The sequence below is a fragment of the Balaenoptera musculus genome, chromosome 16 (genome assembly GCF_009873245.2).
Source record: "Balaenoptera musculus isolate JJ_BM4_2016_0621 chromosome 16, mBalMus1.pri.v3, whole genome shotgun sequence".
In the NCBI taxonomy this organism is placed as follows: domain Eukaryota; kingdom Metazoa; phylum Chordata; class Mammalia; order Artiodactyla; family Balaenopteridae; genus Balaenoptera; species Balaenoptera musculus.
This window is the reverse complement of record NC_045800.1, coordinates 16,556,417-16,700,595: the sequence shown is the minus strand read 5'-3', so window position 1 is coordinate 16,700,595 and position 144,179 is coordinate 16,556,417. Positions and strand designations below refer to the sequence as shown.

At 37.3% G+C, this 144,179-nt stretch overlaps 2 protein-coding genes across 3 annotated transcripts; one reads left to right on the top strand and one right to left on the bottom strand.

Moving 5' to 3' along the window:
- Positions 1 to 30,650: 30,650 nt before the first annotated feature.
- DCLRE1A (DNA cross-link repair 1A) lies at positions 30,651 to 51,478 on the bottom strand. 2 transcript variants are annotated; one of them, XM_036828311.1, is made up of 10 exons: positions 51,252 to 51,478; positions 49,615 to 50,730; positions 45,978 to 47,675; positions 44,385 to 44,518; positions 43,178 to 43,296; positions 39,740 to 39,880; positions 37,769 to 37,914; positions 36,831 to 36,985; positions 32,253 to 32,394; positions 30,651 to 31,241 (listed from the first exon to the last, which is right to left on the bottom strand). In XM_036828311.1, the coding sequence occupies exons 2-10, from the start codon at positions 50,078 to 50,080 to the stop codon at positions 31,081 to 31,083; spliced, it is 3,162 nt and encodes a 1,053-aa protein (XP_036684206.1). In that variant the 5' UTR covers positions 50,081 to 50,730; positions 51,252 to 51,478; the 3' UTR covers positions 30,651 to 31,080. The 2 variants fall into 2 exon arrangements, with proteins under 2 accessions (XP_036684206.1, XP_036684207.1); XM_036828312.1 differs by lacking the exon at positions 51,252 to 51,478 and adding an exon at positions 51,153 to 51,240 and having other exon boundaries at positions 30,696 to 31,241.
- An 82-nt stretch (positions 51,479 to 51,560) lies between these two features.
- NHLRC2 (NHL repeat containing 2) lies at positions 51,561 to 113,658 on the top strand. Its single transcript, XM_036828314.1, is given in 13 exon segments — positions 51,561 to 51,925; positions 54,848 to 55,000; positions 56,814 to 56,815; positions 72,385 to 72,772; positions 72,775 to 72,834; positions 75,298 to 75,419; positions 81,465 to 81,594; positions 94,854 to 94,953; positions 98,115 to 98,346; positions 98,917 to 99,039; positions 99,958 to 100,167; positions 101,379 to 101,598; positions 105,986 to 113,658. Coding segments are annotated over 13 exon segments (2,175 nt in total). The 5' UTR covers positions 51,561 to 51,747; the 3' UTR covers positions 106,243 to 113,658.
- Positions 113,659 to 144,179: the final 30,521 nt, after the last annotated feature.

Below are 144,179 nucleotides of genomic sequence, written 5' to 3'. Positions count from 1 at the left end.
CCCCTCCCCCTTGCACTCCTTCCCTCCTAATTTTTTGAATCTGAGAGTATAGATGGCAGTCCAGATCATTTAAAGCATATAAGAATTGCCTGGTTAACTCTCTACGATGCAGGAATTAAATGAAAAATAAGAGTAAAGCTAATCAGAGCGCTGTGAGTATTTTTAATATAGTATTTGCTTACTTGGCAAACACTTGATCCCCAAGGTCCAGCTCAAATGTCATCCTTCTCTATCTCTTCGCCTCCCTTTCTCAAGTAGAATTGATTGCCCCATCCATGTTTCCACATCAGTTTGTATCCATTTCCTCTGTAGCATGTAAATCTATTACTTCTTTTGTCAATATATCTGTTATTCCATACAAGTCTGTGGATTCTTTGCAAGCTAAGCCATATCTTGGTCACCTTTATATTGTTAGGATCTGTAAGAGTGCTCAGAATAATAAGTGCACGTCGAATTAAAGAGAAATATGAGGTTACAGTCTCACAGTATGGGGCCTTCCCCAAAGTGCAGCTACACATGCCCACAGCACACCAAGTCTCCACTTGGTTTTGGTTATGAGAATGAGTTCTTAGGGCTGGATACTTCAGAGATGCTGGGGTGATAGAGTTCTAACATTTGTCATCAGCAAAAACCCTCCACGTTTCTCTTGAGTCAATAAAAGAGTATTTACTCAGTGCTGCTTAATAAGGCTTGGTGCTTAGAAGTTGTAGAAGATACCTACTTTATTCTTTAAGATGTAGAAAGGAATGGAAAGGGGTCTGGTTTTTTGAGCCTCTCTTCAATAACACTAGGCACTGCTTTCTGAACATTATTCCATTTAACCTTCTCAACAACTCTTCAAGGTAAGTACTACCAACCTCATTTTAAAGATGAGGAAAATAAAGCTCAGTGAAGTTAAGTAATTGTCCCAAGGTCACAGATTCAAATCCAGGTGACCTGGCTCCAAAACCCATGCACTTACCTTATGAGGCACAGTCTTCAGGGTCCCACTGATCTGTCATCTAGCTTCTGTTTGACCTTGGGCCTGGAACATTCACTTCACCTCCTGGGCCTCAATTACTACATCTGTAAAATGGGAATGATACTACCTCTTTTGGACAAGTGATAGCCTAAGTTTTTAAGGAATCCTTGTAACCCTATCAAGCCTGTCATTCTAAATCTACTCGGGGAGATGTGACTATCATGAAACTAGTATCGTGTAACATAAGAAAGAATGAATCTAAGTGTTAAAATCTACCATATAAACAAAAAGTAATGCAGGAATTCAGAGGAAGATAACATGAATGTAAGCTAATGTTCTCAGAGAAGCCCCCCTTGGAACAGAAGAGGGATAAATTGGGACTAAAAGAATGAATGAGATTTGGCAAGATAAAGGAAGAGCAGATTGAACAAAAGAAGAAAAATGTTTGAAATGAGCATGATAGTGAAAAGAACACTGCACATTATGATGAAGAAAACTACCGTTTATTGTGTGTTTATTATATAGCAGGAAGAGTGCCAAGCACTTTGTAAGCATTACTTCATTTAATCCTCGCTCTAATCTTATGAGGTTAGCTATTTGAGTATCCCCATTCTACTGATGGGAAAACTAAGGATCAGAGAGGTGAAGTGATTTGCCCAGGGTCACACAGTTATTCAATGGTAGAACTAGGAATCTGACTCCATGCTCTTGACTAACCAGGAAAGATGGCACATGTCAAAGAAGTTATTCAGAGGACTATGGAAAACAAGATGGCTTCTGTAGTCACTGAGATTATCAGTCTATGTGAATTAATTTTCCCACAAAGTGTTAAGAAATGCAACACCTTAAAGATAAATTCCCCTAAATTCCTATAATTTGTCCTACCCTTTGAGGGAACAAAGGGTAGGACAAACCCAACTTATTTGATTTGACCTTTTCTGGGTATTCACTGCATCATTGTATTTTTGCCAATGTCAATAGATTTCATTTTTGTTTGTTATATATCCTGATGTCATCATAAAGTCAAGGTGGTTTCCTGTATCTACTTTTCTTCCCTTATGAAACTTATCCTTTCTTCCTCTTTTCAAAGTTAATAACTAATAACTTTTTTACTTAATAACTCATCTATTATTCCATGTTGAAAAAACAACAGTGAGGAGGTTGGCAGTGAATAAACAGATTTATTTCTTTAATTCCATCTGATAGATGGCAGCCAGATGAAGTACTTTACAGAGACACATTTCCCAAGGATTCTTTAGAGGAAATAGTTCTTTGAGATCTTTGTAGTCTAAATTTCTTTTAATTTCATTTAACAAAGAGTGCCAAGTTTTACTATTATTGTTATAATTTCTAAATTAATTCCTCATGTGCCTATTGATATTTTTTTCTTTTTGTCTCTTTCTCCCAGGCTTTTAACTCTCAGCGCTTCTCTATGAGCTCTTTAACTAATACAACTCTTTCTATATGTTAGTGTATCAGAGAATCTGGTTCTCTAGAGGCTTTGGTTCTATCATATATTTAGTCCTTGTGTTCTAAGCAATTCAAGAATTTAAAGCTAGACCTCTAACATAGAAATGACATGATATAAGAAGTCCCTTTTCACTGCACTGCACAAAATGGAAAAATCAAATGCTATGACTATGGGGACCAGGGGTCAAGAAGTGATCTGGCTTCAAATTAAGCCACCTTTGACCACTGGCCCCTTTGGGTTCAGAGAGAACTACTCTTTAGAAGATCACCACACTTTGAAGCGTCCACATCTGCTTTCTTTCATCTGCAATGACAAAAACTCAGTCAACCTATCACCCAACTTCAGGGCATAAATGTTGTGCCTTCAAGGTTGGGTCCCCCTCCCCTCAGTGGGAGTTTGTGCCCAGAGTGTGTGGCAGTCACTTGAAGATTCAGTGACCATCAGGTGAAGCTGCTTTTACACATTGCATTGACTTTCTCAGGATGTCAATTATTAAAGACCAAAATGAACACCCAGCAAAGGGTAAGTCTTTCCAGACAGGAAAATTCTGGATCCCATGGTTCTAGATGTGAAGATTACCATTTGGAAAGGAAGTAAAGTGTGTTGAAAGTCAGCATTTGATAACAGTTACTGTTCTAGCTCTGAGGAATATAAATGGACAGAGGAAGGTATGGTGGGGTGGTGGGGAGTCCACTCCCCATCCTAACTCTCCCTGGTGCCCTCATGCGAAAATTCTGCCATGCAACCCCCCAACTGTGAGTCCTGATTAGGTGGGGGCACCACAGTGCATAGCCATTTCCTGTCAACCTACCTGGCCCTGGAGGGGGCCTCGTACTGAAATACATAACCAAAGTATCTTAAGACGACATAAATCCATTGGAAAATGACATGGAGAATTATGCAGATAGCACTTTCTTGAAAAATGACTGGCAGGTGGAGAGGAATTGGGCAGCAGTTTCCCATATGTGAACTGCTTTTCATTTCAGGTCGGAAATAAAACCAAACTTAATCATCGCGGCAGGACTGAATAACAGTATGCCTATGTGTTCAGTCCTTACGTCGATTCTTTCCCAGATTAACATTTGCCAAGAAAAATAGAAAGCTACACTTAAAACTGAAGTTGCATAGTTCAATGCAAATCTGTAGATGTGTATTGAAAACCTACTATGTGCAAGACATCCTGAAGATATAAAAGTGGATGAAATATAACCCTTCTTTCTATTGCCACCTCAGGCATTGCAAATTGTCAAGGTGAACACCTGGCTGCAAACACATGCGCTGAAGATTTGAAAAATAAAAATCAATGTCAAAGCCAAAATCCTGTCCTTATTCTCAAATCGATGACCAACCTCAACCTGAAAGTGGGAATAAGATCTAAGTATTAAATGCTTTGGCCTTGGTAAATCCTCCAAATTTCCAGTCCTGGCTACTTGCTGACCAATTTGTATTTGTTTAAGAAAAACGATTGGTTCAACAAATATTTCCAGCACCTATTACGTTCCAGGGACTATTCAAGGCACCAGAGCTGTAGCAATAAACAAAAAAAAGCAAAAATATTTGCTTTCATAGAGCTTACATTTTGGTAAAATCATCACCTCCAGCACAGAAATTATACTAGTAGATGTGTTTTCCATACAAAGTTAACAGAGAGTACGTATTTTCTGCCAATACTTTCTAGGAAGAATTTTTATTGACTGACTTCTGAACTGAAAATAAACTCTTCTGATTTTCCCTCGGTGTGTCCCATGGATACCTGAAGCATACAAGTTAATATACCTCTGTTTGTTTTTCTCTTGTTAAAAACAATAAAACAAACTCTTCTAAATAATACTGTTGATGAAAAATTAATCAGACTATCTAAGAAAGAAATGGAAAATTTTATTCGAGCCAAATTTGAGGATTTTAACCCGAGAAAAGCATCTCAGGAAGCTTTGAGAATTGTTCCACCTGTTAGAAGTCAAGGCATAGTTATATAAAGTTTTGAGACAGAGGGCTATACATTAAATGACGTACTATTGACAGTTTACACAATCCAGATCTAAGCACCATCATGGCCCCTTACAAGATTAAGAAGGAATGTTATCTTTAAGGAGTTGTCTTATTGATGCTAGGAGAATGTTGTTTCTTATGGTTGAGCAGGTATTTCTGCCAATGGGGAAGTTTGGTCGATGTATAATGCAGATACACAATGCACAGTAGTGGGGAGAAAGGAGGCCAAAGGGCAGAGAAAATTTTTTATGTCTGAATTATTCTTGTCTTGCCATAAAATATGAATTTTATTTCATAATATGCATACTGGTTACTATTTAATTAAACCCTTATTTAAAAAAATTATGTACTTAGCCTAAAATTAAGTATAACTATGCTATTGATTAAATACATCTATTTTAATTAATCATTTAAAAATTTAAATACACTTAACATGCTGACAATTTCAAAACACTTTCATGAATTTGCTGTGATCTTAGGTCTTGTTGGATTGCGGTTTCTTGGCTTTCGCCTCCCAGCAAACGTAATCTCTTGAATAACTTGGTTTTGTCCTGAGAAGTAACAATCCCACTTGTGTACCCTTGTAAAGGCCTCAAATATTTTTCACTTCATAATTTTGCTGCATTTGCAAAGTAGTTGGAATGGATCAGACATTTCCTAGCAACAACTTTTGGATATAAAAAGTCTGGAATTTAACATACCAATGATAAAGTGCACCATTTGGACAAAGGAAGAAATTAAGAACTTGCAGAGGTTTGCATTTATCAAAAGAACTAAAAAGAGAGTAATGTTGCCAATGCATTTAACAGTGGGGTGCTGGTGGACAGCAAAACATCTGGATGTAGTCTGATGTTCGCCATGACTTGCTGTGCAACCTTAGATGAATGACAAGTTCTCTGGGTCCCCATCCCTCTCCACTTTAAATCCACATCTGGCCTCCAAATAAAGAGTCTTCCCTCCCAAACAATTTGATGAAGCAGATTGGATCTCTGTGAGTAATCCCGTTTAGTTTTAAATAGAACCAGGTGGAACAATCCATCTTAGTGATAACATTTTGATTGATGTTGACACTAATCTCAGGAATTTAAAATGGCTCATGTCCTTTTCAGTACCAAAGGTCACTGAAATGATTTCCTTCCATGTACAAAATGATTTTAATAGAAATTTAAAAATCACATTACCTCCCCTAGGTCTATTCTGGGAATCAGAATGATCAGAATTGGAATCTTGGCTAAATCCAAATTGATAATGCTGGGAAATTCACAGGACTATAATCCTGTAGATAAAACAAGGGTGAGAGACTGGGCTGGTGGGTTGTTTTCAAATGGTTTCAAGATCACATCTCCCTAGTTTTGTAACTCATTTCTTCAACCATGAAAGTAAATAATTGCACAATATTTTCAGAACTTAAATCAGGCTGAAATCAGGCAATAAGACTAAAAACAAATGAATTTATTCTGCTTCTCTTTCATGTGCCCTTATTTTTTTAAGACCATATTTATTGGAAATCTTTTAAGTTCAGTGAAATTTTCAGAATCATCTTGTTAAGTAATGGTTTGTATTCCATTACATAATTTTTTTTCCATAAAAATTGCCCTTGAGGCTAACACTGGCAATTCTCCCCCATCAGACTGAGAAAACGCTCCTTAACAAGACTGTGAATTTTTTGTGTGTTTAAAAAATTTTTTAAGCTAAGGGAAGGCCTAAAGGCCGAAAGATACCAGGTGAGTTTTTTTTGGTTGGTTTGGTTTTGGGTTTTGTTCTTTTTCCAGAAAGCTCACGCAATTAAAGAAAAAATGCCACAGCTGTAGTTTCCCAAATGCTAGGAAGTCCAGCGGGTCAAAGTGTCAAGGCCTCACAGGTATAGATGATGGCAGATTCTGACATTCTGTCCTGACAAGATATAAAGCCTCCCAGAAATAATGAGGACCTAAAGGATAAATATGCCATGTTTTCCTTTGGGCTATTTGAGACTGGGATCGACTAGGGTGTGGAAATTCTTCCCGACCTGCAGGCCTATGGAACACCTCCTGGGAATACAGGATAAACATTTATTTATTCTAATAGATGTTCTTTGGATCATCTGTTAAATTCACTTCCAAGAAAATCAAATCCCTTTTCCCATTCATTTGTAATTTGTGAAAATATATAAGATCTGTACATGATGTGGTGTGTGTGTGTGTGTGTGTGTGTGTGTGTAAAGCTTATATTAATTTCTCCTTCTGAAATTTTCAGTTTTCCTCATGACTGGACAGAAATTCAATCTCAAATAAATCGTGTTTTCAATCTGCCTGCTTATAATAGTAAGAAAGCCTCTGACTTAGTCTAACATGGACTCACGTGATAAAGGAATGCTAAGCTTACAGGAACATTAATATGAAATGCAAGCCACCTCTTTCTGAATTATACATTTTTCATAACTCATTTTATTTTTAGTATTCATTTATATCATAGCTTATAATATGAAATGCGGTAAAATAATAAAGCTAACTTATTTTAGGCTGGATTCCCGTTTAGTCATGAGGAAAATCCTGAAAGTCTGCAGAGAAAATAATTGATTTCAATTTTTTTTAATCCATAAAAATTACCTAGAGCTGAAATGAGTTGTACCAGCGCTAAGAAATAAACTGGGGTACTGGTCTACATATGACAAAATCGAATGCATATTTTTCACAGTTATATTAACCTTCTTATTATCTGTACTAGGGAGATTTAATTGATTTAGCTCAGTGTTTCTCAATCTTGGCTACAATTTAGAATTCTCTGGTGAGCTTTTCAAAATATACCAATGCATGAGCCCTTCCCCAGACCAAACTGAATCAGAATTTCTAGGGGTGAGGCTTGGGCATCAGTACTCTTGAAAACATCCCATGTTGTTCTAATAAGCAGCTGAAGCTGAGGATCACTGATTTACAGAGAATCCGACCCTAGAAACATGAATGATCACATGGTCTCTGGTCTAGAAGATGCCATTGCACATCCACTACCAGCAGGTAGCAGTAGAGGGAAATAAAGAACCAGGCCAGGTGCCAGCCCTGGTTAAGAAGCCTGGCCAACGTGTTACCAAACCCAGGTCTGGTTACTCGCCGCTCGAAAGCCAGTTCTCGAGAGACAAGTGTTGGTAGGAAAGGAAAGTTGCTTTATTCCGGAGGCTGGCAACTGAGGGGGTGGGGAGAGGGCAGACGCCTCTCCAAAGGCCGACTCCCCCCTCCCCCGACAATCAGGGGGCAAGAGCTTTTATAGACGGAGGGAGCTACATGCAGAAACAACACAGCTCTGACAGTCGTCTTGAAACTGGTCATCGGTGGTCTGACCAGTGTCATCTCGATTGTTTTGGGCATAGTTAATCTTCAGTTCCAGGGTCAGTTTGTTTCCATTTCTTTGAGGCCAATTCTCAGAATTGTGGCAGCTTATGTCGTGGCTACAGCCTGGTAATTCACTTCTTCCACCTGGTGGGGTTTCAGTATCTATAAGACAGCTCACAGGATATGGCTCAGAATATTATCTATAGCCCTTAAGGAGGACCTAAAGGTCCTTGACTATGCTTAATGACTAAACTATTATTATTTGGTGTCCTTTGACTGTTTTCCTCTGTTTCTGCATTTCTCACTTGTCTGATTAAACTTATTCTTTGGCTAAAGTTTTTCCACGGACAAAAGGCAGGCTGAGGACATGGCGGGGCAAGGACCATAGGGTCCTGCTCCACTTCAAATGTACATTGGGCACCAAAAGGAATCTTTAAAGACTGGAGGACTTCTTAAAAATTATTCTCAAGGTTGTGTTTTTTGACTTTTTCTGAAACTTATCTTTGGGTCTGATATTTGGGAAGTTCAACACATTAAACCAAGGCAAGATATATGAAAGCCTGGAAAACGGAATGGGAAGGAAAAGAAATCACAGATTAAAAGATGTTTCTTTCTCAAGGACTTCTTTGCTTCCAAAAAATGCAAAGTTATTGAGAGAAATATCTGTATCTATCTATGTCTGTATTTATGTTCTAAATGTTCAAGACTTTGGAAAGAACCATGGAATTTAAAATTAAAGGTGAAGGAATCTTGATGCCATGGCAGCGTAATCTTGAGCAAGTTAATCTCTATGACCCCCAGTTTCCTCATTTGAAAAATATGGCTTAGATGAAAAAACAATCGAAATGCAAACCACATACAAAATTTTCAAATGTGCAACTGTTAATTATTTTCTTTAAAGTTGGCTTTTGGGTATATTGGAATTTCAAGGTCCATCCCTCAGCTACCATTTTTTGAGTGTCTCCCATGTACAGAGCCCTATACTAGGGGCTTTGATCTAATGAAGACCCTGACTTGTTACCGAGAATGGTTAAGAATACTCATCACAAAAGTAGCCATTGTTCTAAATACTTGTACATGCCTTGACTTTTTCTTAGTCTCAAACTAGCTAATAAGGAGTTAATAGTTCAATTAAAATTACTTAAATGTGACTAAAATAGGACATTCTCTTCTCAGCAACTGGAAAGAGTGCTGGCTTCTGGAGAACAGCCGAGTTTTAAAATGTTTATATACCCATGTCCTCCTGCCCCAAAAGGCTTAATAAAGATTCTGGTTGGAATTAAATTTACAATATGGTGACTAGACATTTCATTTTTACTGAGATGCAGTCTAATCCCCTTAGAGTATTGCATTTCATCTATGTAAATATCTACAATTCGCAGATGCCTGTCCCTACTCCAATAAATTGCAAAAGACTGTTGATGATATTTGGCCTCCCAAGAGCTCACAGATCTGTTTACAAACTGTATCCAGTATTATTTTCAAGCTCTGCAATCAGAACTGTGAGTCTCGGCAGTCAGCTGCTTGGGCATTTCATAACACGTAGCCTTGGACTGATAACTTAACTCTTGTTTGAAAGCCTTAACCCCTCAACTGAACTGTAGTTACTGAAGGGCAGGTACCAGGACTTCTGTTTCCTGTCTGTCCTTACAGTCTCCTATATGTCTCATTCATAGCAGAGAGTCAAAGATTCTCCCTAATACAGAAAGTACTGGAATTGGATGGAGTATGGGAGGCCATTTGATCTAACAGTCTCATCTTCAGAGTAAGGTTGAAAGACTCCAGAAAGTCAAAAGACATGCCCATGGTAACTCAGTAGCAAAATGAGAACTTGAACCTAGCACTCCTAACCCCCAGATTCATTGGATGAATTGGTAAGAAGCATTAAACATCTCATAGAAGATCTGATGGTTTGAAAGTCTGCCAGGAGCAAAAAAGGAATAAAAAGTGTGGTGTCATTCTATTCCCCCAGTTCCCTACAGGTTCCCTAAGATGGAATGACACTAGGTTACCAGTCTGAGTAGAACACATGAAAGCAGAAGTAGTGGCATTTGGAGGGATATAAGGATGTGGAACAAAAGTGGGAGGGGTCTTCTATTCCAACCTACCTCCAGGAACTTTCCCAGCTTGTGCAGACCTGGTTCTTGAAAGAGAACAAACTGATAACCAAAGTTCTAAGTAAGGACTTTTAGGACATCTTCGTATATTGGTCTGGATTTGGATAAGTGAGGTGAGTGGGACAGGGATTTGTAAATAATAAAACACTAGACAAGCAAAAAGGAGATTACTCTCTATCATTTATTTTAATCCAAAAAAGGCATGGCTTTCATTTGTACTTTCAAAATTTGGAGTCAGAAGAAAACAGTACCAAGAACAGTACAAAATTCAGTCTCATGCTCAACATCACTAATCATTAGAGAAATGCAAATCAAAACTACAATGAGGTATCACCTCACACCAGTCTGAATGGCCATCATCAAAAAATCTACAAACAGTAAATGCTGGAGAGGGTGTGGAGAAAAGGGAACACTCTTGCACTGTTGGTGGGAATGTAAATTGATGCAGCCACTATGGAGAACAGTATGGAGGTTCCTTAAAAAACTAAAAATAGAACTACCATACAACCCAGCAATCCCACTACTGGGCATATACCCTGAGAAAACCATAATTCAAAAAGAGTCACGTACCACAATATTCACTGCAGCTCTATTTACAATAGCCAGGACATGGAAGCAACCTAAGTGTCCATCAACAGATGAATGGATAAAGAAGATGTGGCACATATGTATATAATGGAATATTACTCAGCCATAAAAAGGAACAAAATCGAGTTATTTGTAGTGAGGTGGATGGAGCTAGAGTCTGTCATACAGAGTGAAGTAAGTCAGAAAGAGAAAAACAAATACCATTTGCTAACACACATATATATGGAATCTAAAACCAAAAATGGTTCTGAAGAACCTAGGGTCAGGACAGGAATAAAGACACAGACGTAGAGAATGGCCTTGAGGACATGGGGAGTGGGAAGGGTAAGCTGGGACAAAGTGAGAGAGTGGCACGGACATATATACACTACCACATGGAAAATAGATAGCTAGTGGGAAGCAGCCGCATAGCACAGGGAGATCAGCTCTGTGTTTTGTGACCACCTAGAGGGGTGGGATAGGGAGGGTGGGAGGGAGACGCAAGAGGGAGGAGATATGGGGATATATGTGTACATATAGCTGATTCACTTTGTTATAAAGCAGAAACTAACACACCATTGTAAAGTAATTATACTCCAATAAAGATGTTTAAAAAAACAAAAAACAACAAAATTCAATCTCAGCTTTTACAATGCAGAATGGCCATATTTGTTCCCTTCATCACAGGAAAGCCCCAACTTACTACAAGTGAAGTTCTATCACTATTTTCTCATTCTAAGGTACATAGAAAGTACATATCTTTTATTGGATTCAAATCCACACATGCTAAATATTTCAAAGGCTGACAAAACACGAGAACAGAAGGACAGCTTTTCGAGTAATCCTCGTGTAATGTAATGATTTCAGGCATTCCAGCACTTGAAGTTTACAAAGTTAAAAGTCAGTTTCAACTCTGTTACTTGATTGATGACAAGAAATCAATGACACACAGTTACAATTCAGCCAATGAAAAGCTACTATACTTAGAAATCCCAGTTTCTTCCAATGGACTTTTTATTTATTAACAGCCCCTCCCAACTTCCCCTTCTCCTCTATAAAAGTTTCCTCTCTTTTGTTTTACTAGACTTGCATGTGGTTCACCATAATTGCATGTCCTGAACTGCAATTCTTTGCTGCTCCTGAATAAACTTGTTTTGCTGATAAAATAACTAGCTGTTTTATTGTTTGAAGTTAATAACAGTCAGTAGGTAAGCAGTATTTGTCAAAACCTATAAGGACTGTATAAAAGTGAAAAACTCCCTAATTTAGCAACATAAACCTTTATAAATACATAAAAAACAGAACTGTTTTCTATCCAATTCATCGTTCCACAAAATGTTCATTTAATCCATTCAGTGGATTACTGACCACCAAAAAACTTTAATTATTGATTGTTTTCTTCTTGGAATGTTCCATTCTTCAATCCCATTGTTTATTTAAAATGATCCTATTTTTGATAGAGTTAATTTGGTTTAAGTTTAAGTATGTATAAGAATTTCTTTCTTCTACTCCTATCCATGAAAAAAAAAGTTTAAGAGATGGGTCATTACAGAATACAAAATGGAAAGCATAGGGGTTTTTTTGGTTGTTGTTTGTTTGCTTGTGTCTTGAGTTATTCTCAGATACCAGGTTTTCAGGTGTACCTGATGTTTTATCTAACACCATGAGGTGGGTTGTCTTCCTACCCCTCTGTGGGTCATTTCTGATTATCTTCTGGAAGCCCCTGCACATTGAGTCCCCAGGAGAGAAAACCCAGAAACATGGGCTTGCATTCTGGGGATAAGCCAGCTACCTGGCCAGGCATTAGATCTCAATGTTTTTCCACCTCAGATTTATAGTACTATTCAAAGTCAGCTGCATTTCCTGGACCCACAACATGCAAACTGTGGGTAATGAGCTGCTGTGTCCACCACGAGGCAGGGAAGAATGCCTCCATCATGGAGAGGAGGCAGCTTGTGCTAGAAATTCACTGCAGTAAAGTCTGCTGAGAGACCCCTAACAAAGCCACTTCCTCATTCAAGCTTTGCTTTCAGGTGTGTCATCTTTTTCCTTGTACATAGTACTTATATTCTTAAGCCACCAGTAGATGAGCTTCCTAATTTACTTCCTTTTTGTGACTTATGGTGATGGTATCTTTCATGATATCTGACTATGTATCATAGCAATGAAGCAACTGTTTCTTTCAATATTTGTACACACGTATTTCTTTAATGTTTCAGGATGCTTAGAACTAAGCAACACCCACATTTCTTGGCTAATGATGCAAGTGCTACAATACTGTTAAATTTTATCCTTTACAGGGAGAAAAACAGAGCTCTGAGTCCTATGGATTAAAGCAGTGATTCATTAATTTTGGGGGGCATTAAGAATAATCTGCATCCTTCCTTCTTAAATACAAAAGCAAAAAAACCCCTGCAGATTGAAAAATCCCCAGATTCCCCCTCCACCCATTGGAGATACTGATTTAGGTCCAGGAATTTGTCTTTTTTTTTTTTTTTTTTTTTTTAAACTAGGGTCCCAGGTAATTCTGAGAAATGCCCACAGATCATACTCTGAGAAACCCTGGAATGAAGGAGAGCTGTTTTAGCTATACTCACCCCTTTATTAAGCTGTCATCCGAGCAATCTCTAAGCTCAGAAAGAAACCCATGAGGAGTTAGAAAGTCCTTCTGTGAGTGAACTGAACAGTCCACAGTGGGAGGTTTCTGGATGCCTCGGAAGAGATAAAGGCAAATGCTTTGTTTCAAAAAATGGCCTCATTTCATCATCTGGTTGCCTTCTTCTCCTCCCTGTTCTCCCCCTCCCCCCTCGTCCTGCTTCTCCTCCTCCCCCTCCTGTTCTTCCTCTTCTCTCTCCTCCTCCTCCTCCTTCACCATCCTCCTCCTCTTCCCTTTCCCCTTTCCCTGTCTCTTCTCTCCCTCCTCCTCTTCTTCTTCCTTCTTTTTTGGCTCATTTAGGCACTGTATTCTTTTCTCCTTTCACTATCTAACCTCCTTTTCCACAAGCTGTGGCAAAGTCTATCAGGTGACTATTTTTACGAAGACGGAGTAGGTAGAAAGCATCATCTGCTAGCAGAACTTACAGGTGAGACTCAGAACTTCCGAAAAGCTGAGAGGCTGCTCTCTGCAGTCTTGGCATAATTACCTTTCTTATTTTTAGGAATAAAACTGGGAATAAATTACCTTTCTTATTTTTAGGACGAATCTGATAGGTGTGTATAAAGTGGCGGCGAAATTCAGTAGCACACCATTGCTCAGATCCTAGCAGGGGAGCATTCCTCCCCCATCCCACTCCACACAAACACTCCCATTACCAGGAGCAGGCAAACACAGAACACAGATTCACCATATCCCACCAGATTCAAAGCCATCACACACAGGCGCTAAGACTCTGCCACAGCGAAAACCTCCAGGAACTGATTACCAAGATGAGTCACCAGGGTGACTCACAGCCTAAGAAGCAGCAGAGCTTTTGAAGTAGCCGTTGGGGAATGCAAGGGTAGCAAGGCTAATTTAAGAGGTTGCTAACACAGACAAAGCTATTTACAAGTGAGGACTTTCATTCTTTTATCGGTGAAGCAAACCAGCTGCCCTGTTAGTCCTGACACTGTAATCTGACCAGTAAAATGGCAGTTGGTTAACAACATCCTCTCTCACCAAGCCAAGAAATGGTGAAAAAATTGTCTCCAGGGACCCCTTTAGGGATAAACAGAGGGTAATGCTTATTATCTTTTGATCCTTTAGCTGTTAGGAAGATAGGTGTTGCCAAAATGGGTGAACAATTACCAGTGGAGTTTGAATCTGGTGTGTTTGTATCCATCTTACTTGTGGTTGAAAAGCTGGCTCTGGAGACTAATTGAGAGAAAAAGAGAAGGAGAGAGAGAAAGAATGGAACTTTAAAAAGCCACTCTTTTTTCCAAAAGCAGAATAGCTCTGTCCTCTTGTGCTCCCACTAGGGGCCAGGCCTCTGTCTTGCCTTGCCTTATAGGGAATTAAGCTATTTTCCATCTGAGAATCTGGCTATCTTAAGCCTATAGAGGGAATCCTGAGTATATGGAAGGGAATGGAAGGCAAAATTCCCTCCTATGAATAGGAAATGAATGAGCAGTTCTTACTCAGGGTCACTCAACTTCTATTCTCCCCACAGCCACCCCAAACCTTCAAATATATCCTTCTTGTTGATGCCTCTTGGATCATCAATTTATTCTAAGTTCAGGGGAAGAGCAGATACTGCTGTATATTATTAACCAACAAAATCACCAAAGAGCTTCCATAGATCTGCCAGAACCTGTTAATGTACTGCATCACTAGGCTGAAACCGGACACTGCAGTTCTAAACTATGCCATTACTTGGCAATTGATGTAATATATAGGTCTTACCAATTGCTTGTATAACACCTTGTTTATCAAAATGAATAATCTGCATTTGTGGATTTGTTCTGCTCCTGTGTGCTCACTATCCCTTGAGAATGCAGAAGAATGAATGTGCTCTGCTTATCACTCTTTCATTCACTTACTGACGGGCAGGTCTATTGCTATTGGCTCCTGGTCTTATTTTAGAATTAATACAACCATTTTAGTTAATACTACTATAAGGGATCAATTCTTCCATTACTTTACCTTCAAGACCCCAAATCTAAACTGGAGGAAGTTCTGCCATTTATATATTTATATATATGTATAGATATGTATATATATATAAATATACACATACATATATATTTAAATTAAATAATAAAATAAATTGATTTAAAACATTTTCTCATCTAACGTATTTTAATATTATAGAATATATATATTGTGATAAGTAGCTTGACCAAAACCATCATGTCCAAGTCCTGGAAAAGCATGAAACACTCTGAACAAAATAGCAACTGAGGGCTTCCCTGGTGGCGCAGTGGTTGAGAATCTGCCTGCCAATGCAGGGGACACGGGTTTGAGCCCTGGTCTGGGAAGATCCCACATGCCACGGAGCAACTAGGCCCGTGAGCCACAACTACTGAGCCTGCACGTCTAGAGCTTGTGCTCCGCAACAAGAGAAGCCGCAACAGTGAGAGGCCTGCTCACCGCGATGAACAGTGGCCCCCGCTCGCCGCAACTGGAGAAAGCCCTCGCACAGAAATGAAGACCCAGCAAGCCAATAAATAAATTAATTAATTTAAAAAAAAAAAAAAAAGCAACTGAGCTAACAGACTCATAGAATTATATAGCCATGACCTAGAGATCTATCAGCTTTCTCATTCTAGTGGAGGAAACAGACCTCATTTCAGTAATTCAGGGAAGTGAATTCATCTGCCCAAGGTCACAAATTAGTGGCAGAATCAGGCCTGAATTATAATCTCTGTACACTAAGCCAAAATTTTTCATTATGACACCTCCCGTGTCAGCAATATCTCTTCTCAGAGAGTCATAAATTAATTACAAGTTGTATGATGATGATAACAATGGCCTTTTTGCAGAGCTAACACCTGACTCCTTTGAGCATCATGTAATGATGTTAGTATTCCCAGCTGATTTGGCTAATTTCACCATGTTTAATTGGAGCTAAAAAAATTTCCCTCTTCCTTTGGTTGGTGGCCATTCCAACCAAAAAGTTTTCATCATCAAATAGCCATGGGAAGTGAGGGTGCTTTACCCATTCATGTTCATCTCTAAAAGGTACTCAAGACCTGCCATCCATCACTTTATCTGCTCCTGTTTGGGCTGCTGTGGTAGGGACCACCATTGCTGTCATGGCTTTATCTACAGGTTTTTCCAAGTGTGACGTCTAATCTCATTTCATACTCTCCCCACAAACTCCTGTCTGTATCAGTGACTGCCTGAGCTTTCTCGTTCATTAACAAAATTATTGAATAGCTTCTCAGGCCTGTATTTGCTATTGAAATTTATAGCACATATGTGGTGCCTGCCACTGAGAAGGTGCTGAGTAGTATTTGAGTAAATGTTTTGATGACAAAACAGGTGGCATACAATTAGAGACATTTTGTTTGAATACAGTACAAGCTACTGCAAAATAATCATGCCTTTAATATTCCTATGTAATTTGCCAAATCACTTATTGCTTACAAGAGTTATTATAAAGAGAAAATCATGAAATACAAGACGAGAAAGAGAGATTTCGTGTTGTTTAAGTAGAAGCAAGAAGCATGGCTGGTTAATTACAAAGGAAAAGTAATAATATTATGGAGGTGTGCTAAAAGAGAAATAATGGCTTGAGGGAAAAAAGAAAAAGGTGGGGGAATGCTGTATTCAGGAAATATTCATGTGGGAATTCCCTGACGGTCCAGTGGTAAGGACTCCTCACTTTCACCGCAAGGGGCACAGGTTCGGAGAACTAAGATCCCATATGCTGCCTGGTGAGGCCAAAAAAAAGAGAAAAATATTCATGTGCTGAGAATATCCTTAGTCAAGAAAATTTGGAAAAATACACAATCCAATTGTCAATCAATAATCAAAAATATGACAGCAGCATAATTTGTACAGTTACAAAATCTATTATCTTTTTCTGGATATTGGGTGTGTGTGTGCGTGCATGTGTGTGTGTGTATCGTTATTCTAGGAAAGGTGAAAAAGACACATAGGAACTGTGGATGTAATCATAGAGCAGGAAAAGCCAAGCGTTTGGAGGACTGGTTTTGTAGGGCCACATTCTGAAACAGCACAAACAAAGTGCTGTCAGCTCACTGATAGTGCACTGATTACAAATGTGACCAAGTGGAAAAACCTTCCTGCTGCCAAATTAGTCACTGGAAACTTGATAAGAAAGCGACAATGTAGCAGTGGTTACAAGTTCAGAGAAGCATTAAAATTAAAAGGGGAAAACCCTAAAAAGGAGGAAAAGGTGGTAGCTCACTCCGTCAGTCTCCTTAATACAATAAAATGGTCCCCAGTCCCTATATCCTCATATATTCTAAGCTCCCCAAGTGATCATCACTTACGACCTCTTTGTTCTAAATACTACGGGCATTTTTCAGAACTGATCTTAATGTTCTATTGGCAGCATTCCTCATTGAATGCTGGTGACTCTCAAACCTATTTCTAGCCAAGATCTTCTAGCCCTGGAGATCCAAATGTTCCCCGACTGCCTTTGTGTCAACAGGTACCAGGAATCTGTAAGCCAACAAGTTCAAGCTACTCGCTGGTCTCCCTCTCTCCATGCTGCCCCTCATGTCACTGCTGAGCGAACAGCCCAACAGTCACCCAGGTAACCTAGTCAGACTTCTGAGCTCACCCTTGATTCTTTCCTCTTCTTTAGATCACAAATATTCACTGAGTGTCCACATGTACCAGCCACCGTTCTAGGTTGGCCCCGGGATGGAGTAGTAAAAACGGTCCTTGACCTCACGGAGCTTATAGTTGAGAACATGCCTCACTCTCACCAATCCTGCTGACACTGTCCTGTTGTTCTTTTTTTTAATTTTATTTATTTATTTATTTATTTATTTATTTATTTATGGCTGTGTTGGATCTTCGTTGCTGTGCGAGGGCTTTCTCTAGTTGCGGCAAGCGGGGGCCACTCTTCATTGCGGTGCGCGGGCCTCTTGTTATCGCGGCCTCTCTTGTTGCGGAGCACAGACTCCAGATGCGCAGGCTCAGTAATTGTGGCTCACGGGCCCAGTCGCTCCGCGGCATGTGGGATCTTCCCAGATCAGGGCTCGAGCCCGTGTCCCCTGCATTGGCAGGCAGACTCTCAACCACTGCGCCACCAGGGAAGCCCCTGTCCTGTTGTTCTTGAGGCAACCCTCCTCTCTCTAACCCAGCCGCTGTTTCCCACTTGAGGAATCCATCATTTCTGGCCTTGATTACGTCAACTGCTTCCTAAATCGTTTCTCTGATTCTAGGCTTGGCTTTCCAAACCATTGCCACAATACAGGGAGAGAAAACTGCCTGAAACCAATCTTATCACGCCATCTCTGCTTAACAAACTTCAGTGGCTCTTAGATTAGGGTAAAACTCCTCAAGAAATGGCTCATTAAGTGGCCCGTAGGACACCTAGGAAGGAAGATAACATGGTGTCTCTTCAAACCTAAAGTCTTTAAATATTCATTCAACATTGTTAATCAGGAACAAGCTGATTCTATTAATAAAACCTGAATATCCATTTATATCTAAAGTTAGGAATTTGCCATATGCATTGACTATAACATAGCATTTTTTTATGCATATACCCTTCATATATATACAAAAATGGGTCCTGCTCTACATACTGACGTGTTATGTAACCTACTCTTTTTATTTTCATATTGCCATGTCATTAAACATTTTTCTACCACTGTGATGACCGCACAGTGTTTTATTGATTTGTTTATTTTTAAATTTGATCTTTCCCAAAGTGATAAATGCACGTTAAAAAAAATCAAATAGTATTAAAGGGTTTATAATAAAAAAACAATAGCACCCTGTGCCAACGGTCTCCCCTCCAGCCCTGGTCCCCAGAAGCAGCCACTTAAGAATATTTTAGCTGTTGTTTTTACTAATTGATCTCTATATTTCCAAATAATATGGGTATGCCACTTTGTATTGATTGATCTATTTTATCTATTGACTTGCAGTGTGATGGAGTCAATAATTCAACTAATACCTTTTACTCACTACTATGTGCCAGACACCGTTCCAGGCAATGAGCAAAACAGACAAGATTATTACATTGTGAAACTTAATTCTAGGAGAAAGGCAATTAAAAAGCAAATAACTAAATACGACAATTTAATATACTATTATGTGCTATAAAGAAAGTAAAACAGAGTAAGAATGACTTCAGGTAAAGTGGTCAAGAAATGTTCCTCTGAAATGACATTTGAGTTGAGCCTGTATTGTGAAGATCTAGAACAAGAACGGTATTAATTAGGATATGGGTCGGGTGCATGTAACGGACCCTATAACAATAGCCTAAACAAGTGACTTTGTTTTCTTTTTCTTTCTTTTTTTTTTTCCTTATGTAATAGCCCGAGGGTAGGCCAGCCAGGGGTCCAGGCTCCTTCTATTTTCTTGCTCCTCATCTGTAAGGTCCTAGATATCTTCACTACGTTCATGTTTCACAGAACAAGATGGAAGAAAGAGAAGGTTACATCTCTTCTTTATAAGGGCACAACTCAGAAATGTCCCATCTCTTATGCTCACATACTTTTGGCCAGAACTTAGTCACATAGTCACAGCTAGCTGCAAGAGAAACTTGAAATGTGGTTTCTATTCTGGGCAGCCATGTGCTGAGCTAAAATTCTATTCCTGTGGGAGAAGAGAATGGGTAACAGGGACCAACTTATTCTCTGACAAAAGAACATTTTACACACAGGAAAAATCAAGGGCAAAGGCTCTGAGGAGAGCAAGATCTTGACTTGTTTAAAGAAGAGAAAGAAGGCCAGTGTCACTGAATGATGGTTCAAGAGGGGAGGGTGGGAGGCTATGGGTTCAGGGAAGCAGACAGGGACCAGACCATGTGGGAATTTTAAACCATGGTAAGGAATTTCACTTTTACTCTAATTGCATTTGGAACCCACGGGAGACTTTTCAGCAGGGAACTGATTTAACCATTCTCTCTCACATCTTCCCCTTTTCCATTCCTTATTAGCATTACATCACTGACTTTGATTAAATCATTATCACTGTTAACATCAGTGTTAATATTGCTCATTGCAGAACCGAGTAGTTTAGCTGAAGTTTATTTTCCTTTCTTGTGTAGCTTTTGGTTTGCCTCATGTTAATAGTATCATTTGTTTTTCACTTACATAATTATATACATATGCACACAAATACACAGCTTCAATTCATTCCAGAGTTTCTATCATACCATCTGTCGTCTAGTCTGCCCAGCTGACCTTTTTCTGTCTTCCAGAAATTTCTTGTTGAATCTCTCAACCACTGATGGAATTATTCTTGTGAATCTATTTCTTTTTAATACCTTTACTACCATGTTAATGAATTTCGGGAAGGAGAGGAGAAAAATAAGCATGGTCTATCCACCAATTTAATTGAAATTCCATTAATATTAATTCCATTAATATTTTAGCTTAAGAATTCTCTCCTTTTACAATAACTTTTAACAAATATACATTGAAAAGAAGACTCCCCTTTTGATACTTTTGTGAGACGTGGAAGATTCAAAAGGCTTCCCGTATGTCTCTGTCAAGTTGTTGCTTTGAATGTGTCTGAATGCCAGGAGGGGACGGTCAGGCCACACTCATCTTTCAACTCCCAACTTGGACGCTATCTCTGCCCACACCATCCTATTTCCCCGATAATGTGTTCAATATTATGACTCCTCATTTACTTTGTATATTCCACAAGCCCTGTAAACGCAGGTATCTCTGTATTTTTGCTTGTTTTAGAACTGTTCTGTTTATTGCCTGAACTCCTTTTGTGGACACTTAAATGTTTCTTGGTTGTACGGATGCTACCCACCTAGTTCTTCAGTGGAACCTTTCTCACAACCATCTTCGGTATTTTTTAGATACAATTGCCACTCTGAGCTTTTATCTTTTATGAGTATCCCAATTGTACTCATGTTTAAAATTCACTTTAAAGGCTACCTGGTCCCCCTAAGGAATCAAGCCCCTTCCTCTGCCCAGCAGAGTGTCTTACAGATAATTAGCACCCAGTAAATGTTTCCTGAATTAATAAACTAAGTCATTCAATGAGGATTTAAATGAACTTTCTCATGCTATCTATTAAAAAATTTTCAAGCTTCTACCATTAAATATTGAGCAGCTGGAAAGGCCAGCACTGTTAACGTTAAGCACAATTCCTAGCCTAGACACAGATGTGCAGCAAAAGGATATTTAACATTTTCCTTAATTGTTTATTTGGCACAGCAAGGGTAATGTAACCAAACCCATCTGTTTCCTTTTGTCCAGGGATTTCAAATGGTGACAAAAATAACTTTATGCTGACCTTCTCACGACTCCTGACTTAACTCACCTGTTTTTCGTCAGAAACTTGTTAAAAATTTTAATACATATGAATAAATTACTAGAACACAACCTGAGATAAATAAAGAGTTCTTATATAAACGTCAACAGCTTAGAAACAAAAAGATACGTTTCTTGGCTGATTATTCTCATGACGTGAATAGCTGAACTGTTTAAAACACTGTGCTTTATTATGTACTTAAAAGAACCTGGATGTTAACCAGGAATTATATAATTAGAGGATTTAAGACTAAACAGGACCCAAATAAGTTCTTTATTTCATTATCGAGCCTTCACAAAAGATCTTAAATAGCATGCTGCAATTTTATTTTATTTTATTTATTTTTTTTAACATCCTTATTGGAGTATAATTGCTTTACAATGGTGTGTTAGTTTCTGCTTTATAACAGAGTGAATCAGCTATACATATACATTTATCCCCATATCTCCTCCCTCTTGCATCTCCCTCCCACCCTCCCTGTCCCACCCCTCTAGGTGGTCACAAAGCACTGAGCTGATCTCCCTGTGCTATGCAGCCGCTTCCCACTAGCTATTTTACATTTGGTAGCGTATATATGTCCATGCCACTCTCTCACTTCGTCCCAGCTTACCTTTCCCCCTCCCCATGTCCTCAAGTTCATTCTCTACGTCTGCGTCTTTATTCCTGTCCTGCCCCTAGGTTCTTCAGAACCATTTTTGTTTTTGTTTTTGTTTGTTTAGATTCCATATATATGTGTTAGCATACGGTATTTGTTTTTCTCTTTCTGACTTACTTCACTCTGTATGACAGACTCTAGCTCCATCCACCTCACTACAAATAACTCCATTTCGTTTCTTTTTATGGCTGAGTAATATTCCATTGTACATATGTGCCGCATCTTCTTTATCCATTCATCTGTTGATGGACACTTAGGTTGCTTCCATGTCCTGGCTATTGTAAATAGAGCTGCAATGAACATTGTGGTACATGACTCTTTTTGAATTATGGTTTTCTCAGGGTATATGCCCAGTAGTGGGATTGCTGGGTCGTATGGTAGTTCTATTTTTAGCTTTTTAAGGAACCTCCACACTGTTCTCCATAGTGGCTGTATCAATTTACATTCCCACCAACAGTGCAAGAGTGTTCCCTTTTCTCCACACCCTCTCCAGCATTGTTTGTAGATTTTTTGATGATGGCCATTCTGACTGGTGTGAGGTGATACTTCATTGTAGTTTTTTTTTTTTTTTTTTTTTTTTTTTTTTTTTTTTTTTTTTTTAAATTAATTTATTTATTTATTTATTTATTTTTGGCTGTGTTGGGTCTTCGTTTCTGTGCAAGGGCTTTCTCTAGTTGCTGCAAGCAGGGGCCACTCTTCATCGCGGTGCGCCGGCCTCTCACTATCTTGGCCTCTCTTGTTGTGGAGCACAGGCTCCAGACGCGCAGGCTCAGTAATTGTGGCTCACGGGCCTAGTTGCTCTGCGGCATGTGGGATCTTCCCAGACCAGGGCTCGAACCCGTGTCTCCTGCATTGGCAGGCAGATTCTCAACCACTGCGCCACCAGGGAAACCCTTCATTGTAGTTTTGATTTGCATTTTTCTAATGATTAGTGATGTTGAGCATCCTTTCATGTGTTTGTTGGCAATCTGTATATTTTCTTTGGAGAAATGTCTATTTAGGTCTTCTGCCCATTTTTGGATTGGTTTGTTTGTTTTTTTGATATTGAGCTGCATGAGCTGCTTGTAAATTTTGCAGGTTAATCCTTTGTCAGTTGCTTCATTTGCAAATATTTTCTCCCATTCTGAGGGTTGTCTTTTCATCTTGTTTATGGTTTCCTTTGCTGTGCAAAAGCTTTGAAGTTTCATTAGGTCCCATTTGTTTATTTTTGTTTTTATTTCCATTTCTCTCGGAGGTGGATCAAAAACGATCTTGCTGTAATTTATGTCATAGAATGTTCTGCCTATGTTTTCCTCTGAGTTTTATAGTGTCTGGCCTTACATATAGGTCTTTAATCCATTTTGAGTTTATTTTTGTGTATGGTGTTAGGGAGTGTTCTAATTTCATTCTTTTACATGTAGCTGTCCAGTTTTCCCAGCACCACTTATTGAAGAGGCTGTCTTTTCTCCATTGCATACTCTTGCCTCCTTTATCAAAGGTAAGGTGACCATATATGCGTGGGTTTATCTCTGGGCTTTCTATCCTGTTCCATTGATCTATATTTCTGTTTTTATGCCAGTACCATACTGTCTTGATTACTGCAGCTTTGTAGTATAGTCTGAAGACCTGGAGCTTGATTCCGCCAGCTCCATTTTTCTTTCTCAAGATTGCTTTGGCTATTCGGGGTCTTTTGTGTTTCCATACAAATTTTGAAATTTTTTGTTCTAGTTTTGTGAAAAATGCCATTGGTAGTTTGATAGGGATTGCACTGAATCTGTAGATTGCTTCGGGTAGTATAGTCATTTTCACAATGTTGATTCTTCCAATCCAAGAACATGGTATATCTCTCCATCTGTTTGTATCATCTTTAATTTCTTTCATCAGTGTCTTACAGTTTTCTGCATAACGGTCTTTTGTCTCCTTAGGTAGGTTTATTCCTAGGTATTTTATTCTTTTTGTTGCAATGGTAAATGGGAGTGTTTCCTTAATTTCTCTTTCAGATTTTTCATCATTAGTGTATAGGAATGCAAGAGATTTCTGTGCATTAATTTTGTATCCTGCTACTTTACCAAATTCCTTGATTAACTCTACTAGTTTTCTGGTAGCATCTTTAGGATTCTCTATGTATAGTATCATGTCATCTGCAAACGGTGACAGCTTTACTTCTTTTCTGATTTGGATTCCTTTTCTTTTTATTCTCTGATTGCTGTGGCTAAAACTTCCAAAACTATGTTGAATAGTATTGGTGAGAGTGGACAACCTTGTCTTGTTCCTGATCTTAGAGGAAATGGTTTCAGTTTTTCACCATTGAGAGCAATGTTGGCTGTGGGTTTGTCATATATGGCCTTTATTATGTTGAGGTAAGTTCCCTCTATGCTTACTTTCTGTAGGGTTTTTATCATAAATGGATGTTGAATTTTGTCAAAAGCTTTTTCTGCATCTATTGAGATGATCATATGGTTTTTCTCCTTCAATTTGTTAATATGGTGTATCACACTGATTGATTTGCATATATTGAAGAATCCTTGCATTCCTGGGGTAAACCCCACTTGATCATGGTGTGTGATCCTTTTAATGTGCTGTTGGATTCTGTTTGCTAGTATTTTGTTGAGGATTTTTGCATCTATGTTCATCAGTGATATTGGCCTGTAGTTTTCTTTGTTTGTGACATCTTTGTCTGGTTTTCGTATCAGGGTGATGGTGGCCTCATAGAATGAGTTTGGGAGTGTTCCTCCCTCTGCTATATTTTGCAAGAGTTTGAGAAGGATAAGTGTTAGCTCTTCTCTAAATGTTTGACAGAATTCGCCTGTGAAGCCATCTGGTCCTGGGCTTTTGTTTGTTGGAAGATTTTTAATCACAGTCTCGGTTTCAGTGCTTGTGATTGGTCTGTTTATATTTTCTATTTCTTCCTGGTTCAGTCTCAGAAGGTTATGCTTTTCTAAGAATTTGTCCATTTCTTCCAGGTTGTCCATTTTATTGGCATATAGTTGCTTGTAGTAATCTCTCATGATCCTTTGTATTTCCGCAGTGTCAGTTGTTCATGCTGCAATTTTAAAGTTTAAAAACTCGATAAAGATTTACATTTATATATTCACATCAACATTGTTGACCATTTTTTTAAATTGCACTGCTTATTCAAGGTCAGCTGCTGTTATCAACCATAATATTTTAAAACTTCCTATCTCAAGTCTTCCTTTCCAACTTATAATTATGAAGATCATTTTGCTTCCTTTCTGCAATCTGAGGCACTAAATCTGTGTTACCTGCATTGCATATAACCACTTCATGATATCTGCAATGCTGTTATGCATTTAAATTTATCTTGTTATTATTGATAATTCAAATAATTCTCATCGGACCAAAATTATACACCTGTCATTATTAATCATCATCTTCTAGCAAATCAAGGCCACAATCTATAAAAACTGACTATTTTGCTTAGGCTTAAATAATACATTTTAGAACAATCATTTAATTGAGCTTTCTGTACAGTGCAATCTTTCAAGACAGAGTGAAAAGATGCTCGACATCATTAGTCATTAGGGAAATGCAAATAAAAACCACAACCAGATACCACTTCATATCCACCAGGATGGTTGTAATCAAAAAGGCAGATAATAACAAGTGTTGGTGAGGATGTGGATAGGTTGGAATCCTCATACATTGCTGGTGAAAATGTAAAATGGTGAAGCACTTTGGAAAACAATTTGGAGTTCCTCAAAAAGTTTAAACAGAGTTGCCATATGACCCAGCAATTCCACTTCTAGGTACATACCCAAGAGAAATGAATATATATGTTCACACAAAAATTTGTACAAAATGTTAACAGCAGTATTATTCACAAGAGCCAAAAAGTGGATAACCCACATATCCACTAGCTGATGAATGGACAAAATGTGGTATTTTCAAACACTGGAATATTATTTAGCCATAAAAAGGAATGGAATACTTACATTGATACATGCTACAGTATGGATGAACCTTGAAAACATTGTCAAAAAAGCCAATAACAAAAGACCATGTACTATATTCCATTTATATGAAATATCCAGAATAGGTAAATCTATAGAGACAGGAAGATTTGTTGTTGCCCAGGACGGGGGTGGGGGGTGGGGGGGGTGGATGGTAGTCAGTTGGGTGGTGGGGAGGAGAGGAGATGCCTGGGGAGTAACTACTAATGAGCATAGGATTTCTTTGGGGGTGATAAAAATAATCTAAAACTGATTGTGGCGATGGTTGCACAACTCTGTAAGTATACCAAAACCCACTGAATTGTACACTTTAAATGGGTAAGTGATGTGGTGGTATGTGAATTATAACTCAATAAAGCTATTTAAAAAAAAAAAAAAGGAAACCAAAACATAACAAAACAGAGTTTAGCACTCTTTCCATGGATAAAAGACACTAATTAAAAAAACTGACTGATTTAGCAAAACAAGGGTATTTGGCCTTTATTCCCCTTCCAGACACTGTTGCTTTTAGTTCATTTACAATTTTATCTGCTTATCCCACGTGATACCTAATCAGCGCTCAGAGCCTCAGCAGGAAGTCCACAACAGTTCTTTCAAACAAACTTAAAAAAAAACAGTTTAATAACATTATCTAATAGTGTATTAAAGCATTGCTTTGAGCATTGCTTTATGATCTTAAGCTCCTTGCTTTCCGTTTTGAAATAGCAGAAGGGTTTATACAGGTAATGTAATTTGACTTTACGAAATTTCCTCTTTCATTGAAAAAAAGTCTGTCATATTTAGGACAAACAAATAGTGTTCTTAGGTGTTTTAAATCCCTATGTAATCTACAATAGCTTTATAGGGATTTAAACCACAAAATGTAGTCCCAAACAGAAGAGCAGCACTTATATAAACCAAGTTTGATTTAAATTAAATGAACTTCTTAAAGACCAGTTCAATTGATCACTCATGAATTGTTTACATGCTGTTTTGTTTCTTAATTAGTTTCACGTGTATCCTATTTCATCAACTAGTTCATACAACTCCAACCTACCCCAAACTTTCCTTTCTCAAGATCTAAAACCACACTAATTTATCTCTTAACTATTTTACATATATTAGCTTTTTTTCCAGCCCGCTATGGAAATGTTAAGCTCCTCAAAGGCAAGGATTTTGTGTTAAATGTCAACACCTCAGATATTCCATAATTATCGTGTTTCTCAAGGTTCAAGGCTTAGCCCAGTTCTCCTGTCAAGCTGTGTATATTCATATATGTATAAGTGTGTGTGTATATATCAATATCTATCTCACTTTTACTTCATTTCCAACACATAGGTATATGTTGACTGCCCCCAAATCTCCAAAAACTCTCAATATTCTTCAGAATAACCTCTAAACTCCTTAGTAGGGTTATCAGAATTGTATGCCATCTTCCTCAACCTATTCTTTCTAGTCTGAGCTTCACATGCCAACACACCAATTGCTCAAAGCTCCTCTTGCACAACTTATACTGTCACACCTCCAGGACTCGGCTGTCTCTTAGATTTCTCTCCAGTCTATGAAAGGTCTGTTAATCTTTTAAGGACTGTGTAAAAAGGCATCTTCTCTATGGACTCTTCCTTATCAGAATTAATTTCTCCCTTTGAAGTGTTTGGTATTATACCACTTGTCACGGTGCCTAGGGACATGTCTTTCTCTCCTAATACTACTTTTCTGACATTTGAGACTATTTTATTTCTGTGTGAATCCCTGAACAAAGAACATGTTTGTACCCCCTTCACCTTATACAGAATAATCACTCAATAAATCCTTGTTAGACTGAATTATTCTTAATTTCCACACAACACCAAGAATAGTGTGGGGCACATAGCAGTAACTCAACAAATAGAATAAGTTCTAAGAGAGAGGATTCAAATACTCAGTGACTGATTTTAGTGACAATTAAACTAAAGTGATAGATCTTGACAAAAAAAAAAACTTTATTCTCTAAATTGTTCCTACACTGAAGTAATAGACATTTTAATATACCCAAACAATCAACTGAGTAGTTTCAATATATTTTTATTTTTAGTGGTTCTTCTGGAATCACACTATTTTCACCTGAGGAAAACATGTAAAAGAATTTTGGAAGTCAGATTCTTAGAACATAGATGGATTTTTCACTGTTTATTCAAGATTCATTCAAGCATTTACCATCTGTTAGAACTGTCTCTGAACCAGACCACATACCGAAAAAGGTACTAGATCATAAGATGAGTAAGATATGAGCCCTGCCCTGAAAGTGTTTACAATACCCCAGGGGAAGGATCTCAAAGGAATCTGGGTTTTGGTGCTGGTATAATTAGCTCTATATCGATGAATCTGGAAATTCTTGAAAATGTACTCTCCTAAATTCAGATTACAATATTTATGTTTCAATGTATATTAAAAACAAAGCTATAATGATATTCTATTTAGAAAACCACTTTGGATTTACCAAAATAGCAAAAAAACATAATTAGGTGCTACGAATCAGGACCTGGAACTAAGTTGAGGCATGAGAGATTTCCTACAGTAGCGTTTAAGGAGACACTCACTCTCAGGGTCATGCAAGTGCAGGGTCAGCCTTAAAAAGGATTTTTACCTTTTGCCTCTTTAAATTTTACATTCTAGGCATCTCTCCTGCCTCACCCTAGTTCTGGCCCAGCTATGATTGTTTAAGAAAAGAATAATTTTGTGTTATACTTGGCGTTGTATAATTGGTCCACTCCATAACAAGTGTTTTATAAATTATTTCTGGTTTACCAAAAATAGAACAGTGAAATCATGAGGGATTGAGTTCCTAAGCAAAGAGAGTATGGCTACTTTCTGGAGAAGGGGTAGATACTAAGGGAAAGATGAAATATAATTAGCATACAAAATGATTACCAAGTTAAAAGCTTCCAACTATTCAGATTAGAAGTAATTCTCATACCTAAACCATTCTATTATCTATAACCATTAGCTTATGATTTTGCTGATTTCAGATAACTTCTTATTTGGAATTTTTCTAAGATCAATACCAAATGAACTGAATGAACAGCAATAAAACAACCAGAAAAGTTACATGGCAATATCAATAGTCTTTCAAGACAGATAATTTTGGGTATTAGTACTTGGAGTTTCCTAGTGTAGTATAGATGGTTATTCAGGACCAAATAAGGAAATTCTAAATGCATTTGGTTCACAAGAATATAACTCAATAACTGAAGAAAGCAATAATTTAGTTTTTCTGAAAACCAGTTTCATATTTAGGTACATTAATAAATACAGGGTACATGATAAATAACTTAGAAATAAAAGGCATTGACATCAAGTGGAAAAGGTTTTCCTATTAAATCAAAGTCATGAGAACTTGAAAACATCCTGTCAAGTGTCGGTGCATCTGGTAATTCAATGTTTAGATAAGAGTGTAAAGGAGCTTTCTGAAAAGTTCCGAATACATGTAATGTATAGTAAAGCATCTTCCCCTTTGTTGGCTTAATTCTATTTCTTCTTCTCTACACATGGTAAGGATGTTCAAGAGCTGCCATCCATTTATTTTGGGTTGATGGTAGATTTTTTTCTTCTTTTGTTTTGCTTTAAAATTGAAAATTTTTACCTACCAAAGTGTTAGGTTATTGGAACTAAGAATTTCACATACAGTTCTCAACAGAGCCTTGAAAAGTTCGGTTTTTGTGACTTATTTGTAAAATAAATCCCATATTTGGGATGGTCCCTAAATGAGGTTTTGCATATTCTGCAATAATAACAGCAAAACAAATCATTCCAAGCTGCCATAATGGTGCTAATTGTGTAGAAAGATGTTTTTGCGTTCGAAAATAAGATGGCTGAGGCTGCTTTTAAATAACATGCCTGGATTTCCAAAGTAAAACATTCAAAATCATGAAAAATCTTTTTACCAATGAAAAATGACAATTCTAGGAAAAAACTATTACTCAAAAAAAAAGACCTTAAATGACTTGGTCATCTCCCCTATGTTAAAAATACCTATATTTGTAGATTACATGCAATTTTTCTAGTTATAACTCTTAATTAATGATTTATAAAAAGTTTAAAACACCAAGCCCAAAGAAGTCAAAATATTTTAAATATGTAATTGAAATCAACTCAGAACATAGTTACACTGGATTTATTACTACTGGGCCCCAAACGCTTTTCCTTCCCTAAACATGATTCCCTACACTAACACCGCCATAACAAAGTAAAATCCAAGTTTATGAAATTAAAGTTCATGGAGAGTACTATTCTTCTGGTGACTGAAATCATCACAGAAAATAATTTTCCATTAAAACATTAAGGAATCCCTAAATTAATTTCATTAGAGGCAATGGAAGAATACACATATATACACATGCATACTTTCATTATGCTAGCCATTTTCTTATATAAACCCCATAAAAACATTTTTAACATGTATTGCCCCAAATTTTCATTTTGGATCAGTTACTTAATCTCTGTTGGAGAGATCAAGACTCATAAATAAATTGTATAATCTCACTTTAAAAAAAAAATTGCAATCTAAACTTTTAGTTATCTGATGTCTTGAGTAAACAATTCAGATAAACATTATTCACGCAAACTTTTCTCCATCATTTACTGGGTAATTGTTTAGTCTCTTTGAGTCAGCTTTTTCAGAGTCAAATGTTGAATTACTGTCACTGAAATTTTATAAGATTGCATAAATGTCAGCTATAAATCCTAAAAACCAAACGACACGATGGCAAATTTAAGATCAATTTTTTATTTAAGTATACATATCATAGAAAAGCTTTATCTCATAAAAATATGCCCTATATTAAATAATTTTAAAGATACGTAATTACTTACATATAATGCTTTCAATCTAGTTTATTATCATGAATCCTTTGGTCCCCAAACCTGCCTATGTTTATGCTCCTACTGTTGGATGCAGAATACAACAGCCCCACAGGGAGGGGCAAGAAACAAGGGTACTAGGCAGACCAGTCTCAATTATCATTGACGATGCTGAGAGGCCCTGCATTGTGAACATGTTATTCAAACGTAAACAAGAAAATAAGCTGTATGAGTGACCTTCATGAGGTTTTTCATATAAAGTGAAATATCATATCACTGAAGATTTAATGACTAACAAGCTAGGCCTAAGTTACTTAACTACTTCTGAGTCCTTTGAGGTAACATCAATACCCAGCTTCCAACTTCCACTCTTTAAAATATTTCTCCATTGTGCGCCTGGATCTCAAGGTGCCAACATTCACGGTAGGTATGATTTTCTGCGGCTTCAGCCATTGAACAAAACGTTTCATCTCTGGGTAGCTGCTATGTTCACTATAGGGAATCCCTGCAACACAAAAGACAGTGCCTACTAAAAAATCAAACTAATAAAGAAAACTGCACAAGCCCAAAATAAAATAAAAGAGAAAAGGAAAGCAATCCAGAGTATTTTTGCCAAAAATTCCTTGGTGCTTTTTTTCTGATAACAAAATTTGCTAGTATCTTTTACAAATAATAAATATTAAAATGATACAAAAACTTTTCAACATTAAAAAATTCTATTACTTTGCTATGTAGACACTTAATAATATGCATTTCTATAGATTCTTATTTATAAGTAGGCTTTTCTTTTTAAACAATTCTTCCCTTTAAGCACTTTGCCCACCTATTGATTTCAGGAAAATTCTGGAAGAAATATGAGTAAAATTTAAAGAGTAACAAGCAGAAGACTCTTGATTTCCACGGCAAGTAAGCAGATTCCATCCCCAAGCTTTGTACACATAAAAAGGAAAAAAAAAAATTAAGTACTAAAAATCTCTTTATCTTCTTTACTGAAGATCAAATACCACAGAGAAAGAGGGAGAAAGGGTCCTGTTTTGAGTAAACTAGGATCCAAAAATGTTTCCATCAGCCATTATTGTAATAAGCCAATCTCTGAGGACAATGGTAAACGTCCTTCAAAGATGAAAAAATTAAAGTCAAGTCTGTATCTCTTGCTGTCATCACATCTAATCGACTGTCTTCCTGCTCTTGGTGTCGCAGCGTCATTTAAACTTCCAGGACAAAATGGCACTACCCACCCCTCCTTTCAAGTAGTTCTACAATCTCCCCTACATGTCACTGATCACACATATGGACTGATCTGTATTAGTCTATGTCTATTTACTGAATTAATACTCCTTTATATGCATTTACAACATACTAAAGATACAGGTGTACAGCATGAGGAATGATTTGAACCTGTTAAATTATTAAAGATTCTTTGGTGTCTCTTTTTCCTTGGATCTTAATTTTACTGCTTTTAAAAAAATATAAGGTAATTACAAACATTAAGAGTAAAAAAATTGAATAATTATACCATATATTGAAATGTTTCCTTTGGTCTGGGGAATAATATCCGCCATACTAGTTAACTTGTTAGAATGCGTCCATCCTGTAGGTCGAAAAGCCAAAATCTGATCATATTTCCCACCACACTTCTTCAAATGATTCTGTAAACCCTGTTAAATAAAAACAGGATATTTATTTAATGGTCAGAGAAGATGGGTTATATGGAATAAAACAGAATGACTAAAATGTTACATTGGCACAGTCACGGAGTTTTCACTTGGTGAACATTAACTTGGAAAACCTAGTGCTGTGCTCCCCCCAACAATAAAATCACCTAAAAAAAGATCTTTTCCCCTTTACTTATCTAAAGTTAAACAAGTTTAAGTACATTCTGAGAAAAATAAGATGAGGCAACTTTAAGGATAAGTAATCATGTGTTTTAAAATTACAATTCAGATAGCTACCAAAAACAAACAAAACAAACACCTCTCCAAATCCTACAATTATTAGGATATTAGAGATACTAGCATCTAATACTATCCTTATGAGAGATACTGATATTAACACTGGTAAACATCAATCCAAATATATCCTCATACATATACACCAGTAGAGGACTGACAGATGGATAAAAAGATGGAAATAACTTTATAATGGCATTATACTCAACTCAGACATACATTTTAAGATGCATAGTATCTAGTAGTTCCCTTTTCAAGTGTTTACTCCTTTTCACCCTTTATGCATGAACTAGAATAATTTCAAAACTTTTCACGATGCTATGATCAGAAGTAATATGCTAATAAATCTTGAGGTCGTCATTAGTGAGGTCATCATTAGTGAGGACATTAGGTAAGATTCTCAGAAAATCAATGACAAAGGTTCAACCTTTGAAAGTTAAGAGAAATCCAGATAAAGATAATAATGGCATGAGGGATACAAAAAAACTCTAATACTTTTTGGGCTAAAGATTCAACCCAGAGTGTCAAAGGCTTAGTGTAAATTTATAATAAAATTTTAATTTTATTATAAATAATAAAAAACCTAAACTGTATATAGTGTCATCTTGGATTTCCAGAAGTCTTCTTTTTCTTCTTTAACCATACATACTCCACTGAATTTTTAAAAGATGCTGGTAGGAAGTTCTGAAGAAATCATAAAGACAAATTCACTCACCCATTCATTCAATAAATATCTGTTCCAGTATTAACACCAGGTGCTGATGTCAGAGTGGTCAGTGAGACACAGCCTTCACCTTTTGGAAGCTTACAGCTTAAGGGGAAGACATCAATAAACACCACCTTCTGAGTCTTTTTTTTTTTTTTTTTAATGGAAACCATCTGCCCTTTCCTAACTTTTTAAGACTCTCATCATTCATTATACCATCAGCACCTAGGAACTTACAGATTGATCTCTTCAGAAAGGACTCATTTTTTAGTATAAATTTCTAGAAATGGAAATAGTTGAGGATTTACCCTCTTTTCCATTATTATCCAAGTGGATGAAGAGTGCCAATTTCTCTGAATCTCAGCATAGGAATATTACCTTTTTTAAAAGTACACCAATTTGGTAGAAGACAAACACATCATTTTTTTTTTAATCTTTCTTTTTGATTACTATTTAAAGGTTGAACAGTTTGAGTTCATCAGACATTAAGATTTTACTTGATGAATTAATAATAACTCTTTGATTTCTCTTTTGCATCAAATAATGATCTTTTATTAATTTGTATACCTACCATTAAACAGTCATATTTCTTACCAACTACTGCCCCCCCAAAAAAGTTTAAGTTATAGCTATATAACTAAGTTTTCATTACCATATCCCTGGCCCTGCAAATTTTCAGATTTTTGTCTTACTTAGTCTAGGATCTATTGTAATACTATTTGCTCAATTACTAATCCCTCTCTCTTCCTGTCCTCACAAAGAAAAGGAAATAATAGGAAACAGGTTTGGAGCAATTATACACGTAATATCATAAACTGAGAGTCCAGCTATCAATGCAGGTCATCAAACTTATCCATTCCTATTTGTCTCTGTAAAAACACTTGGGAGAACCCAATCAGAAGTAATTTCATGCTTTTCATGAGACAAATTAGAGTTACCATGAAAACATCATTAATCTGTGCCACAGACAAAAACAGGATATTATCATATAAGCCAAACACACAGAGAAGACTGCCGACAGCCACTAGTCTTTCATTAACCACAACTGCAGAACTACTATCATGAGGAATTTTATTATGATTTAGTCAACATAAAGTCCCTGATCTATGACTTGTCTCTCTGTTTACTGGTAACCAGTTTGTGATTAAAATGCATTCAGTAGATGTCCCTAAAGTTATTTTTTCAGTATGCAAATAATCATCTATAACATTACTGTTATAATGTTTTACCACATCCCATGAATCAGGTTTAAATCAGAGGTGATAGTAAACTACATACTTAATGTATATGAACTTGGGATGTTGAACTAGGTAGCACGAATGGTTTTATTTATAGGGTTTCTAAGTCTTTCAAGCCTGCCTTAGAAACCCTGACAATTGTATCAGGTTTACATTTTCACAAAAAAGTCATTAGCTCTGATACAATAAAACTATTTTTGGGTGGTAAAAAAAATTGGCTTTAAGTACCAACTAAAATATAGTCTTATGGTAACTGTCAGCTTCTACTCCATCTGTGTTCTGAAGATATGAAATTGTAAAAAATGTCATCAATATCTGGTCACTTTCATGGAGGAAGGCGAAGGGCTACTGAACAATACCAACAACCTATGACAAATAGTGGAAATAATACAGGCAATGATTTCAGATATCCCTTTTTTGTTTTTTGTCTTCAAAGCAGGTAACTGCCAGTTTTTTGGGGTTTTTTTTAAGCATACAGTTCAGTGGTTGTTGGTTGTATGACCATCATCACTATCTAATTCTAGAACATCTCATCAGCCCTCCATAAAACACTGTACTCATTAGCAGTCACTCCCCATTCCCTCTCCCTCAAGCCCTGGAAACCACTAATCTACTTACTTCCTCAGATTTACCTATTCTGGATATTTCATATAAATGGAATCACACAATATGCGGCCTTTTGTGTCTGGCTTCTTTCACTTGGCATGTTCTCAATGCTCATTTCATATAGTAGCATGTAGCAGTAATTCATTCCTTTTTACAGCTGAAGAATATGTCTATTTTATGTATATATCACATTTTGCTTATCCATCCATCATTTGATGGACATCTGAGTTGTTTCCAATTTTTTGCTATTATGAATAACGCTGCTGTGAACATTTGTGTAGAAGTGGACATATGTTTTCAATTCTCCTAGGCACATACCTAGGACTGGAATTGCTGGTCATATAGTCACTGCATGTTTAACTTTGAAAGAAATTAGCAAACTGCTTTCTAAAGCAGCTGCACTACTTAACAATCTCATTAGCAACGCATGAGGGTTCCAGTTTCTCCATATCCTCACCAACAATTGGCACTGTCTATCTTTCTTACTATAGCTATCCTTGTGAGTGTAAAGTGGTATCTCACTGTGGTTTTGATTTGCAGTTCCCTGATGGCTAACAGTGTTGATCCTCTTTTTATGTGCTTCTTGGCCATTTGTATACCTTCTCATTCATTCCTTAGCCCTCTGCTGTCACTGGCTTTCTCCAACATCACTTCACTGAAACAGTTCTTGTGCAGGTCATTTTTTCCTTACATGACCTCTCCACAGCATATGGCTCTTTTAAACACTATTCTTGAAAAGGTCTAGTCCCTTCATTTCCATAATATTCTGACTTCCCCACCCCTGTTGTCCCCCTAAATGGATAATTTGTCCAAATGAAACTAAGTTAGCAGGAAATAAGACTGTATTGCATGAAGTAATCTTCATAAAAATTATAAAAATATGCTATACCCTCCGCAGGATATCAGTGTTCATTTTATAATTAACCAACATCCTCATTAGCCTCCATGCAAACTGGATGCCTCTCAAATTTAATATATATATTTCATTTAATCCTCACAAGTATATTTTCAACATATATCAATGTTATAGTGGCTTAATATTATACAGAATAGACCTGAAGAAAAGTAAGAACTCCCTAGAATTCTCCACTCATTTCCCTACTCATCCAGGAAGAATGGAGAACAATCTCAAAATGTTTGAATGACCAGAGAGCTGCACACTTTTCTATTTTTGTTTCTTCCTTTATGACAGTTCTCTAGTTCCTAAACTCCTGGTGGGCATATGAATTACTCTATACAGCTGCACACACACAAAAACTTAAAACATTTAAAATTCCACTTAAAAGATTTTCTAGGGCAAAGTTTACTTTGACTCCACTGTAACTGAATTCCTCTAAGTTAAATGCAAGTAAAATGGGATTCTAGTTTACAGTCATCAGATTGCCTTTTCTAGTTCATCCTAAAAAGACATATCTCTTTTTTTTTTTTTTTTTTTTTTTTTATTCACACACACACACACTGTATTTTATTTTTACAAGACATAAATAGACTGACACCAAGCATTGTACATGGATGACCACAACAAAAGCAACAATGATTGCAATTACCAAACATGAAACACACTCATACTAAAGACATATCTCTTGAATGCTTACCTTAAAATTAATTTGCATCATTGGGAGAAGGTGAACCAGTGAATTGCACATGTCTGTAGTGATGAGGGAATTAATTTCTGGTATATTGAAGCACTGTAATGTGTTATATTTTTCTTTGGACATGCCCACTTTTGAACCTAAAACATCAGCAATGGCTACAGGCAAAGGAAAAGTTTAAAAATAGTAAAATTACAGCTTATGAAAAAAAATAAAATTACAACTTAACTTTAAAATAAGAATTTACCAAATTAAAAGAAATTCAAAACATTCACACTTTTGCCATAATATCTCAAAAAGGCTGAACAGGTTTGTCAGTTAACTATGTGGAATAAATTGTGAGAAAGCCAAGAATTTATTTTTAAAGACCTAGTATTTAAAAATTGCATAAGATGTATGGAAAGAGTTAGAGGGAGGGAAAAAACAAAATTTGGAGGAGTTAAAACCTTAGCTTTATCATTTCACATCTTAATGTTTGACATTATGGGACCACAGTTAAGAAGAAATGGAAGTACTTTGCAAAATGGTACAATACTACGTAGACAAACTGCAGTTACATATCCAAAAATCATTTAGGAACAAAAACTAAAACTGGTCTCAATAATTAATTGATGGTTATCATCAAAGAATGCAGTGAAAGAACTATGCACTAGTCATCTTTCAAAGTTTACTAAAATACTAATGTAGCATGGACTTTTGCTCTATAAACATTTTGTAGATATAAAGGCTACTGTAAACATACTTATCAAATGTTTCCATTAAGTTAAACCTTTCAAAATTTAAATGAATCAAACTCTATCAAATTTTTCTTTCAACTTCAAAGGTAATATTGAACTGTTTCAGGAAATAAATATCAAGTGAAAGAAGAGAGCCTGAACGGGCTTTATGCAAAAAGAATCTGATTTTTATAATACAGTAAATTAGCTACAGCTACCACCCACCTAGGAAGACTTTCTCTTTTCCAATAGAATAAGTGCCACAGACAACAAGAGCACGTGGGTTTAGAGTTAGAGTCTCAAAGGCAGTGTTGACGGCAAACTGGATAACCTCTTGCTGAGACGGAAAAGAGTATTCTGGGCTGCAATATCTGTGATATGGAAATATGGTACTTATTAAAAGAACAAGAAGAAAGTCATAGCATTAAGTTGGATGCTACTTTAGAAAACAAGCTTTAGCAAAATTACATACAACAGCAGTATAGTACATTAACACCACCGCAGTTATCTCACCAGTGCCTGTGGTTAAAATATTTGTTACCAGCTATTGATTATTTATGATGGAACTATACATTTCAATATACCTTTTAAATTATATTTCTTTTATAACCCTCAAATAAAGAAATTGCATTTTTTTTCCTTCAAGAATATTTCTAGGTAGCTATTTTAGCTATGAATTATAAGCCTTAATATCTTCTTTTTTTTTAACCCTAATCCCTATCAAAGGAAATACGATTTATAGGGATTATCTTTTTGGACTAAAGAATTCTGATTTAGTAAAAATATATATATTTTTAAGATAATGAAACTGAACATGAATTTAATGAAGTAGCATTAAATCAAACAGTTAATATTCATCTGGTTGTTATTTTCTTTTAGGAGATATAGAAATATATATAGTATTATGGGACTACAGCAGATCCAGTTGGGTCTACTTCAATACAATAACACCCAATGAAAAATTAACACTAAGACTACTAGTTATAGATATTTGAGATGAAAATTAAGCACTTTTTCACTAAAAATCTCATAAAGTACACACATCAAAGAAATATTTTTCCAATTTTCAAAATTGTTTTTGCTGGTCAGCCATAATTCTTATTATTAAGAAAAGACTTAGTCATATCCCCTATATTCACAAAGACATCAGAATTGTATGTAGAATAGAATAAAGTAACAAAAAAAAGTTTAAAAATAATTATTTTCTTAGTTCACCTAGTATTTAGGTGAATGGAAGAATTAACTATAGTATTAGAAAACCAGTTGTGGAAAGACCATCTCTTACTAAGATATGCCATCCAAACTCACTTCTTCTTGAAACAGGTTGAAATGGTTAACATAATTTCTGACCAACTGATGAGGTATTTTAATATATAAAAGAAGATAATAGTTTATACCATTATGTTTATAGCACTTAGGAATTCAAGGTTGCCACTTATAGATTACCTTTTGGAGAAAGGAACAAAGTAAGTTTGAATATTCAGACAGAATCTCATTCTCTGTTTTTTTCTTCACAATCATGCTTAATTGGGCTTCCCTGGTGGCGCAGTGGTTAAGAATCTGCCTGCCAATGCAGGGGACACGGGTTCGAGCCCTGGTCTGGGAAGATCCCACATGCCGCGGAGCAACTAGGCCCGTGAGCCACAACTACTGAGCCTGCGCGTCTGGAGCCTGTGCTCCGCAACGGGAGAGGCCGCGACAGTGAGAGGCCCGCGCACCGCGATGAAGAGTGGCCCCCGCTTGCCGCAACTGGAGAGAGCCCTCGCACAGAAACGAAGACCCAGCACAGCCAAAAATAAATAAATAAATTAATTAATTTAAAAAAAAAAAAAAAAAGAAAAAAAAAATCATGCTTAATAGTTACACAGACACTTTGAAAGGATAACTTTAAAAGGCGTTTTCCTAAAGTTTGCTCCCAAATTTTTCATCCTTGTTTCAGTAACAAGATTTTTACATAAACCATATTTTCAAAAGGATATTACATAAAAATTGAGCTGGAGTCAGTTGAGCCATGCAATCCAAAATTTGTTCTCAAGTATGTATTTTTTCAAAGAGCATCCACCTGATAAATACTTAAAATGATAATTGACAATAAGCCGTCATTTGACTAACTAAGCAAAAGGTCAAATTATTCGTAACATGCGGGGCAAATGCTGTTGGTGGAAAAAAGAAGGACACAAACAAAGTTTCTCTTACGTTGTATCTAAGTAAAGTGTGTGGACTTTCTGGCCTGCAAGAAGAGAACGTTCCATGGTGGGATCTGCTCTGAAGTCTCCAGTGTGTAGTATGACATAACCGTTAGGAAGATAAAAAAGGATCATGACAGCACCTGGACAGCTGAACACAAACATTTCAAAGGAATATTCTTAACACAGGCAAAGCATCTAAAGAAAGAGTGTTCATTTCAACATCAACAAGTTAATATACTTTATTAGCTGACCACAATGACATAGCATTGTACTACAAAGGTATGCAGCATTTTAACTTAAGGAAATTTATGTCACACACACACACAAAATGGTGTGCAGGAAAGGGTTAATTCAGCAGGCCAGTGTTGTGCAAACTCCACAGGTCCCCAAGAAAGGCCTGTCCTTAGGAATAGTCATTGGCTGGCCCTTGGGAGATAAGTTTTGAGTCCTTGAAATATGCTGCCTGCTAAGAGTGTTTTGTATGCCTGACACATTGGGCCATGTGTTACTAGTTTGATAAGTTAGTTTATGTTAACAGTGTGATCTATGGTGAATATCTGTCTTTGCTCTAGGGGACTGGCGTCTGAGTAGCCCAGGTCAATCAGCATGGGTGTGGCATGTGTACATGATTGACCCTCAATAAAAAACCCTGGATACCAAGGCTCAGCTGAGCTTCCCTGGTTGGCCACACCTCCTACGTGTTGTTACACACTGTTGCTGGGAGAATTAAGCACATCTGTGCCACTCCACTAGAAGAGGACACCTCGAAACTTGCACCTGGTTTCTCCTGGATTTGCCTCCATTTGCCTTTTTCCCTTTGCTGATTTTAATCTGTACCCATTCACTGTGATAAGCTGTAACCACAAATAAAACAGCTTTTCTGTGTCCTGTGAGTCCTTCTGGTGAACCATTGAGCCTCAAGGTGGTCTTGGGAACCCCTGACACAATGGGGTTTGGAAATTACTGCCGAAACACAGAGAATTTTCATTTTAAATTCTAGGAAAACACAGGTAATAATTACAATTGTAATTAAAAACTTGCCCTTATCTCCCTGACCCCAAAATTCAGGCCCCGATGACTTCACTAGAGATTTTCCACCAAACAGGGAAGAAATAAAAATAATTACTACATGACACCTTTTAGAAAATAGAGGAAGGAATATTTCATGAGACCAGTATTACTCTGATATCAAAATAAGACAAAAGTGTAGTTAAAAAAAACCCTATAGACCAATATACTTTTTAAAACAGACACAAAATTCCTTAACAAAATATTAGCATATCAAATCCAGCTATATATTTTGAAAAAGGGTAATACATGAAGACCAAGTGGGGTTTATCTCAGTAATGCAAGGCTGGTTTAAGTCCATCTTTGTCATTTACCACATTAACATTATAGAGGACAAAAGTTGTATTATCACCTCATTAGATGCCAAAGAAACATTTGACAAAATTCAACACCCATTCATGATTACAAACTCCCAGCAGAATAGGAATAGAAGGGATTTTTCTCAACCTGATAAAAGGCATCTATGAAAAACCTATTGCTAACATCATGCTTAACGGAGAAAGACTGAAAGCGTTCCCCTTAAGATCAAGAACATGGCAATATGTCTGCTCACATCACTCCTATTCAACACTGTATTGAAAGCATAATCCCGTACAATAAATAAGAGGGGGCTTCCCTGGTGGCGCAGTGGTTGAGAGTCTGCCTGCTAATGCAGGGGACACGGGTTCGAGCCCTGGTCTGGGAGGATCCCACGTGCCACGGAGCGGCTGGGCCCGTGAGCCACAACTGCTGAGCCTGCGCGTCTGGAGCCTGTGCCCCGCAACGGGAGGGGCCGCGATGGTGAAAGGCCCGCGCACCGCGATGAAGAGCGGTCCCCGCACCGCGATGAAGAGTGGCTCCCGCTTGCCTCAACTAGAGAAGGCCCTCGCATGAACCGAAGACCCAACACAGCCAAAAATAAAATAAAATAAATAAATAAAGTAGCTATAAAAAAGAAAAGTGCTTTAAAAAAAAAAAAAAAAAAAAAAAAAAAAAAACCACCTCCCCGGGTGGTTCTCACGTGAAAAAAAAAAAGAGAAAAAATATCATTCTAAATGGAAAGAAAGAAGTAAAAGGAAAGCATCTTTATTTGTGGATGACATATGTAGAAAATTTTCAAGAATCTACAAAAAACCTACAACAACTAATGAGCAAGCTTAGCAAGGTCTCAGGATACAAGATCAATAAACAAAAATTGGTTGTCCAACAAGAAGTGAATGGAAAAAATAATTGTATTGTGTCCATACAATAGATAGTACTCAGTAATTAAAAGGAACACACAACAGCATGAATGAATCTCAAAAACATGAGGAGTGACAGAAGCCAGATACAAAACAGAAGATAGTATATGATTTCATTTAGATGAATCCCTACTAAAGACAAATCTAATCCATAGTCATAGAAAACAAATCAATGGTTTCCTGGGTCAGAGTCGGGGCTGGGGATTGACTGGGAAGGAGCACAAGGAAAACTTCTGTGGTGGGGAATATTTTCCACATTTTATTGTGGTGGGAATTACATGGGTGTTTACTTTTGTCAAAATTCAGCAAAGATTTAAAGTGGGTCCATTTTATTTATGTAAATTGTACCTCAATAAAGTTGACCAAAAAAAAAAAAAATCAGAACCTGAGTTATCATAATTGGTGATTAAAAAAATAAACAGCAGCAAAGTTAGCAGACAAAAACTTATAGGCAACCTGAAAAAAATAACAGGCCTGGATTTTAGGAAACCTAGGTTTAGTCTTAAATTTAATTCTCTAGGCATCTACGATCTCTAAGGTACATAAGGCTAACATTCTATGGAAATTATAAAGATGCATAGCTGACTGACAGTTACATTTTGGCAATGTGAATCCTGGCAGTACTTTACATTTAAAAAAATGAGGGAAGAAGAAAAACAATTTCCAAGAAAAAAATCTTCCAAGACTTTAGTATCAAAAACCTAAAGGATTTCTTAAAGGAAAAAAAAAAAAAACCCTCTAGAATCTGAATGGAGTACCAGCTGTTAATTTGTACCAGCTGTTAATTTATATAAGTGATATTAAAGAAAATGGCAAAAGGTTATCTCTTAAAGCACAGCAGCAATATGTTAAAAGATTTAAAAAAAAAATAAGATGGAGTCTCATGTAAAGCATAGTAATTTAAACTGCATTAAAAAATGGGTTAGAGAACACTTAGAGAATCTCTCTACATTTAATCTTTGATCCTGTAATTGGGTATATTATTTTTCAAAAGGAGAAACACATTTTACTTAAGTGTTTCTTATCTTACTTAAATAAGACATTTATGAAATATCAAGCATAATAGTTCCAATAAAAAGTTCTTAAATAGCCATGCAATGTGTTTTCCTTTTGAATATTTAAAAATAGGGTATTACTAAGGTAACTTTAATACTTACTGATTGGCATCTAGCAGAACAACCTTGACACCATTCACTATACATTCAGTGTCTGTTGGCAATGGATGGATATACTGTTCTTGCACGTGAAGTTTGCTCTTCAACAAATTGCCAGTTATCTGCAAAAGAGGATGTGCTTATTGCTGATACATTAAAACATTAAATATGTCTTTTATTTCATATCTAGTTTAGAACCCAAACATCTTAATAATCTCCTGGTTCTCCCACTTATATTCATGTAAACCCTCCAGAATGCCCGGAAGAACTTTCTAAAATGACTGTGTCACAACTCTGCTTAAACAGTGTCACTGATTCTCCCTCACCTGTAAAAAGTCCATTATCTCCATCATGTCATACAAAACCCTTCATGATCTGCCCCCTACCCATTTCTGTGGATTTATCTCCTGTTATTTCCTATCTTGTCTTTAGTGATTGTGAATTATCTGAAGTTCCTGGAATGGGCATACTTCTTAGGTGTCTGTGCCTTTACACAAACTCTTCTCTACCCGGAAGGCTCTCTCCTCTTTCCTCTGCCTTGTTCTGAAATGAGACAGACCTGCGTTCAAATTCTGACTCTGCCATTACTAGCTCTGTGACTTGGGGCATGCCACTTAACCTCTCCAAGCCTCAGCTGCTTCATTAATAAAAAGAAGATAATTCAAGAATGCTTGAGGATAAAATCAAATTCTAGCCAAAGTCCTTAGTAGTACACATTAAAATGCTCACCTTTTAATAATTAGTTCAAGGTATCTCTTTCACCGTGAAACTTTTTCTAACCTTAGCCTAGGACACAGTAAAGCCCCGCTTCTCCCTCCTTTTAGGCATTCTGTTCACTTTTCTATTACAATACAGATCCCATTGCGGTACTATTTGTGAATGTGTAGCCTGAAAGCTCCTTGAAGTTAGGTATTTTGCCTTGAGTATCTTTTTAGGCACTCAGTAAATATTTACTGAATGAAACTTACGTGTTTCAGTACATCATGAGGTATCAATATTTATTGTTTCCACATAATAAAGCATAATTTAAAAAATCTATTGTAACTATTGACAATAACTCATTTAATTTTAGAATCTCAATGTGGAGTGTTTTTTCATATATTTTCTAGAAGAAGGATAGATCTTACAATCTTAATTACCTTTTTTTAACCAGGCTGGTTAGAAATTCACTGCATTCTACAGATTCAGGATTTAGAATACTAAAACTTACCTCACTACAATAAACAGGAAACGTGAAGTTTTTAGACAATCCAGCATAATGATCAGAATGAAAATGTGTGAGAAAATAGGCCGTGCAACCTTCAACCAATCCATACTGAAAGGCATCGACTGTAAAGCCAGTTCCTACAATGAAAACACCAACACAGCTGCTTGAGCAATAGCTAACTAAGTAAAAGCAACCTAATTTGCTTATATAGCAAACCCTCTGACACCTTTACATCTCATTTCCAACTTAACTTTACATTTTAATTTAAAAATCTACACCACATAAATTCAGCAAAAGGTGATACTAGAGACGAAAATGAGTCTTATAATAAGCTTCCATTAAATATCCCAGTATAGGCTTTTTAATGAATAACTGTACAAAAAAAATTAAAAATACTAAGCTACAAATGAGTTACTTTTTTGTTTTGCTGAATGTTTTCACAATACTTACTGGGCACCTAAAATCCTTTACTTCTGCAAAACAGCAAAAGGAGAATGCTAACTTTCTTTTAAAACATGAATTCTCAATGGGGGTGATATTGGTATGCTTCTAAGGGGCAAAAATGGTTAATGACCCAAATAATCTAATGGCCCTCCAAAGGGCCACAGTACAATAACAGATAAACAGGGTATCTGTAGTATTTGAATTTCATTGTGGGAGGTGGGGAGGAGGAAGGGAAACAAACAAACAAACAAAAAGCCTAAAAAGGCTCCTTAGAGGAGCAATAATGAAAAAAACAAAAGATTGAGCTGTTCTGAAATTTGTTCATGAGAAAAAACAAGTGCGCTGACTGTGATATGCAGGTAAATAAACATACCTCCACAGTTCTACGGAGGCCTATCCACACATGGCCCACTAATTCTGGGCTCACTTAAAATACAGAAAATTAATCAAAATAATTATTAAAAACAGAACTGGTACTATGATGTACATAAATGCTTTTCTTTACATAAATATTTTGAACAAATTATATTGAATAGATTTAGAATATCAAAAAAGCATATTAAAAAATTTTTCTGAAACCAAGTATATTTGGGTAGTTTTATATTCTTTTCAGAAGAAGGGTACCTGTTTTCTTCAATAATAAAATTCATTTTACTACACATTTTCCTACTAACTCATCTATGAAGACATGAGAAATTATAAGAACATGAAAAGACTGAGAAACTAAGTTATGATATGGTTTAAAAATGTTTAGCATTTATTATGACCTGTATAACCTGTGACATTTTCCTTCTTTGAAGCTATTTAGTACTTGCATTTTTCTTAAGTGCTTAGAGACTGTTGTTATGGTTACTTACAGAGAGCCTTTCCTCCTTCTGTATTAAGCTGATCTATATGAATCTTTGTCAGATCTGTAATATCTATCTAAATAGTATAGTACCTTATATATAGAATATGTTTAATAAAAGTTTGCTGAATTGAATGGAGTAAAAAAGATTAAATAGGAAAAAAAATCTGTTGCAGGCCGATGAGGTATAAAAAGTAAACACACACAAAAAAATTGTTTCACACACACATAACACGGGCAATGAACATGTAATTCAAAAAAGTTGCGTCTTCGTAGATATAGTAAGCCTTGATATTTCAACTTACCAGGTATTTTCTTATAGAATGGACATGTCCTTTTCCTTAATTCTCCTGCATTCGATGACTCTGGGATTTTCGTGTTCCCTCTCTGCAGCCTGCCATGAGCTGATTTTATGAAGACTCTGTCTTTCCTTAACTTGACTGTTCCAGGTTCTGTCTTGTTACGGTGACCTGAACTCTTCTGATGTACTCCTTCCTGCAGTGAATCTGACTTTTTAAGTCTCTTTCTTTGATGCTGTGACCTCTTACGAGAAAGTTCCACAGAGGGCTGACTCTCACTTAAATTATTTGCCTCTAATTCTAAATCACTTAAAGATTTTTCTCTTTTCCTCTTGCACTGCCGGGACCTCTTTTCATTAGGACTTACAACTGTATTTAAGTTCATCCCTTCTAATGCACTTTCCACCAGCAATTTCTCTTCTTTTCTTTTGGGTGGTAGTCCAAAATACACACCTATATCCATTTGCTTCATTACCTTAGTAGAAGGTTGTGATGCATTACACTTAGGGCCAGATGGCAATATTTTCAAAGACTTAGCAGCAGTAGGTGTACTAGAAAATATCGCTGTATTTAAAGCTGTAACTTTACTGTCTAGCATACCATCTAATGCCTTTCTACAGAAACATGCTGAGTTTGTATTGTGCTTAGCATTGAAATTCTTACTTGATAATTCTCTAGTTTTACTTTGGGTTGGTTGGAAAGAATGACACCCTCCTCGCTGGCTTTCAAAAGGTTTTGACATTTTACTCTTAAGTAACGGAAGAGAAAGTTGATTGTAAACAGCTGATTCTTCAATTACCTGTTTCTCTTTATTTGATTGAGATGAGTGAAATTCTGGCTCATCAGGTTTTGCTTTAGTGGCTTGGTAACTAGAAGTAAACCTCTCTGCTAATGCGGGTGGAAACAATATAAAATCATCATCAGTATATGCTGGACCATCACGTAAAATAATACTCTTACTTTGGAAAGTAAGTTGAGATGAATCATTTAGAGTGTTGCATTTATACAGTTCTTCATCGTATTTCTCCTGAGTTAAGAAGCTATCCATTTCAGGGCAGCTCTCCTCCTGGTCCTTCAGTAAAGGGTCATGGAGTTTTTTAGACAAAGTGGAGCTATTTTCATCTTCTTCTAGGCTGCCATCTTTAGAGCTTTCCGTAAAGAATAGTTCCTGTTGTGAATCATCCAGCTTTTCACCTGTATCATAAGTTTCTTCATCACTTTGAAGTGGAGAATAGGAGATTTCACAGTTGCTAAAGTCATTTTCTGGCAATGTCAAATTTATGTGTTCTGGGCTGTTTTGACTGTCTAATTCTTCAGCAAGAGGCAAACCAAATCCTACCAGTTTGTCATCATTAACAAGTCCTGTAAATTGTGGGACTTGTTGGGAAGTTTGGATATTTGTTGAAGAGGAAACCTTTTTATCAGTTTCAGTTGGAGACTGAGATTTTCTTAGACATTGTGTCACTAACAAGGGATCAGTTGAAACATTTTTTTTTAAGTTATCTGTTTGTTTCTGATATGGAGACCATCTTTCCTTAAGGCTACAAAGAAAGCCTGAATTAGTCTCACTGAAACTCCCACCTGACTCATGGGATGGATCGCTGAAAGGACAATTACTAGCCCTGCTTTGAGCTAGCAGGAGATGAGTGTATCTCTTGTAATGAGAAGGAATTGTTGAGGAACACTGAAGAGCATCAGGACACTCTGAAAATTTTAATAAAGAAAAAAGTATTACTGGATCAAAGCACAGACTAAGCTTTGACAGTATTAGCACTATAAATTAACATGTAAGTGGAAAGTCATCAGTCCAACTTTGAGGCTTTAGGACAATAGCTATCTTTATACAAACAAAAAATTAGCACACAATAACAGTAATCCAGTATGGTTTTGCAAGGTGCTAGTTATTATTTTTAAATCAATATATTCTTTTAAATTTCTTTTCAAATACTCTTTTCCCCCAAAAAAATTTAAGACTAACACCTATTTCTCCCCACTAAAAACTTTCACAAATATGAGCTCCTCCAAAATGCACGTCATGCTTGCACTAGTTATTTCTTAAACAGGTGCTACAAATTGATCCCATCAGTTTCACTACGTCACTATTGCTCAAGCAATAAAGAGTAGAGAAGGCTGGTATGTCTCTCACAGACTAAAGTTCTATCTCAATTTTTATCTTATCAGGCAACGCATACGTATGACAGTTGCAGTACCAAATTAGGTTCCATTATTTAATATTCACACTGTATATGAAACAGTAATAGCAATCTTAATTAGAGCTGTTCATACCCTAAACATTTTAGGCTCTGTTCTAAGATTTGAAATTCAATTTGATAAACTGGTTAATAATAAGGCTTTAATAATCTGGAAACTATTCCCTGTCATACCATTATGACTGAGAAACAGTCTGTAAAGAATCTTGGCATACCCCACCCCTTGTATGTTCATTTCCAGGCCTGTCAAAAAATGATCCCCCGCCCCCAAAAAAGATGTCACATTAAACTGGAGACTTCATTGCTTAAAAATTAACTTAAAACCACCTCATAAAAGTATATGTTATAGAATAAAATTCAATTCAAGAAGAATCCACCTGAGATTATCCATTCAAAGGAGTTTAATCAGTGAAAAAACCAAGAGAAAAACTCTTTGAGGTGGTTTCATCTATAAGACATTTCACCCTGAGAGCTCACCATGGGATTCCAACTGCCATTTCTGACTTTCAAGCCACTGAAAAACAAATTACTAGCATTTGAGGAGGTCTTCTCTGCTGTATAAGGCTAGTGCCAATATTTTTAAAGTTATTTTGCATCTTCATGCAGTACTTTAAAATGAGAACTAGAAGTTGATAATAAAACGTCTTCTGAATCATAGTTAACACGAAAGCCATACTGAATATTATTTTTATTTTACTGAATTTTGATTCTTTGAGATTTAAAAATTTATGTCTGGTATATATAACTTTTAAATAATCAAATCATCAATAACAACTCATTCTCCATATACTACAAGTAGGATTTTCTACATATTAAACACGATATTTATTATATAGTTTAAATGATAACAGAAACATAGTATTACTTCAGTTCTCATTTGGCACAATTTTATTTATTAGAATCTTAATAACCAAACACTCCTTCCTAGTTCTTCTTTCTGTCTATTAGCATGATGACCCCAACACAGCCGTACTTAGAAGGCTGGACTACATTCATGATTCTCTAAAAGTCTGTTTCATAAAAGATGATAAAATGGGCAAGCTGTTTAGCTTTTAAGAACCCTCATCTATCAGATATCAATACCACCTACCTTATGCAGGTGAAAATATCTAGCATAATATGTGCTCAATTAACATTTATGAAAAATCACAGATTTTTAGAGACTCTTATGAAACAGTAAAATGCATTTAAACTGTTTTCAAGTTGGCAACATTCTTTACAATTCTACTATTGACTGTTATCTTTTTACCCTTCACAAGAAGCGTAACAATGCATTACCTTGTTTCCTTCTACAGTTAAGTCATTTATACTTTGAGTATCTCATCTCACTTTTGGTTTACGGCTTACCTGGCTTGTTTCACCGGACTGATATGTCTGGCCTAATGCAGGTCTTTTTGACTATTTAGAGTCCACTATCTTTTTTGGAATCTTACCTGTTTCGGAGACTGGTATGGAATCCAAACACTCAAAAACATGCCAGCGAGGTGTTTGACCTAGCAAGGAGGAAAAAGGCATCTGGCAGTTTGGACAGTACCCATCATAAACTGGTCGTATCTTCGGAGACACGTGTTTGTTTTTGTGAGTCCTACAGTGCTTTCCTGGAGTGGCCTCCCTGTCTTGGCACTGCTGAACACCATCTCCACAACTAGAGTTCTGACTGGAAACGACAGAAGTCTGACTGTCTGTTTCTCCAAGGCACGTTTCGGGGGCCTTAACCTTCTTTTTACCTTCTACAGTTCTTTTTTTATTTCTGTTTCGTTTTGACTGGTATTGTCCATCTGTTGCTTTTTCAACAGATTTTGGAATATTCTCAGAGCAATTATTTGCATGTACTGGTTTGGGTTTTCTTTTGGATTTGTATTCCCAGATGTCTTGTTCCAGAAAAGCATCCTCTAACATGGCAAAATGATTTTGATCATTAAAGAAGCACTAATCTTAAGTAAATTGAGGGTCTATGTCTTGTTACAAAATTTTTAAATGGAATTATTTTGCTCAGGAAAAAAAAGGTAACAAAAAACCCACCAACTTGATGGGAATCTAAAGCTCTGATAATGAATATATTGGCAAACTACAAACCTTATACCTGAGAACACTTGCTGTTTCATTTACAGCACAATAAAATTAACATCTGAGTTTTAAATTGTGTGTATTTCATTCAGGTATCTTGGCTTTTTCCAGGACTTGATTCATAAAAAGTAGTATCAGTAATACTTTGAACACTAAACCCCAATGGGAAGTATAGGTTTTACAGTTTAATCTTAGAAGGAGCTTCGTAAAATTGTTCTAAAGCTCCTGTCAGTTCTCTTTCAACTGGACAATTGTCCAAATAATTCACAAATCCAACCACAGTCCCTGGGCAACTGGCTCAGCAGGTGTTCCAAACACTTAATGGCTACTAGTTTGCTAGTAACACTAGTCACACCATAATCAAATGTGTGTGATTGGTAAAAAAAAAAAAACACGCGCCCTTATCCGTGACTGGTGGATATTCGACAACTTCAGTTTCCTGGGTCAATCCAGTATCTTCCTCCAGCGGCAATGAACAAACACTGCACAATGAACAAACAAAATTCAAGTACGTGAAGTTGTGCTTGCACTGAGGCCACCCACACTCCTAACTCCAGACCGCAGAGGTGGTCTGCCTGAAGGCGATCAGCTCTCTCTCCAGCAGCCTCAAAACCAAGCTTCATCTGCCTGATGCCTCCCACCGGCTCGACCCCCTCTTTGGGCATTAGAGGCTGCAAGGCCAGCGGAGTGGGCCCTCACCCCCTCCAGGGAAGAGAGCGAGGGAGCTGCCAGCACAGCTCGCTCCACAAAAGCCATCAGTGCTCTCCACTTCTGAAGACAGAGGCTGGGCCCTCAGGGATCCCCGCGGCCGCCCACCTGCCACCCTCGCCCCTCGGGAGTAGCTGCAGCTGCGTCCGCTCCCATCGTGCCCCCTCCCCCTGCTTGGCTGACAATCTATTCGCACCTGCACTTCCATCACTGCGGGGTAACAAAATGCTGCGTTTGCGTATAAGCCAAGGCCATTGGCTAGTCACTCCCAACTTTAAAAAGCCTACTCCTTTACCTTTCGTGCCGTGGCGGGAACAGCTTCGCTTTCCCAATGCTGTGTCGAATCGGCTGATCCTGGCCTAAACGTGAGACTTTAAAAAGAAAAAAAGTTAGGGCCCTTTTAAATCCTACGGATTTATTTTGGTTTGTTTTAGTTCTAAAACCTGCTCATTTCCAAAGTGAAGGGTGGGGAATTGTTTTCTTGGAGCTTCTCGAACGCTGGCCCAAAAGCCTTTTCCATGTTGAATCTGGCGCTCTGAATGTCCAGGCTCAGCTGCGGCGAGAAGATTTAGAAGGGGCGGGGTAGGTTGGGACGGTAGTTTAATTACGTGCCTGGGAATTGCGTCAATTTGTACTTTAGCATTTGAAAAAAGTGCTGTGAGCGTGGCGTGGGGCTGGTGGAGAGTGAGGCGAATGTGCGGTTTTGAAACCAAAGGACCGTAAGTCCCTCTCCCTCCAAACGAGACCGTCCCGCGGGCTCTGCGGCCGCCTCTGGACCGTCCGGAGAGAACATGGCGGCGCCCGGAGCCCGGAGCTGCAGCCTCTCGAGCCTGCTCCCGGCTCAGACCTCGCTGGAGTACGCTCTGCTCGACGCCGTCACCCAGGAGGAGAAGGACAGCCTGGTCTACCAGTATCTGCAGAAGGTGGACGGCTGGGAGCAGGACTTGTCAGTGCCCGAGTTTCCGGAAGGTGAGGGGCTGGCTTCGGGGTGGGGACCCCTCCCGGAACCTCCCCTTCCTTGGGGACGGCGCCCTCCCCTGAAGCGGTGGGCGAGGCGTGGTTCTGCCGCCGCGCCGGGCAGAGGCGCTTCGCCCAACCGAGTCTCTGTCCCCAGGCGGCGGCGGCGGCGGCGGACCGGGGGTTTGTGCAGGGCGGGCACAAGCATCTTCGTCTCTGTTTCCTCGCTCTCTGCCCGGGCCGTGTGTTAACTCAATAGACTTTCCCTGACTGTTTCGTGGCCCCTGTTGGCAGTGATTCCAGTGTCCATGCCCTTTCAGGCTGGTTGCCCAGCATCGTCATCATCTTTGTGCATCATCCTAGCTTCCATTTATTGATCACTTCTTATGGGCCACACACAGCCCTAAACACAAGCGTATTATCTTATTTAATCCTCTCTGCAAACCATGTGAGGTGCTCTTCTTAGCCCTATTTTATAGTTGGGAAACTGAGGCCCGGGGGCAGGGAAGTTAAGTCGTCTGCCGAGGGCCTCACAACTGAGAACGGCTAGAGTTGGATTATACAGACACCCCCCTCTTCCCCCCAACTGCATCGGCCGGTTTCTTAACTGTGCCACACTCTTCAGTTCAAAGTCGTGAACCTTGTAATTTTAAAAATCTGAATCAATTATGGCCTGTCTCCAGGTTTGAATCCTGGCTCTGTGAATGTTTGGAGCACGAGGGAACTGATATTCCCAGCAGTGCTATTTGTGAAGCTCATCTTGCTATGATAAACGAAACCGAACTTTACCTTCTTTGGTTGGGACTGGCATTGTTTTGCCTGGTGGTGTTGGCGTGTCTCCTGGCATGACACTGAAACCACATGTATAGTTAATTGGTTGGATGTGGCAGGGTTCAGTACCTCATGGGAGGTCTATTGGAACCTTGCCTCTGACGACAGCCTCGTGTCTTTCGAAGACTTTTGCTCTCGCCTTCATACGTGCTTATTTTATCTGTTATTAATCCTATACTGGACTTGAATTACTGTGGCATTCTATCAAAAGAATTGGGTGCATTAGTTCTTATCCCATCAAAGAAACTTTAAAAGTTTATATACATGAATGTGTATTTTTTTTTAAAGTCTCTAAGAAGTTAGTTATATATCGTACCCTGTCGTAAAACGGGCATGCCAGCAGCTAGGATTTGGGCCAGTGTTTTTATTTTCTTGTTTGTATCTACGATGAGTGTATTTTATTACTATGAGATTTGATCTTTGTGACTCATACATAATACAACAAAATATTCAGGCTTCATATTTGACACAGTCAAATTTTCTGCTGGACCTGATTATTGAGAACAGAATACTAGATGTGAGTTTTTTCTTGGTTTCTTTATCAGTTACTGTAATCAGGAAGTCATAAACATAACTCAAAAACACTGTGCTTTGTTAATTTCTTCAAAGAAACACGTTTTATGGGAAGCAGTGTGGTATAATGGATGGATTCAGACAGACCTGGAATTAAATCCCAAGTATTCCATTTGTCAGTTGCATGATTTTGAGCAAGTTAGTTGACTTTGCCAAGCCTTACTTTCCTCACTTATAAAATGGAAGCAATTATTTCCCTTTCAGGTTTATTATGCAGACTATATAATATATCTAAAGTTCTTACTTCATAGGAGAGCTCAGTAAATGTTATTGTTAGCAGCTTTTAAAGTTATATTCATTGTTATTGTTATTATAAAGTGAATTATTAAGTCTGGTAAGCACCTAGCACAAAAACTGACATGTAATTATACTTTCCCTGCCTCCCCAATCTAAGTCACTTGACTATTTACAGAAAATAAATTTGAGACAAATTCATAAATATTTTAATATTAGGATTTGAAATATACATAATTAGTTCGAAGTTTTATAGGGTCACTTGATCTGGCATACAATTAAAACTTTATCAAAATGGATAGTTAAGACCTCACTGTACCCTAAACCTCACTAGGTGTGACTAATTGGCAGAAATATTAGTTTGATTTGCAGATTTTTTTTTTTTTTTTAGAATTTTGTTTTAATTGAGTAACTTCAGTTGCTGTTATTAGTTGTTAGCTGTTATTCATTTGTTCCACCCAGCTTTGGCTTTCAGTTTCTATAAAATATTTCCAAATACCTGCTTCAAGTTATAATTAATACTTTTAGTAGCTGCATTTATTTACTTATAAGCAACAAACTCATTATCTTTGTTTTCTTAAATTGGTTAAACAGAGATGCTGTACTTTTAATCTACTTTTGTTTAACAAAATTTTTCTTCATAGTGTGTAGTTAAAATTGTAAATCATGGTCAAGTAATTATAAATTCTAATTTACAAAAGCACAGATTAATGAGATTCTGTTTTTCTTTTCTTTGGAGGGAAGGGAACATGCTCTTCTTCAATATTAATGTTGCTTCCATGAAATCTGTAATAATAGCAGTGTGTTTTGCTTAACTTTGCATTTAAAATATTTTGTATTTAAGGTCTCACTCAAATCCAGAGCATTTCAGCTCTTTCTCTTATGAAATTGGCTTAGGTATTTTGTATGTTTATCCTTATATTTTAACACTGTTTTTTGATATTTAGTTTATTATTAAGGTTGACCTTCATTCTCAGTAGCCCATTTGTACCTAATCATGTACTTAAGTCCTTTTAATATTTGATATTTCCTCTTATTTTTACCTAAATGTGTTAATCTTACTTCCTTTCACACACAGACTAATATACCCTTTCTGAAAGAATTTAGTAGCTTTTTCTTACTATATTTGCAGACTGTCTCATAATAGTAGCTTTCCCATCTCCTACCTCCCCACTCCCTTCCTGCCCTGCCAATCCCTTCCTTAGAAATAATAATTGTTCACATTTTAATAGAAAATTTTAAGTAAATTATCTTTATCATTTCCTTTAATCATTTTTTATTTTGTGTAAATTTCAGGATTAGAATGGCTGAACACAGAAGAATCTATTTCTGTCTACAAGGATCTATGTGGAAAAGTGGTCGTCCTTGATTTCTTCACCTACTGCTGCATAAACTGTATCCACCTTTTGCCTGATCTTCATGCATTAGAACACACATACTCTGATAAAGGTATCTACCCTTTAATTGGTTTCTAACAGTCTGTCCTGGCATAGTCACTGAAAGAGTAGCTGACTCATTTTGCTCATAGGAGAATGAAGCATTTGGCAAGACTTCAATGATTCTAAAGTAATTTCTAATCTATGAATTAAGGACTCCATGTACCTTTTCATGAAGAATTAAGCTTAGTGATAATGGTTTGCCTTCCTAAAGAACCAGCATTTAGTCTATGGTTTTTCTTTAAAGATAGGACATAGTTTACTTTTTTCATGATCAAGTATTTTAAAAAGGTCATTTTGTATATCTGGACTTACCTAAATTTGTTCTATGAAAAGAAGAAAAAATGAAATGTGTGACTAATTTTATATTCTTCTTGTTGCGATAAAAAGGTTTAAAGTTCTTATTAGGAAATATGATTACACTTCCTTTAATTTCCAGTGACATAAACTACTACCTGTACTAATACTTTAGAAGGCAAAATATTATAACAGATACTTTTTCTTTGACCCTGCTTTATTTAAAAATTATTTATAAAGGTTAATGTTTTCCAAAGCACACTAGGAAATCCTTTTTTATGGTATTACAAATTCTGAAAATGTAAGAGATTATACTTAATATTTTCTTTAGAACTTCGGCATTTTTTCAGATTTTTTTTCTTGTTTACTTCTTTCTAAAAAGAGCATATGGGATAAATGAAACTAATTAAAGGTTCCATTTAATTAGGCTTAAATTAATTGAAGCTGTCCTCTTTGCAGTGACTAAAAAGAAGAGGGGGGTCACTGATCTTGTGAGAGTAAAGATGAGAATAGAGTATACATGTATAAAAATGAAGGATTTCTTGAAACTTAGTTTAAAAAAAAGGAGTGTTGGGTAAAATCTTCAGTGCAAGTGAAACTTCAGATGCTTTTAAATTGTAACAGGCTGTATATTGGAATTGCCTACTGATGAGAGTTACCAAGAACTCAAATATTCCCAATAGCTAAACCATGTTTTCAAAAATTCATCTATATTTAAGAAACATGAGTATTTCATTATCTCCTAGGTTTTGGATACTTGTGTGTCTTGTTCAAGTCCATGTAATAAATACATTTATTGAGTATGTATTATGTGCAGGGTACTCTAACTGCTGGGGAAATATGTAACAAAGTTGAATTAAAGCATTATGGAACATGGGGAAAGGAGTAACTTGCTTTGCCTAGAAGCTTTGGAAAATATTTCTCAAGAGAAGGAGACAATTAAGCTGGAACTTGAAAAATGAGCAAGAGTGCAGCTGAAAATGAAAATGGGGCAGGAGGGACACTCCTGGCTGAGGAAGTGACAGGTAAACAAGGAGGGAAGCACAGAAGAGTAGGTTTGGAGAGTGGTAAATAGTTTAGTGTCGCAAGATTGTAGGGGCCCCTGGGAAAAGTTAAAGGAGAGGAAGGTAGATAAGGTTCAGACAGCGTTATGAAGGGCTTTGTATAATGTTCTTTTTTTTTTTTAATTAATTAATTTTTAAATTTATTTTTGGCTGTGTTGGGTCTTCATTTCTGTGCGAGGGCTTTCTCTAGTTGCGGCGAGTGGGGGCCACTCTTCATCGCGGTGCGCGGGCCTCTCACTGTCACGGCCTCTTGTTGTGGAGCACAGCTCCAGACGCGCAGGCTCAGTAGTTGTGGTGCACGGGCTTAGTTGCTCCGCGGCATGTGGGATCCTCCCGGACCAGAGCTCGAACCCGTGTCCCCTGCATCAGCAGGCAGACTCTCAACCACTGCGCCACCAGGGAAGCCCTGTATAACGTTCTTAATAGTCAAGTTAATGGACTTTTTCATCCATTGAAAGTACAGAGATGTTTAAGGTTGTTTTTGATTTACTTGTTTAAGAGGAGGATGACAGTACGATTTGTGTTTCAGAATGGCACTTACAGACTGGGTTAAAAATCCTAAAGTTAACCATTTCCTACTTAAGATCACCCCTAATGGACTGTTTAACTTAATTGGTTAACCCCACACCTGAAGCAAATTCAGTGGCTTCTTAGAATGGATCCTTAACAATCTCTTTACCAGTTTACTGAAAATATTTTTATAACACGTTGTGACAAAAAATAATAACTTTTTAATATATAAATACACTTCTGAAAAGTAAAATACTTTGTAAGTGGTTTCAACATTGTAATTTCAAAGAAACATTACTTCATTATTCTGCTGTATGAAGATGCTGGTAACTTAGAAATAAAAGATTTTTGTATCGCTTAGAAGATAAGTTCAGTTCATATTCACAAAAACAGGCATACCTAGAGATTATCATATGAAAGTTCAGTAGGCTGTCACTAAATTTGCTTTCTTGCTGCTGTCTTTTTTTTTTTAATTTTTATTGGAGTATAGTTGATTACAATGTTATGCTAGTTTCAGGTGTACAGTAAAGTGAATGAGTTATATATATGTATATATCCATTCTTTTTCAGATTCTTTTCTCATATAGGTTATTACAGAATATTGAGTAGAGTTCCCTGTGCTATACAGTAGGTCCTTGTTAGTTATCTATTTTATGTATAGTAGTATGTGTATGTTAATTCCAATCTCCTAATTTATCATGATGCTGTGTCTTATTTTATTACTATCTGATATGTTTCTGAATTTATCTTCAGCAATGCTATTTATGTTCTTGAAGAGACATTCAGCAGCCTGTTTTTATTGCATGAAATATTCAGTTCATTTTATCAGTAAGCTGGAAATGCTCAGCTGAGTGAGGAAGTGCATTTTAATTCAAAAACACTCTGAAAGAAGCCCACTTTAATACTCAGTCTCCTTCCTCTGTAAACAGCTTTTATTTTTTTATTTTTTTATTTTTTTTTTATTTTTATTTTTTTAAACATCTTTATTGAAGTATAATTGCCTTACAATGGTGTGTTAGCTTCTGCTTTATAACAAAGTTAATCAGTTATACATATACAATATGTTCCCATGTCTCTTCCCTCTTGCATCTCCCTCCCTCCCACCCTCCCCATCCCACCCCTCTAGGTGGTCACAAAGCACCGAGCTGATCTCCCTGTGCTATGCAGCTGCTTCCCACTAGCTATCTATTTTACATTTGGTAGTGTATATATAGGTAAACAGCTTTTAAAGTCAGGTTTGTAATGGTGACCAGTATCACTTTCACAATAGCATAAAAGAAATTATAAATGCCAAAGATCTAAAGCAAAAGTAAAAAGATACTTAATAGTAATGAATGGTTCTGGTTTCTCCTTGAGGGTTTCTAATTTCTTTTACCTGTTTATGCTGGATACATTAATGATATATAATACCCAAATTTAGCACAATGGCTATCATCTAAGGAAAAGCACTTGTTTTATAAGAAAACATCTAGTAGGAAAACTTGGCATATTTTAAAATGTGTTTGCTAGGTGAGTGTTAATATATAATTAAATCAGACTTTAAAAACCTAAATGCCATAACACTGCTGAATAAACGCTGGTATTCTTGTTATGTGGTATATGCTATTTTTCACTTTATTAAAAATTAGAAGAATGTATTTCTAATTTATAGGGAAACTAAACCATTTAATGAGTCAATATACAATTTTACTCTGTGTCAGGGTTCCCAAAACCACCCCCAGGTCAATAATTCTTTAGGAGGACTCACAGGATTCAGCCTGTAGCTGTACTCATGGCTATAATTTATTACAACAAAAGGACACAAAGCAGAATCAGCCAAGGGAAAAAACGCATGGGGCTGAATCCAGGGGAGACCAGGAGCAAGCCGAGTCCTCTCGGTGGAGTCGCGTAAGAGGTGCTTAATTCCCCCAGCAAGGAGTTGTTATAGTGAGTTTGGATGTTGCCAACCAGGGAAGCTCACTAGAGGCAACACCCAGCACTTTAGACCTTGTGAGCTACTCTCATCAGTTCTGGGAATGATGGCAATGCTTCCGAAATACAGGCAAGGACCAGCCTGTAAGCAGATCTTTGAAAGAATAGTAGTGGGGCCTGCTATGTTAACTTTTTTTTGTACACACTTCACACTTCCTTTTTGCAGCACCCCATATACTGATTATTCTTTGTTCTTAAATAGTTAAAGTATGACGAAAATATTGGCTGATATATGGCAAACTTTCAGAGTGTTTAATGTAGACACAGGGAAATGTCAGTTTTTGAAATTTAAAAAAAATTCATATTTGCTTCTGGTCTCTGCTTTTATTTAGTGTTCGGGTGATTTTGATTTTTTTACTTCATGTTTCCATCTCTCCACATCCTTCTTCCCTTCCCTCGGGGTGTTCTAGCCTCCGTGACCTGCCTTCATCCTTTCTTGCCTAGTAAAGTCATGCTCGTCTTTTAGATCTCAAAATGCCTCAACTTACAGGTTTTGTAACATCTAAAACTCCTTAAATATTTTTAGTTTTTGCATTGAACTAAGTTATTATACTGCCTGTGATTAAACTATACTGTCTGATATATACTATATATAAATATGTTATATACTACTGTGCATAATTGTATCTATATGTCTATACGTTTCTGAAAAATAAGACCTTTGTAGTTAGTTCCCTGACCAGGGATCGAACCCATGCCCCCTGCAGTGGAAACACGGAGTCCTAACCCCTGGACTGCCAGGGAATTCCCTGAAGTTTCTTAAATGATTTAAAAAGTTATTTTATTACTAATATTTTAGAAGCAGTTATTCTTTTTATTTGGTTTCACCTTTTCTCTTTCCCTTTCTTTTTCCTCTCCCTCTCGTCTCTCTTTCTTCCTTTTCTTCTTTCCATGTTTTATTTTTAAAGGTAGTAGTTTTGATCCATGTGTTGGCAAAAGATCCATAAAGGGAAGAATCTTTTACATCCTATTTTTTATTGTGTATGATTAACAGAACAAGCAAAATATTTTAAGAAAAATTTCTGTATACTTTAAGGTTGTTGACACTGAAAAAAGGAGATGCATAGCTATTTGGCAGTTGTCCTTGTATGTAGATCAATATAGATATTCTATTTAGACAATATGATGTGGTTTATATATCGTACAAATATGTTTCTTCAGTATTTATGTCCTGTCCATTCATTTCCTATTATGTATGAGGCACTATGCTGGTAAATGATAAAACAGTGTATGGTCGCTAAATAATTAATAGGAATTACAGTCTAACAAGGGGAAAACTTACAATCAAATAACCACACAAATATTTTTATAATTTCTGATTAGTGCTAAGAAGGAAAATTACAGACTGCTATGAAAACAAATAGTGAGGTTTACTCTAATCTGGAAGAATTAAAGAAAGCTTTTTTAAGAGTAAAAATTGAGCTGAGATCTAAAAAACAGGTATGACTTTACTAGGTGAGAACGTTCCAGGCAGAGAGACACTATGTGTCAAGGCTTTAAAGCAAGAGGAATAATGATATTCTGGATGAACTGAAGAAAGTCCTGGTTGCTACAGTACCCTGAGGGAGGGGAAGAAGAGTGGAAAAAGATGCTGGAGAGGTGAGATGTGGTTTTTGCATGTGGTTTTCCATCGGGAAAGCCTAGGAAGGATTTTCTGCCAGAGGGTGATGTGATCAGATTTGTGGTTTTTAAAGATCAGTTCATCTCCTGGGTGGGCAGCTAATTAGTGGACAAGAAATGGATCGGTGACAAGGCTATCGTGCGCCCTGTGAGATATGATAATAGCTTAGCCCGTTATAGATGATAAGATCAATAGGACTCCGTCATGGATTAACTATGGGTTATGAGACAGGGCTGGTTGGTTATTACAGAGATATCCTAGGTAGGTTTCTGGCTTGTATAATTGGAAAGACGGTGGTGCCATTTGGTGACAGGAAACGCTGTAGAAAGGACGTTTGGAGGGGAAGTTCATGAGTTTAGTTTGAAGTATCTTTGAGACTTGCACTTCATTCTCCATCTGACTTCCATTGCTTTTAAGAAAAAGATCTCAGTCCTTATTATGACTTACAAGACTGACCCTATCTGCATGCTTATTCTTGTTTTGTCCCATGCTCCCCTTTGTTCTCTGTGTTTAGTCACTTACCTTCTTCAGTCTCTGTCTTGTCCCACTTTTCAATGTGTTGTTTTCTCTCCCTGAAATCTCCTCTCTTGCTCTCTTCACACAGTTAACATCTTCTCATCATTTAGATCTCACCTCAGTCATCACTTTTTCAAAGAAGTGTTGGGATATTATTGACCAAAGGAAAAAAATATATTTTTTGATGTAATATATTAAGATATATATTGTGTATATATATTATATATATAAAATATATTTGGACTCAACTCATGGTTTCTTTTTTAATTTGTTATTATAAATCATCAATCATTTGTTTTGATTTTCAAATTTTCCATATTTGACTAATGGGATCCCCTTCAAGCTATCACCTGTGTCCTTCTGACATGTCCTTATCATTCTCTGAGCACTTCTTTACTTGTCACAACAAAATATTTCCGGGTTCATCGTGTACTTTCCCAGCCCCATCTCTGAATCAGCCACTTCTCCAAGGAGCTCTCATTCCTTTTAGTATTGAACGTTGGGAATGGTTTTGAGAAACCAAGATCTGGGCACTAGACGTGCTTGTTGCTAGTGGGGTGTCTCTGCTTCCAGTCTCTCTCAACTAATTTAAAAATTACTTAAACTAGTCCCTCTCACCCCCCATGAGGTTATGTTATTCATTGGAAATATAGCTAGATTCATTTGTTTCTGTTTGTATTTTTAGGCCCCCTTTCTCCATTTCTGTTGATTCTGTTTTCGAGTATGCAAAATTATAACATGGTCTGGAAGTCAGAACTATACAGAAAGTATAGATCCATCCACCCATCTCTTCTGCCTATTCCTACCTTCTCATTCTTTCTGTCCCATTCTTTTTCTTTTTTTAAATTTCTTCTTTTTTTTAACATAAAAACTGACATACTATTGACATTTTTGTGCACTTCACTTTTATCATGTGAAAGTTTTCCTGATAGTCACTCCATATCAGTTTATAAAGAACTTCCTGGTTATTTTTAGTAGCTGCATAGTACTTTGTGTGTGTGTGTGTATGTGTGTATCATAATTTATTCAGCCACTCTCCTATCCTACGTATTGGCCCTTACTTTGTTTCTAATATTTAACAGTTACAAACACTGAATAATCTTGCGGATACATTTTTGTACTGCTGGTAGTATATCTTAAGGGTAAATTCCTAGAAGTGGGATTGCTGGGTCAAAGTTAAATGGATATACAATTTTGTTAGATACTGCCGTGTTCCGTACCAGGAGGACTGTACCAGTTTGCATTCTTTTTTTTTTTCTTTTGGCACCACCACGCAGCTTTCGGGATCTTAGTTCCCTGACCAGGGACCAAACCTGGGCCCCCTGCAGTGGAAGCGTGGAGTCCTAACCACTGGACTGCCAGGGAATTCCCTCAGTTTGCATTCTTACTAACAGTGTATGGTGTCTCTTTCCCCGTTGCCGCACCAGTAAAATGTGTTGACATATTTTTACATTTTTACTGGTTTAGTACATGAGAAATGGTATCTCGGTGTAGTTTTAAATTGCATTTTAGAGTGGAGTTGAACAAGTCTTTTCATATGTTTATGGCTATTTATTGTAAATGGGGTTTTGTTTACCATTATATCCTCCAAAACTGGGTATTATGTAGGTATATAAAGTCTATTGATTTCTGTGTGTTAATTTTATATTCCACAACTTCCTGAATCTTTTATTATTTGGGTTAGTTTTGTAATTGATTCTCTGGAGTTTCCCTAACATACTATCATATTATCTGCAAAGAAAATTTCCAGTTCTTACGCTTGTAACTGATTTCTCTTGTCTGATTTTGTTGTCTACTACCACCCTTCCTACTCACTGTTAAATAGTAGTGGAAACAGTGGACATCTCTGCCTTGTTCCTTATCTTACTGGAAAACTTCTAGTTCTTCTCCATTAAGTTAGAGGCTGGTTTTAGGACTCAGTGATATTTATTTACTCAATTAACAAATTATCAAAGTACAAAATTACTTTAAATTATATCTCAGTAAACCTGATGTTAAAAACAAAAACCTATCTCTGCTACTTCTGGGTTTGGAGGGAATGGTGGCTCCCTAATTTTGAATCTCCCCATGTCCGTTTCCCCCGCTCCCCAAACGTAAAAACAACAGGGAGAGTAAATAGAACCACACTTGATCCTACGTTCAGCAATACTAGGAGACAGAGAATATCATGGGCTTCAAATTACCTGTAAGTTGTGAAATAAACTTAATTCCATTAAAGATCCTGCTGCTACTAGCCAGCAGGTGCTGAGAACAGAAATGGGGGAGGCTTAAAAGACTCCATGAAAAAAATAAAGTGGTTCAGAGGACTTAGGCAAAGCACAAACAGAGTAATCCCCTTACCTGCAGAAAGAGAAACTCCAACACTAACTGCAAAATACTGAACACAGGTTTGGATATACTAGAACGTAGTACTTGCTCTTGAAAGAGTGTGGGACTGGGAACAGAAGCCTCAGAGAAGCATTGCTTCTGGAAGAGAATCAGATATGTAGAGGTGTGTGTAGTTTCCCTTGGAGACAGTCTACTGAAGGGAACGAAGAAGATAAGAGGGAAAAGTTAAGGATGCTGCAGAAACAAAAGAATATACACATCAACTCCTTCTTCCAGCGGCGCTATCTGAAAAGAGACTGCACAGAAAAGGGGGACTGTCAGAAGAGGGCACTCTCAAACTAGGAGCTCTGTCCAAAAAATGATTAGGATTATTAAAAAGCAGATCACATCCATATAAAACTGTAAAAAGCTGAAAATGTGATTCAAAGTTGAAATGCTGATGAAAATTCTCACTTAATCAAAAAGTTGACAGAAACTATAACACAGTCCTCCATATTGAATGACATATCCTCTAAAAGTATTTGGGAATAATGAAAAAGCTTGAATCAGAAATGTAAAAACTAAAAACAAATGGACACGCCCCACCCCAAAACAAAGGAAGAAATGAGTGTTGATTGCACCAGAAAAGAAATAGAAGAAAAAAGTCCGAATAATATTAGAGATGAAGACTAAATTACAGGGTGTCCAAGGGATAATAAATTCATGTAAAAATGTTATAAGGGGCACTGAGCTAAAGCAGGGATATAAAAACAGACTTAGAGACTGAAAACGAGCTTAAAAAAAAAAAAGTAAAAAGGGTTAGAGAGTAAATGATTGAATTGGAAGACTGGGAGAAGAGATCCAACATAAGACTACTTTGGAGACTGAAGAAGAAAATTGAAACAACTGACCAGAACTAATATCTAAAATTAGAATCCAAGAAGACATTCCAGAAATAAAAGGAACCTTAAATCTACATATTGAAAGGGCCTACTAGATACCAGGGAAAATACCCAGAACAGCCTAAGAAGTATGCTAGTAAAACTATTACACTTTAAAGATGTTTAAAAAAAAAAGTCCTCAGGGCCTCTAGGAAAAGATGACTTTGAAAGACATGTAAATTAAACTGGACAGACTTTTCACAAATAACATACAAAGCAAGGTAACAGTGAAGCAACATTTCTAAGAATCTTAAGGAAGTACAAACCAAGGATTTTATATCTAAGCAGCTGCCTTTCAAGAATCAATCAGGGTTATAGAAAGTTTTTTTTATTTGTTTTTATAAATTTATTTATTTATTTATTTATGGCTGCGTTGGGTCTTCGTTGCTGCGAGCGGGCTTTCTCTAGTTGCCACGAGCGGGGGCTACTCTTTGTTGCGGAGCACGGGCTGTAGGCGCTCAGGCTTCAGTAGTTGTGGCACATGGGCTCAGTAGTTGTGGCTCGCAGGCTGTAGAGCGCAGGCTCAGTAGTTGTGGCACACGGGCTTAGTTGCTTTGTGGCATGTGGGATCCTCCCGGACCATGGCTCGAACCCATGTCCCCTGCATTGGTAGGCAGATTCTTAACCATTGTGCCACCAGGGAAGTCCTAGAAAGACAGTTTTGAATGTCCAAGAACTCAGAGAATACTGTGCCCATGTGCCCTTTTTGGTGAATCTACTTGAGGGAGATTCTAACCAGGTGTGACTAAGGAAACGCCAAACGGATGAATGAAGACTTCATACATGTATTTGTAGAGCTGTGACCAACGAGGATGAGGCGTTTTGGTGAATCAGTCAGAGTTTGATCAGAGGAGAAGGGCCACTAGGAGTAAGGAGAAATAATAAGGATTTGTTAAAGGCACTTGACTTTATGTAATTGTGGGAGCTGGTTAACTAGTCTACATGTATATAGCTGTTGCTTCTGTGTCTAATGCCTCAATTTGGAGTCAGAAGTTCAGGCAGTTGAAAAGGAAAGATGGATAAGAAGTAGGGGAGATCAAGGGTAAACTACAGTCTGCACGCATGAACTGGAACCTGTGTAAGCTTCCAATTTAAATAATGAGGTGACCAGAAAAATAAGTTTGTTCCCTTCATCAGGAGCTAAAAACTTGCCTGGCCCAGGAGTTGCAAAAGCTGAGGGAGGAGATCTGGCAGGAGCTGGTGCAGCTGCCAGGGCCCAGCTGCTACCCCACAACCACTGAGGTGAGCCAGTAGATGAGCTACAGAGTGTGTAAACTGCAGTAGCACCTGGTGCCCTGCACCAATCTTCCAACAAGAGAGGCTATGACTGCTGCTGCCTTTAACACCTTCCAGTTCTCTCACATAATATCTTGTGGTCCAGGACAACCCAGAGCTAGGCAGGGAATAGAATACTGGAAAACAATTCCAACTTAGCTAAATCGATAAATCCATCACCCAAGAGTAGAAGAATAATATAAAATCATATATTCTGAGAAAATTAGAAAGAATGCAACTAAAGAAAGATGGAAGGAAGAGAGGGGAAACAGAAGACTATTGATTATTGTATGGGTAATAAGTGGTAAAGGATGCCATTTAAAAATGATAGGCCAGATAGTAAAAGGTTATAAAAAATGGGGATTAACACTTTTATAATATGATTAAAAAGTATTAATAGAAAATAACCACTGGAACAGAAATAGAAAACTTTTTAAATAGAAGCAATAAGTTGCTTCCTTTATTGCTTGGTACATGGATATTCCTAATTGTTTTATCTTTGTTGTGAATGATTTTCACATTAAAACGTTTCTTCCTTTGTGCTGTTTAATGCTTTGGGGCTTGAAATCTACCTTGTCGGGTAGATCCTACCTACCAGGATCACACCCTTGTGTTCCTGTCGCTTTCATTTGCCCACGTATCTTTTTTTTTTTTTTTAGTTGTTTTGTTTGTTTATTTTTTTTATACTGCATGTTCTTATTAGGCATCAATTTTATACACATCAGTGTATACATGTCAATCCCAATCGCCCAATTCAGCACACCACCATCCCTAGCTCACCACAGTTTTCCCCCCTTGGTGTCCATATGTCCGTTCTCTGCATCTGTGTCTCAACTTCTGCCCTGCAAACCGGCTCATCTGTACCATTTTTCTAGGTTCCACATACATGCGTTAATATACGATATTTGTTTTTCTCTTTCTGACTTACTTCACTCTGTATGACAGTCTCTAGATCCATCCACGTCCAACAAATGACTCAATTTCGTTCCTTTTTATGGCTGAGTAATATTGCATTGTATATATGTACCACATCTTCTTTATCCATTCGTCTGTTGATGGGCATTTAGGTTGCTTCCATGACCTGGGTATTGTAAATAGTGCTGCAATGAACATTCGGGTGCATGTGTCTTTTTGAATTACGGTTTTCTCTGGGTAAATGCCCAGTAGTGGGATTGCTGGGTCATATGGTAATTCTATTTTTAGTTTTTTAAGGAACCTCCATATTGTTCTCCATAGTGGCTGTATCAATTTACATTCCCACCAGCAGTGCAAGAGGGTTCCCTTTTCTCCACACCCTCTCCAGCATTTGTTGTTTGTAGATTTTCTGATGATGCCCATTCTAACTGGTGTGAGGTGATACCTCATTGTAGTTTTGATTTGCATTTCTCTAATAATTAGTGATGTTGAGCATCTTTTCATGTGCTTCGTGGCCGTCTGTATGTCTTCTTTGGAGAAATGTCTATTTAGGTCTTCTGCCCATTTTTGGATTGGGGTGTTTGTTTCTTTAATATTGAGCTGAATGAGCTGTTTATATATTTTGGAGATTAATCCTTTGTCCGTTGATTCGTTTGCAAATATTTTCTCCCATTCTGAGGGTTGTCTTTTCGTCTTGTTTATGGTTTCCTTTGCTGTGCAAAAGCTTTGAAGTTTCATTAGGTCCCATTTGTTTATTTTTGTTTTTATTTCCATTACTCTAGGAGGTGGATCAAAAAAGATCTTGCTGTGATTTATGTCAAAGAGTGTTCTTCCTATGTTTTCCTCTAAGAGTTTTATAGTGTCCAGTCTTACATTTAGGTCTCTAATCCATTTTGAGTTTATTTTTGTGTACGGTGTTAGGGACTATTCTAATTTCATTCTTTTACATGTAGCTGTCCAGTTTTCCCAGCACCACTTATTGAAGAGACTGTCTTTTCTCCATTGTATATCTTTGCCTCCTTTGTCATAGATTAGTTGACCATAGGTGCGTGGGTTTATCTCTGGGCTTTCTAATTTGTTCCATTGATCTATGTTTCTGTTTTTGTGCCAGTACCATATTGTCTTGATTACTGTAGCTTTGTAGTATAGTCTGAAGTCAGGGAGTCTGATTCCTCCAGCTCCGTTTTTTTCCCTCAAGACTGCTTTGGCTATTCGGGGTCTTTTGTGTCTCCATACAAATTTTAAGATGATTTGTTCTAGCTCCATAAAAAATGCCATTGGTAGTTTGATAGGGATTGCATTGAATCTGTAGATTGCTTTGGGTAGTATAGTCATTTTCACAATGTTGATTCTTCCAATCCAAGAACGTGGTATATCTCTCCATCTGTTGGTATCATCTTTTATTTCTTTCATCAGTGTCTTATCGTTTTCTGCATACAGGTCTTTTGTCTCCCTAGGTAGGTTTATTCCTAGGTATTTTCTTCTTTTTGTTGCAATGGTAAATGGGAGTGTTTCCTTAATTTCTCTTTCAGATTTTTCATCATTAGTGTATAGGAATGCAAGAGATTTCTGTGCATTAATTTTGTATCCTGCAACTTTACCATATTCATTAATTAACTCTAGCAGTTTTCTGGTGGCAGTTTTAGGATTCTCTATGTATAGTATCATGTCACCTGCAAACAGTGACAGTTTTACTTCTTCTTTTCCCATTTGTATTCCTTTTATTTCTTTTTCTTCTCTGATTGCCGTGGCTAGGACTTCCAGAACTATGTTGAATTAATAGCGGTGAGAGTGGACATCCTTGTCTCGTTCCTGATCTTAGAGGAAATGCTTTCAGTTTATCACCATTGAAAATGATGTTTGCTGTGGGTTTGTCATATATGGCCTTTATTGTGTTGAGGTAGGTTCCCTCTATGCCCACTTTCTGGAGAGTTTTTATCATAAATGGGTGTTGAATTTTGTCAAAAGCTTTTTCTGCATCTATTGAGATGATCACATGGTTTTTATTCTTCAGTTTGTTAATATGGTGTATCACATTGATTGATTTGCATATATTGAAGAATCCTTGCATCCCTGGGATAAATCCTACTTGATCACGGTGTATGATCCTTTTAATGTGTTGTTGGATTCTGTTTGCTAGTATTTTGTTGAGGATTTTTGCATCTATATTCATCAGTGATATTGGTCTGTAATTTTCTTTTTTTATAGTATCTTTGTCTGGTTTTGGTATCAGGGTGATGGTGGCCTCATAGAATGAGTTTGGGAGTGTTCCTTCCTCTGCAATTTTTTGGAAGAGTTTGAGAAGGATAGGTGTTAGCTCTTCTCTAAATGTTTGGTAGAATTCACCTGTGAAGCCATCTGGTCCTGGACTTTTGTTTGTTGGAAGATTTTAAATCACAGTTTCAATTTCATTACTTGTGATTTGTCTGTTCATATTTTCTGTTTCTTCCTGGTTCAGTCTTAGAAGGTTGTACCTTTCTAAGAATTTGTCCATTTCTTCCAGGTTGTCCATTTTATTGGCATAAAGTTGCTTGTAGTAGTCTCTTAGGATGCCTTGTATTTCTGCGGTGTCTGTTGTAACTTCTCCTTTTTCATTTCTGATTTTAATGATTTGAGTCCTCTCCCTCTTGATGAGTCTGGCTAATGGCTTATCAATTTTGTTTATCTTCTCAAAGAACCAACTTTTAGTTTTGTTGATCTTTGCTATTGTTTTCTTTGTTTCTATTTCATTTATTTCCGCTCTGATCTTTATGATTTCTTTCCTTCTGCTAACTTTGGGTTTTGTTTGTTCTTCTTTCTCTAGTTTCTTTAGGTGTAAGGTTAGATTGTTTACTTGAGATTTTTCTTGTTTCTTGAGGTAGGCTTGTATAGCTATAAACTTCCCTCTTAGAACTGCTTTTGCTGCATCCCGTAGGTTTCGGGTCGTCGTGTTTTCATTGTCATTTGTCTGTAGGTATTTTTTGATTTCCTTTTTGATTTCTTCAGTGATCTCTTGGTTATTTAGTAACGTATTGTTTAGCCTCCATGTGTTTGTGGTTTTTACGTTTTTTTCCCTGTAATTCATTTCTAATCTCATAGCGTTGTGGTCAGAAAAGATGCTTGATATGATTTCAGTTTTCTTAAATTTACTGAGGCTTGATTTGTGGCCCAAGATGTGATCTATCCTGGAGAATGTTCCGTGCGCACCTGAGAAGAATGTGTAATCTGCTGTTTTTGGATGGAATGTCCTATAAATATCAATTAAATCTATCTGGTCTATTGTGTCATTTAAAGCTTCTGTTTCCTTATTTATTTTCGTTTTGGATGATTTGTCCATTGGTGTAATGAGGTGTTAAAGTCCCTCACTATTATTGTGTTACTGTCAATTTCCTCTTTTATAGCTGTTAGCAGTTGCCTTATGTATTGAGGTGCTCCTGTGTTGGGTGCATATATATTTATAATTGTTATATCTTCTTCTTGGATTGATCCTTTGATCATTATGTAGTGTCCTTCCTTGTCTCTTGTAACATTCTTTATTTTAAAGTCTATTTTATCTGATATGAGTATAGCTACTCCAGCTTTCTTTTGATTTCCATTTGCATGGAATATCTTTTTCCATCCCCTCACTTTCAGTCTGTATGTGTCCCTAGGTCTAAAGTGGGTCTCTTGTTGACAGCATATATATGGGTCTTGTTTTTGTATCCATTCAGCAAGCCTGTGTCTTTTGGTTGGAGCATTTAATCCATTCACGTTTAAGGTAATTATCGATACGTATGTTCCTATGACCATTTTCTCAATTGTTTTGGGTTTGTTTTTGTAGGTCCTTTTCTTCTCTTGTGTTTCTCACTTAGAGAAGTTCCTTTAGCATTTGTTGTAGAGCTGGTTTGGTGGTGCTGAATTCTCTTAGCTTTTGCTTGTCTGTAAAGCTTTTGATTTCTCCATCAAATCTAAATGAGATCCTTGCCGGGTAGAGTAATCTTGGTTGTAGGTTCTTCCCTTTCATCACTTTAAGTATATCATGCCACTCCCTTCTGGCTTGTAGAGTTTCTGCTGAGAAATCAGCTGTTAACCTTATGGGAGTTCCCTTGTATGTTATTTGTCGTTTTTCCCTTGCTGCTTTCAATAATTTTTCTTTGTCTTTAATTTTTGCCACTTTGATTACTATGTGTCTCGGCGTGTTTCTCCTTGGGTTTATCCTGTATGGGACTCTCTGCGCTTCCTGGACTTGCGTGGCTATTTCCTTTCCCATGTTAGGGAAGTTTTCGACTATAATCTCTTCAAATACTTTCTCTGGTCCTTTCTCTCTCTCTTCTCCATCTGGGACCCCTATAATGCGAATGTTGTTGCGTTTAATGTTGTCCAAGAAGTCTCTTAGGCTGTCTTCATTTCTTTTCATTCTTTTTTCCTTAGTCTGTTCCGCAGCAGTGAATTCCACCATTCTGTCTTCCAGGCCACTTACCCGTTCTTCTGCCTCACTTATTCTGCTATTGATTCCTTCTAGTGTAGTTTTCATTTCAGTTATTGTATTGTTCATCTCTGTTTGTTTGTTCTTTAATTCTTCTAGGTCTTTGTTAATCATTTCTTGCATCTTCTCAATCTTTGCCTCCATTCTTATTCCGAGATCCTGGATCATCTTCACTATTATTATTCTGAATTCTTTTTCTGGAAGGTTGCCTATCTCCACTTCATTTAGTTGTTTTTCTGGGGTTTTTTCTTGTTCCTTCATCTGGTATATAGCCCTCTGCCTTTTCATCTTGTCTATCTTTCTGTAACTATGGATTTTGGTCCACAGCCTGCAGGATTGTAGTTTTCTTGCTTCTGCTGTCTGCCCTCTGGTGGTTGAGGCTATCTAAGAGGCTTGATGGGAGGCTCTCTGCCCACGTATGTTTGTGCATATCTTTATTTTTAGCTTTTCTGATCCAAATCTTTTTAGTAGATGAGTTAAACCCATTCACATTTATTTATAAGTATTATTATGTATAGTTATTGTGTTATTTTGTGTATTAGGTTTTACTTGCTGTTTCTCAACATGGTGTGCTTTTTTGCTATTTTACTTTACTGATTTCTTTTGATATATAGAAAATGTTGTATTTCTCTTTTATTGGTTTTACTTTATTTTATTGGTTATCTTTGTACTTATAACTTTAAAAAATAATAATAATGAACATTTGTTGAAGTTTTACAGTAGACTAGGTACTATGCTAAATGCCTTATACAGATTATCTTTTTAAATCCTCAAAACTGACCTATGAGGCAATTCCTATTATTTTCCCATTTTACAAATAAGAAAACTGATGCACAGAGAGATTAAGTAACATGCCCGAGATAACATGTTACTTGGTAATCAATGCTGAGTTTTTCTCTGAATCCAGCCTAACACTTCATACTTTTTCTTTCTATATTATTTTCTTGATATACTGTATTGATTAGGTAGAAGAAATATGTTGTTTTTAGTTTTTAGTTTTCAGCAGGTCTGCTGTCTACAACAAGGTTTGTTCTAAGAACTATACAATAGGAATTTTAAATAAATCAAAGACCTTATGGAAACATCTTGTTCATATTCATTATGTTAATCTATAATAGAATTAGGTCAGAAAAATTTAAGAGGATAATGTGATAATAAATACCAACAAAAAGCAATCATAGTCACTGTGAATTTCAAAGGGGCTTAAAACAGGTGGAAAAAAGTTATAAAATTTCAACATCTTCTAAGAAAATAGAGAATATTATTTTAAAGCTTTATCTAGATAAAGGACACAGGGTTTTAAACTTAAAATAGCTGCATGGTTTTGATCATATGTGTTTGAATTTATATTTAAATGTTAATTTTTTATTCATGAGTGTAAATGCAGTTGAAGATACTAATTTAGTTTGTGTTTCCTCCTCTTTTTTAATCTCTGACTGTTATACTTATTATGGCCCAAAACCTAATATGTGGATGGTGATATTCAAACTTTAATACTTCATAATGTTCAACATATAATTTTTCCCGTTTAGATAGGTCTTTCTGATTGTTGGTGTTCACTCGGCTAAGTTTCCAAATGAAAAAGTCCTGGATAACGTTAAGAGTGCTATTCTTCGATACAACATCACCCACCCTGTGGTTAATGATGCAGATGCCAGCCTTTGGCAAGAACTAGAAGTTTCCTGCTGGCCAACTCTGATCATACTTGGACCCCGTGGAAACATGTTGTTTTCTTTGATTGGAGAAGGACATAGAGAGAAATTACTTTTATATACTTCAATAGCTTTAAAATATTACAAAGACAGGGGACAGATCAGAGATAATAAAATTGGAATAAAACTCTATAAGATTCTTGCCACCTTCACCATTGCTGTTCCTGGCAAAGTAACAGTAGACCATGTTTATAATAGATTGGTAATAGCAGACCTGGACATCATAGAATTTTGGTCGTCTGGAGGAATGGACAAATTCAGTACAGCATTGGAGGTAAAGTTTGCTAATTATGTTATATAATGTATTTTACGTTATACATGTAAAAAAATAGTTCAAGGAAATGTATTAAAATTGAAATTTATAAATAAGAACTAATTGTAGAAGGGCAATATAGACTGATTTTAACTTCATCAGAAATTATTTTGTTAATTGTGTCTGAATTAATCTCTTCTCACTCCCTCAAAAACAAACAAAACTACCCAAAAAACTCCATTAAGATCAAAAGGAGGAAATCTTTTGTGTAATTTTCAAGTATATTCATATATCCCATCTTGTTTTTTCAAAAAACTGCCACACTATTGTATCTTATGAAAGTATTATATACATTTTAGATGTTTGGGCATTTAAATGGAAGTATTTCACTTTCCATCAAAATATAGCCATATATAGGTATATATATATATTTATTTGTTTGTTTATGGCTGCGTTGGGTCTTTGTTGCTGCGTGCGGGCTTTCTCTAGTTGCAGCGAGTGGGGGCTACTCTTCGTTGCGGTGCACGGCCTTCTCATTGTGGTGGCTTCTCTTGTTGCGGAGCACAGGCTCTAGGCAAGCGGGCTTCAGTAGTTGTGGCACGCAGGCTGAGTAGTTGTGGCTCGCGGGCTCTAGAGCACAGGCTCAGTAGTTGTGGCGCACGGGCTTAGTTGCTCTGCGGCATGTGGGAGCTTCCTGGACCAGGGCTCGAACCCATGTCCCCTGCATTGGCAGGCGGATTCTTAACCACTGCGCCACCAAGGAATTCCCTAGCCATATGTTTTTTAAGACCACAACAATACCCTAGGAAGTTGAGTCTTAGATTATGAAATAACGTAGGATTTGTATATTATTATACTTTTCTCTCCTTCCATAAGAACTTAAGCATACTTCTGAATCCATTCCATTTGGTTGTAGTGAAATAAAAGTATCATACAGGCATAGATCATTTTCTTCCATATCTCCCTGGTCTTGACCTAAAAAGGGCTCTTATTGACATATAATTAATAAAATCTGTTAAGTACATTATTAATCCTGCTCACCAGGCTGAACTGACATCTGACAACATAATTAGTCAAAGAGAAAAGTAATTCATCTCTTTGCAATCCTATTTTAGTCACACATGCAGTGTTAGTACATAAAGTAGGGATATCAACATTCCTGATGCAGATAAATTAATAAATAAACCAAAAAATAAACTGATTGTTTCCTAAGCCCTGGGGCTATTCTTAGTATGCCAAGGTATCATTCCCTTAGCTCTTGAATTCATTTGTTTCTTGTTTGTTGTTTCTGTTAGAGTTTGTGTGTGTTCTGTGTTGTTTATTTTGCTTGGGCAACTTGGTATTTTGGTTAATAACAGGAAGTTCTGACAGTTGTTACTCAAAAAGCATCTGTTATAGCAAGTTACATTTAAATGGTTAAAAGTTTTTAATAGATTCTAAAATTTTCTAAATAGTTTAGATGGATATTCTCCTTTGTTAAACAGAGGAACCAGCAGCAAGCTACCTTTTCCAAACGTGTTTCTAGGAATATTGTCATCTTGTGATAAACTTATAGTTATTCTACAATTTTTAAAAAAGAATTCTGTGGTCAGATACACTCAGGAAATACTGGTCAGATGTGCTTTAAAAGATTTTTGGTGGTGGTGGTGTCACTGTACTCAGATCTTTTACTCTGCCTAATGTATCTCATGAATATATGAGAGGAGGTTATAGTATACAGTATTTTCCAATCTGAAGTGATCACAGTACTCTCCCTTTTTTTTCCCCAGGGAACTCTCATCACCAACAATAATAAATAGTATTATTAATAATAGTAATAAGAGCAAACAAAAATATGCCTGGCATTTTTCTAAGCACTTTACCTGTACTATTTAGTCCTCAGAGTGCTATGAGTTAGGTATATTATTAATTCCATTTTACAAAAGAGAAACTGAGACACACAGAACTTGCCCAGATAATCAGCTAGGAAGAGCTAGTGTTTAAACGAAGTCTGTTAACTTGGGATTCATGGGCTATTAAGAAATGCTTGAATGATCCTCATGATTTAGGAACCCCTTGAAATTCCTGTGACATTTTATGGGCGTGTGTATTTTTGTAAGGAAAGGGTTTGTAATTTTCAGTTATAATCAAAGGAGTTTATCTTCCAAAATTGTTAAAAATCATTCATCTAGATTGTAAAAGATTTAAGTTATTTTTTATTTCTTTCTAGTCTAGATAATAGGTAATTCAGATGCTTTTTGAAGTAATTTCTTCTGATATATACTACTAAAGTGTACTAGTAACCATTATCTAGTAAGCCCTGTCATTAGCAAAATTTACTCTTGAGAAAAATAGGTATCTTGGGATACAGTTTAGTTTTTAGGTAGAAGTATCAAGTTATTTATATTAAAATCCCAGCTTTAAATACAAATTTTATTTTTTCGGTGTTACTTTGAGATAACTCTAAGTGGAAAAATTTTGTCTTACGGCTATCTTGTCTTGTAGGACCCAACCCTGGAAGAAAAGATGGAATGTTTTCAGAGTCAACTTTTAACTCACCACAAGGTGTGGCCATAATGGATAATATCATATATGTGGCAGATACAGAAAACCACCTTATAAGAAAGGTAATTTTCCATTTTAAATTAAGTTTTAATCCTTCTAATCAGAAAAACTTATATTTACTTGCTACATAAATATTTGAAGTGAGAGGGTGTTGCTTAGATACTTCAGATCATCCTCATTCAGCTTTTTTCTGAGGTTACTTGCTTTAACTTTATTCTTAGACAAACCCATCAAATCGTTTTTTTAATCCTTTATTTTAAAGTCATGTACCTAATCACCCAAAAGCTCCTCATTTTGAGGTATTTTCCTAACTACTATTTATAAAGTGATGCTTTGTCCTTTTTCAGTTAAATTTTCTCAAACTTAGAAAAAAAAAAAAACCATACCACTCCTGCATCCCTTCAGCTCTTATGCTTTGTCTGGGAATACTTATCTGTCAATTAGTCTTAAAATTTCTTTTATCTCATTATAAAAGTAATATATGATCTTGTTTTTAAAAAAATGAATTAATACATAAAGGTAAAAAAGGTCTCCTAATTATCTATCCAGGCTCTCCAGGGATAACCAACCATTGTTAAAATTTGTGTCTTCAGAAATTTTCTACTCATGTACAAATAATTTTATATTGAAAGGACTGTCTCTAGAGAATCTTCTTTTTTAAACAAATGGAATCATAATGTACATACATAATTTCTACATTCTTTTTTTAACTGTTTTTTTCCATGTTAGTCATATGACTATGACTGCATAGTATTATCTAGTTATTTTAAACATTTCTTATTGATGAGTATTCTGACTGTAACCTGTTGGTCTTTAAGTTGTTATTTCTATTTGGAAAATAAGTAAGTTCATCTAACCCATTCTGTCTGAACATATATGTACTACATATTGTACCTAAGTACATTTAGGTACTTCCTTGCTTTTCTCGCTATTTCTCTCTCTTGATATTTTTGACCATTTATATTACAAAATTATCAACTAATATATATATAATAGGAAAAAACATATGTAGAACATTTAATAATAACCACTGTAATGTAAATCTCCATGAGGGTATGACATTTGTTTTCTTTACTACTGAAATCCTAAGCACCTATAACAGTGCCTGGCCCACAGTAGGTGTTTATTAGATATTTGTTGAATGAATTTATGAGCAAATAACATCTGTAGAATGAAGCATTTCCTAAAGCGTAAATTCCTCTTAATATGAAATAATGTTACATGAAAAAAGGATTTGGTAGATTTATAAATTAAAGCAGACTTATTTTTTGAAAGTCTTGCTAATATATTTTAATATGCTAATATATTGTGAATACACTAGTGGGGGGATGTGTGTGTGGTATTTCTAAACTTATTTCACCAAGGAGCCCTTTTTAGGCAGAACTTTTCATAGGACTAATAGCTTAATGTTGTATACTCTGGGAAAAGTGCTTTTATGTTACTAACTCCTTAGAGGTCAGTATTTCTTTATCATTATCTTTTGGGGGTTCTATGCTTCTAAAATTCACCATAGTGTCATAGATATCTAACAGGATATTGAAGTAGTAAGATACGTAGCCCACAACATACAGGGAGTACTTGTCCTTTTTTGATTTTATGTTATTTCTCTTGCTTTAGGACTTAGTGGGTTTTGGAGTATTGACTGCATTTCAAATACTTTTTAAGTAGCATAATCATTATAACAAATATAGGTTACTCGAAGTCATTTTTATGACTTAGTTTAGTGTCTGCAAAAATGGAAATGAGAGAATTATGATTTCTTCCTTTTGTTTTAAAAGTATAAAATATTTATTGTATTTTACATTTGTTTAAGATCTCCTTTGCAGAGGGTTGATCATACGCCTACATTCACAGCTCATGAACATCATTGTTCCATGCCGACCTGTCTCTTGTTAGATTAACTTATTTATTAATTTGTAAATTCCTCTTCATCTCCATTCCCATTTCCCCTGCCATTCCCTGTACATAAGTACTCCTATAGGCAGCCTTTCTGATATGTTTAATTCACATCTTCTTATTTATCTGTGACCTTGTAAAACATGTAGTATTTTGTGTGTGTGTGTTTTTAACAACTTTATTGTGATATATTTTACATAGTACAAAGGTCACCCATTTCATGAATATAATTCAGGAATTTTTAGTAAATTTAACAAGTTGTGTAACCATCACCATAAATCATTTTTAGAACATTTTCATCCTCCTAGGAAGAACCCTCATGCCAAATTACAGTTAATCCCCGTTCCCACCCCCAGCCCTAATCTACTTTTTGTCTCTGTAAATTTGCCTCTTTGAACATTTCATATACACAGAATCATACAATATATGGTCTTATGTGTCTGGCTTCTTTCATTCTGTGTAATGTTTTTGAGGTTCATTGATGATGTAACATGTCAGTAATTAATTCCTTTGTATTGCTGGATAGCATTCTATTGCATGTATAAACCACATGTTATCCTTTTACCAGTTGGTGGACATTTAAGGTGTTTTCCAATTTTTGGCTATTTATAAATAATTCACATATAAGTATTGTGTGGACATACATTTTTATTTCTCTTGGGTAGGTGTTGTAAATACTGGAAGTGTTGATTCGTATGTTTTATATTTTGTGTTTAACTTTTTGAGAACGTGCTAAACCACAGTGGTTGCATCATTTTACATTTCTATCTGCAATATATGTGGGTTCCAATTTCTCCATATCTTCACCATTACTTATCATTTTCCATTTTCTTTTTTTTTTTTTTTTTTCATTTTCCATTTTTAAATTTCTAGGCATTCTACTAGGTGTGAAGTGGCCTATCATTGTGGTTTGGAATATGCATTTCTCTAATGAGGAATGATGTTGAGCATCTTTTCCTACGTATATGGACCATTTGTTTATCTTCTTTTGAGAAGTGTCTATTCAGATTCTTTGACAATTTTTTATTGGGTTTTTTGTGTTTTTTATTATTGAGTTGTAAGAGTTCTTTATATATTCTAGATGCAAATTCCTTATCAGATATATGATTTTCAGTACTTTCCCACATTCTGTGAGTTGTCTTTTCACCTTTTTTTTTTTTTTCCGTACACACACACTGTATTTTATTTTTACAAGAGATAAATAAACTGACACCAAGCATTGTAAATGGATGACCACAACAAAAGCAACAATGATTGCAATTACCAAACACGAAACACACTCATACTATGTCATAATATTGACATTCAGTCTAGTAATCCTCCACTGTAACAGCTCCTTTACTTTGCAATGAAAATTGATTTGTGTATTTTTTGCCTCTGAGTCCTTGTGGGATTTTTTTTTTTTTATTCAAAGAGAAAGTCACAAAAATTATAATCATCCTCCTCAGTTCACTCAGTCCCATGTAATTAATTTTTTTCTTCTTCTTGCTCTTTTGTTAGCACTTTTATGAATTCATCAGTTTTCCATTAGAGTTCTGAAAATGCTTATTCATTCAGTTCAGCAGTATAGTCAGTTACCAGAAACCTGTACTTGTCAGTCTTTTCCATGAATTCCTTGAAGATGAAACCCTTTTATAGGAACATTTTTGCAAAACCATCAGAGTACACCCAGAACTGTCTGTAAATGACAAAAGACTTAAAAATGACCACGGTTAAAGATTTGATGAAAGTTCATAATAATGCAATTGACAAGGAAATTTAGTTATTTCTGAGATATACATTTTAAAGTAATAACTAGAATTATGACTTATAACATTATACCAGAACATAATAAGATTTTTATAAATTTCATGTAATGTCTGAAACATTTATATTAACATATTTCCATACAAATAACCCAAAGAAAGTTTAGTATTAGCTGTTTTTTTTTGTTTGTTTGTTTTGTACTGCAGGTTCTTATCAGTCATCAATTTTATACACATCAGTGTTTACATGTCACTTGATTTTCTAAAAAGCATCAAATCAATCAGGGGAGAAAGGAAAGTCATTTCTGCACATTGTGCTTGAACAACTAAATACCAACATGGGGAAAAAATAAACATGACCCCTACTTCACACACCATATACAAACATCAATTCAAGATGCATCACAGACCTAAATGTAAATGCTAAAACTGAAACTTTTACAAGAAAACATGAGAATATCCTTGTGACTTGCATGTAGGCAAAGGTTTCTCAAAGACAGGACACAGAAACAATAATCATAAAAGAAAAAAACTATAAATTCAGATTTATCTAAATATAAAACTTCTATTAAACTTCACTGTTAAAGTGAAAAACCACAGGCTGTCAGAAAATAGTCACAAAAATTCACAAAAACACATCTATGAAGGGGGTTAGTATCCATGAAATATAAAGGCTTCTACAACTGAAAAATGAGAAGGCAAACCAATGAAAAATGAGCCAAAGATTTGAATATTTTTCAAAAGAAGATATAAGAATGACCACAAGCACATAGAAAAGTGATCAACATCACGAGCTGAGAAGGAAATGTACGTTCAAACCACAATGAAATACCACTGTATATCCAGTATAATGGTTAAAATTAAAAAGACTGACAATACCATAGGTTGGCAAGGATGTGGAGCAGTTTGAACTCTCATACATCATTGGTGGGAATAGAAAATGATAGAGCACTGGAGAAAACCTTTTGGGAGTTTTTTTAATCAAACTAATCATATACTTGCCCTATAACATAGCAGCTACAGTCCTCTGTGTGTACCCAAGAGAAGTGAAAGCATGTCCACAAAAAGGCTTACACAAGAATATTAATAGCAACTCTATTTGAAGGCCCCCAAACTGGAAATTAGCCCAGCTGTCTGTCAGTAAGAAAATAAATAAATGAACTGTGATGTATTCCTTATATGGAATACTGCTTAGCAATAAAAAGGAACATGAATAAATCTCAAACATGTTAAATGAAAGAAGCTTCACACAAAAGAGTTCATTACTGTATGATTCCATTTATCTGAAATCCTAGAAGAGTTACAACTAATCTGTGATGGAAAAAAAAAAGATTAACACTGTTTGCCACTGGGGTCAAGAAGGACTGTAAAGAGGTATGAGGGAACTTTCTGGAGTGAAGGTAACATTCTGTATCTTTATATAAGTTGGGGCCACACAGGTTTATGCATTTTTGAGAATTTATCAGGTGATACACTTAAGATTTGTGCATTTCGTTGTAAGTTTTGCCTCAAAAAAGGAAAAAGATCTGAAAAAATATGGAACTCTAGTTAATGACAAGCCTACTGAAATATTTAGGGACAGTGTACTAATGTTTATGATTTACTTTGAAATGCATCAAAAAATGTAAATGAATTGAAGGATTGATAGCTGGATGAGATATGTGATAAAGCAAGTCAGTGAACTGTTGATATATGGATGTTTGGTGCAGTATTCTTTCAGCTTTCTCTGTGTTTGAAAATTTTCATGATAAAATGTTGAAAGTGTCTCAGGAGATGAAACCAGAGCATCTTTTTTCAGTAGAATGCATTGATTTTTTGGTTTATGAAGCAGAGGCAATATAACGTAGTAAAGCTAGAACTGGTTCAAATCCAAAATCCTTGACTTACTAGCTGTGGGATCTTGGGATCTTACTTAATGATCTGTGCCTCAGTTTCCTCTAAAGTAATCAAAATCACAGTCATAGGGTTATTAAGATGGATGGATGGATGATACTTGGATTAGTTCTTACCACATATTAAGCTCCATATGTGTCAATTACTAGCCAAGCATAATTGAAATACATTTAATTTTAAGAAGCAAATGTTTTCCTTGATTCTGCTTTAAATTTTCAAATTTCACCTGCTTTTAAAATATTTTATAGTTGAGATGAGATCAACAGCAGTTCTGGTAGAGGCATGATGAGGGAGGGGAGTAAGAGGAAAGTGGGGGAATGGACGGATGGAGAAATGAAAAGGACTGAGTTTTATGCATTTCTATAACAAGGTCACCATGTACTTGATTAGCCTTTTTTTAAAGCTTTTTTTTTTTTAAGTATGTTGCACATTTTTTTTTTAACACACTAAAAACCACTCGGTTTTATTAATTAACATATAATAAGTTCATATATACTGTAAATAAAGTACATGTTTTCTGTATGTTCTACTGGAAATAGATGCATTGCATAAAACCTGTATTAATGTCTATAGATTGACCTAGAAGCTGAGACGGTGAGCACTGTAGCTGGCATTGGAATTCAAGGTACAGATAAAGAAGGTGGAGCTAAAGGAGAAGAACAGCCCATTAGTTCTCCTTGGGATGTAGTTTTTGGAAGGTCAGGTATGTAAACTTTTGATATTAAATATAAGTAAATTTTGCTAAGTAAAAGTAAGATTTTTAAGATATTATGGGAACATTCATTTGGATTAATTCTTTTACTAGTTATTTTATGCTTTTATACCAATGACTTGGGATTTGTTAATTGCATAAAAACAAAGCCAGCAGTAATATATAGAAGATAGAGTAAATATATCATTATATATAACATGTAACATTACATACATATTATATTTTATACACAAGATAGGGTATGTATTTCTCTAATGTTAAAGAATTTCATCTTAGTTGCAGCTTCCAATTAAGATAGTTCTGAATATTCTGACATTGGAAGGATTATAGTTTCAGAATTTCAAAAGATTATTCACGCACTATACTGTTTAACAATGTCCTTTTTATTTACCGTCATGTGAAAAATCAAGAAATGACAACGGGTTTTTTTTTAGATTATCAATAAAATTTTTATTTAATTATTATAGCTTCTTTTGAGTAGTTAAAAAAAACTTTACCTATATACAATGGAATATTACTCAGCCATAAAAAAGAATGAAATCTTGCCATTTGTGACAACATGAATGGATCTAGAGGGTGAGAAAGACAAATACTGTATAATTTCACTTATATGTGGAATCTAAAAACAAATGAGCAAACATAACAAAACAGAAACAGAGTCATAGATACAGACAACAAACAGGGAAGGGGATGGTGGGGATGAGTGAAATAAGTGAGGAAAATTGAGGTACAAATTTCCAGTTACAAAAGAAATGAGTCACAGGGATGCAATGTACAACATGAGGAATATAGTCAATAATAATACAATATCTTTGGTAACTATACTTACGGTGATCATTTTGCAGTGTATAGAAATATCAAATCACTACGTTGTGTACCAGGAGCTATCATAGAGTTGTAGTCGATTATACTTCAAAAAACAAACAAACGTATAGAAAAAGAGATCAGATCTGTGGTCACCAGAGGCAGGGGTGGGGGATTTGGATGAAGGTGGTCAAAAGGTACAAAATTCCAGTTATGAGATACTTAAGAAGTAGGGCTATAATGTACAACATGATTAATATAACTAACAATGCTGTATGTGTGTATGAAAGTTGTTAAGATGAGTAAATCCTAAGAGTTCTCATCACAAGGAAAAAAATTGGTTTTTCTTTTCTTTTTTAATCTATATGAGGTGATGGATATTCACTAAACTTAATGTAATTATTTCATGATGTATGTGAGTCAAATCATTATGTTGTACATCTTAAACTTATACAGTGCTATATATGTCAATTATATAAATAAAACTGGAAGAAAAAGATAAAATTAAAAAATAAAACTTAATTTAAAAAGTAAAAACTTTGGGCTTCCCTGGTGGCGCAGTGGTTGAGAGTCCGCCTGCCAATGCAGGGGACACGGGTTCAAGCCCTGGTCTGGGAAGATCCCACATGCCGTGGAGCAGCTGGGCCCGTGAGCCACAATTACTGAGCCTGCGCGTCTGGAGCCTGTGCTCCACAATAAGAGAGGCCGTGATGGTGAGAGGCCCGCGCACCGCGATGAAGAGTGGCCCCCGCTTGCCACAACTAGAGAAAGCCCTCGCACAGAAACGAAGACCCAACACACACAGCCATAAATAAATAAATAAATAGATAAAGGAAGAAACAACCCCTATAAAAAAAAATAAATAAATAAAAAAAAATAAAAAAAAAAAGTAAAAACTTTATCCTACTGAATTACTCAGATAATTGAAAATGAGATTTGCCTTATTTTTACAATCTTTATTACCTATATATTACTTGACTAAAAGATAATTCAGGAGCGCTAGTACTCTTATTTTTCACTGGCCCTCTGCGTTGCTGACATGGTTATCTACATGTTTAAAACCAGAGTAACGAAGAAAGAAATTTAGTAGAATATATTGAAAATGGAACTTGGAGCTAAATGGTTTGTATGATTTTAATATATTTATAGAGTGACTTAAGCACCATCTTAGTTGGATGATTTTACATTTGAGATAATTTTTTTATGATGCCAATTTGGTTATAATTCAAAGACCTTAATTTTTTCATTGTGATTAACTTTTTTTTTTCTTTTTTAATTTATTTTTGGCTGTGTTGGGTCTTCGTTTCTGTGCGAGGGCTTTCTCTAGTTGTGGCGAGCGGGGGCCACTCTTCATCGCGGTGCGCGGGCCTCTCACTGTCGCGGCCTCTCTTGTTGCGGAGCACAGTCTCCAGACGTGCAGGCTCAGTAGTTGTGGTTCACGGGCCCAGCTGCTCCGCGGCATGTGGGATCTTCCCAGACCAGGGCTCGAACCCGTGTTCCCTGCATTGGCAGGCAGATTCTCAACCACTGTGCCACCAGGGAAGCCCTGTGATTAACTTTTTATAAACCTTTTAATATTTATAAAGTAACTGAATGAACTTCTGGTACTACCTGCACTTGATATATGTAACTTAGGTATTTTGTGTAAGTTAGTTTTGAAAATTCCAGTTTTGGAATTTGGTGCCCTGACAATGAAGAGTTGTGTTAGTGGCTCACAGTGGGGAGGGGTTGAGAAGGTAGAGGGAGCAGTGTGTCTCAAGAGCAATCAGTAAGGGGACATATTATATGTAGAGAGTTTAAAAACAATAAGAAAACCAACTACACCTCGATCTTCTTTTTATCACCGTGCGCCAGCAATTCTAAATAATTTCAGGGTTAAAAATACTCATCCCCATCAGGACTTAACTGGTCTTGCCTCCCTGCTTTTGGTACACACCTGAGCTATTTGAACATAATCTTATAGATGGAAAAACAGTCTGAAATATATCTGTTAGTAAAATAGTCAAAGTGGATGAGAACTGTTATTTTGGTATGTTATTACCTTCCCTCAAGGAAAAAACAATTCTCTTAATATGTAAGCCCCCAGTGATTTATAGTTAATAGTCCATATAGCAATTCAGTTATTGATATTTATATTTTACATCTTACAGCCTGTGTTTACTGTCAGTAATTGCCACAGTAAAGCTTCATAAGAAATCATCCCCAAACTCATATAAACCTAAACCTTTATTTCTCACTTACATACAGGGTTGCGGTTCAGTTGATCAAGGCTGAGCCTGGGCTGGGTTCCAGACTGTTTTTTGGGTCCAGATCTGCTCCATTTGTTTCTCCTTTTCCTTGAGCCAGTAGCTGACTGAGGTATATTCTTTTGGCAAAAGGCAGGAGCACAGGAGAGTAAGCCCAGTTACACACATGTAAAGCCTTTGCTCATGTCATATCTGCTTACCTACTGTCATTAAAGCAAGTCACATAGCTAAGCTCAAAGTTATGGGGCAGGGATATGCACTTTGCCTACAATGAGGCAATGGCAAGGGTGTGGTTGTGTTATTACCACAGAGGAATAAAGACTTGAGACCAGTAATTCAATCTGTTACATATTTCAGAATTTACATTGCTTAAAAACAGGGTGTACTTTACCGGATGCTTTACTAAGTTGGATTTATTTAATAGAGTACTTACATATTTTTATAGGCTAAAAATTTTTCAGTCATACTTTATGGCATGGAATTTCTGGTAGTTTATCTCGTATTGAGAGTGTACCCAAATTGCTTTCCAAGGAAAATATTGGCTCTGTTGACAGGTACTCCCTCAGCTTCCAACTGGAGTGATGTGCTGAGGCTTGTGTCTTTATTAAGCTCAACTTTTAGAAAAGGAAGTGAATCCTACCTTAGCTCAATAGATCATTAAAAGCATATGGTTCCACATTTAACTTACAGTTTAAATTAGCTTCACTCCAGGTATTTGGCAAGAGGAGTAATCTTGAATGCACTTAAATAAGCTCAACACCTTTCAAAATGCTAAGAGAAAATGGTTTTCAAATACTGTATGAAGGACCTATAATCACAATGACTACAAAAGTTTTTAACCTTGAGTTATATACCCAAGGCATTTATGGTTAGATTTTGCAAAGTACTTAAATTTCCCAGAAATTCTATTTGAGGTTTGGGGGAATTGGTCAGATTCTCATCAGAGTTTCAAAGTGGTGTGTTACCCCAAAACATTTTAAGAGCCACTGCTTTAAATCACTCTGAAGTCTAATCCTGGATTAATGCATATTGTCAGAGTATGGGGAAATTGGATCATAGAATAATTGCTCTCCTTACAATTGTTTTTACTAAACTATATTTTGATATCATGTCATTCATTTAAAAATATATTAACACATCAACATATCTTACATTCATTTATATGTGTATATGTTTCATATTATATATTTCATCAAAAACAGTCCTATGGGACTTCTGAACTGTTTTTACTATAAGGGTTTGCTGCTAATTTCAGTTATTGTCTTATAAATAACCTCTGATTATCTACCAGAGAATTTTTCTGTGTTATAGATAATTATGTTTTTTTCTAAGTATCAAGTTTGTTTTTAAGCTCCTGGATAATTTGAATATCATAAGTGATTATGTTTGCATTGTTATATTGATTCCTAGGAAACTTGGAGACAGATTTGTCTCTAGCAAAGTATAATGGAAACATGACATTCATTTTTTAATATTACTTGGCTGCATCTTTCCTTTCTACTCTATTTACCTATTGCTTCAATTTTCTTATTTTAAATTTATTTATCTTACTAGGGTTTATTTCCTTGTAACTACCTGAATACTTTGTGAAATAAAAGTAGAAGTACATAAATCCAGTAGAATAATTTACTGAACTGATTGGGTATGATAATTGATCCATGTGGAAAAAAGAATCTGTTAATCATAAAACTAAAAATGCATTAAGAACTATAAATGTACATTTATAAAATGTACATTTTTAAACCAGTCTTTTGATGTTTAAGTGTGTCTTTTCTGACAGTCTTATACAAATCACAATGTATTGTTTTGGTTTCCTTAAACTGTGATGAGTTTTTAAAACACCTGCAAAGAAAACAGGGCTGAAATTTTTAAAACCTGTTCTTTCCAATTGTCTTTCCACATCTTATTCACTAATAATTTGACGTTGCTACTTGCCTTTATTGTCTTTCCAAAGTATTAACTTTGTTTTCAGAGGAAAAACTTCCTTCCAATTCATTCATATTGAATTGGTTTGAATATATTTAAATTATGTAATTGTACAACTGGTTTAAGCAGATGTGGGATTAAATGCAACTTGAAGGGGACGGTGGTTAAGAAAAATTGTTCTTGTAAGCACTTAAATTCTTTAATACTTTAAGAATTATATAGAATATTTCTGAAATTCTGCCATAGTTAGGAATATGAGAAAGGATGGAATTATCAGAAGGAAAACATGAAAAATAGATAAGGTATTGTGGTATCTTCATATATTAAGCTGTTCTGCAGTGCAAACAATGGACCACAGCTACACCTGACAGCATGGAGAAGTATCAGGAAATCTGTTGAGTGGAAAAAGCACCTTTTATAGAATGTTCAGTAGCAAGCAAGACTAACTATACATTGAGAGATCCATTCAGACATGGTAAAATTTTTAAATCAAAGAAGATAATGAAAAACAAATTTTTAGACTGGTAGTTCCTTCTGGGAAGAGGAGGAGGATATGCTCACAGAGGGATGCAGAAGTTTTCAAATAATCTTCCCTTTTCTTGAGTTGGTGTTGTGCACATGGATGTTTAGTTATTATTTAAACTTTATGTAGAACAGTTATCCATTCATATGCATATTTAAGTAAAAATTAAACCTTAAAAGGAAAGAAAATAGATCAGATAAAGAGAGTGAAAAATAACAGACAATATACCGTTGAATATATACCCCACCAAGAGACTCAGATAATGAACAGCGTACTTCAAAAAGAGATTAGGGAAAGGGACTTGAAATACCTCTGATTATTTTAAATATGTATGTAATATGTAAATGTGTGTGTGTTTGTATTTTAAATAGTACCTGAATATTTAACCTGATTATGCCATTACAGTGATAAAAGCATGGAAATAATTCACATAAATTGATTTTTACAAAAAATCACTTTACAAAAGTTATTTTCATCTTTGTCCATTTTTGAATATCACTCTAAATATGGTCAAAACTTTATAATGCACTAAAAATAATTTAAAATAACTCCAATAAATTCATTTTTTCACCAGAAACATTGCCATGTTTCTACAATGCATATCAAGTCTGTGCTGTCTCCACTCATGCCAGACAATAACCCGAGAATTTTTTTTATCGTAAAGGTCAGAACCCCTGATAGTCTCTAAGCACTTCAGACTTCACCTGATTTAAAATCATTTACAGAAAGGATAGTGTGCCCAAATCCCATTAACCTTCCTTGGCCCTTTAATCAGCATTTCCCTAGATAGAAATTTAGTTGTACTTATTTGACCTTTAATGATTGAAGTCCAACTATTTAGTATGCTTGTCTGGTAATCTACAGCTTAGATAATATGCTTCTCTGACTTCCATTAATATGCTCTAAATAAAATACATTTATCCTCTTATCAGGTGATACAAAATTTTTTTGAGGAATAAATTTTATATAATGTGACTAGTGTGTTTTTATTTTAACAAAATAAAAACAGTTGTAGTATTTTTATATCTGAATAACTATTATCACACTGACTTGGTGTTTATAAGGTTTTTTTTCAGTCCAAATGATGAGGTAATAATTTACAGAAAGTAACATTTACCCTTAATAGGTGTAAGTTCTATTATGAAGACTCTTTATAACCATTGCTACAATCAAGATATAGAATATTTCCATCACCCCAAAAAGTTCTCTCATGACTCTGTTCAATCTCCCTCCCTCCCCCTCTACCACCCACTCTACCCACTCCATCCACTGGCAACAATGATTTCTTGTTCCTCAGTGTAGTTTTGTATGTCTGGTTTCTTTCAGTTACCATAATCTTTTGCGATTCATCCATGTTCTTGCATGTATCAGTAGTTCTTTTTTATTGTTGAGTAGTATTCCATTGTACAGCTGTACCACAATTTATTAATTCACCAGTTGGTAAGCATTTCAGCTGCCTCTGGTTTATGGCAATTGCGATTAAAGCCTCTATAAACGTTTGTGTACAGGTTTTTATGTGGACATATATTTTCTCTTGGGCATAATGCTTAGGAATGAAATTGCTAGATCATATGATAAGTGTATGTGTAATTTTATAAGAAACTGCCAAACTGTTTCCCAAAGTTGGTGTTTTCTTAAAAATCCCGTGTCTGGCTGGAATAATTTTGCTTTTGCGTGAAGAACTAACTTTAACATTTCTTGTAGCACATGTATGCTAACAATGATTTCTCTTGGCCCTTTCTTTGGAGGGGGAGGGTCTGAAAAAGTAGCATTCTTTTTTTTTTTTAAACAATTTAAATTTATTTATTTATTTATTTATGGCTGTGTTGGGTCTTCGTTTCTGTGCGAAGGCTTTCTCTAGTTGCGGCAAGCGGGGGCCACTCTTCATCGTGGTGCGCTGGCCTCTCATTATCGCGGCCTCTCTTGTTGCGGAGCACAGGCTCCAGACGCGCAGGCTCAGTAATTTGTGGCTCACGGGCCCAGTTACTCCTTGGCATGTGGGATCTTCCCAGACCGGGGCTCGAACCCATGTCCCCTGCAGTAGCAGGCAGATTCTCAACCACTGTGCCACCAGGGAAGCCCCGTAGCATTCATTTTTGAAAGCTATTTTTACTCCATAAATAAGTCTGGATTGGCTTTTTTTTTTTCTTTGATATTTTAAAGATGTCATTCCACTGTGTTATAGCTTACATAGTATAAACAAGCAGTCTGATTTAATTCTTTTCCTAGTTCCTTAGTATAAAAAATGTGTTTTTTCCTCTGGCTGCCTTCAAGATTTTCTCTTTGGTTTTCAGCAGTTTGATTGATATGTCTAGGAGTTATCCTGCTTAGGATTCTTGATGTCCTTCGTTATCTGGAAAAATTCTCAACCATTATCTTCTCAAATAGTTTTTCTGCTCCTTTCTCTTCTTTCTGGGATTTCAGTTACTCATATGTTAGATTCTAATATTATATTCAACAACTTTTACATATTATGGTTTTGGGTCTTTTTAAATTTTCACCCTTTTTTCTCTTTGTGTTTCAGTGTGCATAATTTCTGTTGATTTATCTTTAGGGTCATTGATTGTTTCCTCAGCTGTGTCTAGTCAACTGATGAGCTTGTTGAAGGAATTTTTCATTTCTGATATTATTCTTTTTCTAATAGTATTTCCATTTCATTATTTCTTAGAGATTTCATCTATCTGCTCAAATTCCCCATCTATTTAGGTATGTTGGCCATCTTTTTCTCTAGATTCTTTACCATAGTAAGCATAGTGATTTCAAAGTCTATGTCATAGATCTAAATTTCAGGTCATCTCTGAGTCTGTTTCTGTTGATTGCTTTGTCTCTTGAAAATGGTTTTTTGTTTGTTTTTTAATTTTGTTTTGCTTACATTTATGTGCATCTTCTCATTTTTTGTTAAATTCCAGTCATGCGTGGAACTATAGAGGCTAAGATCAATAGTATTTGTCATTAACATGGGAGGTCGAGTCAATTTAGTCAGAAGCTGGCCTGGATCTGGATTTTTTTATTGCTGTGAGTTCTGTCAAATCACCATAGCTTTCACAGTCCTCTAGCAGTGGGCTGTTGCCTAAGCCTGGGGGGCTAGATGCTAGAGACTTTTTCTTAGTGTTAGTACTCCACCGTCAGCTTTCAGTCAGCCAGCACAGATCCCCGAGTGATAGACTGCTGCTGTCTTTCTGTACTAGGTTGCACTGGGGCTAAGGGAGAGTTCTCTGTTGTTCTGGTGAGCCTCAGTCTTAGGGAGGCACTGTGTGCCTGGGCCTCCATGAAACGAGGTGGAGAGCTTAGAGCTTTTTCAGTGATTCTGTTCCTTCTCTCTCTGGCAGCTAAACTCTGTCTTATATCTGTGAGTGGTTTTGAAGCGTTTCCTGCTTCTCTCCCAGCAGTGGGAAATCTCTACTTGGTGTCTGGGGTCTTTGGCCAAAGACATTTCCTTGCCCCTCCCCCAGAGGTAGAGAGATTTTTTTTTTTTTTCCTCTCCCCCTTCTCCAGTTATAATTAGTCTTCTCCTGTGCCCTGGCAGTGGCAGACTTTGTTACTTTTTCCTGGTGGATTAAGGCTTTGCTTTACAGGGGAGATTTAGAAGCTGTGCAGAAAAAACCATTTACACTAATGGATGATTTCACAGATGCCATTAAGAGGGTTCCAGTCAGTGGGATCTATTTTGGTCATAGTTGCTTAAAATAACACAGAATTTTTAAAAGCTGGACTGCAGGTAATTTTTATATTCATATTTCATTTGCTGATTTTGTTCCTGTTTTCTGAAACTATTTCACTAATCTTTCTTGATAATTGATAATTATGAGGGATTTTGCCTTTAAAAATACTTAACTCCCAAAACCTTTTTAGCTATTGGCATTGTCCTTTTTTTATTTTTAATTTGTGACTGCTGTAAGTCAGTGATTCTAAGGACACTTTTTTTTTAAAATAAATTTATTTTATTTATTTATTTTTGGCTGCGTTGGGTCCTCATTGCTGCATGCAGGCTTTCTCTAGTTGTGGCGAGCGGGGGCTACTCTTTGTTGCAGTACAGGGGCTTCTCATTGTGGTGGCCTCTCTTGTTGCAGAGAGCAGGCTCTAGGCACATGGGCTTCATTAGTTGTGGCTCACGGGCTTAGTTGCTCCACAGCATGTGGGATCTTCCTGAACCTGGGATCGAACCCGTGTCCCCTGCATTGGCAGGCGGATTCTTAACCACTGCGCCACGAGGGAAGTCCCAAGTGCACTCTTAATTTACGGTTGAAATGTTCATGATTGCCACATTCTTGTTAGAAGGAACTAATATACCCATACTTGGTGATACAACTATATACTTTTTTTTTTTTAAAGCTGAGGGGAAAGTCAAGAGACTTCTTCCCAACAGGATGGAAATTTTATTTTTTATTTTATTTTATTTTACTTATTTATTTTTGGTTGCGTTGGGTCTTCGTTGCTGTGTGCAGGCTTTCTCTAGTTGCGGTGAGCGGGGGCTACTCTTTGTTGTAGTGTGCGGGCTTCTCATTGTGGTGGCTTCTCTTGTTGCAGAGCACAGGCTCTAGGCACACAGGCTTCCGTAGTTGTGGCACACGGGTTCTAGAGCGCAGGCTCAGTAGTTGTGGTGCACAGGCTTAGTTGCTCCATGGCATGTGGGATCTTCCCAGACTAGGGATCGAACCCATGTCCCCTGCATTGGCAGGAGGATTCTTAACCACTGCACCACCAGAGAAGTCCCACAACTATATACTTTAGATTTAAAAATCCAGGATGAACAGTATAAACATGATTCTTATTAGTTTGATAGACATTATAAATGCCAGACTACACCCCCCCCCCATTTTTTTTTTAACTCCCATTTTATTTGCATGAACAAACTCTTCAGCCCTCAGTGAAATGGTTAGGCAGGGTAAAAACTTCTTGAGTGGCAGTTTAGCAAGGAAGTGATGAGACTGGACTCTGGGGCCAGACCACTTGGGTTCTAATTAGTTTCACATCTTAGTAGTTGTGTGACTTTGGACAAGTTACTCAGCCTCTTGATGCCTCAGTTTCCTCATCTAAATGGGAGATACTAATAATATCTACCTCAAATGCTTATTGTGAGAATTATGAGAATTAATATATGGAAAGCACCCAGAACAGTGCCTGGCACATAGATAGTACTATATAAGTGTCTTGTTATTGTTGTTTGCTATAAGATTCTCATTATAAAAATCTCAAGGAGATGTTGATAAGCTGAACCAAACCGAAAATGGAAAGGCAAGGGACTGGAAAAAATACTTGAAAGAGATTATTTGGCCACAGGCTATTCCAGAGGCTACAAGAAGAGAAGGGCAGAAGGAGTGACCTAGCCACAAATACTGGAGTATAAAGCCTTGGTTACATTTGATCAGATCTCAATTTCTGATCACACATTAAAATGCACTTGGGTAATTGAATCCAAAGCTAAGTCCATGGGGCAGGGGTGGAAGGGAGGGAAAAGAGAACGGGCCAAGCAGAGTATTGGCCAGAAGAGCACAGGCTCACTTCTGTAGTTCCTTCGTTCTGATCAGAACACTAATAATCTGGAATTGGACTCACTAATGGATTATTCTTCCAGGTTTAGCTGTGTGAATACCAACAAATTATTTAACCCCTTTGAATTTCAATTTCTGTATAAAATGGAGATGATAATAATTAGACTTGCTAATGTTGTTAAAGGAAATAATCCATATAAAGTGATTATTAGGTCAGTGCCTTAAACAGGAAATGTTCTGAATGGTTTTCATTTTCACCACCATGCCCCCCGTCGTCATTATCATCCTCATCAACTGGTATGTAGAATCATAAACTCCTGAATCCCGACCTGACACAGCCTCTGCTTCTACACTATTTCTCATACCTCCAGCTTCTAAAGGAAATAAGTACACAGAGACCAAGACCAAATAGATGCTCACACTAATATTACGATGAAGCTTTGGCCTCATAGGTAGACCGTAGTTGAACTAGCCTGGCCTGTTTGGAGAAGTAGATAATGGAGACCTGACTTGGTCTTTCACTCCTGTATATACCAACACAGCTCTTCTTTGGCAAAGTAGAGAGGCTTTAATTTAAAGCCATGTCATCTTCTAATGATTATAGTTTTATTTCCAATCTTTATGCTTTTTGCTTCTTTTTCTTGTATGAATTAGGACCTTCATATGATGCTAAATAAGTGTTGATAGCAGATCTCCTTGTCTTATTTCTATTCTCAGGGGGAATGTCTTAGTTCGGGCTGCCATAACAAAATGCCACAGACTGGGTGGCTTAAACAACAGAATTTTATTTTCTCACAGTTCTGGAGGCTAGAAGTCCAAGGTCAAGGTGCCAGCATGATTGGTTTCTGGTGAGAGCTCTCTTCTGGCTTACAGACGGTCACCTTCAACCTTTGTCTTCACATGGCAGGGGCAAAACAAAATAAAAGAATATAATAATGAAAAGCTTTTGATCTAGTTCTAAAGTGATTAAGCAGAGACTGAGTCCCCAGAATATATGGATGCCACTGTCACTTTTAATATAATTTATGTTTATTAAAAATATTTGACTATGAAAAATTAAATGGAAATAAACTACTTTCCTTTAGATTTCATATGATAGCAGTTAACACAGCGAAAGAGGCAGCATGTTAAAGTCTTGTTGGACTTTCTGGGTTCAGATTCCAGTTCCTTCATTTACTAGCTCTGTGATCCTGGCAAGTTAGCTAACCTGTCTTAAGCCTCAGTTTCTTTTGTAAAGGGCCTGTAAGAAGGGCCTTTTGAGAAGATTTAAGTGATAATCTCTGTAAAGTGCTTGGCACATAGCAACCACAGTTTATTGACCATCAACATTATTTTTGTTAAACAAAATTTAAATTAACAAAATTTAATTTTGTTAAATTAAAAGACATTTGAAAGTAATTCAAGTTAAGGAAGAAAAATTCCTTCTGGACACAACTACTTGAAGTTAAAGAAAGTACAAATAAAATAGCATTTCCAAGATATTTATTTTAGCATATGTCTGACCAAATTATTTTAGTGAAAATGTCTCAACTACATGTAAAAGTAGCTTCAGAATACAGCTTAATATTTTAAAAATAGAATTAATTTAAGAAACAGAGCCTTGTCACATTGTGATAAGTTGTAATATCAGTCTTAAAAAACAGAAAATTATTAATTTTAGAAAACAGCTATATTGTAATATATTATACTCTTAGGTTTATTACATGTCAACCATATCTTTTTGAAAAAGGTTCACAACAATTAAACAGTAGATTTTTAAAGAGCAGCAGTGATGTGAGTCTAAGTCTAAAAGCTAATACTGGGGTAGAAATATACATTTCTTAAACTATTACAAGATACAGTCCTTTCATGAGAAATTGTTCAAAGAACTATTCCTATATTCCTAAAGCATGTAATTTAGGTACTTGAGTGCCAGAGATTCTTTGGAGAGTGTGTGTCAACCCATTTCTTCTGTCACATAAAATAAGGAATCAGATGTTTAAAAACATTGTGCCCAGAGATGCAGAGGGACACTTTGCTATTAAGAATACTTCGGATTTCTGTGAATGTAAATTTATAAGTCTAAAGAAGTAAACTTTTCATGAGGAAAATGGAAAAATTTCCAAAACGACTTAAAACATGGCAAATATTTTTACTTTCTTCTATCAGATGATTTATAAACATACTACTGTCTTCCCTTAATTTAAATTTCTGAAAGATTGGGAATGTTTGTATTAACCAGATATATATATATAGTAATTACTGTTTATTTTCATAAAGGTTCAGAGGTCCAAAGAGATGACATTCTGTGGATAGCCATGGCAGGGACTCATCAGATATGGGCATTCCTGTTGGACTGTGGCAGATTACCAAAGAAAAAGTAAGTGGTAACATCTTTCTTTGGGTACACGTGGCGTTCACACAATTGCTCTTCCCGAAGTCTCCATCCTCGTCGCTCTCACTGTACTAGTCAGGATGTGCTGGGCTGCGCGCTACCATAAGCAGCGGCCCAGGTCCTGGGTGGCTTAGGACGAGGATTGTTTGCTGGGGGAGCAGTACCCTGCCCCCCAGGCTGATGCAGCAGCCACCGTCCGGAGCTCTGCCAGCTGTCCTGGCAGAGAGAGACGGAGGTGGTGAGTTGCTCACTGGCTCTGAAAACTTCTCCTCAGAAGTGACACACATCACTTCTACTCACCTTTCATCAGCCCAAGTAAGGCTCGTGACCACACCCAACTTTGGGGAGCTTGGGAAGAGCGGTCCCACCGAGCATCTACAAGGAGAACTGGAAGCATCTTTTATTTTCATGCATATTTCTAATATCCCTGATCATTCATTCAGATATTTGAAGACTGCATAGCAGAGTAGTTAAAAGCTCAGGTTTTGTAGTCAGGCCTGAGATTGAGTCCTGGCTTTGCCACTTAGTATCTACATGAGCTTAGGAGAGTCACTTTAACTTTCTAAGCCTCAGTTTCCTTATTTATATCTACCTCAATAGGCTTGTTTTGAGAATTAATGTGTGTGAAGAGCTCAGCCTAGTGCCTGGCATGTACAGTGAATGTTGGTAGCGTTGCTGCCGCTGTTAGGGATATAAAGATGGAAAAGTAGTGTCTCTACAGATTTTCTTGTATTTTTTCTATAGAGCCTTTCCTATTCTCCCTAACACCCCAGGCTTTCTCTTTCCCTCCCTTCCCCGCCCTCCCCTCCCATCTCTCCCTTCCTCCCTTCTCCCTCCCTCTCACCCCTCTCTCTCTCACCTTCTGTTTTTGGTTGCACTTATTTGTTTACATAACTGTTTTCTCCTAGTAGACTGCCTCTTAAAGGAAAGGACTCTTTCTCATTCACTTTTGTGTCCCCTGTACCTAGCACAGTATCTGACACGATAGGAGCTCAGTAAGGGTCTGCAGAAGAAATAAATGAATGAAAGTCATAGACCATAAAGACTGTCAAACCACCCTAGAAAGTAAGTGCCTGTCACCTCAGTTACTTTTATCAGTAGAAAGGGGCAGTTATATAGATAATCCAAAATATCAGATATTCTAAAGAGTATATATGTGTGTGTTGCTTTGTATGATGTTTTGCAATATTTAATCATTCATCTAACAAATATTAAGCAAACTAGGCACTATGCTTGGCAGTAGGGATGAAATGATATGTTTACTATATTAAGAATAAAATGAGAAGATGTGGTTACTGTCTCCTCAGTGGGTTTTCAGAGGAAGAATCAGATCAGCAAACAAAAAATAGTTGGGAAGTACAGGTGCTGTGTGCAAAAGGAATCACTGCAGTAGTCCTTTAAATTGAAGTTGTCCCTTACATAAATAAGAGGAACACCTGATATAGATAAGATCTGAGGTATCAAGGAAGGCTTCCTGGAAGATGGTACTAAACTAAAACCTGATAGAGAGTAGGAAGGAGTTCGGAAGAGTAGAGGTTCTCCAGGCAAGAAATGACCCTAGTGATGTCATTAGCAGCCAGATCATGAAGCGCCTTGTGAGTCTTTTTTAGAGATTTGAAAGTTATTCCACATACCTTTATAGAAAGTTTTAAGCTGGGAAGTGACATAAGATTTGTGTTTTTGAAAGAACACTGGCAGCATTTGGCGTGTGACAGCACTAGAGACAGAGATACAGTGAGGGGGCTATTGCTGTTATCCAGGCCAGAGATGATAGTCGCCCAAACAGTGACGGGACCAATAACGTATAAGATGAGGAAAAAAGGAGTAGCAGAGATGACCAGAATATGCTCTTGTAAGCGATGGCTGTTTTGGACCTAGATGGTCAAGAGTGGACTAAATTTCCACATAAGTAGAGTTGTCACTTGTTCGCAATAGTAAAGTGTCCATTTGGATCACATTGACCTGTATTATAATTTTAAGGACGCTTTATCTTTGTTACTGATCTTCAAGTGGTAATAACTCCTGAGCTTTTAGAAGTTACCGTTTCTCCCCACTCTTTCTACCTTTAATTAAGGGAACTCCTTTTTTAAATTGTTGTAACTCCTTTATTTGTTTGGCATATTCGTTATTACACGTATTTCTCTGAGTAGGTTATCTTTACGAGTTCCTTGAATAATTGGCTGTATTTATACATTTTGTGTCCCTTTGCCTCCACTCCCAGCTCCCTACCTAAGTTAGCATTGGGATCATATCAACCAGTAAATGATATGATGGTCATTTTAGACTTTTGCATGTTGTGCCCTATTAGGAAATGATATACATATAGTCTCTCATTATTTTGCATCTCAAGTCAGCTTCTTCCCTTCCCTCAACCCAGGACATTACCATGTCTTCCTTACAGTTCCTCTGACATAAACTTAGAAACCAAGGTATAAAACTTTCTCTGCATTACAAAAGGAATCATTATGATAGTCCTTTAAATGGAAATTTCCTTAGTGTATATAAGAAATGGATTTGTACAATTGATTAGTTAAAGCAGTGTAATCATCTTATATTATTTTCTTAAAATGAGTACCTGGCTATCTTTCACTAATTATTCTTTTAATTCTTTTTCCTAGTCTCCACTTATATACAAGAAAATAAAACGTTTTTAATGAAAATTTAAGCTTTAAACTATCAAGAGCTAGAAAAGATTACCTAGATCTTTTTAATTCCCTTTCAGAACCTAATGTTGCATGAAGCTAAGAAGAGGTCAGGAAGTAAAGGTGGGATCTAGCTGTACCTATCTCTGATCACTTGGAGGAAGAAAAAAAAAAACTATCCCATCAATGATATGATCTTTATTCTTATATTTCTAAATTTGGCAGTGATTTCCTGTCTTGCCATTGAGAATGGTTTCACTTTTGTGTATGTCAAAAATAAAAAAAGGTAGAAAGGTAGGTCCCTACACAGTGGATCAATACGTTAATGATTAGAAACGACAGTGAAAGGTGATTTGCACAATTTAGGCCAAGATCACTGGATGTTTTTTTTTTTTTTTGTATATAATGCTGTCACCATTGATTTCATCATTTACATTCATTTGTTTAATGAAATTGGACACAGTATAACAATGTTGACTTCACCTATGAATTTGTCTTTTTTAGTGAGTTAAAAAAAGGAACCTGCCTTCGGTTTGCTGGAAGTGGAAATGAAGAGAATCGAAATAACTCATATCCTCACAAAGCAGGTTTTGCCCAACCTTCAGGTCTTTCTCTGGCCTCAGAGGATCCCTGGAGCTGCCTGTTTGTAGCAGATAGTGAGAGCAGTACAGTGAGAACCGTCTCGCTGCAAGATGGAGCAGTGAAGCACCTTGTGGGAGGAGAGAGAGATCCCATGGTAATGAAAAGCACTCTCACGTGGTGTGCCTGCTTTAACAAGCTTGTGATTTTCTGAATTGTGAAGAATTAATAAAATTTAGGAAGGAGAAAGTTCTTGGCTTATCCATGTTAAAATGGAAGTCAAACCAAAGGAAATGTGAGTACGAAGAAATACAAGTAACAAAACCACCTAAGAAAATAAATATGACTCGACTTGATTATATGTAAATGTCAAAGTTTCAGGGAAAAAGGAAGGATAAAATATTGATGACCAAGCAAGGGGAAAATATAGATTAGGTATTTAGCAGTAGGGTGGAAAGAGCACCAGATTAGTAGACTTGACCTATTCCTGATCCAGATATGTGATTTTTGTGAATAAAATTCCTAAGCACCACAAATTAATTCAAGTTAGAATTCGATCATTTTTTTCTAATTTCATTCAAATGCCCAACCCTATTTATATGAAATCAGACTTTTTCCCCTTTAAGTAGCATGTACAGCTATCTTAATTTTCACTTTATACCTTAACAAAGCACTGTAAAAAATTTTAATACATGCTGTTTCTTTCTTTTTTTAAAAAAAATAAAAGAATTTATTTGCTTTTGGTGATGTTGATGGAGTAGGAATCAATGCAAAGCTTCAACACCCACTTGGAGTAACTTGGGACAAGAAAAGGAATTTACTTTATGTGGCAGACTCTTACAATCACAAGGTGAGTCTTGAAAGAATTATATAATACCCTGCTTTTCACTTGTGGTATTTAAAATGCTGAAAGATCTGTGAGCCTCCTACAATTGCCACTAAAATATAGCAAGGAATGACAGTTTTGGACAACTGTACATAAGCCTTTCTGTTCTTTTCTTGGTGCTTTCTTGCAGAGAGGATGTGATGGTACTCTGAGCTGGGGGGAGAGGACTGAACAAATTCCCAATGACTGTAGCCAAAAATTGTGAATTGCAAGCCATTAAAGCTGCTTAGTAACATGTTGAGTAAATGAGGAGAAGGCAGGTAGCAGGGAAATTAACATGTCAACTAACAAATGAACATTTTTGAGCCTTTGCATAGTTGCCACGCCTGTTAGCAAATAATTCCATTTTCATCAGCATTTCCATTTTTTTTGTCTCTACTGCATTTTTACTGTGCATTTTTCCTTTTTATAAAATCAGTGGATCCCAAATGTTAATATTTTTGTGATGAGAGACTGAATTTAATGTAATTGAAACACAGTGAGGAATCATTAAGTTTAACGTAAGTAGCCAAATCCTCAGCCAATGTTAGATATTCATGAGAAGAAAATCAGTTCAACTCTGTCCCACTGTGAGGGAAAAGAAGAACATTAAAAAATTTTTTTTAATTCCATAAATAATTTTATCAAAGGTTGCTTCTAGAAGACAGGATGTAACTGGGGATTTTATAGTGTTTAGCTCTCAGAATGAAATATCTCCCCTTAGACTGTAATTTGAATGTTTGGCTTTTCAAGAAAATATGGAAATGTCTCTTCTTTTTCTGAGATTTATTAAGAATACTGATGTCAATCAGCAGTTCTCTGGCTTGCTTAATATGATAATTTTCCATACTACAAATGTGCATTTGAGCTTCAGATATATAAATTTTTGTTATGTCTTCTTAGATTAAAGTTGTGGATCCAAAAACAAAAAACTGTACAACATTAGCGGGAACTGGAGATGCAAGTAATGTTATCGGTTCCAGTTTTACCAACTCAACTTTTAATGAACCAGGAGGCTTGTGTATTGGAGGGAATGGTCGGTTATTATATGTGGCAGACACCAATAACCATCAAATTAAAGTGATGGATTTAGAAACAAAAACAGTTTCTGTGGTAAGTAATCTTTAAGTTAAAGGGCATCATTTTAAGAAAGATTCTAAGATCCTTAGCAACAACAGAGGCACTTTTGGTTAGGCCATCTCTAGTGGTGAAAGTGAAACATGTGGGTAGAGTAGTGAGTGGGTGCCTATTCCAAGGATATCCTGTTATTTTTAAAATAAAAATTCCATTTGTGCCAAGAGTGTTTGAGAAAGATTCTAGAAGTTGGAGAGAATTTTTTTTTTTAACATCTTTATTGGAGTATAATTGCTTTACAATGGTGTGGTAGTTTCTACTTTATAACAAAGTGAATCAGTTATACATATACATTTGTTCCCATATCTCTTCCCTCTTGCATCTCCCTCCCTCCCGTCCTCCCTATCCCACACCTCTAGGTGGTCACAAAGCACAGAGCTGATCAGTTGGAGAGAATTTGATGAACTTTCAGAAAAGGAAAAAAAAAAAAAGGACTCAGATCTGTTTTTAAATGTATGGACATACTGACACACTACACATACAAACTATGTGGGTTGGGTTGTTTAATCTTGGGTGTTTTTTTTTTTAATGATCCTCTGACTAATGGGTAATCTTTGTTTCCTATGGTGAATCCATTACCAAATAATCTTTAAAGGAAGCTCTAGGAGCCACATTTCTCAAGACTTAAAAATAAGATTGGAAGAAACTTAAGTAAGTTCTAATTTTAAAGATATGGACATGGACTCTAATACAAGTTACCCCTTTATATTATCACATTTGCCTGGAAAAATGCAAAAGTTCTTTTTCTAAAATTCTAGAAATTTCCAAGATGTGTTTTAAAATAAAAACACAGATTCCCATCATAAGTGTCATTTCTCTTGACATAGATCTCTGATATAAGATGAATGACATCTTATAGTTGGCAATGAAAATTATAAGAGGGCGTATATTATATCCACTACATTTAAATTGATAATTTCCTGCTATCTATAAACATATTGGACAGTTAATTTAATTCAGTTTCATTCATAAATGTTGGCAATTTTTTGGCCAGGATGAAATATTTTTCTGAACCTACAAAATAATCATGAGGAAATTTAAGTAAACACATTCTGATTCAGAAGAGAATGGCAATTAAGTTTCCTTGACACAGAATCTCATGTTTGTACTGAAGTCTGAAAATAAGCTCTGTCAGTCTATAATACTATAAAGTACTTGTGCTTTAAAAAACAGATTTTCTTGTTTTCTAGCTCCCAGTCTTCAGATCTGAAAGTGCTACGGTGGACGGCCCATTCCTAGCAGAAAAACAGAAGACCTTACCCAGACTACCTAAATCTGCTCCAGGCATTAGACTTTCCCCAGTGGCTGCATCTCCAGGGCAAACTCTTCAGTTCAAGCTAAGATTAGACCTCCCATCAGGAACAAAGCTAACTGAAGGAGCACCCAGTTGCTGGTTTCTATCAGCTGAAGGTATGACAATAATCTTGCAAATGCAAATATTTCATAAATTCTTGACATTTGATCTAGTAATTTTTCTCATTTGTGATATGTTTTCTCTACAGTTGGGCAGGATTTGAGGAAGGCCTTGTAAAACAGAAAGATCCAGATTGAACACCACTTTAGCAGTTTTCTTTAGCCTTTGAGATTCTTTCTCTCTTTTATTAAATAACAGTGTAACTCACCTGAAGTTAATCATAATTGCCGCCATTTGCTATTAAGCAGATTCATTACATGAGGCAGACTGGTGTGGTCTTAGAATGTTAGGCCTTTGAATATTAGGACTGAAAGGCACCAAAGGACACCATCTGTTTTAAGCCTCTTATTTTATAAGTGAGGAGACTATGGGCTCAAAGAGATAAAGTGATTTGCTCAAGGGCATATATTGAATTAGGTCAAAAGATGGAATTTGAACCCAGCTCTGCTGGTTCTTAGTGTAGTGTCTTTTCCATTGTGCTACTCCATCTCAAACTAGCTCTAGGGTTATTAGTCCTAAAAACGAAATTAGTTTTTTAAAGACATATAAAATTCAAAGCCACCAGTTACGCATTTGGATGTTACAGAAGTTTTCAAACCTCACTCTTGGTTTCTGTACTTAACTCACCATGGTTTGTGGACCAGCACCGGTCCACAGACTATACTTTGGTGACCCTGTTCTAGAGCACTGCAGCATAAAGAGATCAAGGAGGGAGGTAGGGACCCACACAGAAGACTGAAGAGTGAATAAGCAAGTAGAAGCAAAACCACGAGAGAGGGTAGTTTCCTGGAGCAGGTGTTTTAAGGAGAGAGTGATCAGTTGTGTTGAGTGCGATTGATCAGGTGAAATAAGGACTAAGAATTGATTGTTGATTCAATGTTATAGTTAATTGATGTCCTCGACCAGGGCCGTTTCAGAGTGATGGAGGAGGTGCCTGATTAGAGCAGGTTAAAAAAGAATTGAAGGAGAGGAACTGGAGAAAGCAAATATAGATAGCTCTTTGAGGAGTTTAGCTAAAAAGATAAGGGAAAAGAGAGCAGTTGCCCGCAGGGGAAAACGGGGTTGAGAGAGCAGCGGGTTTGTTAGATTGATGGCAAAGATCAGTGGAGGAAAGGAAGGAGGATATGGTTGCGGGGTATCCTTTAGGAGGATAGGAGAGGTGGCAGGCTGGCCTTTGCCAGGGACGTGGACCTCACTTCCACGGTAAGGAGGGAGGGCCCAGTGGGCGACCCGGAGATCTAGATGGGTAACTGTGGAGTGGATGCTTGTGGAAGCGCTTTTCTGCATGCTTCTGTTTTCTTAATTATTGGGAAGCACGGCCATCAGCTGAGAGTGGGAGTGAGAGGTGGTGGGGGAGAAGGTTTTGGCGGTTTGAAAAAAGAAGAGGGTCAGGAGGGTGGGAGGGTGGTGACTACATGAGGGGAATACAGTGTGTACTGAACGGCCGGAAGGCTGTGTTTGAGGCTGGCTGTCATGAACTGGAAGTCAGGCTAGTCCACGTGGAGGCTGTTTGTCTCCAGCCAGGATGAGGCACAAGGGAGCAGACGTGTAGGTGTTGACTAAGCAGTTTAATCAGCAGGTCTCTGGGGTCCTGATCCAGTATTAATTGTGATTACCACTATACCACTAAATCTCACAGATTCTATTCTAAAGAATTAAATTGACTTTTCCCTTGAGTTTGATTTTTTTTTAAAATATATTCTTGCTTTTAACTGAATTAACTTGACACAAACTCTTTCTAATTCAGTTCTTTGGTTGTTTTATTATTATCTTTCGCTTTTCCAGATAGCATCTGTCAAATGCTTTAGCGCTTTCAGTTGTTGTTCATTTTATTTCAATAGTATCATTAGGACTTGACTTACCAGTTATTAAGCCTGAAGCTGTGTTTTCTTCTGTAGGGATTCCAAAGGTAGAATTTGAGCCCCATTAACTTTCTTGCTACAAGAAATTGGATGCCAAAGCCATTGCTTAAAAGTATGCCATTCAAGTAGAAGAAAAAACATTGTTGGAGGAGGATGTGTAATTAAATACAGATGAATTACTATGATTAGAGTCCAGGCAGAGCCTTTGTCCTCAGTCACTAATTTGTGATCTTTTAATCTCAGAACATTTCCTGTTTGAGTCTATTCTCGAAAGTATTCAGTTTCTGTAAATTATGTAAAGATTTGGGTGTGTGTTTGAATCACAGTGTCAACTTATTTCATGAATTTATAAGTAATCAGTATACTGCTTGTCTTATAGCAGTGCTTTCCAACATCTCTAACAAACAGAGTAGACAACAATTTTAAAGTGAAACAGTAGGAGTCCAGAACTAAATTCTGACTTCTTGTCTCTAGTGATCTTGTTCTGTCCTAGTCTCCCACGCTCTTTCAAAGGTTCTCACTCAGTTTTGAATTTGCTGCCCGACTCCTCCTCTCTCATGCCCTCTCACACACTTTTCTTTTGTACATTACCCAGATCCAGGCTTTATGCCTTCTTACCTTGGTACCTTCTCAGAGCAGCAGCTACTGTCCTGCAACTGCCCCCTTGGTATCCACACCAAGAGAACAGAGAGATCTTGGTAGGCTAGCCAGAAGGAACTGCTGGGTTAGAGTTTGCTGTCTCCGGAGTGACTGACTGAGCCTGTGGGGCAATCACCCCCATCTACTCCCCACAAAGGAGAGGGCTGAGCCGTGCAGTACTAGAGGATGTTTGGGCAGAAGCGAACTCAAACCCTGGCCATTCATTCCGCAGTCCTCTGTAGGTTCAGAGCAAGCCCTCAACTGCCACTTTAACTGTTCTGCCTGTGTCCATTAGTCTGAAAGCATTGCATCATGTGGAGATAACTGCTCTTTAATTGCACACAGAAAAATTAAATTAACAGTAGTTTTTAATAGGATACTGGTAAATTAACATGTTTATTTTAACTCTACTTTGTCAAATACACAAGTTAATTAGTATCAAGTTATTGGAGTACAAAACATGGATAGTATTAAAGGAAAGTGAAGTAATCCAAAGAGAAAATTCTTAGCTATTTTTAGCTGTCTATTTTAGATACATGTGATGTATCTAAAAATTATCTAGAGAAACACTATGTTTTATTTCTAGAATTGGACATTAAAATATCGTAATTTACTATTTTCCTGTTTTCATTTAACGTATAAGAAGTTCCCCGACTAACCTGCTATCTAACAAAGTCAAACATATTCCTCAGTCCAGAAGTAAGCAAAAAGGCCAAAGAATTTTAAAAGAATTGTTTAAAAGCTCTGCACTTAACTCTCTAGATTCTCAACCTTTCACATTCTCCTTACTCTTACTTGATATATTTATCTCAAATTTATTTTTTCAATCAATCAACAGAGTATTAGAAGCAGTGAACTAAAGGAGAGATGAAGAGGACCAGTAGAGGCAGGTGCTCTAGTCTGTTGACTCATCCTGAGGTTAAAAGAGAGAAAAGCTAAAAAGTAGACATAGAATTTCATCACTACTCAGTAGATGGTCCAGTTTTTGTACAGATGGCCCTGAGTCATTGTTAAGTCGTTAGATTACGTTCAATGTATTCTATTTAAGATGGCAGGAAAGCAGGTCCTGCATTTCCCAAATGATGGCTCTTAATAGCTAATGCTGAATGTCAGCCTAAGTATGCACTTCCTCAATATGACGCATATGTTCCTTCTGAGAGAAGGCACTGGGTGAATAAAAACATTTTAAAAACTTTAATACTAGAAGACTCAATGATTTTTAGTGGTTTTTTAGACTTTTGTTACATAGATAATCTATGTATTTAAGTCTCAGAGGAGTTTTATGTGTTAAAATGAGGTAGACGAAATCTATGCGTTTTTTACATTGAGTCCATCGGAATAATGTATTCAGTGTTACTTGTTTCTAAAAAAATCAGTGGCTTTTTTTTATTACCACCTTTGGATATTCAATAATTCATCATTGTCTTAACTTGAAAGTCACTGCAGAGTTGTACATACATTTGTATTCCCCCGATTATTTTGTAGTTTGCATATTAGATTTCTAGACACTTATCTGGTAAAAATGATCTATTTTCTGAAGTGTCCTATGTTTATTTCTAGAACTTATTAATAGTTTTCATTTTAAATTCTATAATCACATTTTAAATCTATAACCATATTGGCAATATTCATCTTGATTTCAGTAGAAATAACTTTATAATTTATTTTACAGTGTTCAAAGGAAGAATTTTAATTTGACATCAAGATGATTAGACTAGGAACTTCTTATATCTTATTTTGTACCCTTCACACAGAGCACAATGCCTGGCACTTAGAGGCTTTCAGTAAATATTTGTTGAATGAATCTAGTGTTCGTAAGGTTTGTCCAATTTCCTACTTGACTTCTTATACAGTCTTAATAATTTACCTTTTTATTTTCTAGGCAATGAATGGCTTCTTCAAGGACAGATACCATGTGGAGAGATAGAGAGCATTTCCAGTCAACCAACAATCTCACTGCAGATTCCTGGGGATTGTTTAGCACTTGAAGCCGTTCTATCTATCAGCGTATTTCTTTATTACTGTAGTGCAGACAGCAGTGCCTGTATGATGAAGGGAGTTTTGTTCAGTCAGCCTTTACAAATAACCGATACACAACAAGACTACATACCTCCAGTAGAACTCAAGTATATATTTTAGCAAGCTGGCCAGCATGCCAGTGCCTCCTCTTCTCCATCCCCACCATCACTGTGTAATTTATGAAAAGAAGCTTTATTTCTGCCTCTGGGTACCCAGAAACCCATTGTTGAGCTCTCGCAACTGATACTAAAATAAAGCTATGCTCCTTATTTATTTATTATAGACAAATTCCTTCATTCTCACTGTGTACCAGCTAAGTCATTGACCGTGATTTGAACCATGATCCTGTAATCTGTGCTGCTATTTGGCACAAGACTTAAGTCCACATTATAGGACAGAATATCATCATGAGATAATTTGCAGTGAATACTGATAACAATAATGATACCAAATATTTTAACTAACTTTTTTACATTTTTCAAGCAGCACTTCTGAATGTGTAAATTTCACAATAACTTTAAACAGAAGTTAAGATCCAGTCCACGTATTATAAGGACACCTGCCATTCAAGGTGTAAGGTCTGTTTTAGGCCCCCAAAAATGTCTTTTCATCACAGTAGCAGCTTAAAGAGTACCTAGGTGGTAAAAATGTTCTTTCTTCTCTTCTGCGATTTTCTCATTTGAGATATATTTATTCAGTCTATTTTATTATAAATTATTTGCTATTTTAACATACCATTATTAATGGTATGTTAAATATTCTGTATATTTCTATATACAGAAAATATATTTCTATATTTCTAAAAGTTAGAGTCTCTAAGGACATACAGGCTCACTCCTTTAACTTTTTTCTGAATGAACAGTCTTACCAAATAACAGATGAATCCACAGAAATGTTATGACTTTCAAGGAGAAAGGGACTTTGGGACACATTACTGTCTGTGATACCACTTAAAGAACTGTGACACTGAATCTGATGTAAATGGGTGTGTATGTTGTCTTAGAAGTTTACATTTCAGTTGAAGCATTAAATGCAGATTTGTTGGGTTTGGGGGGTTTTTTTGGTTCCCATATTCAGAATTTTTAAATGATGATCATTTATTGTGATGTTTTTAAAAATTACTGTCAAGCCTTCAAAGTGAAAATTTCAATGTGAAGCACTTTCATGCTATTAATATGTATAGTATATCTTAATATATTACTTTAAAATATTAAGGCGGAAACATACAGTGATTTGATGACACTGTTTTTGGTGGGGTTTTTTTAACCTTAAAAGAAATAGTCACCAGAAGATATTGAAAGGTTTTTTTAATCATAATTTCTCTTTATAACTATTTTAAAAGCCTCTGCTTGTTTTTACTAAAACTGATTCAACATGTTTGTGGTTTAATCAGCTTACAAGATTTTTAAAAACAGGTGAATCACATTTATTCAGTAAATATTTATAGACAATATAGCATAATATGCCTTCTCCCTTCAAAACCAGTGCTCAATTTGAAGTGTAATTTTTTAAGCATGATCATCTTTATATTTTTTTGAACTATAGTTTTGAACATACTATACACTTCTTTTATTCAGGTTACCTAAATCTGAAGTAAGGAAATGCATAGATCATGACTTTCATTTAATTTGTAGCCTGCTAAAGATATTTTTAAAGAGAAGTAGTATAAATGTAAAGTTAAAAGGAATTCTGTTTAAAATTATATATACGTACCGCATAAACCTTTTCCATAAAAAAAATATGTTCTGTAATAAAGGGATATACAACATTAATTTTCTCTTTTATGGAGAATAGGCCATAGTAATTTTTTAATCTCATTTTATTATTATAGTTCTCATTTCCAGTTGGACAGGATAGTTTGGCTTAATTTTTTCCTATTTAAGGACAATAATTTCACTCTGGAAGAAGTATATACAGTTTTAAATTGCTATTTCAGGAATGCCTGATAACTATTTTTTCAGTATTATACACAAATATACACACAGTATGTATTTTCATGTACACTAAAATCCAAAAATTTCTTAGAATATATTAATGTTCACTTCGTCTAGACAGTTTTCTGTTAGTATTAAGCTTATGCTCTTGACTTTCAAAGTACAGTTTTACTGAACATTCTTATTCTTAGCCAGCCACTAGTCTGCATTGTTTTTTACGTTCAAAATATTATTTATATGGATTGGTATGATTTTTTTGTAAATCATATTAAGCAGTATAAATAGGTTCCTAGAATTTATGACTAACATAAATCTCTTACATAAGAGGAAGCACTAGAAAGTTTATTTTTAAAAACTTTGTGATTCCTGACTTCTGTTTTCTATAAGGATTTCTGCATATTTTTTAATTTATGCATGAGGAAAAGCAAAAGTTATGTTCAGTGATAGTTTAAAAAAAGATTTTAGTGTTAGTCACTGTAATCAAAGTGCCAGTAATGTGGCATTACATACACTTAGACATAATACCTGGGATCTTTGCCCTAAATTATTATGCTGCTTTGTCACCATTTTTTCTGCCACTCGTTATGATATCATTTCACAAATGGTAGAATTTTCTTTTCTGAATTTGTACTCAGGATTGATATCTCTGAAAAGAATTTTGCTTATCTTGAAAATGCTGTCTGAAGCAAATATTTAACCTTTTCACAAGGGGAAACTTTACAGTTTAATCACCCATAAGTGTAACTTTGGTAAAGTTCAATGACTAAATAATTGTCTCCTTAACTGTTCTAATAATATATTTAGCTATAGTGTTTTCAGGCCTGCAGAAAGCTATAAATCTTAAAAGAGCCAAAAAAAGCTTAGTATATGTAGATGAGTGTATGTATATATGTATGTGTATGTATACTTATGCAGATACAAAGATCAACTCCATTTCTCACATGGCCAATATACTTTGGAGCTAGTACCACTGAAATAAGTTATTCTCTGCTTGTTTTTCCATAGTTGGAAAATTTGCGAGGACATTAATAATACATACCTCTGTAATATAATTTTCTGCTTGCCCAACATTTAGCATTAGTTTATATCTGCCAATTAAAAACAGTCTAGCCATTATATTTGGCATCATGTTTAAGAACAATCATCAAAAACTAAATTTCATAGCTCAAGAATTGCATAAAAATATACGCAGAGGGACTGTGTCAGTGGTGGACTCTGAATGGTGGTCTTGTGAATATTTTTCTTTTCTACTTTTCCGTAATTTTTTTTTCATTGAGCAATGGGTTATTTAAATGAAAAAAAAACCCCAACTGGGAATGTGCTTTAAAGATTTAAAATGAAATGAACAGTAAGGACTTGCTCTATAATAGCTTTTCTAAAGTCACTTTTATTACCAAAGATCAGAACACAGTTTAGAGCTCTTTGATCTACCACTTCTCTTAAGTATGTGATTTGGTGGAGACAGAAATGATTATGGAGTTTTTATTGTGTGATGTAGCATAGCGTTTATGAGCACAGACTTTGCAGTCGCTTGGCTTCTGCCCTATAAACTGGGGTTGCTATACCTGCCTTATGGAGTTGCTGTAAGGACTCAATGAAATAGTGTTTGTAGAGCAGTTAGTAAATAATGAAACTGCTAGTTATTGGCTTAGTTAATAATAATGATAATAACATGTCTATAAACACATGGTTTCACATTTTCCTTGCAACCACAGTTTCTAAAGGAAACTATTTCTCTATCAACTGTTTGGTATTTAATACACTCCATAGAGTTGGAATTCAAGAAGAGAAAGTTTTATAATAAACATGTTACTATTTTATAAACATTGTTATAAAGAAACATACCTACAGTTTTGTTTTTTAAAGTTTTTTTTAAGACCTGGAACTATGAGTAATAAACTTCCTTAGAGGGTCCAGACATACCCTAAACCACATTCCTGGAACATACTCTGACGGTGCTTTCCCAAATCTTCCAAGTGCCTTCATGCGTTTTGCCTCATTTGAGCTTCAGAATAACCTTATGAATCAGACAGGTAGATCTTATGTCCATTTTACAGATGAGGAAGCAGCTTTAGAATGTTGGCAACGTGTCTCAAGATCAGCGCCCCCCGAAGAATGGCTGTTGCTGGAGTGGTGCCCGGTGCAGACAGTTGCTCAGCCAGTCCTGTTGAATGACTAAGGGTGACTAGTGAGTGATGGATCTTTTATTTGCACACAGATCTCCTGATTCCTAGCTGTACTCCTAGATGTAGAGTGAAAACAGACTGGGATTAAGAGTACTTACTTTGGTGAATGCTTTCTTAAGCCTTTGGCAATACTTAAATAAAGTAATAATAGCTAAATTTATTCAGTGCTTACTATGTGCCTGACACTTTTCTAAGTGCTTTCTGTGTATTAACTAATTTAATCCTCACAACCACCTTATGAGGGAGGTACTATTTTTCCTTATTTCCCTGATGAAGAAACTGAGACATAAAATAAGCAGTTACACCAGTGTAATGGAGATCACACATTTAGGACTGGCCGAGCCTTGGTGCGTCTACTCAACTACCATGCTGTGATGCCGGCCTCTCAATTTTTTTTTTTTTTTTAAGCATAAATCTTCATAGTTATATATAGTAACTAATCAACACAAAGAACCCAAAAAATCCTAGTGGTGATTGTTTTTGAAATGTAAAGTAAATCCGTTTAATTATATTAGCTTTGGGGACTTTTCATTGTACATAGTTATCCTTCAGGGTTTGGAACAGTCTGTGTAATTGTTTTTCCCAGAAGATTTTATGTGCCATTCTTTCTTAAATTCAGATATTATCCAGTTTTTCTTGGCAGATGGATGTATTAAAGAATTAAATAGCTTTTCAGTTCTACTTCCAACAGTGCTATTTTAATTGGTCTTCAGAAGGTAATTGTAAGACCTTCTCACAGAATTCTTAGCACAGGACTCTCTCAAACCCTTAAAAGCTTATTCATATTTAAGAAAATACCGTTTTAATAACCAAAGTGAGCTCTAGAAACATAATATTTGGCCAGTCTGTTAACACAAAGTCATCTGCCTACTTGATTCATAAATAGCACTGAAGTATGTAGGCCTCACCCCACCCCCCCAAGACTCAAATATTTGCAATTCTATTACAGTAAAGTTTTCAGCAGGTCAACCTATGATTCCAGCTTTAGGTACTGTTAAAAGGTATGAAGTAAAATGCTACATACCATTGATTATGATTCATGATCATCCAAATACAAGAATGCAGATTTTTTCATTTAAATTGTTTGCTAATTTAAATATTATAATTTGTTAACATTGTTATAAAATTCCACTTCTGAAACCCATAAAGAAATGTACATCAACTTGAAAAGGTAATGATAGCGTCATACTTTAGAATTCACTGTTAATCACCAAGGTTTCCTCGTCTTCCTCCTCCTGTGGCACATGGTTTGTTTTTTTTTTTTTAATGAATTCACACTAACCGCAAGTCATGATTTTGTCCTGAATAATTAAAAGTTTGCTTTCTTTCCCCCCATTTCCTTGCAGTAGGGTAACAGAAAGCATGGCGTTAAGAGTTAGAGGCTGGACTGATCTCCTGTGTGTATTCTGTGACCAGCAGACCTTGGCCCTTTCACATATTATTAGACTGCAGGTCAGCCTGGCTGCTTCGGGCCGAGGCTGCCGGTCTGACCACAGCCTGGGAAAAGCAGAACAGGAGGCAGCGTGGTCAGCTTCTCTGACTGCATCCCCTCCATTTCTTAGTGTGCTGATTTGGTTTAGTTTTTTTCAAAGGTTGGAGTTGGAAAATGAGAACCCTAGATACTTGTGGAATGTTTGTCCGGCTATAGTTATTCCTTGTTTGGCGTGTCCCTCTTCCTCACTGGCATGTCGCTCTCAAGTGGACCGAAGGACATTTTGTTCTGTTGAAAGCCCCACGACCAAAAGGAAAGAATTGCCAAGTATTTCCCAATCTACTTCCCGGCCTATACCAACAACCATATACTAAGAAGCACTAAACAAGCACAGTGGAGCGCTTAACAGCCATATAGTCAAAAGTATTTTTGTAACATGTCAGGGCACGGCATGAATTCCTTCCTCTTTAAGCAGCAACTTGCAGACCTGCTGTTTTTCAGTAATACAGAATTAAGCAAAAGTGTCAGATTTTTTTATGAGTTAGATGGACAAGCAGAATTTATTACCTTTTGTTTTTAATATACTTGGTTACATATTTACCTTTGAAATAAAATGAAATGAGACCTCATAATACTGAGAGGGGAAAAAAAAATCAGCCCTCAGATTTGAATAGAACCAGTTTAAACAGTATTTTTGATTCTTTATCTAGTGAAAAGTATGAAAAGTATGTGTTAAGGTATATAGGGCAAAACAGTTGATAAATTATGGTAACGAAGGGTAAAAATAGACACGTTCCTTTCTGAAAATGAAGAAGGGCTCAGCCTTGGAACTATCTTCCATTTTTAGATGTTGTAGTCATTATTCTTAATCCCACCAGAAATATATTCATTCTGTGAGCATGTGCAGGATGGCTACCTGTTGTGTTCATTACACTGTTCAGACACTAACAAGTATGTGTTTGTATGGAGTTGGAATGTGTTTTCCCCGAGTGCCCCTGATGTTCATCATCCAAATTTACCTGTAAAAACACATGACCGCTTCCTCTCCACACCTTAGGCTTCCCGCTCTTGGAAAACAATAGTATAGTAGTTTCTATAGAATTTTCACTGAGGAACTATATGGTTCCAGAATAACAGATACAGTAGATTGGTTTTGCTGTGGTAAATTTTTCTTCTAAAATTCCTAATACGTCAGTTTCCAAAGGAGGAGATCAGTACCCGACATGACTTTAGAAGTAATTTCTCTCTACTTGGAGGTATATGTTTCTAATTATATTATACATAGGTTAATATTTTTTAAAAGTTTGAAATGTTCACTGTTAGGGTGCATCGAGAGCCAGTTTAGAAATGTTTTAATTGCTGTCATTACTTCATGTGTGGATTATGGACAAATCAAAGTTTGCTTGTGATACATATATATCACACACATACATATATACACACACTCACTCAAATTGTAACACTGCATAAATTTGTCAAATTTTAAAAACTCAGACTCTTGCCTTCTTTTGTGTGTATAAACTTGTGATTTTATTTTTGAGAATAGAGTTGGTCTGCTGTGCTAACTTCATCTCTGTCATTCCAAGGGTTTGATTATTTCTATTTTTTCTTCAAAAATAAAAAAAGAAATGAAAATCCAATTTACAGGGTCATATATTGATATTTCTAGACATGGTCAAGTTCTAAAAGAATTTACTTGGTCTGCATTTTTAAGCATTTCATGTAGATAGAGTAATATATTTTTATACAACACTGTTTCTACATTTATTTCAAGTCTATTTTCAGTGACTTTTTCAAGTGCGTGTGTTAACAGAAGATGGTTTGGAATGAGTACACAGTGGCCTTCGTTACCAACTCGAAGTGTATAATATGTGTGATTATAGAAAACAAGAATCTGTTTATACTGTACACTGAAACCTAATGCCGCTCTTCTAAAGCTTTGTACATTATTTTCATGAAATAGATTAAATATTTTCCCTCTAAAGCCATGTTTCTCTCTTGTGCTGTTTTAAGTATATCATGAGATAATTTTACTGCTTAGAATCCTATAAGTCATGATACTCTTTCTATAGCATTTTAAACAACTGAAAATATTTTAGGAATACATATAGATAAAATTCTGTCAGAAAGGAGAAACAAGGAAATGATAACTACCAGATTAAGACTGGTAGGTAGTTTGGGTGGGAGGAGGCAGGGAGATGAGGGTGACCATTAGATGTGAGTTGTATCAACAGCCTAGCTTGTGTGTTAAGTGATTCAGGAGTTTTTACTGAGAGTGATAAAACCAAGGGTTATGGATAATACAATTTTGTGCACCTGCATTCCATTAAGAAACAAAAGGCAAAGAGGCTGGCACAAACTTGCTGAACTGGGTGGGGGTCAGGAGGATGGGGACAATGTCAGAGGGTAGGCAGCAGCCAAATTTTGAGTGATTTGCATTCTGAGTTTTCAAAGTTCAGCTAGAAGCCATTAAGGAATGTTAAACGGAGTCATGTGATCTAGTTTATGTTTTTGAAGATCACTATGGCTGCTATGTGAAAAATGGATTATGAGGAATGGGGCCAGGAGAGAGGAAGCGGTTAGGAAGCTATTAGCCCAAGCAATAAAGAGTGGATTATGAATTGGATTAGTATGGGAGAAGTGGATAGAACTGACACACTGTGGAGGTAAACCCAATAGGATTTCTGATAGATCTCTTTGCCCATGAAATTGCCAAAATTTAAGAAGTCTTGGTGAGGGCACATGGAAATGTGCACTTTTGTAATGGTTTAAAGGAATATAAATTATACATCTTTTTCAAGGGCTGTTTGGCAATATCTATCAAAATTATAAATGCATAAATGTCTTGACCCAGTAGTTGTACTTAACAGAAATCGATTTGTTCAAGTACTTGCATATGTGCACAAAAGTGTGTCAGCAATTGTAATAGTGAAATACTGGAAACAACCCAGATGTCCATCAACAGAATTAATGTAAATATCCTATTTTATTTTTTTAACTATATATATTATCAAAAAAGACAAAAAAAAAAAAACAATGTTGGTAAGGATGTGGAGAAAAGGGAACCCTTGTGCACTGTTAGTGGGAATGCATTAAAATTGGTGCAGCCATTATGTAAAACAGTATGGAGGTTCCTAAAAAAATTAAAAATAGACCTACCATATGACCTAGTAATTCCACTTCTCGGTATTTATCTGAAGAAAATGAAAACACTAACTTGATAAGATATATACACCCCCATGTTCATTGCAGCATTATTTACAAGAGCCAAGATATGGAAAAAACCTGTGTCCATTTATGGATGAATGGATAAAGAAGATGTGATACATGTATGTGTGTGTATATATGTGTGTGTATATACACAGACGTATATACACAAATAAAATGAAATATTATTCAGCCATAAAAAAAGAAGGAAATCTTGCCATTTGCACCAACATGGATGGACCCTGAGGACATTATGATAAGCAAAATAAGTCAGACAGACAAATACCGTATTATCTCACTTTCATGTGCATCTAAGAACAAACAAAAACCCAAACAAACAAACCGAAAAACTGAGCTCATAGATACAGAGAACAGATTGGTGGCTGGGAAGTGAGGGATAGGCGAAATGGGTGAAGGGGGTCAAAAGGTACCAACTTCTAGTTTAAAAAAAAAAAAACTAGTTCTATACAGGTGCATATTTGTTTACACGCACACACACACAAATGACATTGACAATCTTTGTACAGTAATGCAAGATTATAAAAATGACCATGCAGGGACTTCCCTGGTGGCACAGCAGATAAGACTGTGTTCCCAATGCAGGGGGCCCGGGTTCGATCCCTGGTCAGGGAACTAGATCCCACATGCATGTCACAACTAAGAGTTTGCATACCACAACCAAGGAGCCCGTGTGCCGCAACTAAGACCCCACACAGCCAAATAAATATTTTTTAAAAAAAGACCATGCATGTAAGCTGAAACTGCAAAGCAATCTTAATAATCAATGGGAGAAAGTATTATTTTCCATGACCTTTAAAAATATTAAAATATTAAAAACTCTTAGTTATAAATGTATGGGAAAATTTTAAAAATAAAGCTAATATTTAGCACACTGTAATTTAAAACATTACAAATATTGAGAGTTATAAAGTTTTCATTTCTCTGTTAAGGAAACTTATCAAGAGTATTTGAACATTGTTTGTTTTCTTCCCATCATAAATTTATGAGATAGAGCAAGTACCTTTTCTCTGCCCTGGCAAATTGTCACACTCCTTTCTAAGTCTGGACGCGCTACCAACATTTTAATCTTTGTGCTTTCAGTACTGTGCTATATTCTCCAAGAGATCCTTTCATGTGAAGTTTTTATTTTTTTGCCAGTGTCACTTCCTCTGAGACATCATCATTCTTTTCATCACAGCCACTTTCCTCATTTATGTTAATAAGTTCACTCCGTTTCTCTGGTTGTGTACCTAGAGTCCATCAAACATTCCCATGGGCAGCTATTTCCTCTGTAACTCTATTTACGTTCCATTCAAATTTCACTTCCAGTGTTTTCACTTTTCATTTCTTTGCTGTACCTTTTGTGTTTTAGGCCAATTCCCTCTTTCGATTTTCCACTTTCGTAAAATGTCACATGGCTCTATCACTAGAAAACAGTAAGGCAACACAACTGCATGATTTGCTATCTGTGCATGAACTAAATAACATGAAGAGTGACTAGTCACTAACAGACTTTGAAAGCGACATTATTAGTCATGGTCATGGGACACATCTGTTATTACAGAGTGATGTGTGGACTGAAGAGCTGGCAGTGAGGTTTGTACATAGGTAATTACAGTGAATATACTGTGATAACTGAAACTGGAGTTGTGTTGTTGGGGAACTGGTGTTAAACTATAGTCACTGAAACTGCACATCAGAATTGTTCAGAGCAAGGGCTGCCTGCATATACAGAGAGAAACAAGAAATAGCTAATTGGAAGGACACAACAAATTCCTAATGACTATATAGAGTTAAATATAGAGGATAGGGAAAGACTAGTATTTATTGACCTGATATATTTTTGTATTGTTTGAACTTTTGCAAATTAATATTTCTAACTTTTTAGAGCAAATTAAAGTGGGAAAAAGATTACTTCTATTTCCCACAATTGCACTGCTAGCTTTGTGGGTGTCCTGGGAAGGGTAACCAGAGGGTAATGAGAAGTAATATGAGAAAGAGTGTTGAATAAGAAAATGTTTCTTTGGGGGTAGGAGGGAGGAAAGCCTGTGATGGTTATCTTAGATTATGCAAAGAGAATTCATGTAAAATGAGAGTGAATTTGTCACACAGCATAGTGTCATGTCTAAAACACCAATTTTGTGCCAGCTGACCTGACACTGTCACTTAATAACAGAATGGCCTTGAGCAAGTTACTTCGCCTCTGACATTGTTTCCTCATCTGTCAAACTGGATATTAATACCTCATGGAATTATTTTTTGATAATATTAGAAAAGCACTTAGCCCAGTGACTAACAACTAGTCCTTGCTCCAAACATTGAGTCATTCATGTCACGGAGAGCACTGAGTTCTCTGCCCATGAATGTCTTCAAAGAGAGGCTGTAAGATAGTTGGATCAAGTATTTATCACAGTGGGTGGGAAATGAAACCAGATGACCTCAAGTTCTGAATCATTCTAAGATTCTGTGATTTGGAATATATATGGAAAAATCTGTTTGTTTAGTTTTACTTCAAAATAATAATAATTTGTTATTTATGCCTTAGGACTTTATAACATTTTTTAGAATGAAACACACACTATAAACCAATTCAAATATCGATACGTTCATAAACATACACAGGGCTTCCTTGGTGGCGCAGTGGTTGAGAATCTGCCTGCCAATGCAGGGGACACGGGTTCGAGCCCTGGTCTGGGAAGATCCCACATGCTGCGGAGCAACTAGGCCCGTGAGCCACAACTACTGAGCCTGCGCGTCTGGAGCCTGTGCTCCTCAACAAGAGAGGCCGCGATAGTGAGAGGCCCGCGCACCGCGATGAAGAGTGGCCCCCGCTCGCCACAACTAGAGAAAGCCCTCGCACAGAAACGAAGACCCAACACAGCCAAAAATAAATTAATTAATTAATTAAATTAAAAAAAAAAAAGATACACAGATTTTTTAATAGGACCCAGAAAATTATTTAAAACACTTTTAGGTAACCAAATGTAACTTTGTTATTATAATTTTGTGCAAATCCAATCTCTACCTAATGCAATTGCGGTTTTGAACTCCTAACGAGGCAAGAAACTTCTTACAAAGAAAAGGATCTTGAGTTAAAAAAAAAATTGGATATTCATCCCCTTTTTTGCTTTATGAATATGCAACAATAAATATTTTAAATATCCTTTATGTATATAAAACCTTACTTAGGATATTTTTAAACTCCATTAAAATGAAGGTTTGCAGAAAATCATGGGCTATCCAACATACAGTAATTGTGCTATTTTACAGATTTGTGACCTTGATCTTCAGAGCTTTCCAAAGAATATATTGCTCTTTATTATGTGATTTTTTTCATGACACGTGGAATACATCGACATTGATGAGATTTTGTGCTCAGTTCTTATCTTGTCAACTGTCTAGGCACAGATATAATCAAGGAACTTGGATAACTGAAATGACAGGCAAATGTATTTCCAAACTCCTGCAGTCTGAAGTTTGCCTTTCAGTACGTGAAACAACCCTTTGTCAGCATCCACGGATGTCTCAGTGCAGCTAGTTATTTTCCAAGAGGGGGATAACCCCTCAAAATAAATAAACAGGATTGCTTCAAATCAGCTTTTAAATCACTAGGTTTTTTTTTTTTTTTTTTTTTTTTTTTAAATTTATTTATTTATTTATTTTTGGCTGTGTTGGGTCTTCGTTTCTGTGCGAGGGCTTTCTCCAGTTGCGGCGAGCGGGGTCCACTCTTCATCGCGGTGCGCAGGCTTCTCACTATCGCGGCCTCTCTTGTTGCGGAGCACAGGCTCCAGACGCGCAGGCTCAGTAGTTGTGGCCCACGGGCTCAGTTGCTCCGTGGCATGTGGGATCTTCCCAGGCCAGGGCTCGAACCCGTGTCCCCTGCATTGGCAGGCGGACTCTTAACCACTGCGCCACCAGGGAAGCCCTAAATCACTAGGTTTTAGAGAAACTAAGATGAGAATTTTTTTCACATTAGTGAGTACTGTACTTTTGCTGTTCATCAAAGCACTTTGACTTTTAGCTCAGAGAGAATTTAGCTTTTTAGCGTAAAGACATCTCTATAAACTTTAAACCACTTTTATGCCTTAGGACTCTATAGTACTCAATATATATTAATATATATATTGATCACTATCTAAATCTATATAGCTATATGTATATAATCATGACATACATATATAATTTAGTATGCATAATTTGTGTATATATTTCACCAGCTGTAGTTACTAGTTTTCCCTTTCTGACCCCAAAGTCAAATTTTAGGATCTTAGAGCACAATTTTAATAAGTAGTAATTTTAACCAAACTTTGCAAATTACCATTTAAATATATGTTCCGTATATTTTCTGTTGCTAAGAGAAGCTGTCAGATAGTATCACTATATCTGCTACTTCTTCCTCTTATTGAAGAAATTACTGAACTGCCATTGGAAGAGTGGGAGGATTCCAAAGAAAGGCCAAGTTCTATAATCTTACCAACATATGAGAGCATGCATTTCCCCTAATATTTTTGAGATTTTAATTTTAAAAGAGGCATCTCATTAAATAATATCTATCTTTTTAAATTGAAATTGTTCTATATTTGGCATTTCATTTGAAATGACACCACAACCAAGTCCCTTGCTAGAGTAAGCAAGATAAGGAGGATAAATATTTGAAATAGGGTTTATCTCCTCATCCTGGAAAGGGAAAAACAATAGCTTACCCATGTTCAGGAAGCTGACATGCCCTAAGAATCCAAGCATTGCCAGGGATCTAACGAGGCTGTTTACCCTGTGCCCCAGTCTGGGGAGCAACAAGCCCAACTCAGCCTTTTGCGGAAAGTCAAGTAGGAAAGACAGCTGCTTTTATTTGTTTAGCTTTCTGGAGGAAGAACAAAATAATCACCCGCGTGGCCCAGAACCTCATTTGGTTTAATTGCACTTTGCTATTAAAAACTTTAAAATATTCGTGGGTGTTTCACTCTGGCTCAGTGTTGTAGGTAAAAGGTACAACACTGATGTTATTTTAATCATTTATGTTAATAAAGTACCTCTGTCAAATTCTACCATAATGAATGTGGTGATGCGGAAGCTGCCTTTTAGTCACTCAGGAGATCAACCATCTAAAGTTAAGGATTCAGTCTGTTTTAAAATGCTATTCTGCCACCTTTATGGGCAATATGTTCTATTATATAACAACCTTGCAAAGAGATTATGTGTGTCTAACTTATGTGTCTTGCTCTGCATTATAAGCATTCCACTTTGTACTAAGCTCTTCATAACCTTAACCTTCTCTTTTCAAAGTTAATCATATCATATTTTAACATTTTCTTCAATTCAATATTCATTCCCCACATATATGCCTCCTATGTTGTCTTTCTTAGTCTCCTGTTTTTCACCTCCCTGAACTGTCCACAGCCACCTAAAGTTATAAAGCCAAAACTTAAAGCGCATTCTGTGGAAAGGCAAACTAATGCTGGAGATTAGGCATACTTCTGGAATGTCACATGAGGAGTTCTGAGGACCCTCTCTCCAGTGAATCATAACTGGTGAAAATTATCTATAAATAACTATCTCTGTAAATTGTCCCAATTGCATACAGCAAAGGAAGAAACATTTATTCAAGAAAATCTACTAAAACCTCAAGAATCCATGAGGATATGGGGAGGGGGAAGGGTAAGCTGTGACAAAGTGAGAGAGTGGCATGGACACATATACACTACCAAACGTAAAATAGATAGCTACTGGGAAGCAACCGCATAGCACAGGGAGATCAGCTCGGTGCTTTGTGACCACCTAGAGGGGTGGGATAGGGAGGGGGGAGGGAGGGAGATGCAAGAGGGAAGAGATATGGGAATATATGTATAACTGATTCACTTTGTTATAAAGCAGAAACTAACACACCATTGTAAAGCAATTATACTCCAATGAAGATGTTAAAAAAAAAAAAAAAAGAAAATCTACTAAAACCTCAAGAATCCATGACACTAGAGCCATGACCCATTCCCTTGCTCCCTTTGCCCCAGATCAGTATAACAGAAGCCCCACTCTGGGTGGGTGTGGCCTCTCTCCAGTTCCCAGGTAAGGGCTGCAGTAGTTCCCCAGGAGGACAGGCTGCCTGCATTCTTATCCCCCTCCCCCACCCACCTCCCTCTTATCCCTGCCTCTCTGCTAAATTCCAGGTGAGTGCAGCCAAGAGTCATGGGCTGCCTTCCTTCACCCAGCCTCACTCATACAGTAGAGGCTCTACCCCAGGCACAGCAAGCCAAGAACACTGGGGCCCTGAACACCTCACCCCACCTCACTCATTCGACAGAGGTTCCACAGCACAAGACGCAAGCCAAGAAGATAAGAGCCTACCACCCCCACTCAGTGCCATGCTCACAAAGCATGAGTGTCGCTCCAAAAACGTAGGGCACTACCCCCACTACCATCGCCAGAACAGTGATACAAAGAAGCAGAAATGAAAGAGGGGACATTACTACTGAACTTACAGAAATAAAAACGATTATGAATGAATAAAATGAAGATTTTAACAGATAAAATGGACACATTTCTGTAAAGACAAAAATGACTGAAACTGACTCAAGAAGAAATCAAAAGCCTTAAAAGACTTATAAAAATAAATAGATTGAATTATTAATTGCAAAACTTCCCACAAAAAAATCCCAACAATAGATGGCTTCACTGGTAAATTCTACCAAATGTTCAAAGAGGAAATGACACCAATTCTTCACAAAACTCTTCCAAAAAATAGCAGAATACTTCCCCATTCATCCTATCAGCCTGATACCAAAAACAAGACAAAGACATCACAAGAAAACTATAAACCAATATCTCTTACGAATATAGAAGTAAAAATCCTCAATAAAAAATACCAACAAACTCAATCTAGCAACATATAAAAAGAATGACACACCGTGACTGTTGTATAATAAATATTATATTTATCTGGTCTTTGCCCAAGGTGCCTGGCATGGAGCTTCTAAAACGCTTATAATTTCCTGAGTGATGAAGTATCTTTGTTATTTATGAGCCCCTTGGATTACAACTAAATTTATGCCAATGAGTTGACTCACAGTGAGCCCCTAGGTATCAATAGCTTCAGGATGGGGGCTGGTCATGCTGGAAAGATCAACCATGTGATTAGAGGGATGGAACTTTGAGCCACATGATATCAGCCTGACCTCCTGACTTCCAGGGAGGAGAGGGAAGGAAAGAGCTGGAGACAGAGTTCAATCACATGTCCAATGTTCAATAAATTATGCCTATGTAATGATAACCTAATAAAAACTCTGGGCATGAATGGTAGAGCTCCTGGTTGGTGAACACGTCATTGAGCCAGAAGGGTGACATACACTGATTCCCTTGGGAAAAGGCATTGAAGCTCTGTGTTTGGGGTCCTCCCAGACCTCACACTACATGTGTCTTCATTTGCATGTAACTATAGTGTTGTCCTGAGTTCTGTGGCTTGATATTGAATCCCACCAGGCTTGTAGTCAGTTGATCTGACATAAGATCAGTCTTGTTGCAGACCATGTCCTTCAACTAGTGGGGTCTATAGTAACTCCATCTGGTTGACAGTTTTTATCTTTGAGGACTTTAAATGTTATTCCCCAACATCTGGCCTCCATTGTTTCTGCTGAGAAGTCAGTGCTTAATCTTATGGAGATGCCCTTGTGACAAAGTTTTTTTTTCTTGCTTTCAAGATTTTTCTCTTGTCTTTGACTGTCACCATTTTTTACCATGATGTGTTTACTTGTGAATCTCTATGTATTTATCCTACTTGGAGTTCATTGAATTTCCTGGATGTGTAGGTTATTGTTTTTCAATAAATTTGGAAAGTTTATTTTTTTTTTCCTGCTCCTTTCTCTCTCTCCTCTCCTTCCAATACTTCTATTGTGTGTATACAGACATGCTTGATGGTTTCCCCTATTTCTCTGAGGCTGCATTCATTTTTCTTCATTCTTTTTGCTCTCTATTCTTCAGCTGGCATATTTTCTATTTATTTATCTTCAGGTTCACTAATTTTTCTTCTGTAGTTCAAATCTACATTTGAGCTTCTTTAGTGAATTTTTAATAGACTTTATTTTTTAGAGCAGTTTTAGGTTCACAGCAAAATTGAGCAGGAAATACAGAGTTCCCATATGTGCCCTGACCCAACACAGGAACAGCCTCCCCACTATCAACATCCTGCACCAGAGGGGTACATTTGTTACAACTGATAAACCTACTGATAAACCTAAATGACACATCATTATCACCCGAAGTCCATAACATACACCAAGGTTCGCTCTTGGTGTTGTACATTCTATGGTTGGCAAATGTGTAATGATATGTAACCACCATCACAGTATCATACCAAATAGTTTCCTGTCCTAAAAATCCTCTGTGCTCTTACTGTTAATCCTTCCCTCCCACCTAACCCTGGGCAACTGGTGACCTTTTCACTCTCACTATGGTTTTCCCTTTTCCAGAACGTCACATGGTTGGAATCATGCAATATGTAGCCTTTTCAGATTGGTTTATTTCATTTAATAGTATGCATTTAAGATTCCTCCATGCATTTTCATGGCTTGATACCGCATTTATTTTAGAGCCAAATAATATTCCATTGTTTGGATGTATCACAACTTATTTACTCATTCACCAACTGAAGGACATCTTGGTTGCTTCCAAGTTTTGGCAATTCTGAATAAAGTTGCTCTAAACATCTGTGTGCAAGTCTTTGTGTAGACATAAGGTTTCAACTCATTTGGGTAAATACCAAGGCGTGCAATTGCTGGATTGTATGGTAACAGTATGTTTAGTTTTGTAAGAAAACTGCCAAACTGTCCTCCAACGTGGCTGTACCGTTTTTGTATTCCCACCAGTAATGAATGAGAGTTCCTGTTGCTCCACATCTTTATCAGATTTTGGTCTTGTTGGTGTTCTAGATTTTGGCCATTCTAATAGGTGTGTAGTAATATTTCATTGTTGTTTTAATTCACATTTCCCTGATTACATGTAATGATGAGCATCTTTTACATGTAACGATGAGCATCTTATTTGCCATCTGTATATTTTCTTTGGAGACGTGTCTATTCAGGTCTTTTGCCCTTTTTAAATCAGTTTGCTCTTTTTGTTATTATTGACTTTTTAGTCCTTTATCAGATAAGTCTTTTACAAATATTTTCTCCCAATATGTCACTTGTCTTCTCATTCTCTTGATTTTTTAATTCCAATTATTTATATTTTTAAACTCAAGAACTTCCATTTGCTTCTCATTTTATAATTTTTATCTCTTCATTTCCATTCTCTATTTAACGCAACATACCTTCCTTTACTTCTTTAATCATGCTTTCCTTTAGTTCTGTGACCATATTCATTGTGGCTATTTTGAAATCTTTTTCTGTTAAATCCAACATCTGGTGCTGTCACAGGCAGTTACTGTTGGCTGTTTTGTTTTGTTTTTTCCTGGTGTACGGGTCATACTTTCCTGTTTCATTGCATACCTCATAATTTATTTTGTTGGAAACTGAACATATTAAATGACATATTGTAGCAACTCTGGATACTGACATCCACTTCTTATTGTTGTTTTGCTTGTTTAATTTTAGTAACTGGCTGGATTATTTTACTATAGTCTCTCCACTCCTTCCCCAACCCAATACATACACACATTGATAAGCCTCTGATTTTGCTCCTTAGGAAGCTGCAGCTCTGGGTGTGCCTGCAGTAACCCTGGAGTGACTGTGGTATCGAGAGGGGTTTCTCCCCCTCTGTCACTGACCACACCCAGCTGTTAAACTCCACTAATTTCCAGCAGATTGCTCTATTGTTTTCAACTGTGTACTCAATTGCTCTACAAATGAGTCCAATCAAATTGTGGCTCCTTTAAAGGAACAGTTTCTGAAGTCAGCATTTGTTATTTGTTCTGACCTCAGGAGGGCTCCTCCTCAGCTGTCTTATTTCTCAGTTCTCTCCTCCAAACTGGCCACCCCACGGTCTAAGCCAAATCTTTTCAATCTAGGCTGTCCTTTAAATCCATGAATCACCTCTGTATTGCCTTTAACCACAACCTCCGCTGTTCTTCAGAGTGCCTTTATACTTGCGTTTTTTCACCCTGTTATAAATAAAATCAGTTCCTTTGGAAAGAGATTAGGAGCTAACTGTTTTACAGCCTGCTCTCCCTCTCCCCCGGGGCAAAATCTCTGAGCCAGGGCTCTGGAACTGGGAATGACACAACAGCTTCTCCCTGAGTGACATTCCTGTTTTGGGGTTGAGTGCTCAGTGCACGTTGGGGTGGCCGCAGCCTGAGGTCCTCTTGGCTTGCCTCTACCGATACCTCATGAGCCGGGCAAGGGCAATAGGGGCCCCAGTGCTCCTGGTGCACTTTACCCAAGGTAGAGCCTTCATTCCAGGAGCGAGGGCTGGATAGAAGCAGGGAGCACCCACCTCCTGACAACGCTTGCCTGGGACTAAAGCCTCAGCAGCAGGAAGCTGGGAGTTGGAAACACTCAAGTCCTGCTTTTCACAGGAAGCAGGAAGCCCCCCCCCCATTTTGGAGCTGGAGTGTCAGGCAGCCTTGTGTTCTTGGCTACAGCAGTCTGGAGCGGAGTCCTCACCTCACTGAGCTGGAGAGATGAGGGAGGATGCAGTCTTGTTTCAAATACCACAGACTCAACTCTTCACCACATTCTTGTAGATTTTTCTTCAATAGACGTTTCTTCCTTTATTGTTTGTCCTTAGAACCATTTCCAGAGGTTTTAATGGTTCCTTTCTTATAATTTTAACCAGTTTCACCGGGAAGTGAGTCAGCCAAACTCTGCACACTGTCATTCCACAAGGTGATCTCCTCTCCCCCATCCTCTTGGGTTGTACTCCAGGCAAGGACCATCATTCCGTGTGTTGTGCTCATGAGATTGTTTTTTCTTTTATGACTGGCAACTGTAGCCATCTCCAAAGTCATCATAAATCTTTTAAAGTTGTCAAAGAAAGAAGGCCTTTATCCAAGAGCTAATGAAAATGTTAAGCAGCACTTGTAGAAACTCCAAACAGTCTCCCGAAGCCAAAAACTCATGCGGCATTCAGTGGTTCAAAGTGTTTGTGTGTGTGTGTGTGTGTGTGTGTTTGTGTGTGTAAAGGATTAGGACTTGAAGATAAGAATATTACTTACTCTCTTAGTCTGTTCAGTCTGTTTATAACAAAATATCATATACTGGGTAGCTTGTAAACAATATAAATTTCCCAGAGTTCTGGACGCTGGAAGTCCAAGATCAGGGTGCCAACACGGTTGGGTTCCAGTGAAAGCCCTCTCCTGGGTTGCAGACTGTCGATCTCTCATGTGTCCTCACATGGTGGAAGGGAGGAGCTAGCTCCCTGGGGCCTTTTTTATAAGAGCTTAGTCCCATTCACCAGGGCTCCACCATCATGACCTAAGCACCTCTCAAAGGCCCCACCTCCTAATGCCATTGCCTTGGGGGTTAGGATTTCAACATATGAACTGGTGGGGGGTGGTGAGAAGGACACAAGCATTCAGACCACATACCTAACGTCTCTAGTTTTATTATTTTTACTGGATACATAGGGCAAATTCTTAAACTGATCTTCCCCAAGGTATGTTCTAGGAAATGCAAGTCTGAAAAGCTTATATGAAAAAAGATTCCGTGCTTAATAATTTTCATGTTACATGAAAATAATTCCACAGGAAGTTTGGCTTCCCATCTTACTAGATCTCAAGAGTAAGACTCAAAGAATAGATCTTATTGGAGAACAATTAATAATACATCCATTACACTAAAACCAGACAGGAACAAGAAATGTGATTCCCATTATATGGATGGAAACGCAGAGCCAGTGAAATGGTAATGGTCAGAATGTGAGCTTATTTGGAAATATTTGCTGATGTGGTCAGTTAAGATGAGGTCATAATGTATTAGGGTGGTCCTAATCCAGTGACCGGTGTCCTCATAAAAAGAGGGAAATTTGGACACAGACACATGAGAGAGAAGACCACATGAAGACACAGAGATCCAGAGACACACAGAGATAAGGCTCCATAAAGACAGAGGCAGAAGCAGAGGCTGGAATGAGGCATCTCCAATCTAAAGAGCGACAAGGGTTGCCAGAAGCCCTCAGAAGCTAGGGAAAGAGGAATGAAACAGATCCTTCTCTGGACTCAGAGGAAGCATGGCCCTGTCAACATCCTGAGTTTGGACTTTACAGCCTCCAGAACTGGGAGAGAAAATTTTCTATTGTTTTAAGCCACCAAGTTTGTGATTCTTTGCTACAGCAGCCTTAGGAAAACAATACAGCAACTATGTAAATTAACTCTATGCAAATATTTACTACTGTATAAAAAAATAACAAGCAGGCAATATTGAATTCTAACTGGGTAGTGCTTGCTTACTGGTTTAAATTTTACCTCAGAAATACAGTTGATTTAGAGGTGTCTCTACCCCATAGGTACTGTCATTACTATTATCTGTGGACCTTTAATTGTGTTCTCTAAAAGAATTGTGGGCATTTGTTTCTTGTGGGTTAAAAGCTCGTGAATTTGGAGAAAAATCTATATTCTCTTTCCAGTCCAGCTTAAGTTTTAAAATTTTTATTAATAAATTATTAAGCATGTTTGCAGACATTTCTGCAATTAGTTTCTCATTTTTCTGGCATATTGCCAATGTTAGTCCAGCTCGTCCTCAAAATAAGGTCTTTTAATTAACTAATCCTTCAGAAACAACATATGGTGACCAGATTAAAGATTAAAACAAGGGCGTGAAATTGGTCTTTGTCAAAGGGCTATTAGCTTGCCTCTTCCTAGCCTCAGAATTTATTACAAATGAACATAATCTTCTAACCCACAGCAGGCTGCTGGCCCTCAAAAAGAAGTGAGAATAGCCCAGAAGTTTCATGGACATTTATCCAACCTACCTCCTCCTCTTTTAAAATGGTTTTTTTTTTTTTTTTGGAGATTGTGATTCTGTGGGGGGAGGAGGGGCGGGAAGGGAAAGAATCTTTTAAAAACAATTTTAGGTCCCCAAAAGAAAATATTTTCCTTAAAAATGTGTATTGTCCCAAAGGCATTAGAATATATCTGTTGCTCTTGCTTTTGGTGGTAGTGGCAGCCCTTTGCTTTCTAAGGGGAAACTCAGCAACGGTCTTTGCTTAAGAAAAACATCCTAATTTTATTTACCGTAGGGTAAGGAACAGGTGCAGACAATGGTAAGTATGGGTTGGGTCAAAATAAATGCACTCGCTTGGTGAAAACTCCCTTTATCCTTGCTTCAAAAGCACTCTGGGATTTTTCGTATCTTATGCTGCAGACAAGGTTCCCCTTCCTAAACTCTTACCTGAGAGACTCGTCTACCTGTGAAGAATAAGGGCTAAATTCAACAGAAAATCTTTTCCTTTTGTCTCCGGGTGCCTTCAGATTTGTAAAATATGCTGGATAATTCTTTATATATTTTTATACACTTGTCTCTGTCACGGGCCCTGAGTTCATGTTTTGGTAAAATGCACAGCGGGCCGCATGGTTTTGCAAGAAAGAATCCAGAATGATAGGTTTGGTCCGAATCCATTCCAGAAGCTCTGGACTCCTAGCTGACTCCAAGAGCTAGAGCAGCGTGCTGAGAATCATTGGCGTGTGGAATCACTGCCCTACCCCATCCCCACACCCTCGCTCAGAGCACTCAGTGGTTCTGCATGCGTGGAAGGCAGAATAAGGGCTCCCTGACGATGACCACATCCCGGCCCTTGGAACCTCTGAATATGTCACCCAGGAAGGTGGGCAGCTTCCAGAGGCTGGCAAAGGCAAGGAAACAGATTCTCTCCCAGAGCGTCCAGAAGGAACGCAGTCCTGATACCTTGATTTCAGCCCAGTGAGACATTTTGGATTTCCCACCTCCAGAACTGTTAGAGAGTAAATCTGTGCTGTTTTAAGCCACTAAGTTTGTGGTCATTTGTTACAGCAGCAACAGGAAACTAAGACAAGTAGGAAGTTCTGGTTTAAAGAAAAAAGAAGGAGGAAAGGAGAGAGGGGAAAAAAAAAGAAAGCAGGCCTTGGAGCCTCTCTCGTCTTAGCCCAGCAAATGTGTTGCCATCTTGTATCAACCTATTTTATAAAGCTGCTCTCCTTGAAAAGGCTGGTGAGTCTGAAGCCCAGGCTGTGTGCTCTATATACAGGCACCAGGCCTGGGTGGAAGGCATTCATTCACTGATTCGTGGACGGTTTGTCATAGTCTCACAAGTTCATTGCTTCTGGGGTTTGTTTTTGTTTTTGTTTTTAGCACCATCCTGCACTTAGCTTCACCAGTATATAGGTGTGCCCCTCATAACCACATATTCAACCCCGAGTCTCAATACCAGCCTTTGCTTTTAAAAAACGATCGATTAAATAAGGCCTTCCGTCTTTAAACTGGAGTCATTTCTGTCAAGAATCAAAATAAAAATAATTAAGAGAACAGCAAGAGTGTCACTCACTTTGTGGGAAGCAAGCCCATCACGGCAGCAAAACTGAGGGACTTCTCGTGACATCCTTACTACAGATGTCACAGTAGCTGGCGAGCGGATGGAAGGTAAACAGCTTACTCGGGGAGTGAACTATGGGAAGTGAGGCATTCTTTGGGTTAATTCTGCTTCCATTCTGCTTATGTAACACTTTAAAAGGATAGCTCTACCTTGACAAATCATGAGCAATTAAACCAGATACACGACCACACTGGTGGCCCGTTTTCCTGCAAAAGGCTGCTTCCTCATATAAGAGCCACAGAGATCTGCATCTGACTCTCCAGTTCCTCTGGTTAGGGCGAGTGGACCCTGCTTTCAGACGGAGCAAAGGCACGACAGTGTCAAGTAAACCCACGTCAGGAAGAAACAGTAGCACGCACTCCCACTGAGAGACAGCTGGCCGGTTTGCAAAAGAGTGACTCGTATGTGCAGTTTGGAACTAAATATGGAAGTTTCTAAAACTCCCTGTGAAGACCTTCCATCACGCTGATGGAGACTGGGGAGGTTTTTTTGGCCATCTGGATAATCACCGCAGGCTTCAGTTAAAGGTGTTTCTCCTCCCAATGGAGAAGACTCCATTTGACCATAGGTCCCATCAACCTCATATCCCCCAGGTGGATCCCGATGAGGGGTGGTGGCTGGGCTGCCTTGTGTCACCCCAGAGCATAGCCAGTGGAGTCTTTTTCCCTAGACACAGATATCTGGGAAGAAAAACACATCTTGCCTCGAGCCTTTTTCTAAGGTAGCTTTTATTAGATGAGTCTGCTGCTGTCATAAACGCTGTTATTAACCCCCCGAGTGGGAAATGACAGCTGGGGACAGCCGATTTGAGGACTCAGAGGTTCACTGGACCATGGGGACCGACGAGGCGAGCCATCATATTCTCAGGGGGAATCAGACCCATGGAGCTTGTGACTTATCCCAGCCCCACTGTTAGTGGCAGAACTGGGCTTAGAACCCAGGTGTCTAGAAAGGCCCATCCAGGACTCTTATTTTGCACTCAATGCCATCATGGTCTTATTTACTGTACCCCAGGTGCCCCTAAAGCTGCTGAGATGCTCACACTGCTATTTTCTCGCTGTACACGTCAGAAAAATTGGAAAAAAACAATGTCCTTTCATCTACTGTTTACTTTGTCTGAAGACTGATAAAATATTTCCGTACCCATAACAAAATGCACTTGCTCCCCATGAGATTATATCTGTTATTTACTTAGGGCTTAAACCTGGGCACAGCCGGGGTGTTCTTGCTGTCTGGTTTGGTCCTAGGAAGCGTGATAGAGAGCAGAGACCTTTACAGATGCAGGCGTTTGCCTGATGAATCGGAAACTCTCAGTGCCATTTTGCTCGGAAATCCCTGGGTACGAGCTAATGTTCTCTGCATCATGTGCCCAGCCCTGGTATAAGTGGCTGTGTGCATTATGTCATCCTACCCTTCACAGCACCACAGGAAGTGAGGGTGTTACTATCCCCCATTTATCAGCGAGGAGACGGCGCTTAGGAGTCACGCCCCAATGTCACCCAGAGAGTGCTGCCAGGACTCAAACCCAGGTCCCTGCGACTCTACAGCCACCAATACTGCTTCATAGTGGGCAAACTCTTTCTGTTAAGATGTTGTCACTTTAGAACCTGATACATTTAGATAAATCAAAGGGTAAAAAGATCTTAAGAGGCAGCGTTAAAATTACATACAAGAATTCAAAAACTCAAAGCCCATAAAAAAGACAAATGACATATTAATTACAAACAGTTGTTACTCTTCCACTTGAGCAATTCCCCCAAAGACCTCCCTCTCCCAAGCAATTTTCTAGTCCCCTAGGTTGAGAGTAAGGAAGCTGCATTTCCTTGATAATAACCTAATCCTGACTTTGTATGCATTCATTGGATCAACCTTGACTTCTTACCTGAAAGATTACTTTCCTTTGTTAAAATACAAGAATAGGCTTTAAAGGGTAACAATTAAGACAATTGATATATCCTTGGTGCCTGGAAATAAGAAGCCTTCAGAGACTCGCAGGAAAGTAAGAGGGCGTAACAAAGCCACACCCAGCTCTCACGAAAGTCCCTAACTGTCCTTGCCTAAGAAACAAACATCAGGCTTCAGAAAAGCCAGATGTCTTCAATGTCTGTGCCCGGCATTTATTTCTGTTTGCCATCCAAATCCATTTTTTCTTTGATGTCCCTTTCCTTTGCATGTGCAGGTATAATATAACTTAATTTGAGGCATCATCAACCAGGCTTTTAAAGCCATCATACTGCTGTAGTCTACAATTAGGGTTAGGGCACTTGAAAGGGTTCTTACATTTGAAAATTGATATCTGTGGTGCTTGTTCATAATCCTCATTACAATTGCTCCTGGGAGTTTAAAAGGGTGGGATTGCTTTCTCATTTGGAGGAAACAGTAAGCTGATTTTCATGATGCTGTTTTTGGGGCAGGGCATTCTAGCCACGTCTGAATGAAATGCCCTCTCTAGCCTGGCTGCGTGAAGAAGGATGGGGAAGTTCACTGGAGAACTAAATAGAAATATGCCACTGGGGCAATTTAAGGACCAGTGAATCTTCCTGCTGATGTACTCATTCAGGGCAAGGCGTGGTCAGAGAAGTGGAGTGGTGAGAAAGTGGAAAGCACATTCTAAACCAGGCAGAGTTCTGAAATCTTATTTCTGTTGAGTCATTGCCAAATCACTAGAGCGCTAGGGAGATTCAGCTTTGGACAACAAGGAGGGAAGGATGCAGCAAAGCCCATGGAAAAGCCCAACAGATGCAGAGGCGCCACTGCACCAGGTCAATCACACATCCCACATGAAATTGCTTCTGCAAATGCTGTGCAAGGTGGGGCTGTGTCTACACTGGCCCTTGAAGCAACCGGATGCATGGGCCAGAGAGGAATCCATTCAGGATTTGGAGGCCTGGGCTGCTGCCCATAGGACCTCAAAGAGGCGGCCCCAAGAAATGAAGAAAATTAGAACACCCTCCGCTGATCCCATTTACGGAACCCACAAGGATCTGAATTCTTCTCCTTCGTGCTGTGATGCAAATCCAAATGGCTTTAAAGAGAAATTTTAAAATCTTTTTCAAGAAATCCTTAAGAGCCCATCACCCTCCGGCATCATGATGTGAAACGCAACTAATAACAGGAATCATTTGAGCAGGGCATCATTTAAAGAAACCCGAGTGTGTATTCAGTGGCTGCTCTCTGGTCTACTCACAGTTTGCATCTGGATGAATGAAAATGAACATTTTTGGTCCTTTCACCTCACCTGCTTCCTCACTGGGTTAAAAGAAGAAAAACTTCAGAGAAGAGAGATGTCAAGACCAATTACGTGTACAGCACAGAACTTCATTTTTCTCCCTTCCAGGAATCCTCTGCATTATCATGGATCCAGGCAAAGCTTGCCACGTTGTAGTTATGCAAAACTGTCATAAAATCATTTGGTCCTTGATTTGTTCCTCTTTGTTCCTTTTCAGTTAACTTAAAAAAAATTTTTCCCCCAACCTCTCCCACTTCGGGAAAGACTTTGACAACCCGTCATAAGCCCGCACATTTTGTGACAGATCTATAATTATACTTAAGCAGGCGTGTCAGGGGAGGCACACGCAAGCTTTTTGTTGTTGTTGCCTGATTTTAAACAGTGCAGTGAACTAACTGAGGCTCTAATGAGAGCCTTCTGCACTTCAGAAAGGAAGGGAAAATGGGTGGAACTTTCTGAAGGTGACGGTTATCATTAATATATAAAAGCAAAATAGGGGGGAGACCTTCAAGACGGCAGAGGAGTAAGATGTGGAGATCACCTTTCTCCCCACAAATACATCAGAAATACAACTACAGGTGGAACAACTCCTACAGAACACCTACTGAACGCTGGCAGAAGACCTCAGACTTCCCAAAAGAGCCGAGTGGCAGACAGGGTCTTGGTGCTCCAGCCGGGTGTCAGGCCTGTGCCTCTGAGGTGGGAGAGCCGAGTTCAGGACATTGGTCCACCAGAGACCTCCCAGCTCCATGTAATACCAAACGGCAAAAGCTCTCTCAAAGATCTCTGTATCAACACTAAAACCCAGCTCCACTCAACGACCTGCAAGCTACAGTGCTGGACACCCTATGCCAAACAACTAGCAAGATAGGAACACAACCCCACCCATTAGCAGAGAGGCTGCCTAAAATCATAATAAGCTCACAGACAGCCCAAAACACACCACCGGATGCGGTCCTGCCTACCAGAAAGACAAGATCCAGCCTCATCCACCAGAACACAGGCACTAGTCCCCTCTACCAGGAAGCCTACACAACCCACTGAAACCAACCTTAGCCACTGGAGGCAGACACCAAAAACAATGGGAACTACGCACCTGCAACCTGTGAAAAGGAGACCCCAAACACAGTAAGTTAAGCAAAATGAGAAGAGAGAGAAACAGCAGATGAAGGAGCAAGGTAAAAACCCACCAGACCAAACAACCGAAGAGGAAATAGGCAGTCTACCTGAAAAAGAATTCAGAGTAATGATAGGAAAGATGATCCAAAATCTTGGAAATAAAATGGAGAAAATACAAGAAATGTTTAAGAAGGACCTAGAAGAGCTAAAGAGCAAACAAACAATGATGAACAACACAATAAATGAAATTAAAAATTCTCTAGAAGCAATCAATAGCAGAATAACTGAAGCAGAAGAACGGATAAGTGACCTGGAAGATAAAATAGTGGAAATAACGACTGCAGAGCAGAATAAAGAAAAAAGAATGAAAAGAATTGAAGACAGTCTCAGAGACCTCTGGGACAAAATTAGATGCACCAACATTCAAATTATAGGGGTCCCAGAAGCAGAAGAGAAAAAGAAAGGGACTGAGAAAATATTTGAATAGAATATAGTTGAAAACTTCCCTAATATGGGAAAGGAAATAGTCAAGTCCAGGAAGCACAGAGAGTCCCATACAGGAAAATCCAAGGAGAAACACACCAAGACACATATTAATCAAACTATCAAAAATTAAATACAAAGAAAGAATATTAAAAGCAGCAAGGGAAGAACAACAAATAACATACAAGGGAATCCCCACAAGGTTAACAGCTGATCTTTCAGCAGAAACTGCAAGCCAGAAGGGAGTGGCAGGACATATTTAAAGTGATGAAATGGAAAAACCTACAATCAAGATTACTCTACCCAGTAAGGATCTCATTCAGATTTGATGGAGAAATTAAAACCTTTACAGACAAGCAAAAGCTAAGAGAATTCAGCACCACCAAACCAGCTCTACAACAAATGCTAAAGGAACTTCTCTAGGTAGGAAACACAAGAGAAGGAAAAGATCTACAATAACAAACCCAAAACAATCAAGAAAAGGGTAATAGGGACATACATATTGATAATCACCTTAAATGTAAATGGATTAAATGCTCCAACCAAAAGACACAGACTGGCTGAATGGATACGAAAACAAGACCCGTATACATGCTGTCTACAAGAGACCCATTTCAGACCTAGGGACACATACAGACTGAAAGTGAGGGGATGGAAAAAGATATTCCATGCAAATGGAAATCAAAAGAAAGTTGGAGTAGCAATTCTCACATCAGACAAATAGACTTTAAAATAAACACTATTACAAGAGACAAAGAGGGACACTACATAATGATCAAGGGATCAATCCAAGAAGAAGATATAACAACTGTAAATATTTATGTACCCAACATAGAAGCACCTCAATACATAAGGTAAACGCTAACAGCCAAAAAAGGGGAAATTGACAGTAACACAATCATAGTAGCGGACTTTAACACCCCACTTTCACCAATGGACAGATCATCCAAAATGAAAATAAATAAGGAAACACAAGCTTTAAATGATACATTAAACAAGATGGACTTAATTGATATTTATGGGATATTCCATCCAAAAACAACAGAATATACTTTCTTCTCAACTGCCCATGGAACGTTCTCCAGGATAGATCATATCTTGGGTCACAAATCAAGCCTTGGTAAATTTAAGAAAATTGAAATCATATCAAGTATCTTTTCAGACCACAATGCTATGAGACTAGATATCAATTACAGAAAAAAAATCTGTAAAAAATACAAACACATGGAGGCTAAACAATACAGTACTTAATAACCAAGAGATCACTGAAGAAATCAAAGAGGAAATCAAAAAAATACCTAGAAACAAATGACAATGAAAACACGATGACCCAAAACTTATGGGATGCAGCAAAAGCAGTTCTAAGAGGGAAGTTTATAGCAATACAATCCTACCTCAAGAAACATCTCAAATAAACAACCTAACCTTACACCTAAAGCAATTAGAGAAAGAAGAACAAAAGAACCCCAAAGTTAGCAGAAGGAAAGAAGTCATAAAGATCAGATGAGAAATAAATGAAAAAGAAATGAAAGAAACGATAGCAAAGATCAATTAAACTAAAAGCTGGTTCTTTGAGAAGAAAAACAAAATTGATAAACCATTAGCCAGACTCATCAAGAAAAGAAGGGAGAAGACTCAAATCAACAGAATTAGAAATGAAAAAGAAATAACAACTGACACTGCAAAAATACGAAGGATCATGAGAGATTACTACAAGCAACTACATGCCAATAAAATGGACAACCTGGAAGAAATGGACAAATTCTTAGAAAAGCACAACCTTCCGTGACTGAACCAGGAAGAAATAGAAAATATGAACAGACCAATCACAAACACTGAAATTGAAACTGTGATTAAAAATCTTCCAACAAACAGAAGCCCAGGACCAGATGGTTTCACAGGAGAATTCTATCAAACATTTAGAGAATTTGAATCCTTCTCAAACTCTTCCAAAATATAGCAGAGGGAGGAACACTCCCAAACTCATTGTACGAGGCCACCATCACACTGATACCAAAACCAGACAAAGATGTCACAAAGAAAACTACAGGCCAATATCACTGATGAACATAGATGCAAAAATCCTCAACAAAATATTGACAAACAGAATCCAACAGCACATTAAAAGGATCATACAACATGGTCAAGTGGGGTTTATTCCAGGAATGCAAGGATTCTTCAGTATACGCAAATCAATGTGATAAACCATATTAACACATTGAAGGAGAAAAACCATATGATCATCTCAATAGATGCAGAAAAAGCTTTCAACAAAATTCAACATCCATTTATGATAAAAACCCTACAGAAAGTAGGCATAGAGGGAACTTACTTCAACATAATAAAGGCCATATATGACAAACCCACAGCCAACATTGCTCTCAATGGTGAAAAACTGAAACCATTTCCTCTATGATCAGGAACAAGACAAGGTTGTCCACTCTCACCACTACTATTCAACATAGTTTTGGAAGTTTTAGCCACAGCAATCAGAGAAGAAAAAGAAAAGAATCCTAATCGGAAAAGAAGAAGTAATGCTGTCACTGTTTGCAGATGACATGATACTATACATAGAGAATCCTAAAGATGCCACCAGAAAACTACTAGAGCTAATCAACAAATTTGGTAAAGTAGCAGGATACAAAATTAAAGCACAGAAATCCCTTGCATTCCTATACACTAATGATGAAAAATCTGAAAGAGAAATTAAGGAAACACTCCTATTTATCATTGCAACAAAAAGAATAAAATACTTAGGAATAAACCTACCTAAGGAGACAAAAGACCTGTATGCAGAAAACTATAAGACACTGATGAAAGAAATTAAAGATGATACCAACAGATGGAGAGGTATGCCATGTTCTTGGATTGGAAGAATTAACATTGTGAAAATGACTCTACTACCCAAAGCCATCTACAGATTCAATGCAATCCCTATCAAACTACCAATGGCATTTTTCACAGAACTAGAACAAAAAATTTCAAAATTTGTATGGAAATACAAAAGACTCCGAATAGCCAAAGCAATCTTGAGAAAGAAAAATGGAGCTGAAGGAATCAGGCTCCCGGATTTCAGACTATACTGCAGTAATCAAGACAGTGTGGTACTGGCATAAAAACAGAAATATAGATCAATGGAACAGGCTAGAAAGCCCAGAGATAAACCCACGCGTATATGGTCACCTTATTTTTGATAAAGGAGGCAAGAATATACAATGGAGAAAAGACAGCCTCTTCAATAAGTCATGCTGGGAAAACTGGATAGCTACATGTAAAAGAATGAAATTAGAACACTCCCTAACACCATACACAAAAATAAACTCAAAATGGATTAAAGACCTAAATGTAAGGCCAGACACTATCAAACTCTTAGAGGAAAACATAGGCAGAACACTCTATGACATAAATCACAGCAAGATCGTTTTTGACCCACCTCCGAGAGTAATGGAAATAAAAACAAAAATAAACAAATGGGACCTAATGAAACTTAAAAGCTTTTGCACAGCAAAGGAAACCATAAACAAGACAAAAAGACAACCCTCAGAATGGGAGAAAATATTTGCAAATGAAGCAACTGACAAAGGATTAACTTCCAAAATTTACAAGCAGCTCATGCAACTCAATATCAAAAAAACAAACAACCAAAAAATGGGCAGAAGACCTAAAGAGATATTTTTCCAAAGAAGATATACAGATTGCCAACAAATATATGAAAGAATGCTCAACAACACTAATCATTAGAGAAATGCAAATCAAAACTGCAATGTGGTATCACCTCACACCAGTCAGAATGGCCATCATCAAAAAATCTACAAACAATAAATGCTGAAGAGGGTGTGGAGAAAAGGGAACCCTCTTGCACTGTTGGTGGGAATGTAAATTGACACAGCCACTATGGAGAACAGTATGGATGTTCCTTAAAAAACTGAAAATAGAACTACCATAGGACCCAGCAATCCCACTACTGGGCATATACGCTGAGAAAACCATAATTCAAAAAGAGTCATGTACCACAATATTCACTGCAGCTCTATTTACAATAGCCAGGACATGGAAGCAACCTAAGTGTCCATCGATAGATGAATGGATATAGAAGATGTGGCACATATATACAATGGAATATTACTCAGCCATAAAAAGAACTGAGTTATTTGTAGTGTGGTGGATGGAGCTAGAGTCTGTCATACAGAGTGAAGTACGTCAGAACGAGAAAAACAAATACCGTATGCTAACACATCTATATGGAATCTAAAAAAAAAAAAAGGTTCTGAAGAACCTAGGGGCAGGACAGGAATAAAGACACAGATGTAGAGAATGTACTTGAGGACACAGGGAAGGGGAAGGGGAAGCTGGGACGAAGTGAGAGAGTGGCATGGACATATATACACTACTAAATGTAAAATAGCTAGCTAGTGGGAAGCAGCCGCGTAGCACAGGGAGATCAGCTCGGTGCTTTGTGACCACCTAGAGGGGTGGGATAGGGAGGGTGGTAGGAATATGCAACAGGGAGGAGATATGGGGATATATGTATATGTATAGCTGATTCACTTTGTTATAAAGCAGAAACTAACACACCATTGTAAAGCAATTATACTCCTATAAAGATGTTTAAAAAAATAAAAATAAATAAAAGCAAAATAAACAAACATACTAAGCTACACTAAATAAAGTCCATCTGGACCTAACCCTCACTGGAAACTAAGGCAAGGCAAGCTTAGCAATCAAGTCAGTAAAGGGATCCATGGGGGGAGTAACTCCCCTGGGACACAGAAGTCTCCAGGTTTTGTTCTGGTAGCTTTGGAAGCAGCTGTCCATGGATGCAGCAGGAAAGCAGATGCCCTCTTATTATAGAGAAGGGCGAGACAACAATTAGACACATCTGTGAATGGAATGGGCAGGAAAAACCATGTCATCCCCGCCAGAGGTGTTCAAGCAGGGGCTGGGTGATCACCTGGTGAAGAGCATGTGAAAAGTGATTCTCCTTTGGGTTAGAGATGAAACTAGATCATAAAAGACCAAAGGTGACTTCCCTTTCTAAAAACATATACTTCCATGGCTTTGGACAGTCAGTAGCCCACTCTGGTCTCAGTTGTCTCAGTTTTCTTATCTGGAAAGTGAGGGCTTTGATACACAATAGACATCTAAGGTTCTTCCCAGCCAGAGGTGAGATAAACGTATCGCCTGGTAAATTGGCGTATGTGGGAGGCCATGCCCGGCATCCTCACTCGCTATCCAACCTGGAAGAGGTCACTGACCTTCTCTGGACCTTGCTCCGAGGTCTTTCCTGACCTCGGTCTTCCTGACAAGATTGCTGACGGAGAACACAGCCCACCGAGTGCTTGAAGCACCACTGCGGAAAGCAACAGGTCATTTGACTGAAGTCGAAACATTTATAAAAGAGAGGTTTTCTGAACTTTGTTTCAGACAATATCAATGGAGAGGAACATTGGTACAACACTTTAGATTCCTTGTTGTGGCATTTAAGAGAGCCCATCAGGAGCCTTGAGTTGATGGTGTAGCTTATAGAGCAGTTTTAGGTCTAAAGAGGAAACGCCCCCAGCAGGCATGAATCACAACTCCTGCTTCTTTCCCAGAAGACTGTGACACCACACCTCACGTCGGTGACTCTTGGCTTTTCAGCCCCATTAGTGTTTGGTAAACAGTTGGTGCTCCAAATATGTTTAGACGAACAGAATATGTTTTTTTTTTAATTAATTTATTTATTTTTGGCTGCATTGGGTCTTCGTTGCTGTGCGCGGGCTTTCTCTAGTTGTGGCGAGCAGGGGCTACTCTTCATTATGGTGCGCGGGCTTCTCATTGTGGTGGCTTCTCTTGTTGAGGAGCACGGGTTCTAGGGTGTGCAGGCTTCATAGTTGTGGCACGTGGGCTCAGTAGTTGTGGCACATGGGCTCAGCTGCTCCACGGCATGTGGGATCTTCCCGGACCAGGGATCGAATCCGTGCCCCCTGCATTGGCAGGCAGATTCTTAACCACTGCGCCACCAGGGAAGTCCAGAGTATGTTTTCTTGAGGGAAAATGTCTGTTTATAACAAATCTATGCTAAACTTGTACATCCACTTAGATATGCACATTATAGAACATATTTATTTTTAAATTACCTTGACAATTGGAGTTGAAACAGCAGTAAGGCAAAGTCTTTGGCGGGATGAGGACCTCTGTGACAGCACAGGGACATGTGTCAGGGCTACCAGGCTGGATAAAGCTCTGATGCCTTGTGGCCACTCCCTGGCATGCTCCCTGATTTCTGGTTAAATTTTTCCATGATTGTGTGAATATTTGTCTCTCAGGGAACCATTTGTCCCTACACATAGAGAAAAGGTATTTGCGCTAACCTAAAAAGCAATGTTGACTTGTTTTCTCTCTAAGCTGTTGGGGAAAGAGAGAGCAGAGCTCCCTTTATCTATAAAACTGAAACACAGAGACTTGAAAGATGCTGCCTTGTAATGGTTTGTCTCCAGGCCACCATCTGGTAAGCTCCTGTCCAACAGAGCTGACGCTGGGCAAAGTGATGAAATGGCCAAAAGAATCTCTCTGATTCTCTCCCACTTCCCATCATCTTCTCTCAGTTTCTTCCCAGGCATCCGCCATACTTGTTCCAAGTCCCAGTGGTAATATGCCCTAAGCATTCAGTTGGTGCCTCTTTCATGATATTTATAAGATTCCATCCCCTATTCAGCCCAGTAGCCCAGGGCTCCTGGACATACTTAAGCACCTTTGTATCACCTGTGCAGTACCCCATCCAAAGCCCATCCAGAGCAGGGCTTCAGGTGATGGATGAAGATGGACCTGATATATGGCTTAGGGCATTACCCTTCCAAGGACAGATACATTGTAACAAGATTGAAGTCCAAAGAATGAATCTGTCTGAGTCAGAGAAGGAACGCAGCAGAGAAGATAGACTGGGTAGAGAAAACCCTTGACTGCCTGACATCCAGCTTTTCCTGACCAATAGTCAGGACGCATGAACTGAAAAGAATATTTAAAATCAGAGCTATTTTGAAAAATTCAAATATATATTCCACTAATTTTTCAAATTATATAGGTCAACAGAGGACCATGTCCTCTGGTTACAATTTCTTCTCCACTTCTTCAAATGGTTTGATAGGTGGGGAGCTAGTCTGTACTCCATTGAAGGAGTCTTGTTGGAGGTCCAGCTACTTGCAGACAAGTTTCCTCTCTCTGATTAGACTATAAGCTCGTTGAGCAAGGATCTTGTCCTAATAATCTCCATATCCATGGTTCATAGTGGAAGACTCATAGCAGTTTGCTCAATAACTATGTGATGGGTGGATGAATGGATGCTGGATGGATGGTTACACCCCACTGGAGCCCACAACTTAAACTATAGGTGCTGTAGGAATGGAGATTGAATTTAAGAAGAAGACAGCAGAGAGGCAAGTAGGGAGAGAAACAGAGCAGAGCCCTTGGCCCATCTGACTCGGGGGTAGGACAGGGAAGGTTCTGAGTAGACAGGAGCGGGTTTCTGTGCCTTTGCTACTCTGTCTGCCAAATGAGTAGGCAGATCACTCTAAGGTCCCTTGCAGCCCGAGAGCGTTTTGGGCCATGGATTGTGAATTACTAGTCACTGGGAGCTGGTGGACACAAGTGGCCCAACTACTTTCACCAGGAGATGAGCTGGAGAGTAGCGGTCATTTTTAAGCACTATTTTAAAGATAATCCTTAAATCTTAATCATAATTCACATGATGAGCTATTTGTCCTCCTCTGAAATTCTTGCAGTTCAAAGACTCTGCAAATAGGAACACAAGCCCCTTGCTGTGGCACTGAATCCAGAGAACATCCTTCTAGCCTCCCTCTCCGTTGCACAACGCTGCTGACTCCTCTGTGTGAACCTGCCAACTTGAATGCACAGAACGATGTGTCCCACAGCCACTCCCCACACTGACCTCTATTCCCTCTGAACCCTGACCTCTGCTTCTTATTTATAAACCAGCACAATTACGAGGAAGCTGAGATGACCAAAAACTTTACACACACATACACAGAGCTGCTGTGAACAAACTGCCCCGAGTGCATTCAAGTTCAAGAATGTGAGGGGGAGAAGGGAGGAGGGATTCTAATCTTTGGTCTGTCACATGGAAGAAGACAGAAAATCTCACGTACCCATGCTTCTGTCCTGTGATGTTTACCATCTGAGATCACAGGCAATGAATCTACTTGCTGTGTCCCTTCTCCTCCTCCAGCCTTGGGTTAGGTCTCTGGCCTGGGATTAGAGAAGACAGGATGTCCCTCCCCAGGAGGGGAACTGGAGACTGAATTCTAGATGGAGCCTCCGGGGGGCTGGTAGATGGGGCCTAAACCAGGATAGGTGTGCATCTTGACTCACTATCAGAAGCCCCTTCAACACACTGTAGACACGGGGGAAGTTTGGCTGGAATCTTTCCAGGGAGATAACACATGTCCTGTTTCTAGGGCTGCCGTAACAAATAACCACAAACTGGGAGCTTAAAACAACACAGATCTATTGTCTCATGATTCTGGTGGCTAGAAGTCTGAAATCAAGGTGATGGCAGGGCCGTGTTCCCTCTGGGGGCTCTAAGAAAGAGTCCTACCTTGCCTCTTCCTAGCTGCTGGCACTGCTGGCATTCCTTGGATTGTAGCAGCATCACTCCAATTTCTGTCTCCACTTTCACATGGCTATCTTCCCTCTGTGTGTGTCTTCACAGGGTCCTCTTATAAGGACACTAGTCATTAGATTTAGGGCCCACTCTAATCCAGTATGACTTCACCTTAAATACATCTGCAAAGACCCTAGTTCCAAATAAGGTCATATCGGAGGTTCTGGGTAGACATGAATTGGGGGGGACATATTCAACCGAGTACAATACAGTAAATTGCAAAGGCCATAGCCTAAAAGTCAGAAGACCTGGGTTCAAGGTCTGGCTTGACCCCACTTACTAATTTTGAGGAGTTAAACAAGTCATTTAACTCTCAATGCTTTTGCTATAAAATGGAAATAATAACAACAGTAATAATAATACCTACACTCAAGGCTGTTGTGAGACTAGAGTGGGAACGACTGTAGGGTCTGTGGTGTGGGAATGACCTCGATGCAACAGCAGCCTCCAAATCTACCACCAGGCTGGCTAAGCCAGAAGTCACAGAACGTTAGGTGGCAGGCAGCTTCTAAGACGACCCCCAGGAATTCCCACCTCCTGGTATTCACATCCTTGTGTAATCCCCTCCCCTTGAGTACTGACTGGACCTCATGACTTACTTCTAATGAATCTGGCAAAAGTGATGGGATGTGAATCCTGAGATTAGGTTATGAAGAGACTCTTGCTTTCTCACTCCCTCCCTGTGATGGAAGTCAGGTTCATGTTGTAAGCAGCCCTATGGAGAGGCCCACATGGCAAGAAACTGAGGGGGGTCTCTCTCCAGCCTGTGAGAAACTGGAGGATCCTGCCAGTACCACTTATGCGGGCTTAGAAGTAAATCCTCCCCAGTTAGCCTTGGAAGGACTGCAGTCCCTGCCAACACCTGATTACAGCCTGTGAGAGACCCTGAGCAGAGGACTGTATCCTAACTCACAGAAATTATGAAATCTTACATATTTATTTAAAGTCACTAATTTGGGGGTAATTTGTTACACAACCATAGATAATGAACTGCTATGGACTGAATGTTTCTGTCTCTCCCAAAATTCATATGTTGAACCCTAATCCCAAGTGTGATGGAATTGGGAAGTGGAGCCTTTCGGAGGTGATGAGGTCATGAGGGTGGAGCCCTCAAGAATGGGATTAGTGCCCTTATAAAAGAGACCCCAGGTTGCTCCCTCATCCTTTCCACCACATGAGGACACACCAAGAAGATAGTCATCTATGAATCAGGCCTTCACCAGACACTGAATCTGCCAACACTCTTATCTTGGAATTCCCAGTCTCCAGAGCTATGAGAAATGTCTGTTGTTTATAAGCCACCCAGCCTATCATATTATGT

What these genes read in the sequence shown, in the direction of transcription:
- DCLRE1A (XM_036828311.1), bottom strand. Translation starts at nt 50,080, where the DNA reads ATGTTAGAGGATGCTTTTCTGGAACAAGACATCTGGGAATACAAATCC. An exon ending in ATTCTATAAGAAAATACCTG is followed by an intron (nt 44,519 to 45,977) that starts GTAAGTTGAAAT and finishes TTTTCATTGTAG; the next exon opens with GAACTGGCTTTACAGTCGAT. An exon ending in AAAAGAGAAAGTCTTCCTAG is followed by an intron (nt 36,986 to 37,768) that starts GTGGGTGGTAGC and finishes CTTTGCCTGTAG; the next exon opens with CCATTGCTGATGTTTTAGGT.